The sequence below is a fragment of the Plecotus auritus genome (genome assembly GCF_963455305.1).
Source record: "Plecotus auritus genome assembly, chromosome: 1".
Lineage (NCBI taxonomy): Eukaryota > Metazoa > Chordata > Mammalia > Chiroptera > Vespertilionidae > Plecotus > Plecotus auritus.
Genome location: NC_137770.1, coordinates 227,322,214 through 227,466,392, shown reverse-complemented (window position 1 = coordinate 227,466,392; position 144,179 = coordinate 227,322,214). Strand labels below are relative to the sequence as shown.

Below are 144,179 nucleotides of genomic sequence, written 5' to 3'. Positions count from 1 at the left end.
AATATAAGAAGAAAATAAGTTTATTTTGATGTTTGAAGTTTTACACAGAATATTGAAAAAAGAGCATAGTTCATTCACTGATTTACCCATTCATGTAATTTTTAACAGAGACAGATGGAAATTCCGGAGTCATACACTTTAAACCAATCAAAGAAACAATTGCTTTATGCTTAGTTACCCTATCTATCTGAAAACAACCCTTCCATGCAATCACTGAGATAGATTTTTGAAGGACACACTTAGATTTTTCTCTTCTTGTAAATATTTAAGGTGGTTTGGAGGAAATATAATTTTACCATATTACCTGAATTAAAACTGGGATAAAACCTTTTCCTGGGGAAAAAATAAATAAATTATGACATAGAAAGGAGAATAAGGTAGAAGCAGACATCATTCATTAAAGACATGAGTTTTCCCTTAAAAACACATTTTCTGAGTCTTCAGAATCTCAGGGCCATGTCAGACTACCCACATCCTGCATGAATTACAAAAATGCATCTCTTCTGAAATAAAGCCTCCATATGAGCCCAATAAGTAGAGCAGGGACTGAATATGTGTCACCACTAACTCTTGTCAGACAACAACCTGCAAAACTGCAGATTGTCACAGAGTTAAACCAGCTCCAAGGCCTCACATTTTTCTTTTGATCCAAGCATATTTTTCATTTCTTAACAATTACATTTAGGTATAAATTATCTTTCAATTTAGGTTGAAAAAAAGAAAAGTAACTAACTACTACATGTCTTGAGTTGTACTAATGAGCTGAAAAAAGATAGTCTTTAATTACACAGTAATTTACTATTGTCAATGAAAAAAAAGTTGTCTAACAATAAATTAACCTGGTGTAAGCTATTTCAGATCATCAGAACAAAGACAACTCACAGGCTTCGAACCACATCATCTATAGTCCGGATTACATAATCATCCTATATAATAAAAGTCTAGGTGGTGTAACGTGCGATGTCATCACAAGGTGGCTGCCACAATATGGCCACCACAAGATGGCCGCCACAAAACAGCCACCACAAGATGGCCATCACAAGTTGGCCGGCAGGGCAGGGCAGTTGGGGGCAACTAGGACTGCAGGAGAAGGCAGTTGAGTATGATTAGACCAGCAGGGGAGGGCAGTTGGGGGCAACCAGGCCTGGAGGGGAGGGCAGTTGGGGAGGACCAGGCCTGCAGGGGAGGGCAGTTGGGGGCAATAGGGCCAGCAGGGGAACAGTTAGGCATCAATCAGGCTGGCAGGGGCGTGGTTAGGAGCCAGCAGTCCCAGATTGTGAGAGGGATGTCCAACTGCCGGCAGTCAGACATCCCCCAAGGGGTCCCAGATTAGAGAGGGAGCAGGTTGGGTTGTGGGACACACCCCTTGTGCACGAATTTCATGCACTGGGCCTCTAGTCTATACTAATAAAAGCCTATGTGTTCCTCACGCCGTGATGCCCTCACACCATAACGATCCATCACCAGGAGGCTGCGTGCGCAGTGGGCACACGGATGGGCAGGGCTGCGTGGGCGGGGACTTGATGCTGCGTGTGCGGCGCGTGTGATCCCGGGGATCCTGCAGCTCAGTGCAGCACAGGGGTGGGTCCCGGAGGCTCCGTGCGACAATGCCAGGGGCAGGATCCCCGGCTCCAGCCTACCTCTTTGGGGCAATCCATCAAGGAGCCCTGGATGGGGCCTACCTCTTTGGGGAGCTTGATTGTGGGGCTCCCACACTGTGATAGGGCACAGGCCAGGCTGGGGGAACCCCCCTAAGTGCACAAATTTGGTGCACTGGGCCTGTAGTTTCTATATATTGGTAACTAGTCCCAGTGTCCAAGGAGATGTTTTCTACCTACAACATTCAATAAATATTCTTAGTAAAAACAAAATACTTACTTAAGAAATTAAGAGAGTATAAATATATCTAAATTGGTTTTGAATGTTGAGATAGGCCAGTTTCATTATCAAATTGTTTAACAGATCCCTATTTGGCAAGTATGTGTATCCTATCTAATAAAAGAGTAATATGCAAATTGACCATCACTCCAACACACAAGATGGCTGCCCACATGTGGACTCAAGATGGCCTCCACAAGATGGGCAGCAGGGGAGGGCAGTTGGGAGAGACCAGGCCTGCAAGGGAGGGCAGTTGGGAGAGACCAGGCCTGCAAGGGGGGCAGTTAGGGGTGACCAGGCCTGCAGAGGAGGGAAGTTGAGGGCAACCAAGCCTGCAGGGAAGGGCAGTTGGGGGGGACCCAGGCCTGCAAGGTAGAGTAGTTGCAGGAGAACCAGGCCTGCAGGAGAGGGCAGTTAGGGGTGACCAGGCCTGCAGGGGAGGACAGTTAGGGGCAAACACGCTGGCAGAGGAGCAGTTAGGCATCAATCAGGCTGGCAAGGGAGTGGTTAGGGGGTGATCAGGCTGGTAGGCAGAAGCGGTTAGGGGTAATCAGGAAGTCAGGCAGGCGAGCAGTTGGGAGCCAGCAGTCCTGGATTGTGACTGATCCCACAGGGATCGGGCCTAAACAGGCAGTTGGACATCCCTCAAGGGGTCCCAGATTGGAGAGGGTGCAGGCTGGGCTGAGGGACACACACTCCCATGCACGAATTTCTATAATAATAATCTATAATAATAAAAGGGTAATATGCTAATTAGACATCCTTTCTTCTGGACAAAGCCACAGCGGGTGGAGACAGTGGCAGAGGTGGCAGAGGACCCTGGCAGTGATGGTGGCAGGTGGAGGCCAGGGCCAAGGCCCTTGCATGAATTTCTTGCATCAGGCAGTCCTCTAGTTCTAATATAATGCCAAAAAGCAAAAATGTTTTATAATTTGTTTGACTTTTTTAATTAGACAGTAATATGAGGATCACTTTGAAAGATGCAGTTAAAGCTACAAAACATTTAATCAATTTCAGTTTCCCACACTCTCACAAAATAATTAAGTTAATGTAGAAGTCCCTACCAGGTATCAGGCATAACCTTTGGCTTTAAAAAGTGACTATAACTTCAATCTCTGATCTTAAAGAACTCACAATTGGCTCTTGACAACGTAATTTTTACCAAAATGAGTTCTTGAAAGGAGTAAAAATGATTTTTGCCCTAGTGCTTCCCAGCAATAAATTGGTTACTGAGAGTTTGTCCTATCTCATTCCAAAGTCAGCTTCAGAAGTTCAATTACAGGTCTGTTTCCACAGTTCTCCTGATTTCTGAGTTCTGACTCTGTAATACACATGTTCCAAACATGTTCCCATTATTTATAATCCAAGCTTTAAAAAGCATGTATGAATACTTTGGTTACAAGAAAACGCTTTTAAAAAGAAACAAATAAGCAACAAAAATAATCTAAAAATATTTCTAACAATTGTTAAGAATGAGAATGGAAAATATCTGTCATTAACTGAATAAATTATAACTTAGAGCAGATACATGTATTTCCTTTCTTGAGCTTCATACCATCAATCAGATTAAGCACACACAGAACATTATAAATAAAAAATCATGTTACTTTACACTATGTACATTATTTTATTTTTGAAATTAGTTTAAAGTGATAAATAGGCCAGTAAAATACTTTTATAAATTAAAATATATGAATGTCCTTTTACAAATGGAAGGGTACATAGACCAAGAGAATAAGGATGATGATAAAGGAATGATGAAGGATTGAGACAGGAATGGTCTAACCTCCATCTGTCTTTGATTCCAGGGAATGTGCGCATGAACAGCTGCATTTCCAGGCTTTGCAGCTTTTCAGGGGTAACTTCAGGGAAATCTTAAACTTGATATGTACTCAAAGCCCAGCAAAGCCACAGCAGTGATCCAGGTCATCTTTAAATATTCTTAGATCTCAGTGTCACTTTCATTCTTTCCACCCCCCCCCCACCCCCGGAAACTGGGTGATTTTTGTGTAATCATAATGTGGAGCTATACTCTGGTTTTGGGTTTGTCTAAAATGCATAACTCTAGAGTGGCATGTTATCCTGACTCTGAACTGTCCTTGAATGGAAGTTTGCGGAAGCTGCATTTGCTATGGGAGTCTACCTCTCTTTTCATATTCTCACTCTATAATCCAGGGGAAACCTGTATCTATACCTTTTTAATCTATCTATATTTCCTTACTTTATAAAATGCCAGTGAATAAAACTTTTAAGTATTATAATTTTGAGAAGCATGAATATTGTTAGGGTTTTTGATGCTTAATCATTAATCACTTATCATGGAGTGTCTGATCCTACCCAGTATAGTTTGTCATTCTATATAGAAAACCTCTACTTCTACAACCAACCTTCATTAATGGGAGTTTTCAAAAGTATGGACTTTGTCATTTGGTAGAAGATTAAAATGTGTGATAAAGCAGAAGTAAGAATAAATTTCCTTCTGACCTCCTAAGGAAACAGGGAAAAAATCTAATCTTCAAAACCACCTTTTTGGATGACTTTAGCATAATTAGAAATTCTAGTCTTCTTTGTGGGACTCTCAACAAATGAGAACTCCAAGGTATCACATTTAGTAAAGGAAAAATGGACCTTTCTACTGTGCAATTATAAAAAATACAAGTTAATAAACCTTCTCTAAAATTATATTGAAACTTTATTCTACATCCTTTGGCAAATTTTAATTACCTGTTTTATTTTATTCTGTAGGTTCAGTTCTTTTTAAGTTTGCTCCATGTAAAGTTATTCTTTATTGTATTATATTTATTTCCTACAAATTGTGTTCCAAAAATCAAATTTATAAAATGATTTCAACCTACCCTAATCTAATATAATCTCTAAATTCTCTTATAAATGCTTTATCACTGTACCTAATAACTTCTGTTGCCTTATTAGAATCTACTATAAATATTTTACCATGTTTTTAAATTAAAAGCACACTGAACGTTTGATATGTACTCAAAGCCCAGCAAAGCCACAGCAGTGATCCAGGTCATCTTTAAATATTCTTAGATCTCAGTGTCACTTTCATTCTTTCCACCCCCCCCCCACCCCCGGAAACTGGGTGATTTTTGTGTAATCATAATGTGGAGCTATACTCTGGTTTTGCTCCACCAAAACAGGTTAGTGTCCGAGTAGAGTATCTGGGGTGTTATCCAAGGCGTCCCTTGAGATACACTTAACCATGCAAGTGTTCAGACATTAAGTAGTTGTTAGTGAAGAGACCACTCTAAGCAAGCAGGAATGAGGGTAGGCATTATCATCTGACCTTATATTAATATAGTTAAGCTGCCGGAGGAATTACGCAGCACAAAAATATGCAGTTGCAAATCACACTGCACACTTTATTACTCACAAGGTTCCTGGTGCCGCGGCTCAGGCCTAACGGGGGTCCCCGGGGAAGAGTGGCGTCCTCTGCAGGCAGCGGCGGATCCGTCTTGGGTGGCTGGCTAGCTGCTTGGGTTGAGTCAGCGGGAGGAGGGTGACTCTATAATTTTTACAGATGATACATTTGATATCAATTTAAATATATTATAAGATGTCCAGCCTGAGCCGTTTTGGCTTAGTGGATAGAACATCAGCCTGCAGACTGAAGGGTCCTGGGTTGGATTCTGGTCAAGGCATGTACCTTGGTTGGGGCATGTGCAGGAGGCAACCAATCAATGTGTCTCTCGTACATTGATTTCTCTCTCTCTCTCTCTGTTTCTCTCCCTCCCTTCCACTGGCTCTAAAAATCAATGGAAAAATACCCTCAGGTGAGGATTAACAAAAAATAAAATAAAAATAAAGTGTTCATATTTTAAAGCAATGTTTAAAGCCCTGTCACATTTTGAAGCAGTTTTCAAAGGCTGATCAATCCTTTACAGCAAGATTCCGGTGGCTTCATTAAGATAATCTATACTTAGAAGTATTGTTCACATGTATACTATTTAGCCATACTTCTGGCATTGCTTTGTGAAAGGCATTGGCAGTGTCATTTGAAGAAAGTACTTACACAGTTTCTATGTAAAAATTATAATGTTCTAAATCATATAAATGTTCATTTTCTCAGGGAAAATTAAGTCAAGGTCATAATATAACTATAATTTAAACATTTTCGTTCAATCTTGCAAATCATTTCCCTGAACTCCTAGGTCTTCAAAGTCTGTGCATCCAAATGAATGTCCTAATGTCACTCCTTTCAAATCTTTCCCCATCCTCTCTCCCTCGTCTTGATTTCATTAGACTCCTCAAACAAAAGTGTCTGCCTCCCATAAATAGGTTTAGACTTTCCCACGGATTCCCATTAAAATGAAACCAGAGCAGAAATGAGTGCACAAGAACGATGTTACGTTTCTCATTAGGCCGGCTGCTTTCCTCTCATTAGGCCCCTTGATTTCCTCTCAGGAGCCCGGCTCTTGCAGCGGTGTGCTTTTCCACAGCTGTCTTTCCTGGTTTCACTCATCATCAACAAGTCCGCTCGCAGAACGAAGCAGCGAGGAGTAGATGCTAATTCCTTCAGATAGTCTTCATTCTCTGAGCTCTGATTCCTTCAAATTCTTTAATAAATTTATGAATGCTGACAAAGAAAATTTTAGCTCATGTTAACTCCTCTGCCCACATGGGATAGGCATGCTTATCCTAGAAGGTCCACATTTTAAAAATTGTTTTTCATGAGAACTTACATAAAATTCAACATTTAAAAAAAACAAGAGTTTTAAAACTTTATAAGTTCTACCACATCTCATTGAATCTTCAGATTTAATTGTATTTTCTCTGTTCTTAGCTTTCTTGGAACAATTCCAATTGCTCTTGTTCCTGTCAGATGTATAAAATAAAATTACCTTTCTTCCTTTGACTCTGCACATTCATCAATGAGATTTCCAGTGTGTGTGTGTGTGTGTGTGTGTGTGTTATTTCTAAACTTTATTATGCAACAATTACATATTTTTACTTATGAAGAGTAAATTTTTCTTTCTGAATACATAGGAAAAAATAAAACATTATTTTGAGGGACATCTCAGAGTTCCCTTCAAATATATTTTTTCCTGGCAGTAGTGTCAACACTGATTTTAGGAAAAGAAGGCTGGAAAACCGTTTGACTCCACAAACACCTCCTTTGGGACCTTTGTACAGCCTTTGCATTATGGCCACTAATATCTGTGAGTGGACTTTAAGAGGAATGCATTTCTGATGCTATGGTACTTCTATCAGGGATGGAACATAATTATGTTTGCATAACTGACTTTTCTCTCTTAGAGATTGATAAGATTTTATATTCATGTAAGCACCCATTTTCTTTTGCCTAAGTGCTTTGAGTCCAAGGTCAAGAGAATACTGCTTAATTCAATAAGCCTTCACTGAGTGCTTCCTTCATGTCAAACAAAGCATTTCTTGGTGCTTTTGATGTAAGCCAGTCAAGGTTTAATGTGGAAGATTTTTGTTTGTTTGTTTTCTATACACAAACTCAGAACCCCATTGCTTACTATGATCCTTTCCTACATTCTAAGCTTTAAACTAGCAGAACTGATCATGCAATATGATTTTGAGAGTTAGTTAGCAGACTATTCATTATCTATTCATAAATGACTCATGCATTTTAATAGTGGCTTTGGGGGAGATAAGGGTGCCATCTTTTGTTATTTCTGGAGCATGGAGTAAGATTGTCAAGCTCGGAGAAAAGTCAAATTGAAGAAGATGATACTAGATCATAGTAAGCTGTGAGGAGAGAGGCATTTGGGGATTTCTTCCAATAACCACATAGGGCCAGCTCCAGATTTAGGGATTGCCCATCTTGCATTCAAGCATGCATTTTCTTGATTAGAATGTTAAATAACTCATTTTCCCCAAATCAAGATGCTTATTTTATATTTAATTGAAGAAATACAAGAAAATGTCTGAAAGGCTGCATAAGTTCAATATATTTATAAGGGATATCATCACCATATTTCCTATGATGCAGACACATACATTCAAAACTAAATCTACTTCCAAATTTAAAAATATATATATAACATTTACATTTAAGTATTTCTGATCTTGGTTAATACTTTAAGTCAGTATTGAAATTTATAGCTTATGGTGTAATACTTGTTACTTAAACCCATTCCTATCGAACTTTTCAGGCAATTAATTACACTTTTAAAATATCTCTGAAATCTGATTTATCCTTGCCATTATCATTGGCAATGAGTTTAGGTGAGGACTTTATTTTTACCCTACTCCTAAGCATACTGCTCATTTTCTCCTTAGCCCATATTCCATCTTGCCTCTGTAATTAATCTTCATAAACTATGTCTGCTGACATCCCCATTACCTTGGAAATTGTATTAGTTTCCTAGTGCTTCCATAACAAAATACCAGGCACTGGGGCGCTGAAACAACAGAAATTTACTTTCTCACAGCTCTGGAAGCTACAAGTACAAAATCAAGGTGTCAGCAGGTTTGGTTTCTTCTGAAGCCTCTTCTCATTGTGTCCTAACACAGTTGTCCCTCAGTCTATATGTTGTTTGCTTTGTAATCTCCCCTTCTTATAGGGACGCCAGTCATATTGGATTAGAGTCCATCCAGATGACCTCATGTTACCTTAATTACATCTTTAAAGGCTCTAATTTCAAATATAGTCACATTCTTAGATACTAGGAGTTAGGACCTCATCATATAAATTTGGGGGAGGTAAAAATGGAGCCCATAACAATGTTAAGTTATTTTCCCAGGTACATGAAGCCTTTCTAGCCCAGTTCTAATGTATCCCTTTATTCTCATCCTTTGAAAATCTACTCCACTCCATTCACCTACATTTGATCCAAGTAAAATTCATTTTATCTGAAGTGCTCTTATCACTTCTCCACTTGAAAAACATCTATTCTTTCTTAAATGTTTCCTCACAGTAATAACATAATCATCTACATACAGCAATACATCCTATATAATAAAAGCCTAACATGCTAAGTGTCCGGTCATCTGGTCATCCGTTCAACCAATCAAAGGGTAATATGCTAATAATATGCTAATGCCACTCAACCACTTGCTATGACTTGCAATGACCACCAGGGGGAAGACGTTCCAACTGGTAGGTTAGCTTGCTGCTGGGGTCCGGCCAATCGGGACTGAGCAATATGGGATGGACATGCCCTGGAGCCCTTCCCTGGTCCCTCCTCGGCTGGCCAACCTCCTGTGTCCCAGCCCTGATCATGCACCTGTGGGGTCCCTCAGCCTGGCCTGTGCCCTCTAACAATCTAGGACCCCTCAAGGGATGTTGGGGAGCCAGTTTTAGCCTGATTCCGCAGGCCAGACAGAGGGACACCACTGGTGCATGAATTTGTGCACTGGGCCCCTAGTTTGTTTATATAGAGAATGAAGTATGGAGTCAAAGGTCATTGAAGTATTCAAAACTGTCCTCATTTCTAAAGTCATTTTATACCACTTTTACACTATTTTATTGAGCATTTTGTTTTATGCTATCTCATTATATGTTCTAAATTGAATTAAATATTTATTTAAACAAAGTGTGACATAAAGGTATTATTGAGTATTGTATATGAAAAAGGGGTGCTGTAATCCTATCTAATAAGAGGGAATATGCTAATTGACCTTCACACCATTGCAAAGATGGTGGCGCCCACAGCCAATAGGAGGGAATAGGCTAATTGACTGCACCGCCTTCAAAGATGGCGGCCGCGGATGGGCCTCTGGCCAGGCCAGGGTGCAGAACACTTGTGTCGTCACCCTGGTGACGAGGCATGCATTCGGCTCCTGGCCATGGATGGGCCTCTGGGCCACGGAGAGCCTTTGGGCAATGGGTGCAGAGTGGCCAGTCCTTGCAGAGAGCTACTGGCACACGAATTCATGCACAGGGCTACTAGTATAGTATAAAAATATGTAGTCTCAATTTTCTCTACTATGTAATGTCTTCTTTTCTTACCTGAGCCAGGGATGGAAAGGGAAAATACTATTTTTTTTTCTATGAATTATCATAGAGATAAATTAAAGAAATATTTATTTTAGGTATTTCTGAAGTATGACCTTCTAGAGGATTTTAAACTCAATATTATATTGTGTGTGGACATTCCATTTGGTGGACTGTCATCAGAATATTCTCATCTCAGACCTCTTTATCCTGAGGATTCTAGGTATTTTCCTTTTACCTTTGTTGAAGTGAGCTCAGAGTTACACCAAGTAGTATTAAGATAGTGTTAAAGAAAACATATCTCATATTGTGCATTACCTAGTAAGATATAAAATTTTTAACCATCCATGTGTAGGTTTATATCTGGTTATGATCTACTCTGAGAATCCAGAAGGCAATTATCATTAACATTTGAAATAAAAAATATATAACCATATTTATTTACATGTTAAAATATTAACATTGTAAGTCTAAACATACTCAAGATCTCATCATTCTTATTAGAATTTACAAAATAAAGTAAGTTGTTGTATTTGACTAGATAGTCTATAATGCAGATATCTGTAAAATGTATGGTCAACTTCCCACTGAGATGATCATAGCTACTGGTTCTTTCCCAACGTTTTTTCTCTCCTCCTCCCTTTCCTCTTTCTACATTATTCAGTGTAGGCAGAGTTAGGACTTTCTATATGAAATTTCTATTTAATATACCTGAACTCAGCTCTTTAAATTCTTTTCTCATACTGATTTATTGAGGAGAGCATGGCCTCACCTCTCATATCTTGAATAACCTCTAATTCACCAGAAGAGTGACTATAAAATCTCTACTCCAATTTTTTAAAGAAGTAATTTATAGAACTCTAGCATTGAAAAAGAAAAATCTGTCTTAGAAGAATAAAGTGGAATTAAAGAAATAAGTTGCCAAATTCTCAACACTTTATAAATTTATTAATCATAAATCATTGAGTATATAAATGCAAAGGCACTTGATTGCTCCCTAGATAAAGAGCTCCTTTTTGAAGTATGTTCAGTATTTTCAGATTTTGGAAAATTTTATATGGATTGAAATTTATTTAATGAAATGCAGGTGAAAAAAGAAGTACTTTTGAATAATGCAATTTGGGTAAGATGTCCAAAGACATTGAACCTGGATTCTAGACTCACATTTTTTATCTTTCCTGCTAACTCACATATTATAGTGTGTGTGTGTGTGTGTGTGTGTGTGTGTGTGTGTGTGTGTGTGTATCTGTGGTATTGGAGACAATTGAAAATGTAGATTTAATTATGTTCATAAAAGTAGAAGTGTTAATACAATTTTGGCAAATGATCTATGAATCTCAAAAACTGAAAACTGCATCTTCCAAGTAGGTAATACTATTTGAGATTAACAAAAATTTAGATAACTTTTGCCCTAATATTATTAAGAACATATTATAATTTTATGTATTTTAATTAATTTTGTGTTAATTGGATAATTATTACATTTACCATTAAATATGTAATTTAATTTTTACATTATTGCATCTAGTTTCTATTACAGATAGAAACAATTATTTTTCCATTATATATTTCTCAATATATTCACAGAATATACCAATGTTAATTATAAAATGAGATTTACCCAGCAAATTGTTTCCCATCTGTTCTTCATTGAAAATGAATTCCAAAAAATTCATATTTTGAGAAATACAATTATTATGTATATAAAAATTTTAAAATCTTCCTATAATTTTATGAAAGTATATACTGATACACTTAAATAAATATCTATTAGTTGATATTATGTTTTCTAAGTTACCTGAGGAAAAAAAAAACACGTAATTCTGATTCTTTGACACACCGTAAAGCATGTAACAGGCTACAGAAAAACAGGTTCTGAGACAAACTAATCTGAGCAAACAAATCTTAGAAAAGCCCTGGGTTTTGCAAAAAAAGTACCTGAGGCTTTTTGGAGAAAGCTGCAAGCTTTTCCAAGATTGTTATAAGCTGGCTGCTCACCCAGATGGAACCCAGTCCCATTTCATGCATTATGTGACTCGTGAAAACATGACAGCCTTCTCCCAAATTTGACTATAGATAGATGGCAATGAAGCTCAATGACCAACTCATTAATTATCCACAATTCTGTTACCACAACCTGTTCCCTGTTCCCTCAACAAAGAAGGAAGGATAAAAACCAGAATTATGTATTTTTTTCTAAATATGTGAGGCAACTGGCTCACAAATCCTTTTCTGGAAAAAATGCCTAGAAGGGACAGTCAGGGGACTCTTAATCTGCTCCTAATTAACAGGAAGTATTTACCTTTTAATAGGCTGCTTATCTGATTCCAAAGTTATTCTGGCATCTTTTGCACAGAGACAATATATGTATTTTAAAGTGATAGGATATCTACTATCTATATATATAAAAGCTTAAGCGACCAGCCGTCCAGTAGCTATGACACACACTGACCACCAGGGGGAAGACGCTCAATTCAGGAGCAGAAACCACAGGCATGGAAACATGGAACAGACTGATGAATCTCAGAGTGAAGCGGTGAGGGGTGATGGCAGGAAGAGATTAATTAAAGATCTTATATGCATGGTAGAGGCCAGGTGCACAGATTTGTGCACTGGTGGGGTCCCTCGGTCTGGCCTGTGGGTATTGGGTCCAAACCAGCTTTCTTACATCCCCAGAGGGGTCCTGGGTGGTGAGAAGGCACAGGCCCGGCTGAGGGACCCCACCAGTGAACGAATCTGTGCACTGGGCCTCTAGTTTTTATATATAACCCCACATTTCCCTGTAGAATGATGCCCGCAGATCAATGAGGAAAAAGAAAGGATACACAGGAAGGACATTACATTGTCCCACCCTCCCCCACCAAAAAAAAAAAAAATCCCAACAAGTTTTGCCCTATGAATCCATTGGACTTTGACAGCTTCCAAACCTTCTATAGAATCTATATAATCTTAAACGACCGTCCAACCGGTAGCTATGACACGCACTGACCACCAGGGGAAGACACTCAACACAGGAGTTGCCAAGCTGCAGTGACTTGGCAGCTGTGGTTCTCTGGTGACCCACCCAGAACCAGAGAGGAGGTAGGCCTATTCTGGGGTACATCACCCAAGAACCACCCTCTCACAATCCAGGACCCGTCAGGGGATGTCGGAGAGCCAGTTTTGATCCAATCCCCACAGGCCAGGCCGAGGGACCCCACTGGTGCATGAATCTGTGCACCGGGCCTCTGGCATGTTATATTATCAAAGCTTCAAAAAATGTCTTAGTAAAGAAAGGTATAAAAAGTAGTGAAATAATCCATATTGTGTTCTTTCTAATACTCTCCCACAGTAATTTTCTTGTTTTTCAATAGAGCCAGTGATTCATGCTTCCTTGCTTTCTTATCTGATCCACTGGTGAGTACCTTGGGAATTGACATTGTGTCTTATTCCTGCTCCTTTTGCACACAACATCTGCAGAGTCTTTGCTCATAATGAGCAATGTACAATTCTTTTCATAGGAGATGAAGAATAGGAGTGGGGCATTGTTTTATAAACAATACTAAAACTAAATTTCATTGAACTCTCAAACATATGCATTTATTTTAATATTTCCATGATGTTTTTAAGTGGATCTTGTTTTGGAAATTTCAGATTCCAGATGTGAAGTCAATATGAACCATGTTCCTAATTCCAAAATAAAGTGTTCAAAATTTAGAAGAAATGTGAATTTGCCTGCCTTCCTCACTAAGAAGATTGGGTTGACAGATGAATAAATCAGTGTGTTTTTTTACATGATTTGGGCATGGCAATTTAAAATTAATTTAGTTCAATTGTAGCAGTGAAAATAATTGGTTGTTAAATGTTATATGGATACTAGAGGCCCGATGCATGAAGATTCGTGCAAGAATGGGTCTTCCTTCCACTGGCTGCTGGCACTGCCTTCGCTCTGGCCTGGAGCCACATTTCTGCCTTTGCTCCAGCCCAGAGCCGGCTTTCCACCTTCCCATGCTACCCAGAGGCCCAGAGTGGCTGGGGCAGTATGGAATGCCTGTGCCGTTGCCATGGCAACGATGCAGGCATCCCACCCTAACCCCGGCTGCTCAGCACCTGTGTTTGCAAATTAGCCCGCCATCTTTGTTGGGTTAATTTGCATACTCACTCCTGATTGGCTGGTGGGCGTCACGAAGATATGATCAACTGGCATCTTTCTCTTTTATTAGTGTAGATATTTATTGACAATTAGAAAATATAATCTGTAAACTGTGTAGACCCAAACAAATTACATATCCATGATCAACACACCAAATCAAAAATAAGCAGTTTGTTTGTGTGTATGTGTGTGTGTGTGTGTGTGAGTGTGTGTGTGTCAGAAATGCTATATACTTGTTTTTCTGATTCTGAGCATTGTGATCTTAATTTAGTACTTAAAATGGGTCCATAAGTTCTAGTTACTATGTGAAATAATATGGTGTAAAGGTAAGGAAAACAGTGTATTTTAACTCAGACCTTGATAAAAGTGGCAAAATAGCTTAAGAACATGACCTCTGATATATGTTTGATACGTATCACATAATGTAGTATTCATTATTCCAGGTATGATATGTATAGCAAACCTCAGGGTGATTAAAATATTTCAAATATCAACTTCTGACTTTTTTTTATTGTAAACGAATTATAAATCCTCAACAAGTGAAGTTAAGGAATTAACATTTTCCCCTGGTTTATTTCCATTTACCTTTTAATAGTTGTATCATCTGTGAACCAACCCCTAAACAAAAATTAGGACTCCTACAAAATCCTGCCTTTAAATGAATGCTCTCCCCATTCCATATTCTTATTTTTCCTTTTTATAGACTTATTGCATCTATGTGTCATCCTAAAAAAATGAATGAGGATTTAGAGTAAGCACTGTTATGATCATAGAAGCATTCTTTTGGAGACTTATTTAATTTTGTACTGTTAAGATGTCTGAATGTCACTGTGTATTGCTGTTGGTCTTATTTTGTGTATTGTATAATAAGGCCAATGAGTGAATATACTTCAGTGTATATATATATCCACTGTTCTGTGGCTACATACTTGGTTTTTTGTAGGTTTTTTCTACTGTGAACAGTGCTTAAACACGTGCAAGAATTTCCTTGTATATATGCCTAGGAGTTGAAGTACTAGACCATAAGGTGTATGAATGATCCACTTTAGCAGATAATGTTAAGCAACTTTCCAAAGTGGCTGCACCAATTTGTATTCTATCATTCCTTGGGAATTCACATCCTTTCCAACACTTACTATTGTCAGATTTTATTTGTATGTTATAGTTTTGTTTCATTTTGCCACTCAAATGGGTATAAAATTGAACCTTTGATTGTTCTTAAATGTCATTTTCCTAATCACAAATAAAGTGGAACATCTACCTTCAGATATTTATTGGGCATATGCATTTCTCTTCTGTGAATTTCCAATATAGAACAGTAACTCTGAATTTCTGTTTTCTGTATAGATTAATTACCACATTTGTGCTGGCTTTACTAGTCAATATTATTCAATAGTTTGTTACAGTCTGTCACTATGTAACATAAATTCATATGACATACATAACATAAATACACACACACACACACACACACACACACACACACACACACACACATATATATACTAGAGGCCTGGTGCATGAAATTCGTGCACTGAGTGGGGGTGTCCCTCAGTCCAGCCTGCACCCTCTCCAATCTGGGACCCCTCAGGGGATGTCTGATTGCCAGTTTAGGCCCAATCCCTGCTGGCCCGTTGGCCCCCAACTGCCTTCCCCTGCAGGCCTGGTCGCCCCCAACTACCCTCCCCTGTAGGCCTGATCACCCACAACTGCCCTCCCCTGCCAGCCATCTTGTAATGATGTGGCCATCTTGTGATGACATGGGGGCAGCCATCTTGCGATGACATGAAGGTGCAAGGGCCACCTAGGCTTTCATTAGTATAAATATATACTAATATAGATAGATAGATAGATAGATAGATAGATAGATAGATAGATAGATAGATGATATATAATATATATATATGTATATATATATATAATCACCAAAACAAGTATTTGAATAGAACAGAATATTCTTTAATGAGTGACTTAACATTCACTCTTCTACAGATTATTCTCATTGCTTAAATAAGGATAGAACTTTATGTATCTCTTTATGTTCATGTATACATCAACAAATCCTCCGTTATATTCTTGCCATATAGATTTCTTATTGCAATTAAGCAGCCTGAGTTTTTAATACTTATCATGGATTCTGGAATGTTTACTGTCTTGTGAAGTGAATGCTGTTACATCCAGATTTGAACACTGTATTTTGGCACAGTCCATACTACACTGATAATTATAGGTTTATAATTTTACATTATACTTAACGTATTTATTCATTTACCTACTAAAGGTACATATAGCTACTAATTAGTATGCATCTTTGTGATAAATGCTGTAGATATTGTGGAGACAATAATTTTACAACATATATTCTCATGGAATTTATAGTTTAATGAGTAATGTAAAAATGTAATTTTTAAAGGTACAATTATGACTCTCATGCAAATATAATATGGACACCACTTATGAGATTTTATTCAACTATTTATTAACAAGAGTCGTAGAAACAGCTGAAACCAATTCAAAAAGCATTTGAGAAGCTAGGCTATTTTCTCAGAATAAGTCACAACACTTATTATCCAACAGGTAAAGAAGAGATTAATCTCTGTGGTTATCTTGTTTACTGAACCAAAATTATTTGTATACATACTAGCCCCAAATCTACACATTACATGCCCTACAGAGTTGTAAAATAGCCTTGACAAAATGAAGTCAAGTCCAGGACTTCACTGACAAAACACCGAGCAACACCTTTTGCCTTTTTCCAAGTCACAGATAAATTTTCTGACAGTGCCACTAAGTGAACAGGTAATTAGAGGCAGGGACATTACAATTAATGTGTCTAGGATAACAGTCGAGTTTATTAGGAATTTTTAAAAGTTAAAGGTCACAGTCACTGCTCAGACTAAATTAGTAATTGGTTCTTAAAGGACAAACTGATGAACAATGGGATTAAGCAGCATAGATGTTAGGGAAAAATAGATAGAAGTGAGTAGGTAGAGCAAAAGTTTGATTGCCATGGAAGAAAGCAAAGAGTACTGATAACTAATGACTTCTGTGAGAGAAATTACAATCATAATATCATGCAAAATACCCCAGTGGATATCTCTACTTTATTAGGTACAGAAATAAAGTTATATGATATTGTTCACCTGGGCTGAAGAGGTCAGCTTGGGATACAATGCCCCTGAACTTCTCTTCCCTTATTCTGAAAACATCATCCCTTCACCTGTCAAACAGAGTAGGCACTGTGAAATAGACCTGATTATGTTTGACATAGCAAGTTTCATCCCTTTCTTTGTAATAAGGGAGGGAAACCACCTATAAATTAAAGACTGTTAAAAGACTGAGTCAAGAAGCATATATCAATCTGTTTTGAAATTTGATATTCTCCATTCTAGTAACATCATGAATGCCATTCAAAGACTTCCTGCAGAACATTTGAAGATTCATTTCTTGTCCAGTGAAAGAGAGCAAATAAGTTGCAAAAGTTGAGGTCATAAATATCAATAATTGCAAGATTATTATTTCTTACCCAAGTCGCTGCATCCCATCACCAATGTCCATTGTTTTCCTCCTAAATATTTGTTGACTCTATTTCCTTCATTCCTCAGGTTTTATCAAACTAGCGTCATCCTTGAACTGTGCTTCTACCACAGTCTATTTGGTCTGATCACCTTCGTATCCATCTCGCCACTCCCAGGCCCTTTTCACTGAGGTAAGAGTCTGGTCATGGCCTTCCTCCAGTTAAAATGTTTTAAAAGTGCCCCCCACTCCACACCTCAAAACACACACACTGGGGGAAAAAGCAAGCCCAGTTTCCATGACAGAAATATGTGGCCCCATACCAACTTTTCCATACTCACTGCCCCGTCACACTAAGTTATCAAATTCACTCCTGGAGTTTGCATGTGTCAGTCTAACTCAAACTGTGTGACAGTCACATGGTACATAAGAGAAGTGGGGTGAATGACATGCTTAGAAAGAAAACTACAATGCTCACTCAACACTTTGACGTGTCTAGATTTCGATCTTTACCATTTAGAATTGTATGGTCTGTGCAAGCTCTTTTAAAAAAAATTGAATTTTTTTAAAAGATGACATTGGTTAATAAAAGTATACAGGTTTCAAGTGTACAACTCTATATACATGACCTGTATATTGCATTGTGTGTGTACTAACCAAAGTCACATCTCCTTCCATCACCATATATTTGACCCCCTTTACTCTTTACTGCTCCGCTCACTGCTCACCCTCCGCTCTGGTAATCACCATGCTATTTTCTCTGTCTATCAGTTTTTGGTTGTTTCTTTTTCTTATGTGTTCATTTGTTGCTTTCAGTTTAATATCCCACATATGAGTGAAATCAGAATATTATGCTAAGTGAAATAAGTCAGATGGAAAAGGCAAGCTTTTTAATTTTGCTTAACGTCTGTTGAGAGAGAAGGACACAGAGAAAAGAGAAGAGGAGAGGGGAAGGGATGAAATGAGCCATGAGATTAAGGTGGTTAACACCATGTTTACGGTATCCAGTTTCTCAAAAAGGGTAGGTATTCATAGAGGATGCTGTGATAAAACACCTTTGCTGCTCTAAAAGAGAGAATAAAGCCTGATATAAATGTGTGCAGTATTAATGTGAATGACATAAACATCAAGTTAATAGATTGCAGCAATAACATTTTGGGGTGGAGATTTTAATGTTATTTCAAATATTGATTTCTCCTTTCTATCATAATAAGCATAGTTGTTTTGAATATTGGTGTTTCTAGTAAAGATAGCAGGAGAAACAATCCTATATAATAAAAGCCCAGCAATCAAAACAGCAGAATGACAAGAACAACCAGAGACCAGAGAAACCATGGCCCCTCACCCCGGCTGGCCCCGCCCCCCCAGCAGGGACCCCCACCCTGACCTGGGGCCCCCATCAGGCCAGGCTGGCCGACCCCCACCCATGCACCAGGCCTCGATCCTATATAATAAAAGGGTAATAGGCAAATTGACCCTAAAAGCGGAATTCCCAGAACGACCGCTCCACCAGTCACTATGAGGCGCACTGACCACCTCTAGGTCTCTTTCCCCAGCGGGCAGGCTCCAATTGCCTGATGGAAAATGGGGAACCGGGTGGTGGGTGGTGGATGCAGGTGGTGCCAGGCCAAGGTCCCCACCCTGCCAGTCGCCCCACACACTGAGGGTGACCTGCAGCAGGAGCAGGGCTGGCAAGTGGTCAGGAATGGCCGACCTGATGGCAAACAGGGCACCAGGGGTGGGTAGTGGCAGGGGGCAGGGCTGGTTGCGGGCAGCCGGGGAAGATGGCCCTGATTGCAGGCCAGGCCTAGGGACCATACCCCTGCACAAATTTTGTGCGCTGGGCCTCTAGTGGTATATATAAATGTGGAAGCTTTCTGTTAGGGACACAACATTGCATGAATATTTTCTCTAAAATTTTTGAAAGTGAAATTTGGCTAAATATTCTACATTTTCTATGCTTACAACAGGCATCTGAATATTGGAAACATCTATTTTGTTAATACCATCTGAAGAAAAATACAGATGGATGGAAATTTTGCCTGTTACTTGGTGGTTATGAAACTTTCCTAAAACAAGAGGACAAATATAATGGTTTCCTAATAAACCCACCCATCACAATTTACAGCATTTCCTCTACTTTTCTACTGTTCCCTGACTCTGGCTGGTGTCCAGCCTATTACAGCTGTTTTTATAAAATCACTTCTGGGTTTGCAGATGGGCTTCTTGCCAAGACCTGTAATCAATGATCCTATCTTCCTATTTAATGTTAATGTGGCTTGTAGGTGCCACTGATGGGATTGTTCAAAAAGTCAGATGTGCCTTTTGTAACAGATTAAACATAATCTTTAATTAATGGATTTGTAAAAGGAAAGGAAAATCCAAAGCTACAAGCTCTTTGTATCCTAGACACAGGCAACTTGACATTTGCATTGAAATCTCTTCATTTTGTCTTTTATAGAATCATGCCTTCCCTTTATCTCTTAAATTAAATAATGCATAATGTTCATTGAGGAACAAAATCATATCACTGAAAGTCATGTTCAAAGGTGTGCTGCTGAATTTTAAGTGTAGGCAAGGGGATCGATTAAAATGTACCAAACCAGTTCACAGAACCCGTATGTTCTAGGCCTTCATGCAATTTTATCAACAACTTATTTTATTTCATTTTATTCATATTTAATTAAGTTCTTTTATTATTGACACTATTACAGATGTACCCCATTTTCCTAAGTAAGTTTTAATTACCAGTGTGAATTCTTTCTTAAGGCATGCTTTTAAATAAATATGTATTAATTTTTTTTTGCTAATCTACAGACTAACTTTAGGGTTTTCATTGGTAACAACACAAAGCATGTCAGATGATAAATTTCTGCAGTAAATATATCTTTACTTTATTTCATGATGGATTAATGTATGAACTAACATGTACACAAACATAGATATCATTACTAAGTATGCTTACATTATACACCTGTCTATATGTACACACATATGTGTGTATGTGTGTGTGTGTGTGTATATATATATATATATATATATACACATATATATATACATATATATATACATATATATATATGTATATATATGTATATAGTTAGTTATTACATGTGGGAGATAAGTCATTTTATTTCCTTAAAAAATCATCCTAATAATGCGGTTTAATATACATTAAAATATTTTAACATATAATCTTACTTCCAAGGAGATAAAGATTTAAAATTGACAATATGCATTAGAGTTTGCATTTATGCTCTTTAACTGTACAGCATAATTTAGTAGCCTGTTCTTGGCTGGGAAGTTTGGAATTAGCCTTTCTAATTACTAATCTAATTTGCTATTCAACTTGTTAGAAATGTCCAGAGATTATAGTTTTCAGCATATCTGGAAAAACATATGAGAAAGTAACTAGATAATATCATTATCAATGATAGGAAATGTCTGGAGTAAGAGGACCAGGCTAATATTCACTTTAAAGTTGTGTGATGATGGCCTGAGGTGGAGAAGAGTGGGGGGAGGGTGTAGTGTGGGCTAGAAGGAATCATTGAGGAAAAAGGTAGACATCTGTAATACTTTCAACAATAAAGATATATATATATTTTTAAAGTTAAATTCTCTTCTGCCTTACATTTAGTGATGGTGTAGAGGGGAGAGCTGTATGGTGCAGGATATCACATATCCAATTTACACTTTGTATATTTAGTTAACGATATTCTGTGTATGTAAATATGTTGCTTTGGATGTTATTGATAGTGTGATTCCTTCACTAAAGCTCCAGAGTCCTAGAACTTTGTGTATCGATGAGGGTAAGAGAAGGTGTGTGTGTGTGTGTGTGTGTGTGTGTGTGTGTGTGTGTGTGGCCTGAGGGATGTATGTCAAAGAGAATAAAGAGGTCAGCAGTGGCTAAACTTACAGGGTAAAGTACATTATGTAAAGTGATTTCCAAATTATTTTTAAAACAACGAGGATGATCAACAGGGTTTAGGAAAGGAACTAAATGTTTGGCTCTAGATTTTGAGGATTATCCCACAGGTTTTAGAAAGAAGAATGATTTCTGGTGAGCAGAGTTTAAAAGAAGAAGAACTAATTAGCTATTATAGTAATGGTGATGAGTAATGATGGTACTTGGAGCAGGAGTGGGAGTAAGGTAAAATGGAAAGAGCCAAAGGATATGTGGATGTGTAATTAACAGAATAGATTATTTGTTAAGAGTGGGGAGAAGAAAAAGTAAAAAATAAGTAGCGACTCTCAAGGTTAAAGTTTGAGAACATGGTAACATTCATTGAAGCAGGTAACGAGGAAGATGTGACAATTATCAGAGCCAAAAAAAAGAGATTGTGATGCTAGAGAAGTTGATATAACTGTTGGACATCCAGGAAAAAATGTACAATAAAAAATTGACTCTACAGATATAATCTGAAGTGCGCAATCTTGGTTGGATATTTAGATTTGGGGATTATCTGCATATAAAATATAACTGAAATCAGGAGAATAGATGAGAGTGTGCAGGGAGAATGTATCTAATGAGAAGATGGACTAAATTAGAACCCAAGGAACTGACATGTAAGAACAGTATCAGGAAACTAATCCATCATCCCCGTTGGCTGTTACATTACTGAAATATGGCAGAAGGCATGCTCCTGGGCAATCATACTATCTCTTGTCAAAGTGAAATTGAATGAGCAAGATAAATTGACAGACATATTGTGAGACCAAATGATGATGATTAAGTACTGACCATTCACTGAAATGCTTTATCCAATTACTTACTGTATACAAGGGGTACAGTGACCTTTTGAATGAGACTATCTGTGGTAGAATGGTCTATACTTGAAAGCATTCTTTTCTTAAAACTTGACAGAGAGATGAAGGAAAGGTTTCAATACTTTAAAGAAGTAGAACACATTTGCTATGAGATATAGAATAGCTGCTGTTCTGAGGAGTTGAGATTCTATACTTTGAAAGGAGCTAAATTAATGAAGTGCTCTATCATTCAGATCCATAGAGGTCAATCACTTAAATATCTCAATTATTTGGCTGGTCTTTTCTGAAGAAGAAGAAATCATATCTTATTTTCCATGTCTCTTCTGCTCTTTTAAACAAATCTTTATTACTAGTAGCCCTGTGCATGAATCGTGCACCAGTAGCTCTCTGCGGGGCCTGGACACTCCGAGCCTGCTGCCCAGAGGCCCATCCGCAGCTGGGCGCGGAATGCTTGCCTCACTACTGGGGCGACAATGGAAGTATTCCACACCCTGGCCTGGCCAGAGGTCCATCCATGGCCGGGCACGGAACGCTTGCCTTGTCACCGCGGCAACAAAGCAAGCATTCCACCAGGCCACTTGTGCTGCCTGCTCTCAGTGGCTGCCCCCCCAGGACTGGGGGACTTCGGCTGGGCTAAGAGGATTACTGGCTGCCATCTTGTGGCTATGGGCACTGCCATCTTTGTGATGGAGTGACAGTTAATTTGCATATTACCCTTTTATTAGATAGGATTGTTAGAGAGTAGAGTAACTGTATCATTATATTTATAGAATATAATGATACAATGCAAGGTTTACTTCATCTCTTCTCAAATTTCAATATAGAAAGGAAGCAATTGAGCATTGTGATAAAATGCAGATTCTGCTATACTTGGTCCGGGGTGGGGATCTCTGAAATTATGCATTTATATCCAGCTTCTAGGTGACCAAACATTACTGACAAAGTTATCATTTTAAATACATTTTTAACACACATGTACTTTACCTTGAAAGAAAGTTGTTTAAATTGCAGTTTCTGAAAAAAAAGCATAAACCTCTTACAAGCCAGAATAGTTTTAAACCTCTCTGTATCCCTAATCCTGCCTACGAAGTGTTTATAAATATTTATTCTTAATAGTGGTGATGATAACATCTATACATAATTGCATCAACATCCATGCCTGTTAAGCCTATATTAATGGCCAGATTTCAATGTTTAAAAACATTCTGGGAATGATTACCTAGGTACCTTGAGTCTGAAATTTGGTATCCAAATTGTGGCCTGGCCTCTTACTCGTTGTGTGACCTGGGAAAAGTGGCCCAACCTCCTTATTTTTGTTTTTCTCAGATAAAATAAATATAGAAATTGTGTCTACCAATGGTTGTTTTGAGGATTATATGAAGTAACATATTTATTACATGCTAAGAAATATATGCCTGATATATTAACTTCTCAATGAATGCTGGCTATTTTGATTTCTGTTAGTATTATCTTATATGTACTATGTAATAAGTACACATACACATATATCATATAAGAAAATTATCCGTATTTTAAAATTTTTCAACAAGCAGATCTCTATTGTGTTTAAAATTTTATAATGTAAACTTACACTAATTTCTCTAACTTTATAGTTAGGACCAAATTCTATTTCAACTTTGTACCCTCTTGTTTAAGAATATATAATGCATGCTCAAAGTCACTAATCATCTGAGAGATGCAAATCAAAACAACAATATGGTACCATCTCACACCTGTCAGAATGGCTATCATCAACAAATCAACAAATGACAAGTGCTGGTGAGGATGTGGAGAGAAAGGAACCCTCGTGCACTGCTGGTGGGAATGCAGACTGGTGCAGCCACTGTGGAGAACAGTATGGAGTTTCCTCAAAAAACTAAAAATGGAACTCCCATTTGACCCAGTGATCTCACTTCTAGGAATATATCCCAGAAACTAGAAACACCAATCAGAAAGGATATATGCACCCCTATGTTCATAGTGGCACAATTTATCATAGCTAAGATGTGGAAACAGCGTAAGTGCTCATCAGCAGATGAGTGGATTAAATAACTGTGCTACATCTACACAATGGAATACTACAATGCAGTAAAAAAGAAGGAATTCTTACCATTTACAACAGCATGGATGGAACTGGAGAGCATTATGCTAAGCGAAACAAGCCAGTCAGAGAAAGATAAATATCACATGATCTCACTCATTTGTGGAATATAATGAACAACATAAACTGATGAACAAAAACAGATCCAGAGACAGAGAAACATCGTTCAGACCATCAAACCTCAGAGGGAAGGTAGGGGAGGGTGGGGGTAAAGGGAAGAGATCAACCAAAAGACTTGTATACATGCATATAAGCCTAATCAATAGACACAGACACCAGGGGGGTGAGGGTATGAGTGGGGGTGATGGATGGGGGGAGCAATGGGAGGATGAGGACACATATGTAATACCTTAATCAATAAAGAAAAAGAAATAAAAATAAATTAACAATGGGGGAAAAAGAATATATAATGCTTATTAAAATGCAATAAAATATTATTATAATAAATATTATACTTAAGTTCTAATTCAGTAGTAGTATACTGTTTATGAACAGCAGTGTTGATGTTCCTTTGTTCCTAATACCAGCTGAAAATTTTCGTGTGTTACACCCTTTATTTAGTTGAACAGCATACCAATAAAATATAGATCACTTATGATAATTTTATATTCAATCCCACACTCACATTCCCACCATCATGATTCTTTATATAATGATATCTATTAAATTCCATATAAATAATGTTACCATTAAATTACTCCCCAAGGAAAAATATTAGTTTAAAATACTTTAGAATTAAGGAGAGACACAGGAAGAAAATTTCTTCCAAGTTCCCTTCATTATTTTTTACTATTTTTACAACGTGTACTAAAAGGAACAATGAAACACATCACTGCATACAAAAGCTGGGAATTTTTCTTTGACAATATAGGATGAAAAATCTATGTCATTCAACTTTGGAATCTACCATAGCCTTTTAACCTAAGACATTAATTCTTCTAAAACATACAACATCTAGTCATACAACAAATAATTATTTAGCATCTATTATGTTTTAGAAGGTAAATGTGAACCAAAACTTTCTGGTAAACAGAAAAAAACAAAACAAAACAAACAAACAAAAAAACTCTGCTAAGTAAAGATACACACTGAGAGCACATATGCATAACTCTTAATTCAGCCTTGAAAATCTGTGAAGTTTTCCTGTAAAAGGCATTCTAAACAGTATCCCCATCCTATGTAATAAAAGACTAATATGCAAATCGACCAAACAGCAGAACCACTGGTTGCTATGACATATGCTGACCACCAGGGGGCAGACGCTCAGCGCAGGAGCTGTCCCCTGGTGGTCAGTGCACTCCCACAGGGGGAGCACTGCTCAGCCAGAAGCCGGGCTCACGGCTGGCAAGTGCAGCGGTGGTTGTGGGAGCCTCTCCCGCCTCTGTGGCAGTGCTAGGGACCCTTCAGGGGTCCTGAACTGCTAAAGGGTGTGGGCCGGGCTGAGGGACCCACCCCCCCTAGTGCATGAAAATCATGCACCAGGCCTCTTGTTAAGTGCTAAAAGCCCAAAATCTACTCCCAAGACCACCTCTATCTATTTTCTTTCAGTGGATATTTTGTTTTTCTTTAAAAAAAAAAAAAGGGTAGCCTGGCCAGTGTTGCTCAGTGATTGAGTGTCAACCTATGAACCAGGAGGTCAAGATTCCATTGGTCAGGGCACATGCCCTGATTACAAGCTCAATCCCCAGGAGGGGGTGTGCAAGAGGCAGCCAATCAATGACTCTCATCATTGATGTTTCTGTCTCTCTCTCCCTCTCCCTCCCTCTCTAAAATCAATAAAAATATCTATACTAATAATAGACTAGGGCCGTCATGACCAGATGGATGACTGGTCCAGGCGGGAGCTCTGTGCAGGCACACTAGGCCCACCGCCAGGCGCGGGGAAAGCGGAGTCCGGGCAGGAGTGGCCCAAACGCATGTGGCCAGGCGGCCTTGGGGTCTGTGCAGATGGACGGACCACACTGGATGGCACCGGCAGGCTGTGAGGAGGGCCACAGAGGTACGGAGCTGTTAGGGCAGTGGCCTGAGGGATCAGCGAGGCTGGGGTGCCAGTTAGGCCCCAGGTCTTCTGGCGCCGCCGGGGGAAATTAGCCATCCAGGGTGGGAGAAAAAGCCCTTCTTTCTGAAAGAACACGGGTGGTTTAAACGTGCATAGAGAAACTGCGGCGGTACCAACATAGCTATGTCAGTTCCCTGAGCCACCTGTTGGTGCCCGACTGCAGGCTTCACTGTGGGGCATAGGCCTGGACGTAGGCCAGGACATGGCCTTGGCAGCTGGACTCACCCCCGGCGTCGCCTCAGCATCACAACTTCACGACGTCACCTGTAAGTGGCCATCGCTGCTGGTCTGTGGGCCCCAGTGAGCCGGCACCGTGCGTGCGCAGGGCAGCACTCTCTATGTTTCTATTGAAAGGACACTGTATGTGATGGGTACTGCTGATTCCTTAAGGTTGAAATGGGGCAGTCTGAAATTGCTTACAATACGATCTTTTCTCCGTATTTTACCGCACAGTCTTCTCAGGCTCAGGGAACCAACAGCCCCTGGAGCGCCAGCTTGGCCATCCCACACAGCCAGACACCACCAGGAAGCACAAAATGCCAAAGCCCCAACGGAACCTGTCGGGAAACAGACCCCAGTTCACATACTGGAGCGGAAACAAGAAAACAGTGGCACCTGTTGGACCTCAGCTGGGACTATGCCGTGGGTCTGTCTGCAGGGTTCCTGCACCCTGGCTGTGGCCCAATGGCGGAGGAAGCTCTGCAAACCTTGATTCTGGAGTTACGGATCTTAGCAAGTAGGCAGGCTCACAAAGGTGGAGTTGAAAATAGCAAGGTTAGACTGTGTGTGTGTGTGCATTTATACACATGTATGCCCCAGTCTTTTTCTGAGCTGTTTGAGAGCATGCTCTACACATGACAGGATGCCCAGATACTCCCCTGTGTATTTCCCAAAAGCAGACACTCCTACATAACAATTCTCCACCCAACCATGTGAGGAAATCTCCATTCAAATGGTATTTAGGTTCAATCCACAGACCCCATTTGAATTCTGACAACTGTGTCAACAATGTTCCCCACTCCCCACCCCCAAGATCCCATCCACCTAGGATGGGTCCTCTGTCATTCCTGTCCCTGACAGTTTTTCAGTTTTAATTAAAAATCATAGACTTTTGCCCTAAAAAATAGATAGATAGATAGATAGATAAATAAATAAATAAATAAATAAATAAATAAATATAAAGAAAGACCTGCTGGCATTCCGAGTTAGGAGCCAGCAGTGCTGGATTGTGAGAGGGATGTCTGACTGCCGGTTTAGTCCCGATCCCGCAGGGATCAATTGGGCCTAAACCGGCAGTCAGACATCCCCTTAGGGGTCCCAGATTGGAGAGGGTGCAGGCCGGGCTGAGGTACACCCTCCATGCACAAATTTTGTGCACCGGGCCACTATTATCTTAATAAAAAATAAAGTAAAAGGCTAATTTTAAATCTTCAGTTGGTATTCATATACTTTTCTCTCTGAGTGTTTGTTGTCAAAGCAATAGATAACCAAAATGTGTTTATTTCCTATCAAATGAAGAAAGAGAATTCAGCAAAACCACAATGTAGCTAATAACAAAGTAAAGGCAGGATAAATTCTTAGTTTAGTAAGATCAAAATTGTGGTGGGCCATGCTGATTTTATATTTTCTATGATTGAAATTGTGCATGGGAGTTTTTTCTTTATTTAATTATGGGGTGCTTGAATGGATTGCTTGGTCTATGTTTTTGTTGTTTTATTGATAATTTATTGATGAGTGGATTAAAATTTTTATCAGATAGGTTTGATGAAATTCTGCAATTTCATATTCTTTATTCATAAAAATTTAATTACTGGTTAAAATGATAAGAAGATATGTGGACCTCTATTTGTATTCTTGTCCAAGGCTCACAAATGGGATGAAGCTATCACTACCATAATCCCTCCCTCTGCTCCAGAGATCACACTTGTAGGGGGTGAGGGTTCATTGGGGTCGGCCTGCAACCCTGCCTTGTGAAGAACTGCTGCCACCTCACTCTGCGGTTCCCTCTAGTGGAGGTTGAGAAGGGAAACCAGAATTCAACCTATCTTATCTTCGGCCCCTATCTCCTCAACACTGAGGGGTGAAAGAAGAGTCAAGGTGCCACTCCTAGAGGCTGCCAACCACTGGTCTAGAAAATAGGACGTGTGCATAGGTAGCTTCCTCTGCTGTCAAGGACCTAGATCAGCCTTGGGCAAACTACGGCCCGCGGGCCGAATCCGGCTGTTCTATCCGGTTCTCTTGCTCTCCCCTCCGCTCCTTTACTTTGAATTTATATTAGTTCACACAAACACTCCATCCATGCTTTTGTTCCAGCCCTCCGGTCCAGTTTAAGAACCCAGTGTGGCCCTCGAGTCAAAAAGTTTGCCCACCCCTGACCTAGATGGTTCCACAGGCCACTTGATAGGATGGTGGGTGAAGCTGAGAAGAAGCAGTGAACAGTCAGGCCTTTATTCCAAAACTGTCAGAATGAGGAGCCTTGCAGGATGTATGAAATGGGGGATGTAGTTTTCTCATCACTGGTGAGACCCTGGGTAGAGCTTTTTATCAGGAACAAGTTTGGCTTCAGGATCCTTAAATCCTGGATGTGTGAAATTGAAGAAGACTGGCCTCTGGCAGGCATTGGTCAGCCTGTCCAAGTAGGAACTGGGATGTGAGTCTGAGGATATCTAATTTAATTAGTCAGGGTTCTCCAGAGAAATAGGACAGTGAAATTTATATAACTACGTGAGCCCCGGTGCACAACATTCGTGCACTGGGTTGGGGGAAGTCCCTCAGCCCAGCCTGTGCCCTCTCACAGTCTGGGACCCCTTGGAGGATGTCCAACTGCCAGCTTAGGCCCACTCCCCAGAATCAAGAAAATGTTTCCAGAATCAAGGTTGATGAACTCTTTTCTTGCCCCCACTTCCATTCCTCAAAATCATGATCATGGTACATTTCAGTCTGCTTTATATTTGAACCCTTATTTTCTTACATAATCTCCTTCTAACCAAGGTTTCTTAGGGGAGTGGGCTTAAGCCAGCAGTCAGTCATCCCCTGAGGGGTCCTTAGCGCTGCCACAAAGGCTTCTGGCTGAGCAGCGCTCCCCTGTGGGAGTGCACTGAGCACCAGGGAGCAGCTCCTGTGTTGAGCATCTGCCCCCTGGTGGTCAGTGAGCATCATAGTGACTGATCTTTCCACTGTTCGGTTGATTTGCATATTAGCCTTTTATTATATAGGATATGATAATAATTTCTTTATGAGGCTGAGAAGTCTCATGATCTACCATCTATCTGCAAGCTGTAGACCAGGCAACTCAGTGTAATTCAGCCTGAAGGCCTGAGAACCAGGGGAGCCAATGGTGTGCATCCCTTTTCCAGGGCCAGGGAAGATGGAATGAGGTGTCCCAGCTCAATCAGGGAAGCAGAAAACTAAGGAGCACAGCCTCCTTTCTCCACCTCTATTTCTATTCAGGCCCTCAAAGAATTGCATGATGCCCACCCACCTTGGGAGGGCAATCTACCTACTGATTTCACCAATTCTAAAGCTAATCTCAGGCATACCCTGGAATAATGTTTAATCAGAAACTCCGTGGCCAGTCAATTTGACACATAAAATGAACCATCCCACTAATCAACCCTGACTGAGTCTAAACCTTTTTTTAATACTAGTATATTTGTACAGGATTGATTTCAGAGAGGAAGGGAGAGGGAGAAAGAGATAGAAACATCAGTGATGAGAGAGAATCATTGATTGGCTGCCTCCTGCATGCCCCACACTGGGGATTGAGCCCGCAACTCCGATATGTGCCCTTGGCCGGAATGGAACCTGGGATCCTTCAGTCCACAGGCCGAGGCTGTATCCACTGAGCCAAACCAGCTAGGCCAGAATCTAAACTCTTTTATAGATTATAAAGGATGCCTCTAAGGGAAAATGTATTTCTTCAATTTCAGACTCAGCACAAAAGACACTTAGTAGATCAAAAGGTTGCCTCTTCCTGAGAATATGTGTCAGAGGAGCAGTCCTGTTCTGTGATCTACCACTGCGGCCTGGGGGGGGATATGTCCTGGCTTGGCATTTGGAGAACCTTCAATTATTTAAGGGCAGTCATCGCTCCTCTCCGTAACCGTCTCCTCTGAGGATTATAAAACCTTGAGAAATATCAAGCTTCCTTTTCAGGTTGTGTTCATTGACTATGAGATCTCATGTTTCTTAGCCCTTCTACTAAATTGGGGCTGTCACTTACGTCCATTACACTGGAAAGCCAACTTTTCCAAAAGGCTGACTATGTAAAATATTTACAGTCAATTAGATATTACATATGTATTTAATACAACTTAGTAGTTGAAGTTGTAGGCTGGGAAGTCCCACAACCTGGATTCAAATCATCACTCAGCTACTTAGCCAGCTATCATGGTTGTTTTTTTTTTTGTGTGTGTTTTTTAATTTGAATATACTGCCAATCTGCTTTCTTATTTATTTATATTTGAATATTAACTCTGTATTATTCCTTTAGGTACACAGTTAAGTACTTTCAAAGATAAGTACATTTTAAAAATAGCCTCTCAGAAATATTTGCCACATTTTATTCTTATAATAAAATGTTATATAAACTTGGGCAAGAAAATTGTGCTCAGTTTAAAATAAGTTTTAAAAAAACACTGTCTAATTGAAGTGTAACAAATGTACCATATAGTATGTTAATCTATAGTTTATATTTTGGTGAATTGGTGTGTATTTATAATCTGGACATATCCAATTATAAATATCCAGATTATAAAATAATTAGATATGCTCAATCCATTTAAATTTTAAAAATTCAGCTTGAAAACCAAGAAGATTTAAATAAGAAAAAGAATCACATAAAAACCAAAATAGCTTTGACTGATGTGGCTCAGTTGGCTGAGCATAGTCCCATGCACCGGAAAGGTCGCCAGTTCAATTCCTGGTCAGATCACATACCTGGTTGGGGGTTGGATCCCAGGGTCAGGGTGGATGTGGGAAGCAACCAATCGATATCTCTCTCTCTCTTTCTCTCCCCCATTTCACTTCCTCTCTCTCTAAAATCAACAAAAACATATATATGTTATTATTGATATTACATATTAGATATTACATATGTATTTAATACAACTTAGTATATATATATATATATATACCACAACTTCAATAGTATAGAAATGTCCCTACAGAATTTGTAGAAACAAAACAAACAGTAAAATGTGAAATTCAGTATGCCATGTAATCATATTAATTATTGCTGCATTTTATTCTTGAAAAAATAAACATACACTTAAACTTCTCCTGCCTGGTAGAATTTCAATATGTGAAGCACACGGGGAGTTTCGCTCCAAAATGCAGGGTCTATCTGGAATACTTAACTATACTTTAAAGTGAATAAATGCAGGAGGGTAAATTAGTTAGTTGTCTTGAAACATAAAAAGAACACGGACAACAACTGAGCAGTGCATTAGTGAGCTAAGCCATTTTTATTTCAGGTTATTTATATATTTTTTTTCGTATTTACTTTTTCTTTTTCAACTGAACTTTCACAATTTAAATGTGTTAAGCATAGTTACCTTATATTCTGGACATGATACAGTTTTTCACTAGTAAATGTAGAATTGATTTCTGCTGTTTCTTAATTCTGCCGTTTCACCCCTGAGGCACAGACTCCTGTGCATTCCTTAAAGATGTAAGAAGCTAATACTCCATGAAGTTTCAGCTTTGGGCAATGTATAAAGCCTAAGGAGAATAATTGAGATTACATCTTCCCTCACATCTGGGAGCAACACCTATTTAGGTCCATTTAAAATACTTTATATCAGGCTTTTTTGACTACACCGTGTCTTTTTGGACTACAAACCCACACGTGTGCCAACTCTGCTTGCAAAATTTCAGCATTTTAAAAAACTTATTTGGGAGTCTTATTCTGAATATCTAGTGTGACATATATTTCTTAAAGACTTCATGTTGTTGTGTTTTTTTTTTTTTATCAGTTAAAACACACTCCCAAGAAGTAATGTATGTTTTATTCTGTCTCTAATTATCAGTCTCATTTTGTCATGTAAATATAAGAACTAATTGCTGAAATTTTAGAGGAAATAATTCAGAATTTTAAAATTAACTTAAAATATCTTTATTTTTCTTCTCAAACTCATTCTGTTAATAGATGACACAAAATCTAGCAGGTAGAGTATAAATGGAAATTTATGAACAAAGATTATAAATAAGTAATTGAATATCCTTGAGATCAGCAAAATTACTTCTATCAATAGTGATTAAAGGGATTTTTATGTTACAGTGCACTTGAAAGGATTATATCAACTAAATTAGCATGTTGTCTGTCAGCATTATCTTTTTACTAGAGCAAAGAATTTAATTGTTTACCAAAACACACACACAGTATCTATAAATAGTTGTAAAACATACAAATAGATTAAAGGAAATATTGTATATGTTGACAATTTGAACTGAATATCTTTGAAATTTTAATTAATTCTACAGTGAACAAGTATATATTTTTAAATAATAAATATATGCAATAAGGGTTGACTATATTTCTTCACATTTTTCTGGCAGAAGTATGCCTGTAATGTAAAAATTTTCTTTAAACAGTTTTAATTATTTTAATTTACACAATCTTAAAATTTGGAGTCCTTGTTCGATTCCTAGTCAGGGCACATGCCTGGGTTGTGGGGTCTATCCCCAGTATGGTGTGTGCAGGAGGCAGCTGATCAATGAATCTCTCTCATCATTGATGTTTCTGTCTCTCTTTTCCTCTCTGAAATCAATAAAATATACATTTTTAAAAATAAGATTCACAAAGCGCAAGACATGCAGAATGTTTAGATTCCAGTTTGAGTTTAAAAAATCTTTATAATGTGAGAATGCTAACAATTTAGGAACAATTTTTAAAGACTGCATACAGTTTATTGTTAGAGAATATAAAGATCAAAATTTTCACTAAAGTGTTTTTTTGCTGTTGTTTCTTAAGTTGGCAAGCTAGCAAAGTTTGAAGGTAAATAGAGCTGACTTAACAAGTTGAACTAATGACTTTAATCAAGTTCCTTACTTGAAAGTCTAGAAATATTGCTTGTGCCAGTGTCTGGATCCTAGAATAAATTTAATGTGATTGAATTATTCTACTAATTTATTGCATTTTATTGAAAAATTTGTATTTGAATAAAATTTGTACATTTCTAAGCTGATACCAGAAGTCTAGATGTTTATTTCTAATTAGAATCAGAAAATGACATGAACAAATGTGCATGAGAAGAAGATATTAATTTCAAAATATTTGAGAAGAAGATATTAATTTCAAAATATTTGTTTCACAGGGATTTATGAAAGGGAAGCAGAAGAAAAAGATTTATCTGAAATACTGAATTCTAAATGAATATAGTAGGATATTCTGAAGGCAGTAAATACCTAATTAATTTTCCCAATTCAGTCTTAAAGGAGCCTTGGGGCTAGTTGGTACTAGTAGTCTTGCTTTATGGACCTAAAAGAATAAGTGTAGAAAGAATCACATATTCCAAAGAATTCAAGTCATTAAATGAGACTATCAGATAAAGAAATAAGTATAGTATTTTATGTTTTAAAGACATGATGTTTAAAAAGTGTCAAATGTAAAAATTGTCTTTAAACAGTTTTAATAATTTTAATATACACAATCTTAAAATTTGAAAGTGAAAGTTATAATATGCACTGGAGTTCAGTTCCTAGGTTAGCAGATTCTAAGATGGAGATTATTGTACAGGAAATTATTTGTGGGGGGGGGGGGGTGCTGCCAGGATAAAAACCTATCAGGAAGGGAAGAAGGAGAGGTTGGAGTGAAAATGAAACTGGGATGCAATGTAGTCTCCACAAAGACCACAGCTGAGTCTACAGAGAATTGTGGAGAGCGGCTACAGTGTTTGGACAGGTTCAAGCCGCAGACTGATGAGAGGGCACAGTCCTCTCATGGCCACGTGCAAGTCCCAGCTTGGAGGGCAGAGCCTCCCAGCACAATTATAGCCAAAGGCTATAGTTGCAAGCTTGAACCTATGGTCTGAACATGTGGTCCCATGTGTCTGAGTGGTGTGCGCTTGATATAGTTCAGGTGCATGTAGTTGAGTAGATTTGAAACTCACGAGAACTTTGTAACCACGCCTTTACTTTGCCTTGTGGAATCTGGCTATAAAATAAAGAGACAGCTATGGCACTGTCTCTCCATCAGAGAGGGCAACGTCCCACCCAGCCCCAGCTTTCTTCTCTTGTCTGTCTTTTCTCAATCCTTCACCGCCCTCACTCAGGTTCACCCTTGGCCATGCTGGCACAGCACAGAGAATTCTGGAGCTGATATGACCCTTCACCATGTTGCCTCGTGGGACCAAAAAATAAGCCTTTATATTCCTGTGTCAAGTAGTCAGAGGACTTTGGAGAGGGGGTATGATGTGGCTCAGGTGTCTCTTTTCAGATAAGGACAGTCTGGAGAAAGCGGACCATTTATGTGAGCGTGTAGTTAGGAGGACTGTCACTCCATTTTGAGGATAGTTTGGGGAGTCATCAGAGCATCCTCCATATTATTGGATGCTTATTATGTGCTATGATTCCTCACCGTGCTAAATTTTTTAAATGTGTATTTCATTTTATCCTTAAGACATCTCTAAGCTCATATCTGGGGCTCCTAAAATTAATACACTTGAGCAAATAGGTAGCATAGCTAGAGTTTCTGTTAAGAGCAAACACTTTACAACTGTGCTTTCATCAGTAAGTTCATACAACAATTGTTTTTATTTGGTTCTACTTTCTGTTATTTCTATTCATAGTCATATATATATAGGGAGAACTAGTTCATAGGTTATCTGGATGGACCCAATCTTATTACATGAGTTTTCAAAAGTCAAGACTTCTTTCCACCTGGGTGAGAAAGGTGAGAAGTAAGAAGGAGAAGAGATTGAGAGTGGAAGAGAACTCAGTTCATTGTTGCTGGCTTTGAAGATGGAAGAGGGTCACAGCCAAGAAATGCAGACTCTGAACTCCAAAAAAAAGGAGGGGAGGGCGGAGATTGTCACCTGGAGATTCCAGAAAAGAATGTGACACTGCCGACATCTTGATTTTAGAGTAATGTGACCCATGTTGAACTTACTATTTGCAGAATCATAGAATATTTGTGTTAAGGCATAAAGCTTGTAGTAACTTATTACAGCAGTAGTAGAAAACCAATGCAATTATTTTAACAGATTATTAATTATTAATTCTTGGTTTATGTGACTTGAGTTACAAAGAACTCCCTCTCTAAATTTTGGATAAAAATCAGACAGTAACTATAAGTAGGCTGTAAGAGTAAAATGTGTAAAAATACCAGAGAAGTAAATAACATAACTTGGTAATAGTAAAGACAACTATTATTTACTGAGCATTTACTATATTTTAGACAAGTTGCAGTTAAAACTATATGTTGCTAATCTACTGATTCCCATTTTTACAAATGTGAGCCCTCTGAGAGTCTTTATATATCATAAACAAAATAATAACTTGTCTAGTTGTCATAATATCAGTAGTATTTATTGAAATGATAACTATTAATATGAGAATATGATTTAAATATAATCTAGCTTAGTCTGAAAGAGAACATCTTAACCAAGAATTATGCAAATCAATATACTTTATATGATCCCTTATCCTTTATAATAAAAGGCTAATATGCAAATAGACTGAACAATGGAACAACTGAACAACCAAACAACAGGTAGCTATGATGTGCGCTGACCTCCAAGGGGCACACGCGAAACACAGCAAGCATTGGCGGTGGCAGGATGGTGGAGCAGGTGAGCAGGGGCACCAGAGCAAGGCAGGGTGCTGGTCGCTGTCATCGGGGTGAGCCTCTGGTGGTTACTGAAAATTCTTTGCTCCCATGCGCCGTGGTGCCCCCTGGTGCTTGCAACTGCTGCTGGCGCTGGCCCCACTTACACCCGCTGCCAGCACCGGAGCCATTGCTCACACCTGTTGCTGGTGCCTGGCGCCGGCACTGATTGCCCCTCAGGGCTTCTCCACCTCCCCCTCCTCTTGAGGGGCGATCGGGACCAGCAGCCACCTCTCGCACCTGCTGTAGGCAATGGCTCCACTCGCACCTGCTGCTGGCACTGGCCCCAATCGCTCTGCACCATCAGTGGGTATGAGTGGGGCTGGTGCCCTCAGTGTATGGGAGCGGTGGCAGCGGGAGCAAGGCTGCTGGCAGACAGGGGCCCAGGGGTCATGGCGGGAGGGTCTGGGCAGGGGCACAGAGGATGGGCTGAGACCTGCCCCTGTGCCCACCACAGCCTCATGGCCCACAGTTCCTTTCAATGTGCACGAATTTGTGCACTGGGCTCATAGTATTATATAAATCAATATTTGCGTGGTATATACTTCCAGCTTCAGTCCCATTGCAAATCTAGCCACAATATTAATGAACATCTCTCTGCAAAAGTGGCGAAAGCATAACCAGAAGTGAGGGAAAAAGGCCAACAATGTGCCCTCTTCATCTATCCTTAGAGAGTAAACCTTGTCAGGTGTGTGGGCGCTCCACTTGGTTATGTATGTGTGACTCGCACCACTTTCGTGTGGATTATAGATGTTGTTTAGGTAGATGTAGAACTTATTCCACGTTTTGGGCAACAGTGACGTTTCTTTCATATGGTTAGCATTAGTGAGAAGGCAAACGTTTAGGAAAAGTAAATAGAGTTAAGAGTATTTATAAAAAATCAACATGGATTAACTAAAAAATTTTAAGAGTTTATTTATTGCAGGATCAAATATGTTATCAATAATAGCTAAAATAATAATTGTTCTGCAACTCCTTCTAGAAATAAACTTGTAGAAATAAAATGACAGGAAAACTCAGCAGAGCTTGAAAAGCTCAAATTGCAGTGATCATTATAGTGAAATTAAATCATTGAAATCTCTCCTTGAACAGTGTAAAATACGTATGAGATTTTGGTGTTCTTAGTTTAAAAATTTGTGTTCATACCAATTTCTGATTGATATATGATAATAATTCATAACAATTAATAATATAGTTAGACACATTTCTCTTTAAAAATTCAGTTAAAATTTGAAATTCTACAAATGCTACTGAGTGCATTAGCTTTTACTGTCAGACAATACATCACAAGAAAAATGTTCAACCAAACGACTTTTCAGTGCAGGCAACAAAAAGCTTTTATAAACACATTAATGACGGAAATGGTGTTTTTTACTCAGTATGTATTGAAGCATAATGAAGTTAGCTCTCCAAACCAAAATATATTTTCCCTCAAGGAAAAACAATCATTTAAACAGCCATTGATTTGTTACCTAGTGCCCTGGCACTTTATTATGAGCTCCTTCAAAGCATACTTATCTTACTTATCTGATAATAAGTAATGCAGATAGAAGAAAAATGTATCGTCTCCCAAGAAATATTTGCCTTATCAAGCACTGAAGTTGTGTGTGTTTGTGTTCTTAGGCTCACAGATCAAATATTATTGTATTAGAATTGTTAAAATGTTCATTAATTTGTTTCATAATGTTTACTTAGAAATAAACAGTGTTTGTGAGCCATATTGTAGACTACATTATGCTCCAGTTCCACATTGTAGAATTTGCTGTTCTCTTAGCACAAAATATTTTGAAAATTTTATAGCAATTTTGATGCTTTAGAATAATTGACATATCTGTATTCAAGTTAGCAATAGTAATTTTTTCTTTTTAATTTTTGCAATGAATTATACATTATAAAACAACGTAAGTTTAAATGGGCTATTAACTTTTAGCAATGTAAATTAATTTATACTTCACTAAATTAGCAAAATATCCTCCATTTGTACTAATGAATGCAATCCAAACAAATGCACAACATTCTAAAATTATATAATAAACTTTGAATATAAAATATAAGTGGTAAAAAATTTAAAAATAGAGAGGTACTTTTCAAAAAGACTGACAAGAGCTCTTAAAGTTATATTATGACTCATAAAGGATCATTTTACTAGTGAGAAAGGTGGAGGTATGGTTATTTTGTATTTTTTTATTTTAACTTCCATTAATTTATTTTACAAGAATTTTGAATTTTCTTAAAAGTTAATCAGTTTTAGATTTTAAAATGAACTATAGGCTTTGAGGTGCAAACAAGATTTCAGAAACAATATATTTAACTGTGTATTGGAAAGACCCCTGGACAAATATTCTTGTTCCTGAGACTTTATTACTTACTATATGAAAGACTATATGCTTGACTATAACCAAATAAATACATGAAAAAATAGACTAAATGATTTGCTAGATATAATTGGTTTTAGAGAGAGAGGAAGGGAGAGAGAGAACATCAATGTGAGAGAGAATCATCGATTGGTTGCTTCTGGTACACACCTGACTGGGATCCAACCCACAACCTAGGTATGTGCCCTGACGGGAAATGAACCCACAACATTTTGGTGTATGGAAAGATGCTTCAACAATCTGAGACACCTCTCCAGGACTGAAGAAATACATTTTTAACCCAGCCCTTCAATTGAAGGCAACCACGAGCTCACAACCAAAGAAATGCCAATTATTCAATGATGTAGAAAAATTTGGCTCTGCTGCTTATTAAGAAATTACGTGTTCATCTGAAAAGCAGAGCTTTGTAAGAGATTTTTGGCATAATTTTGATTATTCAAAATTCACCTTTTATTGCTGATTTGGAATCTAAAACTCACATATGATTAGACTCTATTTCAGTTCTCTATAATGAAGTCATAGGTTCACTGTTTTTTTCAAAGAATTTTGTGGTTGAAACAACTTCAAAAGCCATTGGACCAGGCCAAATTTGAAGTAATATACAGTCCTAAGAATTACTGGTAATGCTTATTTGTTGTCAAATAATAAACAAACTGTAGACTTAGGTAAGGAGAGATTATATTCAAAAGGATAATTCCAAGAGGCAGAAAAGGATAATAAGGAAAATGCTCTATGAGATCTGCAAAATTATCAGTGATTAAGAAAAAAAGAAAGGCATTTTATTTTATAAGAAGGAGCAATCAAGTCTAAATAAAAAAAAACAGGTTTGGGGAAGTGGGATGAGCAAGGGTGGCATGATGGGATAGTAAACTAAAGAATGATTTCCTGAGGACAGCATATTTTTTGGGAATGGAATTAAGGAGGGATTGTATGCTGGTTTAGACTGAAGATGAGTCAAAATTCAGGGGTCTAGAAGAGGAGAGAAGCTTAGCTAAAGTTTGATTTATAAGTATCTCTATGTATAAAACCCTAATATGCAAATATCCTATATAATAAAAGCCTAATATGCTAAGTGTCCAGTTGTCCAGTTTTCCATTCATCCAATCAAATCATAATATGCTATTGATATGCTAAGACAGCTCAACTGCTCACTTGTGAGCTTGCTCTTGGGGTCTGGCCAATCAGGACTGAGCGAGACGGGATAGACACACCCTGGAGCCCTCCCACAGTCCCTTCCTGGCTGGCCAACCTCTTGCATCCCTCCCTGGCTCCAATTGTGCACCGGTGGGGTCCCTCAGCCTGACCTGCGCCCTCTCACAATCTGGGACCCCTGGGGGGATGTCAAAGAGCCAGTTTGGTACTGATCCTGCTCAACGCAGGAGCTGCCCCCTGGTGGTCAGTGCACTCCAGCAGGGGGCGCGCTGCTCAGCCAGAAGCCAGGCTCAAGGCTGGGGAGTGCAGTGGCGGTGGCAGGAGCCTCTCCTGCCTCCTTGGCAGCACTAAGGACGTCCAACTAGCCATCAGTCAGACATCCCCCGAGGGCTCCCGGACTGTGAGAGGGTGCAGGCCAGGCTGAGGGGACCCCCCCCCCCTGCTCCAAGTGCATGAATTCATGCACTGGGCCTCTAGTCCTAATAAAAGAGTAATATGCAAATTGACCATCACTCCAACACAAGACGGCTGCCACAAGATGGCCAGCAGGGGAGGGCAGTTGGGAGGGACCAGGCCTGCAAGGGAGGGCAGTTGGGAAAGACCAGGCCTGCAAGGGAGGGTAGTTGGGGGTGATCAAGCCTTCAGGGGAAGGCAGTTAGGGGTGACCAGGCCAGCAGAGGAGGGAAGTTGGGGGGGGACCCAGGCCTGCAGGGGAGAGCAGTTGGGGGGGAGCAGGCCTGCAGGGGAGGGCAGTTAGGGTGACCAGGACTGCAGGGGAGGGCAGTTAGGGGCAGTCAGACTGGCAGGGGAACAGTTAGGCATCAATCAGCCTGGCAGGGGAGTGGTTAGGGGGTGATCAGGCTGGCAGGCAGAAGCGGTTAGGGGCAATCAGGAAGGCAGGCAGGCAAGCAGTTGAGAGCCAGCAGTCCTGGATTGTGAGAGGGATGTCCGACTGCCCATTTAGACCCGATCCTGGTAAGATCAGGCCTAAACGGGCAGTTGGACATCCCTCGAGGGGTTCCAGATTGGAGAAGGTGCAGGCTGGACTGAGGGACACCCCCCCCTGTGCATGAATTTTGTGCACCAGGCCTCTAGTCCTATCTAATAAAAGAGAAACATGCAAATTGACTGTAACTCAGCTATGCCCACAAGCCACACCCACAAGCCACGCCCACAAAGCCAATCAGGAATGAGTATGTAAATTAACCCAACCACGATGGCGGTTAATTTGCATATCCACACGCAGAGCAAAGACTGAAGACAGCATAGAAAGAAGCCAAGTGCTGCAGAAGGGAGCAAAGCTGCAGAGAAGCAAGCAAGCGGGGCGGGGGAGAAGGAAGGGAAGCAGGTGGGGTGGGAGAGAAGGGAGGAAAGCAGGCGGGGAGGGGGAGAAGGAGGGAAGCAGGCAGGGCGGGGGGAGAAGGGAGGGAAGCAGGCGGGGCTGGGGAGAAGGGAGGGAAGCAGACCACTGCAGGAAGCTCTATTTCAGGAATCTTCCTGCAACGGGCCTCTAGTATATATATAAAACCCTAATATGCAAATAGACCAAATGGCAGAACAACCAAACAACCAGTCGCTATGATGTGCACTGACCACCAGGGGGCGCACCTGGAACATGGCAGACATCGGCAGCAGCAGGATGGTGAAAAGGTGAGCAGGGGTGCCAGACCAAGGCAGGGTGCTGGCTGCTGTCTTGGGGTGAGCCTCTGGTAGTTACTGAAAATTCTTTGCTCCTGCACGCTGTGGTCCCACCTACTGCTTGCACCCACTGCTGGTACCCAGCATCAGTCCCAATCGCTCAGCGCTGTCAGCAGGTGCAAGCAGCAGCTGCCAGCCCCGATTGTTCCTCAGGGGTTCTCCACCTCCCCCTTCTCCTGGCAGCCACCTATCACACCCTCTGCCACAACGGCCCCACTCACACCCTCTGCTGGCGTTAGAGCAGCCGTGGGCAAACTATGGCCCACGGGCCGGATCCAGCCCGTTCGGCTGTTCTATCCGGCCTGCGGAGCCGAAAGAGCGGAGGGTTCTCTTGCTCTCCCCTCTGCTCCTTTACTTTGAATTTATATTAGTTCACACAAACACTCCATCCATGCTTTTGTTCCGGCCCTCCGGTCCAATTGAAGAACCCATTGTGGCCCCAGACTCAAAAAGTTTGCCCACCCCTGCATTAGAGCCACTGCTCACACCCACTGCCGGTACTGGCCCCATTCGCTCCATGACGTCAGTGGGTGTAAGTGGCGGCAGCAGGAGTGAGGCTGTTGGCAGACAGAGGACCCAGGGCCCTGGCAGGAGGGGCTGGCCGGGGGTGTGGAGGATGGGCCAAGACCCATCCCTGTGCCCACTGCAGCTTCGCGGCCCACAGTTCCTTTCAATGTGCACAAATTAGTGCACTGGCCCCTAGTTTTGTTACTATTGATCAATGAGGACAAAACTATTCAGCTATTTGTTTATGAAGCAAAGAATGAGAATTGTAGGAGTGTGTTTGGCCTTATCATATTTAAACAAGGGGGCATCCTTGAGCCTTACCTAAGTCATAATGAAAGAGTGTTTATTTGCAGTAAGCCTTTTCCAAACACAAAACAGTAGGAAGATTTCATTAACTTTTCCTGTTTTCCAGAATCACAAGGCTTGGGTAAACTCCAATATTGTCAGTCCCTCCATTTTTTCCCAAGACCAATGATATGCCTTCATTGCTGAAAACTCAGAGGAATCGTAGGTTTCCCAAGTGGGGCCCAGTCTAAGAAACGGTCTCCTGAAGATTCTGGTTGACATTGTTTCTACAAAATCAGCTGAGCCATTTACAAAAAGAGGGATAAATTTGTTTCTGCTCAAGGACATAAAAATATCCTAAGCTCCCTGAGCCTCTCAGGAATTTACTTTTCTTAATCATCTGTAAGACTGTGAATTCTGTCAGCCAGGTTCCCGCCAGTTTTTCCAAGAGAGCTTTATAAGCATTGACTCCATGAAGTCAACCACAGTTCTTTAAAAGTATCTAGTTACATTTGAATCAACTATCATTATCAAATTTGGAATTCCACTCACAGCCTTGGTTACATAAACAATGTTTCCAATTATGTTCTGTTAACAAGGAGTCCTAATTCTTATTGAATCTATGCAAATAATTATATTGCCATGTAAATAAAAATATAAGAGGTTTCAAATTCTGGAGGGATCAGTCAGGGAGAAAAAAAAATCAATGTTTCATTTCCATTTACAAAAGCACATTATCTTAAATTGGTATGAATTATAGCTTTAGAAAAGAGAGACAGAGGTGTGTGTTTTTATTTCCAGAAAATTGATCATTAAAGCATGAACTATATTCCAAAAGAAAACCATAGTCAACCCTCATCAGTGTTTTTCAGTGTTGTGCAATTAATTATTGCTTCAACCATCTTGGGTTGGCAGTCTAATTAATTCATCAGCTTTTCCATTAGAATTATACAAATCTTGACTCTGTCCAATGGTAGGGTCTCAGTTATTTAAATAGTGCCATCAGAAACCTGTGTTTATAAGTACCGGCATAGTCCTTACCATGTTTCTCTGACAAAGTCCTTTTGTTGTTGTTGCTGAAGGTGAAAAACTCTGGCTTCTGGCTGATTGTAAGCACAATCATGGAAGTATCAGAGTTAAACATCAAGTATCTACAAATTACTAAAGATTTTAAATATCTAATAAAAGTTTATTACAAAAAATAAGGCAACTGACAAGGAAATTTGATTGTTTCCGTGGCATATAACATTTAGAAAATAACTGAATTTATGACTGAAAACACTATACTGTTGTCTAATATCAGGCAAAACAATATCAGGACTCTGATAAATAAAAACATCATGGGAAACAGGCCTTTGCCAGATCTATAGGAATCTCATACAATTTCTGAAATATTTATATTAATAATATTTTACCCATATACATTTAACCTAGGGAAAGTTAAGCATCTCCTTTGATATGACACTTCCCATGCATCTAATAACATAGCCAATAAACCTATTTTCAGCACCTTCCTTTTTATTTAAATATATTTTTATTGATTTCAGAGAAGAAAGGAGAGGGAGAGAGAGAGAAACATCAATGATGAGAAAGAATCATTGATTGGCTGCCACCTGGACGCCCCACTCTGAGGGCTGAGCCCACAACCTGGGCCTGTGCCCTGACCGGGAACTTGACCCTGACCTCCTGGTTCCTGGTTGACACTCAACCCCTGAGCCACCCGCTGGGCAACACGTTTCTTTGTAGAAAGTGAAAGAACAAATTCAGTGTGACTTTCCAGGGACCCTCTAATCAATATTAAAGGCAGTGTTAGGTACAAAAAGTCTTTTACTATTTGATTTTGAAAATGCAAAATGACAAAAGTTTTTAAATAGGATCACCAAAGTGACAATAGAAAATATTAAAAACTTTTTTAAAAGTGGCAACATATTGTAAAAAAACACCACACACATAAAGAAAAATAAAGCTTTAGCTGCTTTTTATAAGTGCAAAGACTTTGTTCTTCTAAATAATCAAGGGCAAGATAAAGTCAACAGGAAACTGTTTTTATAAGACATAGAATCTTTGCCTTCAGGGCAGAGGCCTCAGAATGTTTTTTTACAAAAATCTTATTCAGAGGATATCCCTAATCCAAGAAATTTTTGTCATTTTAACACAAAGTAAACCAAACTCTTATTTCTTATGAATATAATATTTATTATTAAATCTCATTTTAAAATCTTAGTAATAAATCCATCAACCTTAGTCAGCTTTGACTTGGGCAAATAAAATTTGCTTTCTGCAAACCCTCTATTACTCTCCATATTAGTTCAGACATTTCCCTACACTTTCATTTTTTTTATTCTGGAATAAATAATTATTTTACCTTACGAAAAAAATATACTCTTTTTTTATTCTTAACTAAAATCTAGCCTGTATACTGTGTACACTTTACACTTAATTTAGCATAAGTCTAAGGTTTTAAATTACTAAAGTCTTGGAAACTATCTGTAATTTAATTTACTACAAACAGAATTACTGTTGAAATAACTTTTTTTTTAAGTAAGTTCAATTTCATTACTTTGTGGGAATTTTAAGAATATTATTATATACTAGAAACCTGGAATTATATACTAGGTGCATGGAATTCGTGCACGGGGGGCGTGGTGGGTCCCTCAGCCTGGCTTACACCCTCTCACAATCCGGGACCCGTCGGGGGATGTCTGGCAGTCAGATATCCCTCTCACAATCCAGGACCACTGACTCCTAAACGCTTGCCTGCCTGCCTGCCTGATCGCACCTAACCACTCTGCCTGCCTGCCTCATCACCCCTAACCACTCTGCCTTCCTGCCTGATCGCCCCTAATCGCCTCTGCCTCGACCCCCACCGCTGTAGCTTCATCCAGAAGGATGTCCAGAATGATATCCAGAAGGTTGTTCGGCTATCTGGTCTAATTAGCATATTACACTTTTATTATTATAGGTAAGTGTTTAATATCTCTTTGAAGGGCATATACAATCTAATTTGGTAATATCACTTAGAGACAGGAAAATACTACATATATATATATATATATATATATATATATATATATATATATATACACACACACACACACACACACACACACATATATATACACATACAGAGAAAAATAGAGAGCTTATAGCTTCAATTCTAGAATTCTAGCTATGTTTTAGGCAAAACATACAAAAGACAAAATTCTCTGGTTTATAAAAGAGCAAACCCTTGTCCTTTCTCTGCCATTACATTTATACCAGGAACATTTTGCTGGTATGTGGAACAGTTTATTTACCTACCTATAACTGTGAAAGAAACATTTGTCATTTTGTATAATCTTATGAAGTATATGGACTAAATTTTGGGCAAAGGACTAAGGAGAAACCAAGAGGTCATCTGAGTGTCTGCAGAGCCCATCCAAGGGGGCAGAGCATCTGGCCTGTTTTCAGCCAGCTTATTTAGCCTCTGTTGGATTCTCTTTGGATACAGAAAAGTAGACAGGAATCACTGTCAGCGCCGTGAATAGCTGAAGATTCAGAACAGATGGCACATCTCTGCACAGTGCAGTCCAAGAATGACCATAACCAAGCCAACTTTTGGTGTTTTCTTTTTGAGTTTGAATAATAATTACTGTTTTCAAAAGGAGTCATATTTTTCATTTAACATTGATTACAGAGAAAGACAGCACAATGTAGGGGGATATGTATGATTATCAAACTTCCATTTTTGCATATTGTTTAATTCTTTGCTTTTTATTTTATAGACACTTATTCCTTAGATTCTCAAGTAATTAAAAGTCGCCTGACTTAACACAGTATCAAGCAAGATTATTTGAATGCAACGTGTTGCTAAAAAAGGTTGTGGTTTGATTTGTTTGACCCTCTTAATAAGAAGAGTATGACCGTATTAGTTTCCCATGAGAAGATGATCTGTCCACAGTTCTCTGATCCATTGTAACCCTGTAAAGCTTAGAAAGTAAGGATAATTCATGATCACATTCCCAAGTATGTCATGTCCTTATGTCCTCTCTCTCTCTCTCCCTCTCTCTCTCTCTCTCTCTCTTTCTCATCACATCCTAGCTAGAAAATAATTTTAACATAAATGTACTAAGCATCTTCCATCTGTCATGCATTGTTAACAGCTGCTGAATAAAGATAAATTGAGAAAAAGGATGGGTCTCCAGCAGTTTGCAGTTCAATGTGTAGTATTGTATCCCTTTACTAGATTTTCTCAAAGTATCTACCTTTCCCACAACCAAAAATAATCTGCACAACAAGCATTTCCTCCTTTTACTATTGGAAATCATCATCATCATCATCATCATCATCATCATCGTTATTAGAATAATACTAGTGGACCAGCCTTTAGTGTGACTTGATATATTACTTTTACAGGGGAATTTGATGGCCAGAAGAAGAGTTTGGGAGAAAGCAGCAACATCCTAATACATCCTGATCTATTCCTGGCCTGGTAAACAAACATGTTCTGGTGTCTATTCTTACATCTTTAGCAGCTTAAATGAGGAGTCACAGTACAGCTTGTCTACCACCTACTGGAGATAGAAGGAATCAAAGGAAGGGATTGGGGTAATATGATTGCAGAGCACACACCCAGGAGACTGTAGAGTGACTGCTGTCACACACACAAGGCTCTACTCTATTGGAGGCATGGGGCCGCAAGCAGAAGAATGTTTTAACCCGAAAGCATAAATGAAATTGTCGGAAATGGAAAAATCCAGTAAGCCAAAAGGCTGAGTTAACCTGCCTGGTGGAGTGTAGAAAGTCTCTGCTCTTGGCAGAAGCAGTGAATGCTGGGCTGTATGTCAGTGTTATAAATCTTACTTCCCTTTTCATATCTCCATCAAAACCTTGCCCCAGATAAATTGTAAATCAATTGACCAAGGTAATTGACTTACCCTGAGTCAGATGTTTGTGTATGGTAATTTTGCCTCCAGAAAAGGAAACAGCTTGCTTGTGGTTTTCTAACCATTTGGCAGGCAGGAGAAAAACATCAGGTCACTGGCCAATAATGCAGTTGCCACAGGAAATGTGGGGCAGCAATTTAGAGGCAGGAAAAAAGCATGAGGAGCTTCACCCTCGCAGTGGGGAAGGAAGGTTGCGGGATTGGCGGGACTTTCTCTGAGGATTAATAACATTTGTTCTGATGACAAGCAGGTCACAATAATTATCCCCACCTCTTTGTAGGTTTTTCAATTACCACTACCCTCATGTGGCCGCTGATGAAAAAGCTGGCATAAAAATTAAGGTTACTGATTATTATAACTAGATAAATGTAGGGATACAATTTTATTCAATTAAAGGCTTTGAAAAGTTGGCCTAAATTAAACCTCAAAGAGAATCAATACACAAAGCCCTCTTCTACAAATATCTGAATTTGCTTTCAGAAAGGTGTATTGTGGTCATTTGGGCCAAACCAGAGCTCTTCAGAGACAATGTAAGAGCCATGCTCATGAAAGTGGACATGACAAGAGGGGATGACAATTCTAAATGGCAAGCGCGGAGATCTGAAACTCTGTGCTCTTAATTTGATCTTCTTATCAAGTTTGATATTTTAGTTACAAAGAGCAGTTTTATTTAGGCAAGGACTTGGACCATTTTGTTCACTGACCTATCCCTAGCATCTGGTATTATTCCTAAGTTCACAAAGGGCTTATAAAACACTTCTGAGCCGAAACCGGTTTGGCTCGGTGGATAGAGCGTCGGCCTGCGGACTGAAGGGTCCTGGGTTCGATTCCGGTCAAGGGCATGTACCTTGGTTGCGGGCACATCCCCAGTGGGAGGTGTGCAGGAGGCATGAGATCGATGTTTCTCTCTCATCGATGTTTCTAACTCTCTATCCCTCTCCCTTCCTCTCTGTAAAAAATCAATAAAATATATTAAAAAAAAAAAAACACTTCTGAATTTTGAATGGATGAATTATATAATAGACTAGAGGCCGGGTGCACAAAATTCATGCACGGGGGGGTGTGTCCCTCAGCCCAGCCTGCACCCTCCCAATCTGGGACCCCTCGATTATATGCAAATTGACCATACCTCCGCTACATTAGGGGCAATCAGGAAGGCAGGCAGGCAAGCAGTTGGGAGCCAGCAGTCCTGGATTGTGAGAGGGATGAAAAAGGGTAGGATCAGGCTTAAATGGGCAGTCGAACATCCCTCTCACAATCCAGGACTTGCTGGCTCCCAACTGCTCACCTGCCTGCCTTCCTAATTGCTCCTAATGCTTCTGCCTGCCAGCCTGATCACCCCCTAACCACTCCCCTGCCAGCCTGATTGATGCCTAACTGCTCCCCTGCCAGCCTGTTTGCCCCTAACTGCCCTCCCCTGCAGGCCTGGTCCCTCCCAACTGCCCTCCCCTGCTGGCCAGCTTGTGGAGGCCATCTTTGACCACTTGGGGGCAGCCATCTTGTGTATTGGAGTCATGGTCAATTTGCATATTACTCTTTTATTAAATAGGATAGAGCAGTGGTCGGCAAACTGCAGCTCATGAGCTGTGGTTTGCCGCTCTGTTGACTAATGAGTTTGCCTACCACTGGGATAGAGGCCTGGTGCACTGGTGAGGGCCAGCTGGTTTGCCCTGAAAGGTGTCCTGGATCAGGGTGGGGGTTCCCTTGGGGCATGAGGCAGCCTGGGTGAGGGGCCTGTGGTGGTTTGCAGGCCGGCCATGCCCCCTGGTGACCCAAGCGGAGGCCCTGGTATCTGGGATTTATTTATCTTCTATAATTGAAACTTTGTATGTTGAGCAGAGCCAAGCCTCCTGCTTGCTCTGTGGCCACAGCCATTTTTGTTGGGATTTATTTATCTTCTATAATTGAAACTTTGTGGCCTTGAGTGGAGGCCAAGGCAGGCCAGGGTGTGCGGAAAGCTTGGCTTCCTCCCTCGCCGGGGAAACCCAAGCATCCTGCTTACTCTGTGGCCGCAGCCATCTTGGTTGGGTTAATTTGCATACCTGCTTCTGATTGGATGGTGGGCATGGCTTGTAGGTGTAGCGGAGGTACGGTCAATTTGCATATTACTCTTTTATTAGATAGGATGAGTAAATGAATGGGTGAATTAATGTAAGCAATAATTAATAGCACTATTAGAAGTGTCCTTGAAAATCCTGGAATATGAGTAGAAGATACCATCCAATTAAGCCTGGAAATTACATTACTAGGTGTTGTTTTTCTAATGATTTATCTTTAATAATAAGAAACATTAAAATAAACATGAGACATAATCACATAGCTGTTTCATATTAATTTCTAAAAACACCTTATGAAAGTGATAAATGATTTTTATCATGTCTGCACACCTGGCTCTTCTCCCCTCCTATCTTAGTTCCTTTCATTTCCACTTGCTCACACTCCAGTAAGTTTACTTACTTTTCCTCTTTCTTTCATTCCATCTTTTTTTTCCTGTTTTCTTCCTCCTTTCCATTCATATTCCATCTACCTGTTTCATTTAGAACTGCATCAGAAGTTTTTCCTGGGCCCTAACCAGTTTGGCTCAGTGGATAAAACATCAGCCTGTGGACTGAAGGGTCCCAGGTTCGATTCCAGTCAAGGGCATGTACCTTGGTTATGGGTACATCCCCAGTAGGAGGTGTGCAGGAAGCAGCTGAATGGTGTTTCTCATCTGATGTTTCTAACTCTCTATCCTTCCCCCTTCCTCTCTATAAAAAAAAAATCAATAAAATATATTTTAAAAAATAGTTTTTAAACTATTTTCCTCTGGGAAAGGAGACATAATATTGAACTCACTCTTTCTCCACAAGACCAGACCCTATCATCGTTCTGCATCCTTGGCCTGAGGGATTCCTGACACTCTTCTTTTCTCTCCTTGGGCTTCCTACTCGTGCTGGAAGGCGTGGCAAAATTTAATTGTCTTAAAACAACTTCTCCCATCAGAGAAAATTGATCATTTCTTTGCTTTGAGCCTTTCCCATATAGTGAAAACATCTATTCTAGCACCTACCACAAATCGTTAATATGTGTTCCTGTACCTCTTTTCAGCTTGTAACTTCCTAAGACTAACTGTTATAACATGTTCATCATAGTATCCACAGTTCCTCTCATATTGTAGGTGCTCAGAATTTGAATAGATGAATGAAAACATTAGGGAATTAAGAGAGTTGAGATTTTGTGGCTATATATACTTTATATTGTTATTTGAATCCATTACTTAAATGCTAAATAAAGAAATACAGGATTAATTTGCTAAAATTCAAGTGAGACAAATCTAAAAAGAACATCTTTTTCCTCTTTTTTCTCCTAACTTGCATTATTTGTTCATGGAAAGAAAAAAAATATATACATATACTGAAATCTACATATAAAAAGCCTTATAGAAACTGAAATTATGCTTTCACACTATTAACTGTGACTATGTGTACATAATGTGATGGATTAAGTCGAATCCTGACTAGAATTTATTTCACTACATAGCATTATCCTCTTCTTGTATTCATTTCAACTTCTCTTGTATTTTCGAGAATCGTTTCCTTCAGCGCCAGCGCATCTGATTGGACTGGAAAACATGAAATGTGCAGCTTCAAAACACAGCTGGAGCCAATGCCATTCTTCAGCCAGCTGGCACAGCCATTGCTGAAGACAGCAGCTGACTTCTGTTTTGATAGGGTAAGCATTCCAGCGTGTGCTGCTTGTAATTCACTCACCATCCAACAAACAAATTGGGCTAGAAAAGAAATATATCAGCTCTTGAGAGGAACGGGATGGATTGATAAAGGGACTGTCACTCCCTCCTGCTTATGGTGCATACTGTACTTCTGATGCCTTTTAGCAAAGCAGTTTTCATCACTTGTAGTATTTTCATTCCAAGACAGAACATATGACATTTTTTAGAATTCAAGGAAAAGGAGGGTAGAAAAAAAATTCAGACAATTTATTTCATCTATTATATCTATCTATCATCTATCTATCTATCTATCTATCTATCTATCTATCATCTATCTATCATCATCATCTATAATTATCTATCTATTCCTACCCATCCCTCTCTTTATCCATCCATCTACTTCTTCACTTATCCAGCTAATCCTCTATCTGTCTAATTTCTGTCAATATATCAATAGTTCTATCTGTCCTTTTATATATCCAACCCTTTCCCATCTCTCTCTACATGTCTACCTATCATATTTCCATCTATCCTCCTATCAATTGATTTATACTCTATCTATCATCTATCTATCTATCTATCTATCTATCTATCTATCTATCTATCAATCATCTATCTATCATCATCTTTCCCCCCTGTAATATCAGGAACAGGTTTTCACTCAATCTTTGCTTAAATTTCTTTAAGAACAAAAAACTACTATTGTACCTGGTAGCCAATTATTTAATTGCCCACATCTACTTAGAAAGGTAACTGCATTTTTATGATGTCCATTCACTAGTATGGCTTCACTCTCCAGAGCAGCATAAAATTAGTCTAGTACCCCTCTCAACTGAAAAATCTCCAGATTTTTGATGAGAGCATATCTCTTTTATTTAACCCTTTTATTCACTAGCCTAAACAACCATCCTCACAGGATGCAGCATTCTAATGCTGTATACAACAATTCTTTCCTACACACCCACAAGCTCATCCCTCTCCTTGTATTTAAATTACTCTGCCAGATTTAGAAACAAAGAGATCTTAGAACTGTGGGTTATGTTAGGTCCATTTCCTAAATATCGATGCTAACACACACACACACACACACACACACACACACACATCTGAGTGTGTGTGTGTGTGTGTGATTGACAAGCTTGCTTGAAAATGTCCCTATTCACTTACCCACTTATTTGTTTATTGCTGCCTAATAAATTATTACAATATTAGCAGCTTAAAATACCATACTTTTATTATTTCATAGTTTCTGTGAGTGAGGAATCTGGACTCAGCTTAGCTGGGCCCTCTGCTTAGGATTCACAAGGATGCAATATTTGACACAGACCTCATGATTTCCCACTGAATAGACTTAGAATTCAAAACCCGTTTTAAAAACGTATAATCCATTTTATGTTTCCTAAGCATTTAGCTACATTTTAGCCTAAATTTCCCCCCTGACATGGTTGTTGGTATAATGCAAATATTGCATAATCTTACCTTATAGAGTTCTTAGTATGCTATTGGTATTTACTGATTTTTTCCATTTGCTTAGGCTCACAATGTGCATTAATACAAATTTAACACTGATGCACAACCCTGATTCTCAGCAATATATGCAGTATAGAATTTTAATAAAGATGTTAATATTTTAATATTAAAGTATACATTGTATATGCCAGGAAGTCCCTAGCAATCCTAATATGTTTTGCCCTTTCTTCTGGCAGGATTTTGGGTTACTCAGCATAACAAGTCTTAATTTCCATTAGATCTACTTGGTACTTGTCCTATCTTTATTGAGTCACTTCTCCTTATCCCCAATATATAGTAGCAATCTAATTCCCCTTCCATAATCAAGACTGTTATGCACTGAGTGTTTGGGGCCCACATAAATGGATGAAGGAACTGGAGCTCTCTCTGCCATGTGCGGTTCCAGCAAGAGGAGGCTGTCTATAAACAAGGAAGACATGCCCGCACCGAAAACATGGCTGGGACCCTGATCTCAGAATCCCCAGCCTTCAGAAGTGAGAACTAAATGTTTGTTATTTAAGCCATCTACTCTCTGGTGTTCTGTTACTGCAGCCCACAGTGATTAAGACATAAATTAATCACTCTGGCCAGAAAAGTAACTCCCTTATTTGCATCTTTGATTCATGAGAAACTCAGTGTATCCAGGAGGCAGTGTAATGAAATGATGGCTGTATTTCCTAGCGGGAGCCTTTCTTCATTGGGAAGTAGAACCTCCAAATTCACTAGGTTATGGAGAGCAAGGAAAAACAACAGCAAAAAATCAAGAACATAAACAGGTTATTATGTATAATTGGGGCCACTTCTACATTCACTTCTTAGTACCCATTTCCCTCAATACTGTCTAAGAAAAAAGTGCCATAGATTGGTTGCTAGCATAAAATCTATACCATATTCTATTAAGTAGCACCCCATCCTCTCAAAATGACATTTCCTGGGGAATATCATCACTGAGCTTTCAATAGATCATCCCACCCTTCTCCCAGGTTGACTGCTTCTGTGTGTGGGGTGCATGGTAAGGCCGATTGCATGAGTATGGGCCCGTTTCCTCAATAATATGGTAAAAAGAGTTCCCTTATTAAAGGCAATGTGGTATAGGGTTAACCTGGTAATGAATGAAACAATGTGTAAGTGTATAAGTGATTAATACTAGTGGAATTATTTAAGACATGGAAAGAAAAAAATATATATTCAAATGAGTTATTAGCAAGAGGATGAATGGGTGCCTTTACAGAATAAAGCATACAGTATAATCATCCGTTGCCAAGTTAACAGGTCTAACTGCGCCATGGTGCAAAATGAAGAACTCCATATTGCCCCTGTCATTTGCAAGTTGGCACTCAACGAGGACAGTAAGTAGTCAGACCAGACTTGGTTAAGTGAAATACATCTTGCTGAAATCACACTTATCCTCTAACCCCGTCGCTTTGGCCTCTTTGTAAACAAGTTCATTGATGAAGCTCCAGGGTAGATGGGTAAAAAAGATTGGAGTGCAGAGGATTGTTCATCTTGTCTAACTGATTATTAAAAGTGGAAAATCCCGATGGTTGCCTATTGCCAGTAGTTCACCTGCATATCGCTTTTCCAGACCTCATTGTTACCAGTCCGGTAGGCTTATTTTAAATGAGTCACTGAATGGCTATGCATCTGTTTAACCATTACCCATGAGGCAATATATATCCATTCCTCAGGCCATCTTTTCTCTCAATCACAGTGAAAAACAAGATGTCCTGTGTTTAAGTTTTACCTTCAGAGAAAATTTCTCTTCACTACTGGCAGTACACCACGCAGATGCATCAGTAACTATGTTTATTCATTTGTTTCCTTTTCTATTAAAAGAAAGAAACTGTAGTGTCAGTTTAGAAGGAGATTGCAATAAGTCAGGACTAATTACTTACTATTGTAGTCTGAGGTGCAGACTTAGGGATCTTTATTGTTCATTTTGACCTGCTTGAGCCGGTGTCACATAGACTGTGTCCTTTTACTAATCGAATGCTGTAGCATAAGCCCAATGAATGATTTTATGCATTAGATACCACCCAGTTTGTGACGGACGGTACTTTGTGTGTTTCCTACATTAAGCATTGAATTTCTGTCACAGTGCAATTATAAGTGCTGGGCTACTTCTAGATAAAGATAGTAATTGGCAGAAAAGGACATGGCTTTGCTCCCAAATCCTACAAATATGTACTGTGATTTCCCCAGTGGGGCTTCAGAAAGGCTCCATACAGCAGCCTTATCTGCCATAGATTCTTCAAGTACCATTTGTCTGCTATTAAATACAAGGGCAAAACAGCTTGCATCACGGACTGGACCAGCCTCAGAGCCTTTTCTTCCCCCATCTTTATGCAAAACTGACATCCGCATGAAGTGCCTGGTGGATAAGTCAGAGAACCTCATCCAAATGGGTTATATGTTGCATACAAAACCCGAAGATGCCCACCAAGCCTCTTTATTTGTGATGGGTAGAGCAAAGTGCAGCCATTTTACTTAAATATATTTTTATTGATTTCAGAGAGGAAGGGAGAGGGAGAGAGAGAGAGAAAGAAACATCAGTGATGAGAGAAAATCATTGATCAGCTGCCCCTTACATGATCCAGGATCAAACCGAAACCCAGGCAAATGCCCTAACAAGGAATCGAACCCTGACCTCCTGGGTCATGGGTGGAGGCTCAACCAATGAGCCTTCACAGCCAGGCTGTCTTTTACTTTAGAATGAAGACGCTGAGAGACCACTGGGCTCCTATAAAATTTAACAATAATGCTCGCATCTAAAGCTTTATGAATTAATTTTCCATTCTGCATAATTCATGTGCCTTATTAAGATATCTAGGATATTTTGCTTCTCCTGCCTATAGGGGTATCAAGGAAATGAGGTCTCTGCAGATTACATTATGATAAAGAGCAATAGACTCACCATAGCTTTGAATAAAGGAGTAAAACCATCATGCACAGGGAAGGAGATCTATTTTTAATGTTTCTTACTAAACAGTTAGGAAAAAATAAATAAAAATAAATACAAAGAATTTCCAAGATAAGTTGCTTTATGCCAACTACCACAGAATGTGCTATTTTTTTTATTTTATTTTTTTTTTTGCAATAAAGGTGTAAGCATCTTGGGCTTCAGTAATTGGTAGTATTATCTTATCAAGTTTATGGTAATGCACAGTTACTCTCCAAGAGAAATCAAACATTTTTCACTGGCCAAAGGAAAAAGAATACCACCCATACTTGACCATTCATGTTTTTTGTTTTTTGTTTTAATGGCGGTATACTCTGCATTTTCCTGTTGAAAGTGGGATACATTTTATTTTGACTTATTATTTTAATAAAGAGAGGTTATAAAATGGGGAATGTTCTGATGGCTTCTATTTGTGTGTGTTTTTTTGTGTGTGTGTTTTTTCCTAAAACAAGGGTCAGGGAACAATTACAGGGATCTTACTGGTTGTTCAATGTGTCTCTTTTAACTACCCATTTAAGAATCCAGGCTCTGACCACAGGAAGGGTCACTGACTTCTGTCAGTTCCATTTTGAATGGCAGATCCCAGCATCTATTCATAGGCCATGTCAAATAATCTAAGAAGACCTTTGTCTGTCCAATTTCAAAGTGCCTAGTCACTCTATAAATGGCCACAAGTACTTCTAGAGAATGTTTGGAGAAAATTTCAATGTATATATCTGTGGCTAAGTTTTCAGGACTTTCTTAAGAGGAACCTCTTCCCCTTCTTCAATATATTTCATGTCTATGAAGTGGCTTAGGTTTTTTTTTTTTTTTTTTTTTTTTTTAAATAGCTACTCTTATTTGCAAGAGCTTTTCTTTTTTTTTTTTTTAATATATTTTATTGATATTTCGCAGAGAGGAAGGGAGAGGGATAGAAAGCTAGAAACATCGATGAGAGAGAAACATCGATCAGCTGCCTCCTGCACACCTCCCACTGGGGATGTGCCCGCAACCAAGGTACATGCCCTTGACCGGAATCGAACCCGGGACCTTTCAGTCCGCAGGCTGACGCTCTATCCACTGAGCCAAACCGGTTTCGGCAAGTGGCTTAGGTTTTAATAGCGTGTGAAGAACTTCAAATTCTTCCTTTAGAACCTAAAGTCAGGTTTCTGCCCACCAAACATAAGTTTCCCACTTATTAATGTTAAATAGCACATGAGTAAATTGCTTATTTATCTCATTCTTAAGGGCCTTGTGGTCAGTTGGGCTCCTTTGTAGAACCCACTAGGTTCAGATAACCTGATTAAAGAGGCTTATTATGGTAATTATTCCCACCTGATCTCTGCCAAACGGCCTCCACTATCCAGAGATGCCATTGTTCCCACTGAAATCAGGGAGCCCAGTTCCATGATAGTATTACCTATTGTCACATCCAATTTACAGAGGACACCCATTACAGATTTCTTCATGGATTCTGGTATTCCCCATGAAAATATATTTCTTAACATTTTGGGACACTCAGATCAGTTCCAACATGCCCATCTCACTAAACCTTTGAATTCCTTCCTGTATAGTACATCAATAAGTCTAGCATCTTCGTTTCATTACTGTAGGTCATTGTTTCCCTTACACTTCAATATGCTAAGGAATCAAACTCTTAAGTACATTCTCCAGTGCTTGGGCCAACATACCAAATGCAAAACACTTGTTTAAAACCACTTTTTCAAAACAACAAATTTGGCCCTGTTAGATTTAACACCCATAAAGCAGTGGTTCTCAGCCTTTCTAATGCCACGACCCTTTAATACAGTTCCTCATGTTGTGGTGACCCCCAACCATAAAATTATTTTCGTTGCTACTTCATAACTGTAATTTTGCTACTGTTAATGAATCATAATGTAAATATATGTGTTTTCCGATGGTCTTAGGCGACCCTGCTTAGACACATATATTTGCATTACGATTCATTAACAGTAGCAAAATTAAAGTTATGAAGTAGCAACGAAAATAATTTTATGGTTGGGGGTCACCACAACATGAGGAACTGTATTAAAGGGTCACGGCATTAGAAAGGTTGAGAACCACTGCTAAAATTTTTAATTTTATTTTGTGCACTAGAGGCCCCATGCATGGATTTGTACACGAGTGGGATCCCTTAGCCTGGCCTGTACCCTCTCACAATCCAGGACTCCTAGGGGGATGTTGGACTGCCAGGTTTTGGCCTGAACCCCACAGGCCAGCCAAGAGCCCAGCTTCTGGCTAAGTGGTGCTGCATTGAGTGTCTGCTCCCAGGTGGTCAGTACTCGTCATAGCAACTGGTCGACCGGTTGTTCCTGTCATTCTGGTTGTTCAGTCATAACGGTCGCTTAGGCTTTTTATATATATAGATAGCTTATCTCCTCCTGTTGAGACTGCATTTCTCAGTCTGGAGTTTGCATCCAGAGACACTGACCAATAGTGGGGGGATCATCTTTAGGAAAATAAGCATCTCCTTGACAGCAATTGCCCCAGCTTAAGTAATTAATTCATTTTTATAACAAGAAATGTTAGTTGTTCTGAGAGAGTGAAAGAAAAACTTTCACTGGAAGTGGATTTCAAAAATATTTTAGGAACAAATCCCCAAGTTTGTTTGTATCTATCAAAATTCCCCCAAACCAAGTCTTCTAATCCCAGTTAGTGTGAAATAAAACCAATCTCATTTTGAAATCACTTTTAAAATGAATTGTATAGGAGGAAGTAATGGAACATACACATTTATTGATCTTCATTATGCCTTGATTTTTAAAAAGACTCTGGTATTTTCAGGACTCTTGACCCTAGCACTCAAGTAAGTAGCAAATGAGGAGCTCATGAGAGATCATGAAGTCTGGCAGGCAATGAGAGCATCACAAAGAATAAGAAATGCTATCAATGAAAGTGTGGTATCCAATGCCTACCTGTGTACTCCATACACTCACTAAAAAATATGGCAGCACTTTTTTTGTGTTTGTTTTTGTTAATTCTCACCCAAGGATATTTTCCCATTGTTTTTAGAAAGAGTATAAGGAAGAGGGAAAGACAGAGAGAGAGAGAAACATGGATGTGAGAGAGACACATCGACTGGTTGCCTCCCAGGTGGGTCCTGACCAGGGCAGGGATCAAGCCTGTGAAGGAGGTACATGCTTTTGAACAGAATTGAGCATGAGACCCTTCAGTCCAAGGGCCAATGCTCAATCCACTGAGCCAAACCAGCTAGGGCATATGGCAGCAAGTTTTGATGAAAAACAAAAATTTCTAACCCTTTAGAAAGGAAAAGAACATTATAAGTGAGTGACTACTGTAGAAGCATGGAGGGTGGAAGTAAACAAGACTGACACACCAGAAATAAAAGAGATCATGTTCCTAAGGACACCTGGGGCCACAGTGCTCTGGGTGTGTTACTACTGGAACAGTAATATATGGTCCTTGCTGTTGTGAGTTAGAGATGGTGCAAGTAGCCTTAATCAGGCAATATTGGGGTCCAATATCTCACATGTCATCAGAGAGTGTTGTGGGGTTTTTCCCCATTTCTTCATTAATTGATTTAATAACTAATAACTGAAGGTCTGCTCTTTGCTGAGCATTTTCCTGGGTATGGGAATAAAACAATGAAAATTTACCCAGAGTCTCTTTCTTCAGACAACTTAGGTTGAGTAAAAAGAAAACTATAGTTTTATTTAGCAAATGTAATAAATTCAATTCCTATATGATTATAAATCACATTACCTCTAGTAAGGAGTTTTTCAAATTCAATGATCACCTAAAGAAGTTGATTTAGATATTTTTCCTGACATAAGAATCCAGGCAGTAGCCCTGGTTTCTTTCTTTTCGAAAAAATTGATTCAGTTCCCTCTTGAGCTGATTTATACCACTTTACTTTTGTTATTGACTTTGGCAGTTTGTTACTTATTTGAACTACTCTTTTGTGTAATGAAATTCTTTTGAATCGCCTATAGGCTATGCTTGTACTTAATTTTAGTGCATGAACTTGTGTTTTTAAATGAGTTACTCCTTCAAGCAGCAGATTTTTTTCTCTTCAGTTTTTTTTTTTTTTTAAATTTCTGCAAGGTCTCACATATTAGCTAGCTTCCTTTATTTCTAAGATGTAGGATTTCAAAGAGTGAGGTTTAAGCATGCAATTAAGGGCAATGAGGCACAAAATTACTCATGCAAAAAATATCATCATTTTTCTTGTGCATCTGAAAATAAGAGATTGATGCTATACCAGTAGGATGAGGGCACACAATCATGTGCAACCTATCATTACATCTTAACAAATTTAGCAGAAAGTTTAGTAGCTGCAATTATAAACTGGTAAACATCCACTTGCTGATAAGCCTTCCTCCTTACTACATATCTGCTATTTTTCTATACAATATTTATCGATAGCTCATATGTTTTCAAAGGAGGTTAATAACATTTGAGAGCAGACTTCTAGTTTTTTCCAAGATGAAGTAAAAGACCAAGGGTTATGGAGGAAAGAAGTTAATACCTTTAAATTCCTAGGCCCCTGCAATCTGTTTAAAGTCTGCCAAATTCATCGCTGAACTGGGAGTAGAGCCCAGTCTAGACTCTGGCCCACTAGACCATGGAATTTTCCACATCAAACAGCTGCATCCTTAATTGTTCTTCATTCAAGTAGACAATTGAATACATTCTCATTCTCCATACCCAACATTTCCTGTATATTTCTTTGTTATTAGAATTTTATTGTCACAATTATGGAATATCTGTGCCCACTTTTTGTCCTTTCTACTTCCAAAAACTTCACTTAGGCTCACATCCAGCTTTATCTCTGACTCCTCTTTTCTTTCTTTCTTTCTTCCTTTCTTTCTTTCTTTCTTTCTTTCTTTCTTTCTTTCTTTCTTTCTTTCTCTCTTTCTCTCTTTCTCTCTCTCTTTCTCTCTCTCTTTCTCTCTCTCTCTTTCTTTCTTTCTTTCTTTCTTTCTTTCTTTCTTTCTTTCTTTCTTTCTCTTTCTTCCTTTCTTTCTCTTTCTTCCTTCCTTCCTCCCTCCCTCCCTCCCTTCCTTCCTCCCTCCCTCCCTCCCTCCCTCCTTTCCTCCCTCCCTCCCTCCCTTCTTTCCTTCCTTCCTTCCTTCCTTCCTTCCTTCCTTCCTTCCTTCCTTCCTTCCTTCCTTCCTTCCTTCCTTCTCATGACATCTCATGGACTGAATTGATGTTTTTAACTTTCTTTCTTATTCTATTTTCCCCCTATACTTGTTGGAAAGCTATATGTACTATGTCTATCTCAGGTTTTATTACTCTTGCTACTTTAAGAAGTACTTATAGTTTAAAGATATTTATTATCTCTACTGCCTTTCCTCAAAATAAAAGGATCTTGAAATAAGCTTAAGTTCTAGAAAGACCTTTCCTGCTTATATTCTTTGGCTGTTCAATATATTAATTCTAGCTTATTTTTACCCAATTTCTCCAAGTTAGACATTTAAAATTATTATATTGCCAATTGGTATAGATTTGCTCAATTATTTAGCATTATTTTTTATCTATCCCTACTTTTTGTCATTCAGTCCACATCAGGGAAATGTTTTCCTTCTGCTTGAAATACCACCTTTAAAATTTCTTTTTAGTGACCACTTATTTATTGAGGTTAACCTTTGTTGCCTGAAAAAATATATTTAACTCTCATTTTTAAGGGCTAGCAGGGGTCCTCAAACTACGGCCCGCAGGCCACATGCAGCCCGCTGAGGACATTTATCCGGCCCACCGGGTGCCACTGCCTGTCCTGCTTAGCAGCAGACTCATCCCAGGCCCGCAGTGCGCATAAGAATTTGTTCATAGTTTTTTTTTTTAAACTATAGTCCAGCCCTCCAACAGTCTGAGGGACAGTGAACTGGCCCCCTGTTTAAAAAGTTTGAGGACCCCTGGAATGCATTTGGTATAAAGTTAGTTTGCCAGAAATTCTCTTTTGACCCTGTAGCGATATAGTTCCACTGTTTCTAACTTCCATTTTTTACACAGATAAGTTATTTTAAATCCATTTGCCATTTCTCAGTTACATTTGAAATCATATTCTTTGGTGTTCTGAAATTTCACCATAATAAGAAGTTATGTAAAAATAATGTGTTTTTCCTTTTATCTCACTTGTAATTCACTGGATTTTCTAGATATGAGCTTTGGTGCATTCAACAATTCTGGATAAGTTTTAGCCACTACCTCATAATATAGTGTCTTTCCTGTCATTTCTCTTTCTGAAACTCTGATTACGGGTCCGTTGTAGCTCCTCACTCTAACTTCCACATCCTAATTGGGTGAACTCTTTAAAAGCGTGTCTCAAGTTCTGAGATGGAGGAAGTCAGAGGGAGTAGAAGCAGCAAAGACACTTCCCTGTAGGCCTTGAAGAAGCACACTGCCATGTTATGGGGGGAGCCACATGACAGGGGACAACAGGAGACCTATGAGCTGAGGGTCTGAGACCTACAGTCAAAAGAAAAGAAATTCTGCCAACACTCTGTGAGCTTCAAAAAATGCCCCAGATGAGATCACAGCCAGAGTCTATACCTTAATTACCTGAACATAGGACCTAGCTTAGCATTGCCAAGACTACTAACACACAGAAACTATGAAATAGCTCATGTGTAGGTTTTGTGCTATGTTTGCGGTAAGGTAATTGTTATGCAGCAATAGAAAACCAATGCAGCCCAGCCTGGCCTGGCTCAGTAGTTGAGCATCAACCTATGAACCAGGATGTCATGGTTCAATTTCCGGTCAGGGCATATGCCCTGGTTGCAGGCTTGATCCTCAATGTGGGGCATGCAGGAGGCAGCCAATCAATGTTTCTCTCTCTCCATTGATGTTTCTATTTCTCTCTTCCTCTTCCTTCCTCTCTGAAATCAATCTACATATATAAAACCCTAATATGCAAATAGACCAAACGGCGGAACAACCAAACAACCGGTCGCTATGACGTGCGCTGACCAACAGGGGGTGCTCTTGGAACATGGTGAGCGTCGGCAGCAGGCAGCAGAGCATGGAACATGGTGGGCATTGGCTGTGGCGGGATGGTGGAGCAGGTAAGCGGGGGCGCTAGACCAAGGTGGGGTGCCAGTCACTGTCAGGGGAGCAAGCTTCTGGTGGTTACTGAAAATTCTTTGCTCCTGCACACAGCAGTCCCACCAGGTGCTCGCATCTGCTGCCGGTGCTGGTCCCGATCTCTCAGTGCCATCAGCAGGTGCGAATGGTGGCTGCTGGCCCCAATCACCCCTGAGGGCTTCTCCACCTCCCCCTGCTCCTGAGGGGCTATTGAGGCAGCAGCCACTACTTGCACCCACTGCTGGCACTGGCCCCAATCACTCCATCCCATCAGTGGGTGCAAGTGGGGCCAGCACCATCAGCACGTGGGAGCAGCAGCGGTGGGAGCAGGGCTCCTGGCAGACGGGACCGGGGCCATGGCGGGAGGGGCCAGGCAGGGGTGTGGAGGATGGGCCAAGACCCATCCCTGTGCCCACCGCAGCCTAGCAGCCCACAGTTCCTTTCAAGGTGCACAAATTCATGCACTGAGCCCCTAGTGTGTGTGTGTGTGTGTGTGTGTGTGTGTGTGTGTGTGTGTATTTTTTTTAAGAAAACCAATATACACATTAATTAATTAATGGGGGGGCACACCAATGAGATGCTATAACTGATAAATGACAATTCAAATAATGTGTACATAGTGGTCAGGAATGCTGAAAAGTGTTTGCAGATAGATGCAAAACTGGTCACTATCTACAGGGCTATAATCAATTATATTCACTGGATAAAACCCATTTTCATTTCTATGGATGAGTATCATTGACATTGCTGTCAGTGTTTTTCCCTACAATTCACAGAGTTGTAGAGATCAAAGACAAAATCAGATACGTGGATCAACTAGCCGAGATGGATGCACTAGACAGGACAGTCTGTTTTGCTCATTTAAACATTTTTTTCATAAATTTTGCTGAACAAACAAAATAGGAATATGATATTTAATCAATGTACTTCAAACATTATTAAGATGACACAGAAATATCACATATTTGGAAGCGTTACTCACATGGAAAGTGTAATGATGATTAAAACCATCCAACAACTAATAGCTCCCTGAAGCTTTACTGGAAATGCTTACAAACAAGGGCATTCACAAAGAGGTGCTAGGCATCCTTCTGCCCAAGTAAGCCCTGTGTAGTTTAGCTATGCAGGAATGCTCTATCATACAGGGAAGATGGCTCCCAAAATGTATTCAGTTGATTATATATTCCCTAGAAATTCTGTTTGAGAATCTCAACAAACACCCAGCAGTGGAAAGAAAATAGAGAAATGTGCTGTGCATGGAAAGAGAAATTCTATGTGTACACATTTAGCTTAGAAAGTATTTGCCAATAAATGTCAAATGCGTACAACTGAACCAATAACCATTGCAAGAATAAATCATTCTACTCAGATATTTCTCTGAATATCATCTAAAGGCATGTTCAGTTTTTAAACTGAACGAGTTTAAGTTTAAGACTTACATACTTTCTAGAGAAATGTATTTGTTTTCTTGTGAATCCATTGTTCAAACAGTTGGATCATCTGCTGCAATATAGCTATGTTGGTTTGTTGTTGTTGTTGTTTGAATGATAAAAGGGTCATGGCTTTGAGAAGTGTGTGGGAAGATTGTAGTTTTGCATGCTCTGAAGCTTGGCAAGAAATCACTACAATGTGGGATACATGCCATCACATGCTTTCTCTTATGTTTTCCTTCAATTTTAGTCAAAAGGGAGTTTAGAGACTATTTTCTACTTAGGCTGTAAAATATAAAGAGCTGTTGCCAGAATTAGGATGTAGAAACTATTAAAATATAGTTAAGCTCAGCCCAGCATAGCTCAGTGGTTGAGCATCAACCGATGAGGCAGGATGTCATGGTTTGATTCCTGGTCAGGGCACATGCCCAGGTTTGCAGGCTCGACCCCCGGTGTGGGGTGTGCAGGAGGCAGCAGATTAATGAGGTTTCTATCTCTCTCTCCCTCTCCCTTCTTCTCTCTAAAATCAATTTTATATATATATAGTTACAAACTGTGTCTAGACTTTGGTAAATCCAAATAACTGATTGTTTCTATGTCCTATACCAGGAGTAGATGAAATAAACTTTTAAATTGCAAGGTCTTAGTATTGGACTTTGTATTTAAGACTCAAATAATACTAATGCTCAAGGATTCTACTGGATTCTGAAGATTCCTGAGGTTCAGGGATGGGCCTTGAGGGATAAAGTGAGGTTTCTATGTAGATGTGTAGAGTTGACCAATTCAAGTAACTCTGCTTATACAAGTTTTAATTACTGACTTTCTACAATATTTCATTTGAAAAATAGAATCTGCCCCCCAAATTTTGAAAATAATCAAATTAGACTGTATTAGTTTTCTGTTGCTAGGCAACAAATTACCAAAAACTAACAACTTAAATTAGCACCCTTTTATTAATTCACATTTGTGTAGGTCAAAAGATGAGATGGGCTCAACTGAGTTCTCTGCTTATGTTTGAAATCAAGGTTTCAGCCAGGCTGGGTTCTTAACTATAAATTCTTCAGATAAATCTGCTTTCATACTCACTTAGGTTTTTAGGTTGCTGGTCTACTTCAGTAGCCTTGTGTCTGAAAAGAACGGGGGAAGGGGGACTCAAGTCCTTTCTTTTTTGCTGGCTCTTAGCTAGTAGGGGCTGCTGTCAGCTTCTTCAAGCTGCTAGCATTTTTTATCCCAAGGCTTCTTTCAAAGCCATCAAAGGTGAATCAAATCCCTCCCATACTTGGAATCTCTGACTTCTTCTACCAGCCAGAGAAAACTCTCTAGTCTTAAAGGGCTTGTTGGTTAAATTAGGCTCACCTCAATTATCTCCCAATTTTAAGGTTAATAGTACCATCCTATATAATAAAAGGCTAATAAGCAAATTGACCGAACAGCGGAATGACTGGTCGCTATGATGCACACTGACCACCAGGGGGCAAGCGCTTAACACAGGAGCTGCCCCCTGGTGGTCAGTGCACTCTCACAGGGGGAGCACAGCTCAGCCAGAAGCCGGACTCAAGGCTGGCAAGAGCAGCAGTGGTGGTGGGAGCCTTTCCCACCTCTGTGGCAGCACTAAGAACCCCTCAGGGGATGTCCGCCTGCCAGCTTAGGCCTGCTCCAGCAGGCAGACATCCCCCGAGGGATCCCGGACTGTGAGAGGGCGCAGGCCGGGCTGAGGGACCCCCCCCACCCCCCAAGTGCATGAATGTCATGAACCGAGCCTCTAGTATAACATAATTATGGAAGTGATATACCATCATATCCGGTCTCCAGAATTGTGTTCAGAAATGTTAGAAACATTTTTGGAGATTACCAAACACATTGAGTTTATTTGTAGTTGAAATTGTGTAGGGGTACATATAAGGGAAGGTATTTGATACACAATAACCCAAAATATGTGGAGATCCTTTTAAGTGAAACTTGGGATGGTATCTTCATGGTTTAAAATTGCTAATAAAATAAGTGTTTTAATGGGCTCTGTGTAAGTAAATGGCATGATGGAAAACATAATTGGTTACTACCACATTAAGGAAAGTTCTCAAGTTAGAACAGAACTACATGACTAGTTTCAATAGAGGTCAAGTTATTTAAAAAGAGAGAGAGAGAGAAAGCCCCCTGTATTATCTTACCTAATAATAGAGAAACATGTAAATTGACCGTACCTCCGCTACGCCCACAGCCAATCAGAGTGAGTATGCAAATTAACCCAACAAAGATGGAGGGTAATTTGCATACATACCTGGGTCCCAGGAACCTCCTCGGCACCCAGGTCACTTCCCGCAGGCCATCAGAGGGAAGCCTTCGATTGGAGGGGTTGGAGGGGGGGGGGCGCTTCCCAAGCCTAAAGCCTGGGACTTGGGAAGGAGCCAAGCCTGCTACCAAATGGGCAGACCATCTGGAAGTTAGCGCTGGGTTGCCCAGCTGCAGCCTGGTGACCCAGCACTGACTGCTCAGGTGGCTGAGACCCAGAAAGTGAGTCAGGGTCTGATCTGCAGCCTCAGTGGAAGCTGTTGATCAGTGTACTTACCTCTCTCTTTCTCTCCCTCTTTCTTTCTGATCTTCGCCAGCAGCCAGGCTTTCCATTCTCTCTCAGCCTCCTGGGGGTTGCTATTAAGCCCCGCTTCTTTGATCAGGCCCAGAGATAGGCCTGGAGATGCTGACTGGCATAGGAACCAACCAATCAGAAACAAAGGTGGGTGCTGTGGGGAACCAATGGCTGCCTAGGAGGCAGAGCTTCAGATGCTGCCTAGCATAGGAACTGACCAATGAGAAACAAAGGTGGGTGCTGTGGGGAGCCAATGGCTGCCTAGGAGGAGGAGCTTTTGATGCTGACTGGCATAGGAACCAACCAATCAGAACCAAAGGTGGGTGCTGTGGGGAGCCAATGGCTGTCTAGGAGGCAGAGCTTTTGACACTTCCTGGCATAGGAATAGAACAATGAGAACCATATCTGGGTGCTGTGGGGAGCCAATGGCTGCCTAGGAGGCAGAGCTTCTGACGCTGACTGGCATAGGAATAGAACAATGAGAACCATATCTGGGTGTTGTGGGGAGCCAATGGCTGCCTAGGAGGTGAAGCTTTTGATGCTGGCATAGGAACCGACCAATCAGAACCAAATTGGCCAGCAGAGGAGGGCAGCTGGGGGGACATCAGGCCTGCAGGAGAGGACAGTTAGGGGTGATGAGGCTGGCAGGCAGAAGAAGTTAGGGGCAATAAGACAGGCAGGCAGGTGAGCAGTTAGGAGCCAGTGGTCCCAGATTGTGAGAGGAATGTCTGACTGCTGGTTTAGGCCCGATCCCTGGGATCAGGCCTAAAATGGCAGTCGGACATCCCACAAGAGGTCCCCAATTGGAGAGGGTGCAGGCTGAGTTGAGAGAATCCCCCCTCCATGCACGAATTTCGTGCACCGGGCCTCTAGTTATTTATATTTCTTTCAACATTTCTAAGATTTTTATATTTCTTTCAACATTTCTAAGATTTGTATATAACCAAGTGCAATCTAATTAATCAATTCAAGTTTATTTTAATGACTAGTACTAGTATAAGAAATGAATATTTGTTTGGCTATGATTTTTTTTAAAACACATTTTAAAATTATTTTTACAGAAGTAGACTCCTGTTTTGTCCCCAAACACAAACAAGTCTCACTCTACATAGCATTAATGATGTCCTCTTGCCTCACTTTTTTCACTAGTACAGGGGCTGAGGAACTTATAAAAGCTCAACCTATGTCAACCTGGAAAAATGTCACAGTGCTTAGAAAGGATTAAATATATGGAAAAAAAAAAAAAAAACAACTATATATATATATGTTGTTTTTACCTAATGGCATTCCTTAAAATGAAATGGAATAGTGTGTTTTTAATATGCATTCTTTATTTAGAGGAACTTTTTATAACCATTAGACAAAATATGTAATGTGATACGTAAGTTAAAAAATATTATTTTAATGTTATTTGTTCTTTTCGTTTCTCTTTAGAGCATTAGAAATGTTGCTTACTATGCTAAATAAAAGCCAGTTGTGATAGTACATTAAGGGAGATGAAAAAAAGGCAGGGTGGGTAAACAACCCAGGAGAGTTAGGTCATGCTTTTTGATGTGCAGATGAACTGCTTTAAAACAACCTAGTTTAATACATAAATTGGAACAGGGGAGCATATATTAACGAGAAAAAAAATACTTAGCCTGTATTTGTTCAAATGCTGTCTAAAAAGTATCAGGAAGAAGATCAAGGTCAAGTTGTGCTAGCAATTTTGAAGTAATCCAATATGCTCCAATATGCTTATGTCTTAGCAATAAATTCTATATCTTTATCTATAGCCATATATATATATATATATATATATATATATATATATATATATGTACTAATTAGCTATTTTTGAAGCATAGAATTCTTAGTGAGGTTTAAGAAATATTTACTGCCAATTTATTGATGTAAATGCTTACGTTAGTGGAGTTAGGATATATTGTCAAATAAGTGGAGCAAAAGGAAAGCCTTACTTAGCTAAGTGTGAAGAGGTCCCAAACTTAAGAATGAAAAAAGAAAAAAAATAGTCATCTGATCATGCAGGTTACCAACGGTAACAAATGTACCGTTCTGGTGGGAGGACTTAAAGATGGGGGAGGTTATGCATGTGTGGGGCAGGAGGTATGTGATATATCTCCATATCCTCCTCTGAATTTTGCTAAAATATAAAACTGCTCTAAAATATTTATTTAAAAATTAGTGATGAAGTCTCTTAGAAGGAGCATATTTCAAGGTGTCAATAGATAAGAAGAGCTATTTAATAGAACATATGAGATAATTTTTTAGCACTTTGCTACTATTTGAAATGAAAAAAGAAGTACTTTAGTTTTTAAATTAATGCAGAGAAGAATGACACCAGCAGAAAACCGTGAACTGATGGATTATTTTTCAGTGTCCAGTTTTAGATTTTTATAGAGTAAGAAAGTCAACCGGATCTTAAAATTTATACTATGATTAAGATATTAATGGTATATGGAAAATAGTTTCTGATTTTTAATTATTCCTATTTTCATTTAATTAATTTTGAAGGTGACTATTTGTAAAATACCATATCTCTACTAGATATTCCATAATAAACTTTAGTGTGTATTATATACAAACAAAAATAATTGGCACAATACAAGAAATTGGTGTAATACAAAACTAAATTGTAATTGTACAATACAAAAATGGATGCTGTTTCAATTGGTACACACAATATGGTTAAAGTGGTACTCACATTTATCTACATTCTTTCTCTTACACTGTTTCTTAAAAAGAAGTGGAGTTACAGATGATGTATCAGAGAATTATACACTTGAAAATAATATAACTTTATTAACCAATGTCACCATAATAAATTTAATTTTTTAAAAAGTGGAGATTCTTACATGATTTTATGTTATTGTCACACACTTGAGTCAGTAGATATTAGTACAGTCATTGTACAAATTGAGGACATAATTTGCCCCAAGTCACATATATAGTTAGTGGTGGTTCCAGTATTAAACAGTTTGCCTGACTCTTTTGGTTTAAAATGGCAGGAATATAAAGATCATAAAAACCTTTACTGTGCTACCTATTTGGATGTTTTTAGACTTTATATTAAAGCAAATGGCCAAAATTATTCAAATGATAACATCAAGATAATAGAGAATCTTTCAAAATCAGAAGTTATAGGTTAGGACCTCTGATATTTTCTGAATCGACCAATTCTTTCCTCTCATGTCTATGAGTTTATGAATAATTTCTGAATCATGCAGTGCCAATCAAACTTGAAAATAGCATGATATACACTAACTAGAGATTCTTCATTCAAATATTGCCATATTAAGCTCTCACTTCTTTATGATTCTATAAAAGCTGAATAAAGAAATACTCCTTACATCATCAAGCTCTCAACTTTTATCATTAACTTATTCAACTATTTCTTCATTCAAAAATTTATATATATATATATATATATATATATATATAGAACATAACCATACAAAAATAAATCAGGATTGCATATCCAGAAATACCGACTGTCCTTGTATTCATGCTAGAATGAAAGTAGGCACTCAAATTATGAAAATGCACAGTGGCCAATGAACAAAAGCATAGAAGAATCTGGGCTGGGAGAGCTGCTAATTTATTCAGATTGGGAAACAAGTGGATTTTCCTGGATGAAGAGAGCTATATCAGAACCTGATGAACATCATTTCATCCTGCACTCCAAGCTTAGATGAGAATTTTCAGTCTTTGGATAGGATGAATATAATTGCTTGTGGAAGGAATGTGAATGATTATTGCCAGAAGGAGAACTGTGAGAGATTGCAAAAATGATCACAATTTTCTCCTTCCAGCTCTACCTCTTGAATTGGCACTGCCCATATGATTGGCCTTAGCCAATGGGAAATTGGCAATTGTGAAGCATGTATCAACTTGAAGAACATTTGTACCGCCTACTTTGGAACATTTTACCATCATATAAATGAGACCAAGTTAGACTGCTGTATGAGAGAGGGCATGTGACCAAGTAGCCCCTGTTACCCAGCTGTCATCCAGTCAACCTCCTGAAACAGATCAGACAATCTGACCAGAAGCTGACCACAGATGAATACATGAGGCGAGAGAATTACCTAACAGAATGCAATCCAAATTAACTCTTAGATTTAAGAGCTCAATAAATGGTTGTTAATTTCAAGAAAGGAGGTTTTTGAGTGATTTTTTACCCAGCATAAACAGATATAATGCTTGAATTTGTCAGTGTGTATCTCATCATGGTATTAAGAAATTAGGGATGCATCACACTACCAAGACAATGATAAAGTGAACGATATTACAGAAAATCGCTGATTTCCTTTTCCCTTTGTCTTTTATTCTTCATTGTGTGACTTCTTCATTGGGGCTTCAATCAACACAATCAAATCTTTGTGTGGTTTTATGGCTCAGTTGCCTTGGAGATTGTCTCTCTGCATATGCTGTTAGACAATTAAGTGGAATGGTTAGCATCTGCTACCAGTCCCCAGGTTTGACTCCTCTTGATTTAATTTTAGTTTGACGTTTGATGTACTCACAGTAAGCACAGTTTAATAAATTTAATAAATGATTTAAAGGCACAGTAAAAAAGTGATCAGATATTCTAAGACTGTTTCTAACTTTTTGTACTATAACACAGATAACTTACAGATTCAAAAGTGAAAGAACATGTCAGGAGCCTGGCCGGTGTAGCTCAGTGGTTGAGCATTAATCTATGGACCAGGAGGTCATGGTTCAGTTCCCAGTCCAGGTACATGCCAGGCTTGCAGGCTCAATCCCCAGTATGGGGAGTGCAGGAGACAGCCAATCAATGATTCTCTCTCATCATTGATGTTTCTATCTCTCTCCCTCTATCTTCTTCTCTGAGATTAATAAAAATATATTTTTTAAAAACATGTCACGCCCTAGCCAGTTTGGCTCAGTGAGTAGAGCATCAGGTTTGATTCTGGTCAAGGGCATGTACCTTGGTTGCAGGCTCCTCCCAGGCCCAGGCCCTGGTCAGGGCTCTTGCAGGAAACAACCAATCAATGTGTTTCTGTCATATTGATATTTCTCTCTGCCTTTCCCTCTATTCCATTCGCCCTAAAAATCAGTGGAAAATATTCTTGGGTGAGGATTAACAACAACAACAAAAACATGTCAGAAAATTAATGATTCAAAAAGTTGTAAAAATAGCCTACCTTATTATTTGACTTTAAGTTTTTTTTTACATTGTATATATAGATATTATAGTATTATATATATATATATATATATATATATATATATATATAATATATAGTATATAATAGTACACATATGGTACACATCTATACTTCTTTCTCAGGAATAAATTTCTAATATCAAAGGCGTGTCTGAGTATTCACTTAGTGAAGTACTATAGCAAAGTTCCTAACAGAAAGTGCTACTTGATCATTCTCAGTCTTTGCTAGACATTGGAAATTATCAGGATGTTTTTTAAAATGCTGGTGCCTAGGTCACACCCTCCAAGACTCTAAGCTTTGGGATGGGGCCCAGTTTTAGGCATTTAAAAAATTCTCTATTTGATTCTAAAAGGTAGTCAGGCTAAAAAACAACTGGGCTATAAAAATAAATGATCTCCATTATCTCCTTTTGAACAAAATGTCATAGAAGCAGTATTCTATCTTAAGTCAGAGAAAAGGAGAATGAGAGGGGCAAAAACTTTCATATTTCTCCTGATTAATAATAGTCTCCATAGAAGTCACAGAAGCAATTCTGGGACAGCTGCTGAAACTCCTAGAATAGCAAATTCAGAAAGAGAATATTTCATGAACTGATTTTCCTCCCTGTAGTAAAGCAGTTTATTTCATATTAAATAATAACAAGTATTGAATACTTAGTATGCACTCATGCTTTATATACATGATCTCTTTTGATCTTTACAAGCAGTGTAAATGACAGCATTACTTTTTACTGAGATGAACAACAAGGCTAAGATAAACTGGGTAATGAGCAATTTTGTTTTATGTTTTACAGGCATACCTTTTTCATTGCACTTCACTTTACTGTAGTTTGCCGATATTGCAATTTTACAAATTGATGGTTTATGGCAACCCAGCATCAAGCAGGTGTGTCCACACCATTTTCCTTACAGCGTTTGTTCACTTTGTGTCTCAGTGTCACCTTTTGGTGATTGTTCCAATATCTCTAGACTTTTCATTATCATGTTTATTATGTCCATCTGTGATCAGTGATCTTTGATGTTATTTAATGTAACTGTTTCGGGGCCGCATAAACTGCGCCCATATACAATGGCAAATTTAATGGGTAAATGGTGTGAATGTTCTGACTACTCCACCAACCAGCTTTTCCCCTATTTCTCTCTCTCAACACCACCAGCTTTTCCCCTATTTCTCTCTCTCAACAGGCCCACAGAGGGTACAGTTGGGCAACCAGGCGGTCAGAGGGGGACAGTGAGGAGAGACCAGGACCACAGGGGGGAGTTAGAGGAATTGTGTCCTATTCCCTTAGACACAACAATATTAAAATTTGGCCAGTTAATAACCCTACAATGCCTCTAAGTGTTCAGTGACAGGATGACTTTCAAGTCTCTTATCCTATATAATAAAAGCCTAGGTGGAGTCAGAAGACATCATCACAAGATGGCTGCTGCAACATCATCACAAGATGGCTGCCCTCACATCGTCACAAGATGGCCACCACAAGATAGCCACACCCCACATCATCACAAGATGGCCTCCCCTACATCATCTCAAGATGATCACCCCCATGTTATCTCAAGATGGCCACCACAAGATGACCACCACAAGATAGCCAGCACAAGAAGGTCATCACAAGATGGTTGGCAGGGGAGGGCAGTTGTGGGCAATCAGGCAGTTAGGTGTCAATCAGGCCGGCAGGGGAGTGGTTACGGGGCGATCAGGCTGGCAGGCAGAAGCGGTAAGGGGCAATCAGGTAGGCAGGCAGGTGAGTGGTTAGGAGCCAGCAGTCCCAGATTGTGAGAGGAATGTCCGACTGCTGGTTTAGGCCCGATCCACAGGGATCAGGCCTAAACCGGCAGTCAGACATCCCCCAAGGAGTCCCAGATTGGAGAGGGTGCAGGCTGGGCTGAGGGACAACCCCCCTCCTCCATGCATGAATTTCATGCACCGGGTCTCTATTATATATATAAAAGCCTAAGTGACCGTCTCAACTGAAACAACCAAACGAATGACCAAACAGGCTGTGTGGGGTGACCAGGCCGGCAGGGGGCTTAGTGAGGGATGAACAAACGACTGAGCAGCAGGCTGTGTGGGGCAACCAGACTGGCAGAGGGGTTAGTGAGCAACCAGACAACTGAGCAGCAGGCTGCATGGGGCAACCAGGCCCACAGGGGGTGCAGTTGGGGCAACTAGACCGGCAGAGGAGGGCAGTGAGGAGTGACCAGGCCAGCAGGGGGTGGGGGGAGTTAGAGGTGACCAGGCTGGTGGGGGGGATTGTTGGGGGTGATCAGGCCAGCAGGGGGGCAGTTAGGGGTGATTAGGTAGGGAGGCAGGTGATTAGTTAGGAGCCAGTGGTCCCGGATTGTGAAAGGGATGTCTGACTGCAAGTTTAGGCCCAATCCCTGTGGAATCCGGCCTAAACCGGCAGTACAACATCCCCCAAGAGGTCCCAGATTGGAGAGGGTGCAGGCTGGGCTGAGGGGACCCCCCACCCCGTGCATGAATTTCATGCACCGGACCTCTAGTACTATCTAATAAAAGGGTAATATGCAAATTAACCATCACTCCATCACAAAGACGGCAGTGCCGATAGCCACAAGATGGTGGCACCCAGTCTTTTCAGCCCCACCATTGTGCCCCAGTCCCGGGGGGGGGGGGAGGGAGTGCTGAGAGCAGGCAGAGTGAGCGGCCTGGCTGAATGCTTGCTTTGTCGCCACGGCAATGAGGCAAGTGTTCCACCCTGGCCATGGAGGGCCTCTGGGCAGCAGGCATGGAGTGGCCAGGGGGGTGGGAGAACACTTGCGTCGTCGCCCCGGTGATGAGGCAAGTGTTCTGTGCCCAGCCGCAGATGGGCCTCTGGCCAGGCCGGGGCATCGATGGGCCTCTGGCCAGGCTGGGGCGCGGAACACTTGTGTCATTGCCCTAGCAATGAGGCAAGCATTCCACACCCAGCTGTGGATGGGCCTCTGGGCCACGGAGAGCCTCTGGGCAGCAGGCGTGGAGTGGCCAGGCCCCGCAGAGAGCTACTGGGGCATGGATTCATGAGCAGGCCTACTAGTCTATTATGTAAAAGCCTAAGTGACTGAATGACTGAAAGACTGGTAGACTGGTTGCTATGATGTGCATTGACCACCAGGGGGCAGACGCTCAATGCAGTAGCTACCCCCAGGTGGTCAGTGAGCTCCTACAGACAACCTCCCACAGCTGGCCAACCTCCTGCAGTCCCTCCCCCTGTTCAGCCAACCTCCCACGGTCTCTCCCCCCAGCCAGCCTCCCCATAGGCCTCAATCACCAGGCAGGCCAAGGGACCCCACCCATGCACCAACTTGTGTACTGGTCCTCTAGTTTTAAGTGAAAAAGTAGAAATGATTAAGTTTGGTGAGGAAGGCATGTCGAAAGTCATAAGTCAAAAGCTAGCCAACTTGTAAATGCAAAGGAAAGTTCTTGATGGAAATTAAAAGTACTACTCCAGTGAACACAGGAATGATAAAAAAGTGAAAAAGCTTCATTGCTGATATGGAGAATGTTTTAATGGCCTGGATTGAAGATCAAACCAGCTACAATATTCCCATAAGCCAAATCCTAATCCAGAGCAAGGACCTAACTCTCTTCAACTCTATGAAGGCTGAGCGGTGAGGAAACTGCAGAAGAAAATTTTAAAGTCAGCAGAGGCTGGTTCATCAAGTTTAAAAAAAGAAGCTGTTTCCATAACTAACAAGTGCAATGTGAAGTCAAGGAATGCTGATATAGAAGCCTCAGCAAATTATCTGGAAGATCTAGCTAAAGTAATTAATGAAGGCAGCTACAGATTTTCAATGTACATAAAACAGTCGTATTGGAAGAAGATGCCATCTAGGGCTTCCAAAACTAAAGTGAAGTCAATTTCTGGCTTTAAAGGACAGGCTGACTCTGTTGTTAGGAACTAATACAGATGATTGAAGCCAAATCCTAAGTATATTCATACCACCTAGTTTGGAAAGTTTCAGAATCACTTCTGACACCTTAGCTTTGCTATAATCTGCTAATTGACTTCTCATAGAATTTTTTTTTTTCTGAAATGTCTTTATTTTCTCTTCTTTGAATTGGCCTGAATATAGGATTTTATTACTTAAATTTATAATGGGTCTCCTACCTTGCTCCTCTGTCCACTTGACTCCATTGTGCTTTGTATTCACAGCTGTGTCATGTCACTCTAAGTTCCAAAACACTGTTTCTAAGAAAGACTCTCTAGTCATTGCAACTGTTTATCTCTCTCCTCCCAAGGTCCTCTTGTTGTCAGGAACCTACTCCTGTTGTCAGGAACCATGTCTTTCTTGTGATCCTTTCAATACCTGGCCCATATAAGAACCTATGATTTTATTGTTGTTGCTAAATGAAAGGATTAATCAATCAGCTTCTGCATTCAAAGACCTTACAAAAATCTAGAAATAGGTTTTTATTTGGTCATTAGAGGCCCAGTGCATAAATTCGTGCACGTGTGGGATTCCTCGGTCTGGCCAGCAATTGGGGTCGGTCAGGGCCGTCTTGCCCAGTCCCCATCAGGGCCAATCGGAGCAGGCTGGCCAGGGGAGGGACCGTGGGAGGTTGGCCAACTGCAGGAGGTTGGCTGTGGAAGCGCACTGACCACCAGGGGGCAGCTCCTGCATTGAGCATCTGCCCCCTGGTGGTCAGTGCACATCATAGAGATAGGTCGACCAGTTGTTCAGTTGACCGGTCGTAATGGTCGCTTAGGTTTTTACATATATAGGTGCTTCACATTCTATATGATTAAAACAACTGTCTTAGAAATAAGCCTTTCACAATCTGCAATTCTTACTTATCTGATTGCTTTTCACTATTCCCTTATTTCACCTCAAGCCCAATGATTGGTTGATATGTATGTTTTCCATACATTTTTCATGAGCTTGTGCTTAGAACACTCTCACTGTAAGTTTTTTTTAATTTTACCATTGTCATTACATATTTTAGTTTAGTCCAAACACCAATTTCTTGCCCATGTCATTGCTAATCATTCACTTTGGCAAAGATCTTTCTTCCTATACTCAGAGAACACGTGAATTCTACCTCTCAAATGTAGTTATAACACATAATCTTATTTATTTATTATTTATTTTTTATCTCTTGTTATAGGTAGCAAGTGTTTAATGAATGAATGAAAGTGTTGTTGTTTTTTTAAATGAACTCTAGTGGAAATAAAACTACATAAAATTGAAGAAAGAGGGAAATGAACTAAGTGATTGAAAAATAAGTTACATATTTTCAATTATGTGTCTTTAAACTTTCAAAAACATCCCTAGAACAAAAGAGGAGCGTGTTAGCCTCACTGTGTAGGCAATATCACACAAGATAGTTTGCTAAGCCTAGCTACAGTTACATTCCAGAAATTGATGTTAATATGATAGGGATAACCCTGTGCTAAAAACTCCAAATCCAAGTTTTAATGGGATTTTTATAGTACCTTCTATTATTTGGAAGGCATGGAAAAATGGAGTCATTTGTAGTTTCCACATTTACTCTACCTCTAGATCTCATGATTGAAAAGATTCTCTTTACACAAGTAATAAGCATAACAGAAGTTCTCTTCCTTGCTTCTGTACATAGCATATTTACATGCCAGTGGTGTGGCATTCTGTTTGTTACATGCCATGTTAAAAATTTTGGCATAACATGACTTTAAGGTCTTGCTCAATATCTTATTTTGCTCCAAGCCTTGTAGAATTTCATCATTATAACTTCACTTCAGCAATGATAAAAGTACTACTTGCCCTTATTCTTCCTAGTCTACTCACTTTCTTACTTTATCATCTGTAAAGATTGACATAACAAGGAAATGCTCTGAAAAGCTAATGAACATTTCTGTTACCACTGTTACAGCTTCTCAAAAACTTGTCAAAAATATTTCCAATTGATTTGAATACTCTGAGATCACCTTTATTTACCCATTTTTGTCTTTGTCATACTTATTTTATGAGCCATATTTCTTTGGTGAAAGGGAGCTAATATATCTTTGCAGCAATCTAGAGAGATTGGGTAATTTATTTTCTTCGCAACATGAAAAAGACACGATTTTGCTATCAATGTATACCTTCCAGTGAGCTGTGTTGCTATGGCACAGATGATTTGGAGCAAGGGCTAAAAACAGTTACCAACTCATTTCTCCTAAGGCCGTCAAAATGCTTGTCAACAGGAAATGTGGAGACTTGATTAGACTAGTGTTATTGTATTCCCATAACATTATTTCTCTGAGCCTCATTTTTCTCATCTGAAAAAATAAAGCTAAAAATACCTACCCATGAGGATTTTTTGAAGATTAATGATGTAGTTTATGCATAAGTGCCCAGCATGTAACATGGGCTCAAAAATGTTTGCTTCTCTTTTCTTTTTCTTCATATTTTTCCATGTATATATAGGTAAAACCCACTTTTGAAACAACTTAAATTGGTTTTAAAACACCTATGCTAACATTTTTAGAATAATTTTATCCAAATTTGCTTATAAACATCTGTGGATAAAAATTGTTGGAAAACTTGAAAATTAAATTTCTTAAATATTGTATCAGCCTCCAGTTGAGACAAAAAAAATTCTCCCTCAACAGGCTGAACATTAAACCACTATATATCCTCAGCTAATTGACAATGGGATGATGGGTTGATGGACTATAGGATGATGGAAACACCGTAATATTTATGCATTTATTCATTATTTATTTCTCATATGTGCATTTATTAAGCAAATATGTATGTCAGATACTGCTGGGTTCAAGAGTTAGAGCAATGACCAAGAGGGAAAAAATATTTGCTTCAAGTGTCTAAAACATTATGTGTTAATTGTATTGTTTGCACTGTTTCATTTTTCTCTTCTTTTAAGAGTATTATATATTCCCACTTATTGCCATGTGACTTACCCATGTCCCCCGTGAAAGGAATTGCATTGATTTTGGTTTTGGCATGTGAGTGGATGTGGTAAATAGCATGTCCAAGCAGTTTTAAATGTCACAAATTTCTCCTATTATAAGAATGCTTATATCTGCATAAGGAGGATGGTTTCAACTTGAGTCCCGGGATGAAGTAACTTGTGAAACAAAGCTAAGCCAAGCCACAGACTGGCAGAGAGCCTTAGCCTGGAGCAAGACTGTAGCCTCCAGTAGCATACATGTAATATGATGAAGAAATAATCCATTGTTGTTACAGCTATTGTGACTTGGGACTGTTTGTTACCGCACCAAAGCTGACAAGTACAGATAGGTGCACCTTCAAAGAGTGTTGTACTTTATGCAGACAATTAGAATGCTAAACTGTTATAAAATGTGAAAGAATGACAACTTTAGATTTGTTGGTCAGGAAATGTCTATCTGAAAGGTGACATTTATGCTGAGAGCTGCCTGATAAAAAAATCATCAGTTAAAGATAGAAAGAAGATCATTTAAAGGGGAGGAGGAATTTATTAGCAATGTCCTTGAGCAAGAGTGTGATATAAATGAGCATGATGAATTCAAGGACATTTAGAAGGCCAGTGTGGGCTTGTGAGTATAGTGGGTAAGAAAGAGGACTAATGAAGGCAGGCAGACACCGGTTCATGTAGGACTTTATAAATCAGATTCAACAGTTTGCATTTTATGAAAAGTTATTGGAAAGGTTAAAGCATATAGGCATGTGACATGATTTACATTTTTAATAGATCACTCTGACAGCTTTTTTGACTAGTGGTTTTAAGAGGGCAAGAGTAGAAACTGGGATATATTTGACACTTAAATTAACCCAGGGTAGATGTGCTGGGTGATAACATGGTTGGAATTGGTGAATTATTTAAATTTCTCTTTTGTATATTCAAGTAAGTATGTCCTTCTCAGTCCTGGGCTCATTACTTTTTCTGGGCCACATTATAGCTTACTCTTTATTTCACCATTTAGCATTCATCTTAGAATAAAATAGAAAAATAATGTGTTTATGCAATGTTATTTTTTTGTACTTGAAAAAATAGTGTCAGATTTTAAAATAAAATTGAAAAAAGATCACTCTGACTGTCAAGCTTGGTTTGGGCTATATAAACTTTCTTCTGTTAACTCAGTTTTCTTTATTTATATACTAGAGGCCTGGTGCACAGATTTGTGTGTGGGGGGGGTCTCCTCAGCCTGGCCTGTGCCCTCTTGCAATCTGGGACCCCTTGGGGGATGTCTGACTGCCGGTTTAAGCCCGATCCCCGCAGGCCAGACCTAAATCGGCATTGGGACATCTCCCAAGGGATGTAGCAGTGCACCAAGCAGCAGGTGGCCAGGGAGGAGCCTGAGCTGGGGCCAGGCACCATGCTGCTCACACTCATCCTGGCCCACTGTGCCTGCTGCTGCAGCTTGGCAGCACTGCCATGGAGTTGGGAGCAGCGCCGCTGTAGCTGTGCTCACCAGCTGTGAGCCTGGCTTCTAGCTGAGTGGTGCTCCCCCTGGGGGAGTGCACTGATCACCATGGGGCAGCTCCTGCGTTGAGCATCTGCCCCCTGGTGGTCAGTGTGTGTCATAGCCACTAGCTGACCAGTAGTTCTGGGCATTGGGTCATAACGATCACTTAGGCTCTTATATATATATATATACTAGAGGCCCAGTGCACGAAATTTGTGCACAGGGGGTAGGGATGTCCCTCAGCCCAGCCTGCACCCTCTCCAATCTGGGACCCCTCAAGGGATGTCCACTGCCCGTTTAGGCCCGATCCTACCGGAATCAGGCCTAAACGGGCAGTGGACATCCCTCTCACAATCCAGGACTGCTGGCTTCCAACTGCTCACCTGCCTGCCTTTCTGATTGCCCCTAACTGCTTCTGCCTGCCAGCCTGATCACCCCCTAACCACTCCCCTGCCAGCCTGATTGATGCCTAACTGCTCCCCTGCCAGCCTGTTTGCCCCTAACTGCCTTCACCTGCAGGCCTGGTCACCCCTAACTGCCCTCCCCTGCAGGCCTGGGTTCCTCCCAACTGCCCTTTCCTGCAGGCCCGGTCACCCCCAACTTCCCTCCTCTGCTGGCCTGGTCACCCCTAACTGCCCTCCCCTGCAGGCTTGATCGCCCCCAACTGCCCTCCCTTGTAGGCCTGGTCCCTCCCAACTGCCCTCCCCTGCTGGCCATCTTGTGGTGGCCATCTTGTGTCCACATGGGGCAGTCATCTTTGACCACATGGGGGCAGCCATCTTGTGTGTTGGAGTGGCAGTCAATTTGCATATTATTCTTTTATTAGATAAGATTAGCTAGGATAGAAGCCTGGTGCATGGGTGGGGGCCAGCTGGTTTGCCCTGAAGGGTGTCCAGATCAGGGTGGGGTTTCCCTTGGCACGTGGGGCGGCCTGGGTGAGGGCCTATGGTGGTTTTCAGGCTGGCCATGCCCCCCTGGCTATCCAAGTGGAGGCCCTGGTATCTGGGATTTATTTATCTTCTACAATTGAAACTTTGTAGCCTTAAGTGGAGGCCAAGGCAGGCCAGGGCTGCAGAAGCTTGGCTTCCTCCATCACTGGGGGCAACCCTAGCCTCCTGCTCTCTCCAGCTCCGTGGCTGCCTCCATTTTTGTTGGGATTTATTTATCTTCCATCATTGAAACTTTGTAGCATTGAATGGAGACCTGGGCCGGCAAAGGCAGGTGGAAAGCTTGGCTTCCTCCATTGCCGGGGAAACCCAAGCCTCCCTCCTGCTCTCTCTGTGGCCACAGCCATCTTGGTTGGGTTTATTTGCATATTCACTCCTGATTGGCTTGTGGGCATGGCTTATGGGTGTAGTGGAGGTATGGTCAATTTGCATATTGCTCTTTTATTAGATAGGATAGATAGATAGATAGATAGATAGATAGATAGATAGATAGATAGATTTATTGATTTTATACAGAGAGGAAGGGAGAGGGATAGAGAGTTAGAAACGGTGATGGGAGAGAAACACTGATCAGCTGCTTCCTGCACACCCCTTACTAGGAGCCCGCAACCAAGGTACATGCCCTTGACCAGAATCAAACCCAGGATCCTTCAGTCCACGGGCCGATACTTTATCCACTGAGCCAAACTTGTTAGGGCTAATAACTCATTTTTCAAGTAAGATTAATAACTCCTGATTTTCACATTTATCAAAAATAAATAGCAAAAATAGAAAAAAAGAGTCATAAGGCACATGTTATCAAGTGATGTGATACAATTCCACATTTCTATGTTGCTTTGGACTGAATTGTGTCTCTCTAAAATTCTTATGTTGAACCCTTAACTCTCAATGTGACCGTATTTGGAAATAGAAAATATCTATGAGAAAATAATAAAGATTAAATGAGGTCAAAAGGATGAGCCCCTAATTCAATAGGAGCAGACATTAGAGCTCTCTTTGTGAGGACACAGTGAGAAATCAGCTTTCTATAAGCCAGGGAGAGCTCTCACCAGAAACCAGATTTGTCAGCTCCTTGATCTTGGACTTTCCAGTATTCAGAGCTGTGAGAAATTAATTTCTGATGTTTAAGCCTCCCAGTCTATGATACTGTGTTATGGCAGATTGAGCTGACTAATGCATATGTGTCTCAATATTTAATAGTTTTAACACATTTTTATTTTACTGGATTATTTTAATGACAATCATGACTATGTTTTTGTAGGATCAGAAAAAATTGGTAAGCCAAGACTCTGGTGACAAATTTATTTATTTTTGATTGTTTATATAATATATTTACATCTCAATTGTGTTCATAATAATTTTAGAAATGTTAAGAATGAGTTTTAGTATTTAAAAACTTTTACATTTGTTACATAATTTAGAATTTGATATATTTTATTTAGTTTCTAACTAAAATATTCTTATTTTTTAATTTCTTTACTTTTGTTTCCTACTACTCTTTATTTGCCTTTTTCTCTATTGTTGTTGTATTTATATTATCATGTTACATTAGTCTGGAGGAAACTCTTTATTCCTTTATTTTCTTTGTAATTTTCATGTTACAGATTCTTCCATCATCTCTTCCACAAATTTTGTAATGTTAACTTAGCTTTTAATGAATTCTAGTTGATTTTTCCATAAGATTTTAAATTAAATTCAGACAGTTTAAGTTATGCACAAGCTTAAGGTTGTATTAAAAAATAGATAATTCAACATTGATCTAAGCATAATGGTTTTTCAATGTCTATATCATTATCTTTTATTCCTTACTATTTTCCAGAATTATTTTCATGCTTCTAATAATCTTTTTTATTCATTAAAGTAGAACACTTCTAATAGTAACAAACATTAGTTTCTTTCTCATATTCCCTTTCTTTGTTGTCATAATCTAACACATTTTTACAAAAACAAGAATGGCTACAACACTTTTTCATCAGTGTGAATATTTCTTTTTCTGTTATTATCATTATTTGCTCTTAAACCAAAAACATAGTATTAAATTAACATAACAGCTTCTAAAGCTATAAGAGATAGAACACAACATAGGTCATTCAGTATTTGCAGTTTATATCTTTAATTCCTTCATTTAATTTATCGATTCAGTATTTTTTCTAAATAGCTCTCAAAGATCATTCACCCTATTTTCAGAGAATTGTTTACACTGGAACCAAATGAATTAAGTAGAATTTCCTAAATCATATGATGGTTGAATGGATATTTCTTTCATGACTCCATGCTGCTTCATATATATCTACTAAAAGCATCATAGATTCATTAGATTGAAAATTAAATAAGTTAATACATGTAATTAATTTAGCGCAGTGCCTGGACTGTAGTTAATGCATATAGATAGCAACAATAATTGTCTCTACCACAATGGTGAGTGGAGTGCCAAGTACATGGCAGGTTGTCAATAAATTTTGTTGAATTGAATCCTTACCTTTTATTATAGAAGACAGTTTCATCTCTGGTTTTACTTTATTAGTTAGAAATGTTAGAAATACATGAGGAATTGTTTTCAAGTTTGGCTTCTTTCTACCTAGTTTAAAGATCATCTGGATACACATTTAATTTTTCATTTGAAAACAAATTATATGAAAGCAATTCTATTAGGTACCTTCCAAGACATCACTTGACTTAATAAAATAAATTCTAAGATCAGAAATGAACTCAACATATTCCTGAGTATACTATTCATCATAAGCTCTCAAAGTAAAAAAATAAGAAATATGGGCAGAGAAACTAGTTAATCAAAGAATTTGAACCTGAAAATCTTAACAAGTTATGTCAAGGAGTCTTTCCTTAAAGCCCTCACATTTCCATATCACTTTGGCTGCCCCACTTTGTTTAGGTATAAATACATTAAATTAATAAAAACAATAAATACTAGAAATATACAAGTTCTTAATATCGTATAATTTCATTTTTAAAACTTTTGTAGGCAAATTAACTTATATTAATAGATTTGACCTTCTACACTCAGCTAATGTTCTAGCAGAACTAGAATGCTAGAACTCCCAACTTTTAGATTAGTGCTCTTTGCTTAAGAGTATACTGACTAATCAATACTCCCAAGTCAGCAGTTACTGGGCAGAACTTGATTTCATGATGTAGAATTGCATTTAATTGGTGCATTACTTAAAGTAGAACATGTGATAAGGTACCTAGACATTCTCTAAGTTTAAAAGTTCTTTTTGTGATGTGGAAGATTCCCAGTCTCTCTCCCCACCCCCACTCCCCACCCCCACTGCACCCATTATTTTCTATCTAGTATAAGTGTCTGGTGCACAGATGTTGCTCAAAAATATTTATTGAATAAGTAAATGATTTAAATGATGAGGGTCAGTTGGCTTTGTCGCATCCTGTTTCATAGAGAGGTCCCGAAAAACAGAAGCATAGCACACGAATAAAGATCTTTGTGGTTCGTGTGATTTCCTTGGTTAGAGTTGACATCAAAATCTGCAGGAAGAGGACATTCATTGAATAAAAGAAATACATGTTCAAGGGATGCTGTCTGTGTGAGTGTGTGCATGTTCCCGCCAGCCTCCAACCACGCCTGCTCTCATTTGGACTCTGCATTTGCGAGGCCCTGAGAGCCTCATCCTCTCCCCACAGCTTCCTTGACTTATTGGGAAAAATGAAGCAGCTGTGCCAGAGAAATCTATAGTCCCTTCTAGCTGTTGCATTCCCGGTGATTCTCATATGCTATCCTTCTAATTAAACTCCTTGATGCTAATTAAAAATGAGAATAGAACAAATGCCACTAGCTGAATTCAGACTCTCTTCCGTTCAATTTACCGAGCTCTTCGCGCTGGTCTTTTGGAGTTTTCTCCTAATTAGGATTTCCTCGGGACTCACACCCTGGCCCGTGTACTTGATCGTCAGATCCATAAAAATAATTCCAGGTAGGAGATCAGAAAAACCTGTCTTCTCTAACGTGCTCGGAATCAGGAGACTTTTTTTCTTTTTCTTTCTTTTTTTCTTTTTTTCTGCCGTGCTGCTGCGGTCCTAATCTGGTTTGGCAGATGGTGTGATGCAGTGTGTAATTTGGCATGCGATGTCTATCAGCCTGTGGTAACCCTTAGGCATTTTATTTCTGCAAGAAACAATGATGATGGCAAGGACAACATGTGGTGATCCACAGGAGCATGATCATGTTAGCTCCTGAGTCTGCAGAAACTTCACACGTGGCGTTGTTATTAGCATTTTCTAAGAAACCAGCATCCATTAAACAGACGGTTGTTGGACGGTGTTAGATTGCTTCTGGTTGGTTGGTTCTTTCTTCCATTAAATTGACCAAAGAGTGTACTGGAGCGGCGTGGAATTGGAGGGCTGTCAGCCGATCAGCATCGCCTCTGTGCTTCATGCACTAATAATTTCAACTCAAACATTTGCTAGTTTTTCTGTTCTCCCCTCCAATTAGAAGACAACTTTGTTCTCAATAGGTGATATCAACTTTCTGTGGAAATATTAAGAAGGCAAACTTACAAGGCTCCTATTGGGTGGCAAGAACGAGGTATGTAGTAGAAATAGAGATGTATGATGTGAATATCCTGAATAAGGAAAGGTTAACCTTTTCTACTTTGCAAAGCTAGCAATATTTTAAAATGATTCATAGTTTTATAAAAAATATGAATCTTATATTTAAAGAAAACAATGTAACACTGTTATTCCCTCTAATTTTTTAAAAGAAGAGAAATACACCACCCTTTTGTCAGGGGAGGGAGACCTATATAATCACAGATCAACTATTAATTTTAAGACATTTAAGTAAAAGACAAAACAAGGTATAATACATAATGAATCTTTGTGTTGCCACTTTTTAACGGGAGATGATTATCGATTTTTCTCTCCTTTTATGATGATATATATAGCAGCATCTTAAAAATGAAGCAACTTCGAAGGTTTTATTTTCTCTCTTCTTCCAGTGAGAAAATTAGTGACTGAACAAATCACTTGAAACCATTTTAACTTCTTGTCCAAATCATGGAAGGACAGGTGAACATGGTTAAAACAGCAGCAATAAGAATGTAGCCAATTTTAACAGGTAGAAGGATGACTTATATATCCTAACAACATGAAAATACTTGTAAATAATTATCTACCAACAAATATGTTGTTGCATTCTGTGTAAAGTCCGTAAAAGCTTTTAAGTTCAATGATCAAGATTTATTAAATACCAGAGTTTAAGGAGATAAAATTTAAGTCTTGAATTTATATTCCCAGCCCACTTGAGTGTTATGATTCTGTGCCCCTTCCATGGAGTAGTTTGAGGCCTATTCAGACACTTGCCAAAGGGAATGATATTCCTTACACACTCCCTCCCAGAAGCTGGAGTTGGAACACCATCACACCGTCACACGGATTCAGGGCGTGAAAACTTGAAGCAGCCTCAAAGCCTGAGAGGTGAAACACGGGTCCTTTTTAACCTTCATTAATTCCAGTGTTGCCTTTTCTGGGGTCCTCAAACTTTTTAAACAGGGGGCCAGTTCACTGTCCCTCAGACCGTTGGAGGGCCGGACTATAGTTTAAAAAAAAAAAACTATGAACAAATTCCTATGCGCACTGCGGGCCCGGGACGAGTTGGTTGCTAAGCAGGACAGGCAGCGGCACCCGGCGGGCCGGATAAATGTCCTCGGCGGGCCGTGTGTGGCCCACCCACGGGCCGTAGTTTGAGGACGCCTGGAAGACTAAAACCTATAACACATTCTTAAGGCTTAGTGTTTATTCAGCATCCCCAGTTGCTCAAGAGCGTCTCTTCAGGTAGATGTCTTAACAGGAGATTTAGTCTGAGAGCCACAGAGTTGTCAAAAATTCCTAATTCAGCTCTGCCAGCCTGGCTCAGTGGTTGAGTGTGGACCTATGAACCAGAAGGTCAAGGTTCTATTCCCAGTGAGGACACAGACCCTGGTTATGGGCTCAATCCTCAGTAGGGGGTGTGCAGGAGGCAGCCGATCAATGATTCTCTCTCATCATTGATGTTTCTATTTCTCTCTCCTTCTCCCTTCCTCTCTGAAATCAATAAAAATATATTTTAAAAAATTCATATTTCATTTATTTGTCCTCTTATAGTAAGTAATCTCTTATTCGTGTTGCCATCTTTTCCTTATTATCTCTTATCAGGAGAGGGTTTTGGGACATGTGTCATAGAGACAGAGTTCAGCCTCATTCCTGATCATCTATGGAAAAGTAAGAGTTGGCTTTTACATTCAGTCTTTAATGTTACCTACGCATAGCCAAGGGTAGGTTCCCATTAAGGCATGCCCTTTTAGAGACTCCTGGGAAGGCAGGGATCCTTGAGAGATTACTTGGGATGACTACAGTGCTCAGAGTCCTAAGGAATGGCAGAGGGCACCCAGGGATGGCAATAAAAGGTGGTGTCCAAGAGCCAGGGTCAGTGGCTGTATCCTGAGAAGCTATTGCTCTGGTTGCCTTTTTTGTGGCCTTTCCCACCTAAGCCAGATTCTTTCCCTTCCTGTGATCTTCCTGGTGCCCTTTCCATAAGTTCCTTTTAAGTTGATCAGAGACAATTCCTTTGTTTTGCAAACTGGAATTTTGATGAGTAGAGTTGATATAAAACAACCTTAACTAGGTTAGTAGAAGAGAAACTATGAAAACTTCTTTATGAAATTTCCTGAAGTATGTTTGTTGCAGCCTGAAACGGGACAGTGAAAAGACATATTCTATAACTCAACAGAAAGTAAGCAACGTGTCAAACAGTGAGAGACTCACACAGGCATATTTAGGAAAGGGTCACTTTCGACCTCTGTAAATTCATGAGAAGACTTACAAAGAGATTTACTCATGACTTCGGTGTGCCACTGAGAGTGTTTTATGGAAAGATTAATAGCTATGATTAATATCTAACTTTTGCCATTTTCTGTGTACATTTGGGAACAAATTCTAATTGATAAAGTGGGATTGATTCTACAATAACTCGCCAACTTTACAGGGATTAACACAGATAAATATAATTCTAAATTGTATAGCTGCCTGCATACACAAGACTTTTTTTTTTCTTGCTTTGCTGCTTTAGCATTGTTGGTTTTATTATGTAAGAAGAAATAAAAATAATTCACAAATAGTGAATTAACAAATATTTTTTTTCATAATAAGCAAACATAAATTTTGCCCTGTTCATTGTAAAATGAATGTCTACATATTACCTGGAAAACCAAATAAGGAATCAGTAGAAGGAAGCTATTTGTATTGTTTTTATAGTAAGGGCTTTAAAGTCAATTATAGCTTTTTAGAACTCTCAAAAAGCTTGATTTTAAAAAATTCTTAAGTTGTATTTGGTTTCTTTATCAGCGCTCTGAGGCCTTAGTTCTGCAGCGACATCTTATGGAATTGCTTAGCTTGCACAATCATTGAATAATGTCTGGCAGAAGGGATCATTGTTCTAACAGATTTGATGCAAATAGGATTCCTGCTAGTGCTTTGAATGTGGAAGATACCACACAGCCTTTTTTCTTTTCTTTCTTCTCTTTGTTGCTTATATAAAATTTCCTTATGATGGCAACTGAGTGCGATTTTTAAAACACTCTAAAATATGTATTGAGAACTGAAATTCTCACTATATATTTCTAAGCTAGGATAGAAAGGGAGAAAGAAGCTGTTGAATAGTGAAATGAGACAGCAGTAAAAGATCAGTGCAGCTGGATTTGTTGGCAAGAGTTTCCACTTAAAATCTGCAGTGGTGCAAATGCCTCTATTATTATTGACACTTTTCACTGATTGTGATCACTAGAGGTGACAAAAAAAGGAAATTGAAATACTTGAAACTCAGAAAAATAAACTGTGAAATTCCCTTTAGTACATAAATTTAGCCATTATCTCTTCCAGGAATTTTTTTTTAACAGAAAAACACACTGTTTTAAACTCCCAAAAAGGAAAAGTGGTTCTCATTTCACATTTTTATGATTAGATTTACATTCTCAAAAGAGACTAAATTTGAAATCCAGTTTATAACATCTATTCACAATGGCTTCTAAATCGTCTCTAAGTTAATCATTTTTATTTTCATTTTGTTTAGCATTTACTATTAGACATGTTAATTGAGAAAAAATTTACTTGGAGGCAGAAGCCTTGGATATAGTAAGATTTCACTTAATATTGTTTAATATATGTAAAAAAAAATGAAGTTTATTGTAGGAGTACAAACTCATATGTAATTTCCATGTGGATACAGAAAGTGAAGCCATAATGAAGAGGAACAATTATAAAACACATAACACTGGAAATTCTATTAAATCTTGATCAGTTGGTGAATTAAGCAATACTTGTATCAACGACTACATTCTACCTGAACAAGAAGAGGAAATTCTAGTATGTTTCTCAGAGCACGCAGTAGCTTTTCTATGCTATTATAACCACTGGTGATTAAAGATCATGGAGAATCTTTGTCCAGTAGATTGCTCTTGCCCATGTATGAAAATTGCCAGTGCTCATGGATAATTATAATTATAAGGACCTGGGACATTTTCATGTGTACTGTAAACACTCTGAAAATAATTAGATTTTTCAAGGATCATGTGCCCAGTGACAAGATAAATCTCTGAGAGTCTACATTTCAGAAATTCTCTAGAGAATGAAAATTGCATGCCTCCATTTTCTAGGTCCATCAATTAGAGAAAAAATGTAACCCTATGACTTAAAATTGTATGCTGCATTATGACATAGATAATACATTCCCTTGGAGAATGGTTTGTGCCTTACACATAGCTATGCTCAATAAATAAGGTGTATTTACTTCAATGTAATATTGGTAGAATTGCTAGAAACAGAAGAGTGTAAAGTTGGATTGTGGTTGTTGGTGGTAGGGAATATGATGACTTTGATGTAAGTTATGTGATCTTGAGGGAGCAATTATTCGCTCATCCAAATGGATAAGTGAAGAAAGCAGCTAGCAATGTGAAACTAAAGGTAGGGTATATATGAGACAACAGTTATATAAATTTGAGAATACCCCAAAGAGGAATGTTAGGTGAAGTGTACTATGGTTAATTATTGAAGAATATATTAAGAGAAAGAGATAAGTACACACCCATAGCCCAAAATAGTGGACTATGATAGACATGCAATGTTTGGGTCAAGATGCCATATAAATCTCCTTTGTGAAAGTATCACACCATTAGTTCATTAGTTTGAAGATAAGCTTTCTCGAACTTGAATTAGACTGAATATCTTATAGAAAAGCAGACCTAACCCTGAAATGTAAGGGTATCTAATAGGAGGAATAGAAGCTGAGAAATACTTAAGTGACATCTTAGAGAAAGTATAGAGAAAATGAAGCAAAACTATACTAACTTGATGAATATATGATACCAAATGGGCAGATGCCTCCAACATAAGCATTATAGACCTTAAAGATCTGTAGATGTTTAAATTTGAAATTTTAAGATATAAATTATTTCATTTAAGCATATAATTGTGGATAACTAAACAATTTTGACTACCTACGATTATAAAAATCATAAGGAAAACAAATTTGCTTAAGTTGGCAGATGGGGAATGTGGAAAGGAGATATATCATCACTTGCATAAAAATAAGGCTTTACCACTAGATTCCTTTTTAGGGTACAGCTAGGATGGGACTTTTAGTTTCATCTATTTTTCTGAGAAATATCATAAGATTGAATCAAGTGGAAGGAAATGACAGCTTTTTCTAGGCCAAAATATTTTTTAAAACAAGCAGGAAGACAACTGGAAGCAACCCATATAAACTGATGGGTTCCAACATTCTGTTTCTAATTGGCTAATTTCATATTAACAGTTTTACATCTTTTCTTCTGATGTGAATCATCATGGGGGAAGAAAACAAGGCAAATGATTTCCTGGCTGAGAAAAACATCTTTGCTTCATTATATAATTTTAATTTGCTCTGGTTTCTATTCTGAACACTGAGAACTCAATAGAGAAAATGTTGCTTTTTAACACATAACTATGTGCATTTACATAACTATGAACATTTAAAATGTTAGAAAGCCAACTTCCACTATATCCATTTGTCAAATCCTGCTTTCCTAAGTCTTTCAAAGTTGAAATCTGTGATGCCTATCAAATGCAGATGCAGTCCTACCAATTATTGAGGTGGTCTACTTTAAGGAACAGCCTTGACTACATGGCTCAGTGGTTGAGCATTGACCTATGAACCAGGAGGTCAGGGTTTGATTCCCAGGCAGGGCTCATGCCCAGCTTGTGGGCTCCATCCCCAGTGTGGAACGTGCAGGAGGCAGCCTGTCAATGATTCTCTCTCCTCATTGATGTTTCTGTTTCTCTCTCCCTCTCCTTTCCATTTTCTGAAATCAATGAAAATATATATTTTTTAAAAATGTAAACACAGTCTCACCTCAGTAGGGCCTAGAAATAAATAACCTTGCAGCCAAAGTCATAGCATTTATCTGCTTAGGTAGGAGTAAGCTACGAGTACTTGTGAAGTGCCTGATACTAATATTAAAACAAGCCGTAATAAGAGCTGCCTTTATTCAGTATTTATAATATGTGGATATTACAAAAATATCTTCCTTACCGATGGGGCTGGGAGAACAAAAAGTTATGGATAAACGTCCCTGAAATTTTAAATTGGTCTCATGAGTACTAGATGCTGGGAATAAGGGAGAACTGGAAACAGATCAGTCTTCACAGGGACTAACCCTCCAATTCCAGTTACTTAATCCTTTCCTTGATTAGAGTGATTATGGCCCTCAGGCTAACAGGCTGGCAAAAGCAGATTTAATTAAACTTCTGAGAAAGATAACATCATGCAGAACCTCCAATTGTGTCTATGATTTTACATTTACAGTGACTGTCACCCAATAGAAACTAGCCAAGCACAGGTAAGAAGAAAATATTCAAATGGAGTAATGGGGGAGGGAGGAGGATTAAAATACTATAATATGCAGCAAAAAAAAAAAGTTATCATACTTAAGAATAAAAGAAGTATGTGTCTGAAAACTGCTTTATTCAACATTTTTTTCTGGGCCTTATAGCCAATACAGTAAGAATAAAAATGAGGACTGATAAAGAAGTTATAAAGCTGTCATTTTCAGATGATATAGAAACATCCATAGAAAACACAAAGGAGCCCTAGCTGGTTTGGTTCAGTGGGTAGAGTGTTGGCCTGTGAACTAAAGGGTCCCAGGTTCGATTCTGGTCAAGGGCACATGCCTGGGTTACAGGCCAGATCCCCAGTAGAGGGCATGCAGGAGGCAGCCAATCAATGATTCTCTCCCATCATTGATGTTCCTATCTCTCTCTCTCTCTCCCTCTCCTTCCTCTTTGAAATCGGCAAAATATATTAAAATACACACACACACGCACACAAGAACCTATAAGTAAGGTATTAGAATTAATACATACACTATATGAGACATTGATTGCATGGTCAATAAAAGAAAACAGCATTAAGTAAAAAAGCCAATAAGTTAAATTAGTTACCTTTACAATATCACAAAAACATTAAATGTTTAGATATGAATTTAACCATAAATATGCCCCACCTCTACATAGAACATGTTTAAACAATAGTGAGAGAATTTTTTTAAAACCTTAATTGGACACTTATAATCATAGATTAGAGAAGTCAATTTTAAAGATGTTAATTTTTCACAAACTGATCCATGGGCTCAATATAATACTGATAATAAGTCCAGCAGTTTTTAAATAAAAATCAGTTTTGATTTATTTTTTTCTAAAAATGTAAAGTATAATAGGGCCAGGATAAACTGAAAGAATAAAGTATGAGAACTTAGTCTGCTAGATCTCAAGACTTTCTAAGTATACACCCTGAAGCAGATTATTTAACCATCACATGATTGGCATTTTGGGTTGAATAATTTTTGTTTGGGGAGGCTGCCTTGTGACTTAGAGAATGTTTTTCAGATCCCTATCTTCCATTCACTATCGGTCAGTAGCAACCACCCTCTCCAGTTGCCTCCTAAATAAATATCAATAGACATTCCCAAATGTCCCTGGTAGGTGGTGGGAAATCTCCCTTGTTAAGAACCACTGCCTTAGAAACTGCATGTGTTTATGCAACAAAAGCCATGTATAGGAACGTTCAGAACATTCTTGTTTATATTTAGTGCTAACATCAGCCAAAAAATGTAAGCAATTCAAAAATCTATAAACATTACAAAGCAAACATCACCAATAATCTCAATATCCAGAGAAAACAAATGCTAACTTTTAAGTATGTATTCTTTTAATTTTATAATATTTATTTTTCCAGTTTTTACAAAATTGGACTCATTATAATTTGCATTTTGTTTTCTTTCACTTACATTAAATTTATGAACATTTCCTGCACAGTTTTCAATATTAAAGTCAACTGAAATGAAATGTTTTTTTCCCCATTTCTTGAACAATGCCTTATAGGCTATTTTACCACATCATAGAAAATGGTCTTCTTTTTTCTAGAATAAAGAGAAAAAAGTTGAAGCCAATTTCAGTGAGTTTAGAAGAGCAGTCTTGTAGTTCTTTCAAGTTACCAGGTGTTCTATTTTATATTTCCTTGAAGAAATAAGACATTTTTCTTTAATAAGAAAACCATTAAAAATGCAGATTGCCCTTCTCTAGTCCAGTGATTTTCAGCCGGTGTGCCATAAGAATTTTTAAGACATGCAATACCTGGCTATTTAGTCAGGGGCACTGACCTCTTTTCCCATAGATTGTCAAATAAAAAATGACAACAACCAACACAACAATAACCTTCTGGTGTGAATCAAAATTATACCTATTTTTGTTGTTGTCAGATCAGCAAAAGATATAGTTTTTGGTGTGCTGCAGAATTTTAGTAATTAGTTTATGTTTGCCATGAGATAAACATGGTTAAAAATTTCTGTTATATAGCAAAATGAAAAAAAAAAAAGAAAAATTAAAAGTTATAGTTGCATCACTGATTACTAATGTCTATATTCTTGCAATGCTGTTCCTTATTCAAATAGATAAGTTATGAGAACTCTCATCAATGTAGAATGAATCTGTAATTTAAAAGAATACAGACTAATGGAATGAAATACAATTCTAAGTTATAAAATTTCACAATGAAGTTCTCTGGCAAAACTACCCAGTTATTTTTTAGTAATGCACATTTAAATATTTATATAACTCAGTTTCTCAAAAACTTATGTGCAAATCTTAAAGGGCATTAAAGACATATACTAAAAATCCTTTACCTTTAAATAAAATAAATTGTATCTTAAATACATGATCCACTGGCTGGTTGACCACTTTGTTTCAATTGCTCAGATGACTCATTTTTTTTTGTTTGTTTGTTTTTTGTTTTTTTTTTTAATATATTTTATTGATTTTTTACAGAGAGGAAAGGAGAGGGATAGAGAGCTAGAAACATCGATGAGAGAGAAACATCAATCAGCTGCCTCCTGCACACCTCCCACTGGGGATGTGCCCGCAACCAAGGTACATGCCCTTGACCAGAATCGAACCTGGGACCCTTCAGTCCGCAGGCCGACGCTCTATCCACTGAGCCAAACTGGTTTCGGCGAGATGACTCATTTTGACCAGTGCTAGAGTACACAGGTAAAAATGAGCAAAACTTATTTTATATAATCATACCCCTCTTTTCAGACCTGCTTCCTGTGCTTTCATTTTTTTCATAGGAGTTTGTAGATGGAGAGAGAAAGTGACTCAAAAGTTTTTCAACCCAGTGCTGTATATATTCTGGGAACCAGACACATGCGCTTCTATGACCCCAGGGACAGTGTAAATAATGAGAATAACTTTCAAAGGCGGAAGGGTGGGGAGTTTTATGGCTACATGACCTTCCCTGTGTGGTATGAATCAAGCAAAAGCCCAAGTAGAGTTAGAGGGAGAGTTTCACAAAGATTTTAGAAGCCACATTTCCTCTCTGAATTGTAATCCCCTTCTACTGTGACCACCGTGGGTGAGCTGAGGTAAAGGGAACTGCACTTGAAAGACCATGAAAAATCACCTTTCTCTATGTTTTATCTTTGATTCCCATGCCTCTCACCCATTTTACATTGAAATTTTACATACTTTGGCATCTGGATTTACATAAATCATGACAAATAGATTCCTCCCTCACGTCTGGCCTCCAGTGGGAATACTGAGGATCCACTAAAAGTAGCAATTCAAATAGGGGAACATAAAAAGTTACATCTGTTCACTAGGTAAAGCGATGCAGAAGGACGGGATAACCTTGTCCATTGCAGAATAAGATGGAGCTAAACTTTTGTTTAATTTTGGAAAATCTATAGTTGGATTATAGATGCTTATCTGATGAACCAAGAATACACTCTCTATTATTCCAGGGCCATAGAAAGTATTATAATGAAAATAAATACTTGTCAGCATAGTTCTATTGTAGGCCTGTACAACATAGTGTAATAGAAAAAGCACTGAGATAAAATGGAAGAAACAAGTTTACTATCAACCTATCATTATGCAGGCTGTATGACCCGGAAAAATCACTTAATCTTTATGAACTATAATTATATCATAAAAGAAGCTGGGAAGCATTGGGTAAATTTGGGGATCTAAAGCTCAAAATACTTATCACCGTCTCCTTTTTCCTCAAGTTGGCACTGTATTTTATACTTTCTTTTTCCCACCAGTTTACCTGAGACTTTTTACATATAATGGGGAGGGGTGAAAGTATACACAAAATTTCTAGCAATATGTTAAATACTATGATAGAGGTTTAGAGAGGATGCTACTATCATCAAGAGTCTTAATTGTATGCACCATATTTTCCAAATTATTGTAATTAAAAGTGGTGGTATGAGTGTGGATATTTAATAGCAGGAAGAGTTCAGGCAAACAGCAATGAGAATGGACCTGTAGACAACCACTAAGGACATCCTGGGGTAAACCTGACACGGGTCAGCCCTGACTGTGAGCCATGAGCTCCCATAGTAACTTTTTGCCCGAATGATTAAGACCTGAGTCCAGCCTTGGTGAGCCCAGTAACTATTCTGTGTAATGTAACCAAAGGCAGTGCTCAGTACAAAGAAGGTGATGGGCAAATACCCATCAACCGTGCATAATAACTATTGACTGTATCAAACAGCAGTATCTGCAATTTTGTGTGAAACTGAGCATTCCATTGTGTTTAAATTCCTGTAACTCATTACTCAGGTAGAAAAGCATAACTTATGCCAAAACAAAGTGGCTCACCATTTCACCTCTTCTTCATTAGTCATTAGTTGTCCAGAGATAATGTTATTCATCCTAATAATTATACAAATTGAATTATACTTTATCCATACATAACTCTCAATGAATAGATTTTGTTGTTTACAATCTGATTTTAACATTATTGAGAGGTTTCCAACGGAATAAAGTATTAAATAATTTCAGCTACAAGTCAATCATCTGAAACACAAGCACTTTAAATATCCTATCATTAATACCTCATTGAGTTTCTCTTGCATCATCTCTCCCCTGGAAACTTTATTAGTTCGTTTGCTTATTGGTTTTGCCTGATAACATAGAGTGAGTTGTAATAAATAGAGTTTGGGATTATAATATGACTCTACCCTTATCAACTCAGTATGTTGCTTGATTACTATGTGCTGCAGTTTCTCCATCAACAAAATAGGAATAGTGGCCTCAAAAATTAGAAATGTCTTGCCACTTACATGTGGGATCTAATGAACAAAATAAACTGGTGAACAAAATAGATCCAGAGTCATAGAAGCATGGAACAAACCATGGCAGCTCAGAGGAAAGGAGGGGGCGGTAGAGTTGGGTGGGAAGAGATCAGTCAAAGAACTTGTATGTATACATGCATAACCCATGGACACAGACAATAGGGTGGTGAAGTCCTGGGGCAGGGAGTGGAAGGAGGTTAGAAGAGGTCTATGGGGGACAAACGGGGACATATGTAATATTTTCAACAATAAGGATTTTTTTTAAAAAAGATGAGGCTTTCAATGTGTGCATAGTTCATAGTAAGCATCCAATAAATAGACGCTAAGAACTATAACTCAGGTTTTTCTGAAAGACATTTTTATAGGGATTTTAAAGATGGGGCTTACCAAAATTGTTTGCATATGCTAACATTTAGCGTTTCTTAGGTTTAATTTATTTCTGCAACATAAACAATTGTTACAACAAGGAAAAAAAATCCCTAGGAGCCTACCTCTTGAAGACGTGTTGTGAACACACACACAGAAATCTCTTCTCTACCTTAGGAGAGCTGGTGAAGATTAATGAGCTGTTTCTTTGGGTTCAAGTTTTCCACATGCACGGAGTCCACTATGGTGATGTAATTAATTTCACAACACCAGGGTTTTGTCATCCCACATTCCCGGGCCACACAACTATGATAAGTATGCTTTAATTAAACCTCAAAATGTGCCACTGTTGTTACAGGGTGCAGCTGGAGTGCAGACATACCTCTGTGGACCACAATCATTTTAATATGCAGCTGGGAACGCTTAATAATAGAACATTTACATGAAAGCCGCCTGAGTTGGTGTGCTAAGTTCTTCAAACTTTTAATAAATATTTATGTATAAAGAAACAAAAACAATGTGTTCATGAGCTTGTGTTTCTTGTTATAACTTGCAGAGGGCAATGAGGTATGCCCCCAGGGTTAAGGCGGGTTAAGGCCTTCATTAGTGATTCTCCTGGACTCCTAGCTTTAAACCTGGCAAGCTCCTAGGTCATTGCTTTCCTCTGGATACAGCTGAGAATGATCTTTCTCTTAGGACCTGGGGACAAAGAAGCAGACCAGATAGAATTGCTTTGATTTGATGTGCATTATTCCAGCTCTATAAACTTAGGCTGGCTGAAACTGTTTCAGTGGTTGTTTTAATCGTGGTTCGGTAACAAAGGGAATAGGTATATTTATTCAAGGGTTCAAAGTAATGAATGAAGTTGTCTTGTCCTTTGATTCAACATTCAGTTCAAATCCCTACTGGTGACTTGATACAAAATTAGGGTGAAATAATGTAAGTTAATGCAATGGCTAAGTGCACAGGCTCCCATCCTCAGCATTTATTTCTTACACAGTCTTAGATTAACTACCAACAATTCCTTGTCCACAGTTTCTCTCACTTAATAGGAGTAACTGTCATATTTATTTCACAGACTTGTTCTGAAGATGAAAATAAATAATAAAAAGTTCTTAGTAATGTGGGAAGCATGGAACAAGCATTCTGTTAATAGCGATGAGCATTTAAATGGTAACTAACTGTGAGAGTGGTGAGTGGGCATAGACCTAAGATGAACGACATAAACCTTATTTGTAGCGACCCAATATATTAAGAAAATGAAAAACAATCTGTTCAAAGATCATATTTATATCCCTGATACTCTGGACAGATAGGATGAAGGGTAGCTTTTCCTCTATCATCACACACGTATTCCCTTGCCTCAGAGCAGTGTTACTAGATGGAGGTAGTGAATTCTAGGTTATGTTAGGAGAAGGATGTTGGAAAGGAAAAGTGACAGATATGCAGCCAGTGGCTTTTAAGTAGGAGGAACGCAGTGTTGTTAATAGCAGACATGCCGGAGGATATATTTTGGTTGCTTCTGAAAACCCCGGGGAAAAGATTAGACTTCTGCAGGCCTGTTAAGAGTAGGGATCCATGGTCCCTTGGTGAGAGTTGAAAACTAGGAACAGTATCTTTTATCTAAGACAAAAATAATTCTGGCCCCACTGGATATGTGCACAGAACCATTTTCCGCAAGGGCTATGAAGTTTGGACATGGAGCATAACAGAGGCGACTGAAGTGAAGACAAGTTTGTCTTTTTAAACTTTCTGGGTTTCATATTACCATAACTGTAGAGGAACCCCTAAAATAACTTAGAGGAAGACTTGGAAAATCAAAGCAAGAAAAAGAATTGGAGCCAACTCTGCTCCCAAAATAAACTAGACTCAGGATTTTTTTCCTTTTCTTTTTCTGCAACCAATATTCAGGATCCTAGAAGAAAAACAAAACAAAAAAAAGCTTAGGGCAGGGAATGATAACAATAATGGTAGCTGCTTCCTACTATTGGAGTTTCTGATTTCCCTGAATTTTTGGATCAAGGATGAGCTCAGTAGAATGAACAAGAATTAGTCTTTATTTAGTTGATATTAAGCCAAAGATAGTTATACTCCAAATTATTTAATGACAACTAAATACTTCTCCAGATTTAAAAAAAAAATCATTTACTCCTAGGCTTAATATACTGGGTTTCATTAAATTATTTTTGAATGAAGGAAAGTTTCCAAGTGAACCTTCTCTTGTAAAAAATAAGTGAAATTATTTTCCATGTATACAGCTCTTAGATATTCTTGAGAGACTCTCATTCACACAGGCCTAAGAGCTTCCATGTGGAAATTATTGTGTTGGTAGAAATCTGGCTCAAAATAAAGACTTGGTCAGTTGGACACATGCCTTCTCCATGGTTAAGAGGGGGAATAGTGATATAGACACTGGAACAGAGGTCACTTTTTAATTCAACTTCCATTGTTCACCAACAAAAGAGTAATACATTGAGATTTCAAATTCTGTTGTGCTCTGTAGAGCTGTAGAAGCTTAGAACACATGAAAAATATACTTCAAAGTATATACTTGGCTTCTGTTCTTCCAACTTACTAATACCAGGCTATAATTTTTTTTTAAATTTCAGTTAATTGAGGAAAATAATAAATAAGATTTGAGAATAGCCTCAAAACACAAAAAGTACAAAGTAGAAATATTATCAAATGCAATAAAACATTTTATTACAATCTCAGTGCTTAGGTTTATTTGCAGCTTAAACATAGCTGAAACATGACTTCAATTATTAGTAAAAATATAGGAAGGTAAAATTAAGAAAGGAGAGGCAAAAGAATATGCTGGAGAGTAAGATTAAGAGACATAGGAGACTTTTTTTGTGGCACCTTGGAAGCTATCGGCTGCTCCAGGATGAAGCTCAGCATCTCTTTCCCAGCCACTGGCTGCCAGAAACTCATTGAAGTGGATGAGGAACGCAAACTTCGTACCTTTTATGAGAAGCATATGGCCACAGACTTTGCTGCTGTTGCTCTGGGTGAAGAATGGAAGGGTTATGTGGTTCAAATCAGTGGTGGGAACGACAAACAAGGTTTCCCCATGAAGCAGGTGTCTTGACCCATGGACAAAGTCCGCCTGTTGCTGGGTAAGGGGCACGCTGCTATAGACCAAGGAGAACTGGAGAGAGAAAACGCAAATCTGTTTGGGGTTGCATTGTGGATGCCAATCTCAGTGTTCTCAACTTGGTCATTGTAAAAAAAAAAAAAAAAAAAAAGGAGAGAAAGATATTCCTGGTCTCACTTATACCCCTGTGCCTCATTGCCTGGGGCCCAAAAGAGCTAGCAGAATCCACAAACTTTGCAGTCTCTCTAAAAAAGATGATGTCCACAAATATGTTGTGAGAAAGCCTCTAATGAGAGAAGGTAAGAAACTTAGGACTAAAGCACCCAAGATTCAATGTCTTGTTATCCACCTGTCCTGCAACACAGACACAGGCATATTGCTCTGAAGAAACAACGTACTAAGGAAAATAAGGATGAGGCCGCAGAACATGCTAAACTTCTGGCTGAGACTGAAGGAGGCCAAAGAAAAATGCCAGGAACAGATTGCCGAGAGACATAGACTATCGTCTCTGAAAGCTTCTACCTCTAAGTCTGAGTCCAGTCCAAAATGAGATTTTGTAACTAACAATAAAGCAAAGCAAATTAAAAAAAGAGAGAGAGAGAGACATAGAAGACAGAACAAAGTGGAACATACATACATGCGGGCTCCTAGATCAAAGTATGCAAATAGTAGACATTCAAAAATTAGGTTATTTGTCTTTCTCTGTCTGACATTTCACTTAGCATAATACCCTATAGGTTCATCCATGTTGTCACCAATGCTTAGATTTTATTCTGTTTCATTGATGAGTAATATTCCATTGCATATATGTACCACCTCTTTTTTATCCATTTGTCTATTGACAGATACCTAGTTGCTTCTATATCTTGGATATTGTTAATGATGCTGCAATGAACATAGGGGTGCACATATCTTTGTGAATTAGTGTTTTGGATATATACCCAGAAGTGGAATTGCTGGGTCATATGGTAGTTATATTTAAAATTTTGGAGGAACCACCATACTGTTTTCCATAGTAGCTACACCAATTTACAATTCCCAGTGTTCCTTTTTCTCCACATCCCTGCCAACACTTGTTGTTTGTTGATTTATTGATGATAGCCATTCTGACAGGTGTGAGGTGATATCTCATTGTGGTCTTAATTTGCATTTCCCTGATGATTAGTGATTTTGAGCATCTTTTCACATGTCTGTCAGCCATCTGTGTTCCCTCTTTGGAAACATGTCTATTCAGGTCCCCTGCTCATTTTTGAAACGGATTTTGGTTGTTGTTGTTTTGATTGCTTTATATGTTTTGGATATTAACCCCTTTTCTAATGTATCATTGGAAAATATATTTTCCATTCAGTATGTTTGTTTGTTTTCATTTTGTTGATAGGTATATAAATGTCTCATCACTATTGTTACACCTGACACTAATATAATATTGTATGTCACCTCTAATTGAAAAATAATTTTTAAATTATGTTAAATGAATAAATGAAGTAGAAAACATATACAGTGAATTTCCAATTAACAAATCTTTGTTAAATGTTTATTTTACTTTACTAATAAGTGATTCAAAGACATATGATGCAGTACTTTGATCACAAAAAATCTTGTGATCAAACAAAATGCTACCATACTCAGAATGTTTTAATACTCTGCCTTTATACTTGCTGTAGAACAGTTTATATGACAAGTATACTCTTATGTGTTCTCCTATTTTATGTCAATATCCTACCTATTAATAGTATCTTTATGGAGTCTAAAATAAAAGTATTGACAATCCATACAGTAGAAGTAAGAAATATCATCCTAATAGGAAAGAGTTTCTTAGTTTTATTCAGGAGTGTTTTTAAAGTAAATCATAGTTATTTAAATGAAGTAAATAAAACCATTGCATTTATTCGAGAAATGTTTATTCTCTGAAAAAGAACATGTCTAGTCCATTTTAAAACCACATGCCCAAAAGATACTCATGACTGATGGCTTTGATCCAGAATTTATTTCCTTGTGAAGTATACAATTCTTTTTTCTCCACTTCTGGATCAATAGCTCAATATGACACTTCCAAACAGTACTTAATTTGTAATCAGGGCTAATATATTACAGTAAAACCCTATTAAATAATCTCTGCCTTTCCCCCACTTCTGTTCCTTTTCCAAAGTATCTTATATAATAAAGAGCTAATATGGTAATGGTTGTCACACCATCACACCATAAAGACCGAGTGGGCGGGGCTGTGTGATTGGGGAGGCATGCGTGGGTGGGTGGGGACTTGACACTGCATCCTTCTGGGCAAAGTCGCAGTGGCTGCCTGAGACTCAGGCAAGCCTCAGGTGGCAGCTGCCACTGCTCAGGGCCAGCATGAGGCTCAGGCAAGCCATCAATGACAGGCCGGCCCGAGGCTCAGGCAAGCCGCCAATGGCAGCTGCCTCTGCCCGGGGCCCAAGGTTCAGGAAAACCATGGTGGCTGCAAGGGCCGAGACTCAGGCAGCCACATGGCTGGCAGTGGCAGCAGCAGAGGCGTGATAGGGGCGTCACCTTCCCCTGATCACTGGGTTGCCTCCCGTACAGGGAGACCAGAGGCAGCAGTAGCGCGGGGGTGATGGGGCGGTGCCTTCCCCTCATTGGCCACAGGGAGTGGGCCTAAGCCATTAGTAGGACATCCCCTGAGGGCTCCCAGACTGTAAGAGGGGCCAGGCTGCATTGAGGGACCCCCATGCACAAATTTTCGTGCACCAAGCCTCAAGTCTATAATAATAAAAGCGTAATATGCTAATTAGACTGTACAGCCAAATGACCTTCCAGACGTCATTCTGGACATCCTTCTGGATGAAACTGCCACAGCGGGGGCTGAGGTAGAGGTGGGTTAGGGGCAATAAGGCAGGCAGGCGAGTGGTTAGGGGCCATCAGTCAGGCAGGCAGAGTGGTTAGGGGTGATCAGGCAGGCAGGCAAGCAGTTGGGAGCCAGTGGTCCCAGATTGCGAGAGGGATGTCCAACTGCCAGTTTAGGCCCGATCCTGCAAGAATCCCTGTAGGATTGGGCCTAAACTGGCAGTCGAACAATCCCCGAGGGGTCCTGGATTGCGAGAGAGTGCAGGCCGGGCTGAGGGACCTACCCCGCCCCCACCCCCCACCCCCCCCGTGCATGAATTTCGTGCACTGGGCCTCTAATTATGTATAAAAAAATGTTTGCTCAGCTGGTTTTCTTAAACTCAATTTCTCAGGCAGAAAGACAAATTTCCTCTCTCTCTCTCTCTCTCTCTCTTTTTTTTTTTTTTTTTGTGTCTCACTTTCTTATGACCTGACTCTACCTGCCTAAAAATAGATCAGAAAGTATATTAAATTAACTTGTGGTATTTTATTTCTAGCTGCTTCAGGAAATGAATGATCAAGCCTGAAGGAAACTTAGCTTCTTCCTCTTCTTCCCTTAACATCCTTAAGGAAAACCTGCTGCAATGCTATTTCAGCTGGCAGGGCTTCCGTCTCCACCATTGACTTTAAACTTCATTTTGAGATGAGCATCAATCATCACTTGAATGTACCTGTCTCCTTTGTCCAATAACACTTTCAATTAAATACCAGTTATTGAAGACTCAACATGTACCAGGCACTTATGGCTACGCTTTTCGATATGCTTATATATATGCATGTCTTTTCATTTCCATTGCAATGCCCTATAAAACAATTCAGGGGTCCTTAAAATATTTTAGCACAAGAAGAGATGGAGAATCAGAGTTTCGAGGAATTTAGAAATAAAATGCAGTTTTAAAAGAGAGCTTAGCTTTCAGCGAAATTCCCTAATTTTTACTAAGAAGAAAAAAAGTGAAATAAATAGCTTAATAAGTGAAATAAAATAATCAAAAGACATTGAAGTATATCAAGATTTTCTATAATCAATCTTGGATATGAAATCCTTCCTGATATTAATCTCTGCATCCATTGGGTTCTTTCTGTTTTTGATACATATTTTTATTGTTTGTTACATTCACTTATTCTTCCAACCAATATTTCTAAAGACCTCTTCTGTACCAGGTATTGTTCTAGTCTTTCGTGCTACAATGCTGGGAAAAAGTAAATATTCATTATCATCTGGAGTTTATTTCCTGGTAAGGAAAACAGACAGTAACAAAACATATTAATTAACTGTATAGAAAAAGAAGCAGATAGGCCATGAGCTATATCAGCATAAACTTCAGCCCCTCACTTACATACACCCATTCCAAGAAATGGGAGGGGCACCAGTAATAATTTACTCAGTCATGTCATTTTGTAATATTTTCCAATTAAGCCATTCTCATGACAATAGGTTAAGATTGTTACATCTTTCTGCTTCAACTTCCCTTACCTATAACACTTTTTACTGCGTGGGCTAGAGTTAGAGAGGCTGCAGGCATTCTTTGCTTCCAACAAAGGGGGAGTTGAGTAAAAGATACTTTACAAATACAAATATCTACTCATCATACAACTTATTTTAGACTAGAGGCCCGGTACACAAAATTCATGCACTGGGGGGGTGGGGGGGGTGTCCCTCAGCCCAGCCTGCACCCTCTCCAATCTGGGACCCCTCGGGGGATGCCCAACTGCCAGTGTAGGCCCAATCCCTAAACCTCAGTTGGACATCCCTCTCACAATCTGGGACTGCTAGCTCCCAACTGCTCACCTGCCTGCCAGCCTGATCACCCCCTAACCACTCCCTTGCCTTCCTGATCAACACCTAACTGCTCCCTTGCCAGCCCGATTGCCACCAACAGCCCTCCCTTGCTGGTCCAGTAACCCACAACTGCCCTCCCCTGCCAGCCTGATCGCCCCTAACTGCTCTCCCCTGCTGGCCTAGTCACCACCAACTGCCCTCCCCTGCTGGCCTGGTTGCCCCTAATTGCCCTCCCTTGCAGGCCTGCCCCCTCCCAATTGCCCTCCCCTGCTGGGCTGGTCACCCCCAACTACCTTCCCCTGCCAGCCATCTTGTGGCGGCCATATTTGACCACATGGGGGCAGCCATTTTTGACCACAGGGGGGCAGCCATCTTGTGCGAGGGCATGAGGGTCAATTTGCATATTACCTCTTTATTATATAGGATTATATAGGATAGTAAAGTACAAGTGTATTTAAAGATACAGTGCAAATGTACATAGAAGAAAAATAAAATACAAGTATATTTGCATACAAGTAAAAATTATATAGACAGAGATACAATATACATAGAGATGTATAAAGACAATGGATGGATAAATTGATAGAGAAATAATATAATTATATGTACATGATAGGTAGATATAAATATAGGGAGATAATTCATTAGAAAGATCACTAAGAGACTTGAGTAAGCATTTTACAGGAGAATGTAACCAAATCAATAACATTATAAAATCATGACCAGTCTCTCTAGTAATCAGTATAATGCAAATTAAAATGAAAATTAAGTGCCTATACATACACAACAAAATTGCTATTTTTTTAATAACAACTTTTGGAAAAGATATAACACATCAAAAAATTTTATAAAAACTTCTTAAAAGTAAAATTAATATAACCACTTTAGAAAACATTAAAACTTAACATAAGCATGGCCCATAACTCATCAATTTAACTCACATAAATATGCCACAAAAATCCATGCCCTTCCGCAACAAAATACAAGTACAAAAAAGTTCATATCAATTATTATTAGAACAAAAAGTTGGAAGTAATCCAAGTCATTATCATTATTAAAATAGATCTAGGACATTCGAAGAAGGGAAGCATGAGAGATCCCCTTGGTCTCTCTCTCTGAAGTTTCAACAATTTGATCAGCTATAACTCAACAAAGAATTCCCTGCTCAATGCGCAAAGAAGCCTGAGAGGTCCATGCACTGAAATATCTAAAGGTGGGCAAATGGGCCTAAAGGGGGAGGCAAAAACAGAGCGGGTGATAAGAGCTGAGGATGCAGTCTGGCACTAGGAACTCACTTTGGGTCTCTGCCAGAGCGGGGAGGAATCCAGTTGTGGCTGAGACACCCTTCAGCCAGGAGGAGCAAGAGCAGCACGAGCTGCAGCTGAGCTGAGCGAGCTGGGCAGGAACATAGCACAGGAGAGCAGCCCGTGTTATCAGTAATTCAGAGAAACAAAGACACAAAGCCTGGCTGCCTCCCCTTAACCTCCCCGAGGACGAGCCCATCCACACGGGGGAGGGTAATCTGCTTTACTTGGCCTATCAATTCAAATGCTAATCTAGTTCATAAATACCTTATAGTCAAGTTGGCACAGAGAGTTAACCATCATAATAAGCTAGGTCAGTGGTCGGCAAACTCATTAGTCAACAGAGCCAAATATCAACAGTACAATGATTGAAATTTCTTTTGAGAGCCAAATTTTTTAAACTTAAACTTCTTCTAACACCACTTCTTCAAAATAGACTCGCCCAGGCCGTGGTATTTTGTGAAAGAGCCACACTCAAGAGGCCAAAGAGCCGCATGTGGCTCACGAGCCACGGTTTGCCGACCACTGAGCTAGGTGGATAGAGGTTTTGTCACATATAAAACAAAACAACTCAAGAATGTTTTCCCTGATATCTAGTTTATAAAATCTTTTGACTGAAAAGTTATTCTAATCCCCTGGTTCTCAATTATTCAACCAATGAAATTTGAAAACCCATCTATGAAGCTAGACACCAGATCTTCAGTAGCTAGGATGTTGGACTTCGCAGCCTCCAGAACTGTAAAAAGTAAATATTTGTTATTTATGAGCTGCCCAATGTATGATATTTTGTAATAGCAATCAAAAAAACGAAGTCAAAGACCAAATGCACTTTCCTTTTTAAGTGCTAAACAATTCTGAGACCAGGGGGAAAACAACTTAACTACTCTTTCCAGAAAATACTTGCATCTAGAAGGTAAGAAACTGAAGCAACTAAAATAGACTTATTCTCAATACAAACAACTTGGTCATGACAGTCCATTTCAATCCTCACTGAATCGACTAACCCAAAACTGTTAATGTCATAAACTTTCACGTTATTCAACCAATCCCCCAATTTGTAAGATTCTCCCCATTCTTAAAACACACAAAAAACATCTTTCCCTAATATCTCCATTATAAGATAAGACTAATTCTGTCAAGCTATTTTTGCTTATTTCAACATGTTTTTAAATGAGTTTTAGAAGTTTGATGTTTATCAGTAGTCTACAGGAGGTATAGAATAATATTCAGGAAGAAGACAAAATGAAATAGGAAGAAGGAAGAGAATTCTGTCCATCTTGAAAGCATTATAATTTAAGCAAAAGAAAATCAAATTTCTAAAGATAAATTAGACAAAGGGATGATGTTTTCACATATTATTTAACATCCTATAACCTAAAGGGAAAATACTTTGTTCGGTGAGGACAGAGAAATGCAAGCATGGCTACCATCCATTTTAATCTCCCAGCGCATCTTCCTCAATTTCTTTAAAATTAAACTTAAAAAAAAACAAAAAAAAAACTGGTAATGACTTGACTTACAAACTAGAATTTATGATGGGGGTGTTTTCAATTTCCATCTTTTTTTCTCCTGATGTTTAGGTGAAACATTGAGAGAAACCACACTTAAGAGTTCTCAATGCAGTTTAACATCATAAATACAATCAGGTTATGATGTTTTGGGTCAAAAACAGTTTCTCCTTGCAAGACTGTCTTACCATGTACTTCCTTCCTATCTGCAGATATTACAAATTTGTACATGGGTGGGGTTCCTCAGCCTCACCAGTGATTGAGGCTATGAGGGGACGGCCGGATTGGGGGAGGGACCGTGGGCGGATGGCCGGCTAGGGGGAGGGGCTGTGGTAGTGCACTGACCACCAGGGGACAGCTCCTGAGTTGAGCGTCTGCCCCCTGGTGGTCATTCCAGTCATTTGGTCATAATGGTCACTTAGGCTTTTGTATATATAGATGTCACATATTTGGCTTATATTTATTTTAAGCCAACTTTTTTTTACTATGAAATTGAATTTATGATATCAACATCCAACTTAGAGCCACAGGGAAAATCATAGTAATATGCAAATTTTTAAAACATTACATAAAATATTTTAGCTTATCAAAAGCATGGGAGTCTGCAAATTATATTAGTAGTCTTCTTTGCGACCTTTAAAGCACAATCTATGACTCAAGTACAAATGAGAATAAGGTGGTCCCATTAGTAAATTAGAAAGATAAATTTGAACAGATTCTCAAATAAGCTGAAAAACAACAACAACAACAACAACAAAACCCACAACAACCCCAAAACATATATTTTTAGGAAAACCTTGGTCAGAAGAAAAAAGAAAAGAGGTTCACATACCAAGAAAGAATAGATGTAACTCCAAGTTATTGACTTACATTGTTTTTTGTTGTTATTGTTTTTTTCTTTTTTTAATTCTCACCCTAGGATATGCTTAGAGAAAAAGAATGAAACATTGATGTGAGAGAGAAGCCTTCCATAAGCACCCCCTTTTGTGCACAGGACAACACTCAACCGAGTCACTCTGGCAGGGCATGACTTAGGGCGTTAAAGAATCTGTTCTAGTTTATTCATGAGTTGAGACATGTTGCATATACATATTTACTGTTTTCTTTTTTGCTTGTGTGTGTGTCTGTGTGTGTTTCATCATAGCTGGTTTCACATTTACCTCTTTTCTTATTTTACTTTTTCTTAGACAAGTTTCTAAGTTTCTTCAAACACTTTCCTTTCCAAATAACAATAACCAGGATTAGAGAATTTAAAACTCAAACTTTTATTTTTGTCCTAAGGTTGAAAGAATTGGGTCTATATCAAATAGGTCCTTAATTCAAATTTGTGAAACAAAATACAAACATCCAATTCAGGCAATAAAAGATTCCAAATTAAGTGTTCTTAGGAGCAAAGGAGCTGACAATAACCAAACCCATCTACTAATGACAAGAAATTGTTTCATAGCCTCTAGGATTTATTGAATAATTTCCAGTCTCATTTGAATTTTAAAATACCCCCAAAAAAGTTTGGTTGTAATATTTGAGCAACTACAGTATGCTGAGTAGTACATGTTAATGTTTATAAATATCACATTACATATTTTAATAGTTTAAAATACTGCACATTATTTATTACACTTCTATTTTACAAGTGAGAAAAGTAAAGATATAAATAGCAAGTGTTTTGTTCAGGTTCACATACAAGTAGGTGACAAAATGCAAACCCACAGCTGTTTGATTTCACAGACATAAACTTTTCACTGGGCCAGATTACCATAAAACTTTTACAAAACACTACTGGAACATTTTTTTATTTTGATTTTTGAAACATCTATATTAAGAACTTGATTTTGGTTTTTGGCAAAATTTTGAGATTAAGATGCAATACAGTCAAGATGATTTATGGGGTGTGTGTTTTGTTTTTTTCTTTCCCCCAAAACGTGGATGCTATTTATTCAAACACAGAATACTTTATACTTCTAGAAACAAACACTCTGTTGTAGTTGCTCTAATTATCACCTGAAATTGTAGCTTTTGAAGGCATATAATCTATTAGTCCTCTTCTCCCTGCATGTTCTTACCAATAACCCAGTCTACATCCACCACCGCACAGCCATATGTTGTTGCTTACTCTTTTATTGAGCTCTTGATTGAGAAGCCTCACGGGACTGTGAACAGCAAAGGAAAGAGAAAATAATTAGTAGTAATAATACTAAGATTGGACTAGAAAGGCTGAATCAGCAGATATCAGAGCCATAATTTCACATTCTCCTATGCCAGCAACAAGGGAACTAATTACACGGCAGACATTGTGGACTTCAGGTACATTTTTCATTTCACCTCAGTTGAAGTCAAGTCTTCTAAAGAATTTACTATATAAAATGATGTTTGCTACCAGGATACCCTAATATATATGCCAAAAATGCAATAATAGACTTCCCATGTAATAAAAATTCCCAAAGCTATTAAATTACTTATTTCTTTTCTACTAAAAAGGGGCTCATTCTCAATCTATGCATTACAACATCTTTGTTCATTGCAATGCTATAGGGTGCACCTTGTTCAGGTAGTTGTACATTTCAATGAGACGTATTTTCTGAACTTTGAAGTATAGAAAAATGTCAAGGTAATATTGTATAATGCATTGTTTGCATTTTTTAAATATTTAAAAGGAAATGCTTTTCCAAAATATATAAAATGATAGCACCGATGACTATCAGATAAACACTTTCTTATTCTTTAAGTGATATGCTAATAAAATGTGAATTCAATCTTTATATATTTACTTTTTTTTCCATTTTAAAGATATATTTTTGAATTCTTGCTCAACCTAAGGTGTTCATTGAATACACACTATATACAGAAATCTAAAATAGCCATTAAAAGGGGTTATATAGAGTTACTTTTTGGGGAGAAATATTGTTCATCCTCTCCCAAATATATGTTTTTGCATTGATTTTATTTATTTATTTATTTATTTATTTATTTATTTATTTATTTATTTACAGAGTGGAAGGGAGGGAGGAAGGGAGAGAGAGAGAAAAACATCAGAAACATAGATGTGAGGCACATCGATTGCCCAGACCAGGGTGGGGCTCAAACCTGCAACCCAGATATGTAGGTGTCCTTGACTAGGAATTGAACCCTGGAACACTTCCATGCACAGACTGACACTCTAACCAACTCTAACCACTGAGTCATTCTATATAATAAAAGGCCAGGGACCATAAGCATAATGACTGGAATGACCGCTTGACCAGTCGTCATGAGGTGCATTGGCCACTTCTCGGTCCTTCACCCCCAGCCCATAAGTGGCGGCTAGCAGCTCACAGTGGCAGGAGCGGGTGGACGGGGTGCGGCTAGTGGCAGCAAGTCGGTGGGGCAGGGAGCGCCTCGTGGTGGCGGGCGGGGCAGTGAGTGGCGGCAAGTGGCAGCGAGCTACATGCGCATGATTTCATGAGCTGGGCCTCTAGTAATAATATAAAAGTCAGGTGTGGTTTCTGCGTTTACTGAAATTCCATTCTAGATGATATTACCACCAGAATAAAACTTACACATTTCAAATAAATATCTAGAACTTATTAATTTATTATGGAAGAGACAAGCTAGTGGTTCACTAAACCCTTCTTATCTTTACCTTGCACAATTAACAGATCAATACTTCTCAGCCTCCTTTGTCTTTAAATATAGTCCTGTGGCTGAGTGGCCATATTACCAAGTTCTAGCCAATGGAATGTGAATAGAAGTGGTGTGTGCCACACCTAATACTGCACATGTATGCTATCTCCCACGTAAGGTTTCCACTCACTTGCCCTTCTACTAAAAAGACTATACCTATGAAATGGTAGTGCCTTAATAAGAAATCCTGAATCTCTGCTCAGAAAAGAGCAACCTGCTGACCAGAAACATACTTTTGATCCTTATGTGAGTAAAAAATTAGACGTCTACTGACTTAAGTCAGAAATTACAAGGCTTATGTCTTACTGCTCTGATGTTACTTTTAACTAATACAGATATAGGTGAGATGAAGCTATAAAAATCACTTTGGAAATATGTGGTATTGACTTTATAATAGAGAAGATAGCCAGGAAATATATTATTATAAGCCAAAGATATAGAAAGCCATCATCTTCAGTGATGCAACATTTATTAATACTATTACCTGGAATGACAATAAAAGACACCATCTAAGAAGCTTTAGATGTTAAAGAGAAGATAAAGAGGTATTATTTTTAAAATCTTATGCCAGTAAATTTGAAATCTTTAAATAAAATGGACAAGCTCTATTTACCAAACCTGGCATAAATAGTAGCATTCAATTTTAACATGCATAGAGATAATGGAGCAGTTTGATCTTTAATTAAAAACATCACAAGAAGAAAAATCCAAGCCAAAATAACTTTATGAATAAATTCTACCAAGCATCCAAAGAGAAAAAAAATCTAATATTACATAAATATTTCAGAGAAAAGAAAAAAATATATATACTGCATCTCATTTCAGGAGACTACTATAATTATTTATTTATTTATTTATTTATTTATTTATTCATTTATTGATTTATTTATTTGGTGGGGAAGGAGAGGATCTAGCAAGAAAAAAAATAAATCATTAAGAAAAATAGATTTAAAAGGCCTTTAAAAATTAGCAAATCAAATACAGAATTACATTAAAACAATGAGATAAGGCACCATAGAGTTAGCAGGGTAGTTATAAAACAGAAGGTGCACATGTGAATAGAGAGGGTCAAAAATAGCCAAAAGATAACATACACGTTTGGTTTCAAGTCTAAACACCCAAGCAATTTGCATATTAACAAAATGAAGGAAATATATAAATGATCAAATCTATATCCTAACAATGACCTTTAAATTGTTCACATTCTATAAACATGTTTGAATGAATGAATGATTGAAAAAATGAACAAAAAGTTGACAGTTGGATGTCTTATTCTGTTTGGGCTGCTGTAACAAAATCCCATACACTGTGTGGCTTATAAACAACAGGCATTTCGTTCTCATGACTGAGGAAGCTGGGAAATCTAAGACCATGGCTTCTGGTGAGCACCCACTTCGTGGTTCACAAACTGCCATCTTCTCTTTGTATACTCCAAAGGCAGGAGGGGCGGGGACATTCTGGAGTCTCTTTATAAGGGCGCTGATCTCATCATGAGGTGTCCATCCTCATGACCCAGTTACCTCCCAAAGACCCCACCTCCAAATACCATCACATTAGGAATTTTAAACATATTAATTTTGGGGGAACACAAACATGCAGGTCAAACATGCAGTGATTGGTAATCAGGAAAGAAACAAGCCTAGATTGAAACATTTTAAGCTTAAAAATCGATTTAAAGGGATACCAAAATCTATGATCCTATTGTTCAAAAAGTGGAATTACAGTTACAGGAATCCTCCTATTTGCAATGACCTGAGGGTTTTCAGTGCATTCTGCCCTGTGACAAACATGTGGATTTAATGAGTAAGGTACAAGAGAATTCACTTTTATCTTCTCAACCACGTGTCCTGGAATGCATTCTCATCCAAAATCTTCCTCGGAAAATATAGTTTTTGCTGCTTACTAAACTTGCTTCTGCTGCTTGTAGAGTAAGAACATACACATTAGATGAACCTGTCCAAGAAATGAAAATGACAGATAAAAAGATATAAATATGAGCTATAGGACCAATACAGGCAAACAAAATGCTTGCAAGAGGTGCCTAAATAATAACACTTCATTTTGATAATTTTCACTTAGACCTGAGGACAAGGGCCTTTGTTCATTCCAGAAAATAAAGTAAGAGGAGTTCAATTAAATGCTTCTTTTCAGAAATAAGGGTCAATAACTCCTAATGTCCATTAGCTAGTTTTCTAGCCTGATATGGCACTGAGATTTTCTGGCCAAAGGATTGTCCTTATATTGAATTCTGTGGCACTTTCTTTTTATGTAGATATTTCTGAAATCTTTCTTACATAAAAATAACTATTTTTAAAAGGAAAATAACAATATTCAGGAGGAATATTTTATTTGAAGAAGGCATTGGAAGTTTTTAAAAGATAAAATCTTTGTAAATACACATTCTTTGAAAGCATTTGCACAATAAAATATGAATTAATTTGTTTTGTTCTTGGAGATTTGGGGTTGTGGTGTGTATTAGAGGAGGATAAAAGAAAATACGTCAATTTGGCATAAGGATAACAATAAGAACCAGATTTAGATTCTAGTACTGTGCTGCTATTAATTCATTATCCTTGATGCACAAAAAAAACAAAACAAACAAACAAACAAACAAAAAAACACAGACCCAAAATGGCATCACTTGTGATAAAGCCCATGATACCAAACCTAGATTTAACACATGAGCTATTGCTGCTTCAACCTTTCCCAGAAATGTAATATTAACCAACCAGTCCACTGGAATTTTCTGATCAATAACAATGAGGTAATCTGTCATGTTGTCCAGCTCCACCCCCTCCTCTATAAAAGAAGAAACAATCCACATGATAAAAACCCACTCTGTTGCCTCTCCCCATCCTAACCCCCTCCCTCCCATGTCATGGTCTAAAAATAATTTTTTCTTCACTTTTGTTAATAGCTCCCTTGACCTACCCTTCTTCTTATAAAAATCATGCATTTTGTATAACTTCTTAGAGTGCCCTTGCCCTTCTGGTTCTGAATGAAGTGCTTCCTAATTCATTAATTACTTAATAAAGTTAATTCAATCTTAAATTTTCTCAGCTGAATTTTGTTTTTTAACACCCTTAACTAGTACTATATCTATTATGAGCTTCAAATTAATTAATTCAAATTTATCCATCAATGAAAGTACATGTAATCCTGTTAGGAGTCATGCCTCCCTTGCTCTAATCCCTCCAAGGGTTTCCCATCACTTCTAGAGTAAAAAACAAAATTTTGAAAATGAGACATCTACTGCTCTCCCCTTGCTAACTCTGTCCCAGCCTCCTTGTCCTCACTGTTAATCTACATTACCCCTCCCAGTCTTACACACTCCCCATAGCCATTGAATGCACACACTTGCTGTACTGCTTGTTTCTAGAATACTCTTCCCTTCCCCACCCAAAAATGTTGTCCTGGCTTGCTCATTCCCCTGTTTAAGGTCTTTATCCAAATGTCACCTTTTTATGGAGACCTTTACTTATGACCCTATTTTAAATCAAACCCCCTCAACATTTCTTATGCTCTTTCCTGCTACTGCTTTCTTTTTAGCATTTCTCATTATTTAATACTAGAGGCCCGGTGCATGAAAATTCATGTACTGGAGGGGGGTCCTTCAGCCTGGCCTGCCCCCTCTCACAGTCCAGGAGCCCTTAGGAGCGGGAGGCGACCTGGAGATCAGGGGAAGGTGATGCCCCCATCACACCTCTGCTGCTGCCACTGCTGGCAGCACAAGTCTCAGCCAGCCCTGGTTACCTGAGCCTCAGGCGGCCCTGGTTGCCTGCGCCTCGGGCCAGCCCTAGGAGGCTGGGTAGCCACCATCCAAGGCTTGCCTGTGCCTTGGGATGGCCCTGGACGACTGGGGGGCTGAGGGGACTGGGCGCCGCCATCTTGTGACTGTGGGCACCGCCATCTTTGAGGGTGTGGCAGTCAATTAGCATATTCCCTCCTTATTGGCTGTGGGCACCACCATCTTTGTGAAGATATGATGGTCAATTAGCATATTCCCTCTTTATTAGATAGGATGCTGTGTCTTTTTTTTGTTTTGCTTGTTTTCTATCTCCCCCAATAGAACTTAAGTTCTGTGATTCTAGACTATTTTTTTATGTTTTATTGACTGTTGTATGCCCTAAACCTAGGACAGTTCTTGGCACAGAGTAGACGTTCATTACATATTTGTTGAGCAAATGAAATTAATGAGTATTTTTTACTGGGAATACAGCTGTGAACTGTATGGACAAAACCGGTGTCATTTTGGCTTACATTTTAAATTAGGGATATAGGGTAGAAAACCTTCCATTAAAGTAGTTCTTACAGTACTTTATAAATGAGTAAATATTAGTGAAATAAATCTAAGAAAAACAAGCCTCTGATCAAAAAGCAGATCAAAAAGTATCAGCACAGTTTAAAATCAGGTAGATCTAATTAAACTTATCATGATTCAGCAAGTCATTATGGGAAATGTCTGTGTGTTTATAAATGGTTTCCCAAATGACATGATAAGGAAAGATGATCTAACACAGTCCATGGTGAAGGGAGTACTGGAAAATGCTCTATCTAGATGCTAGGTATAAATCTAGTTTCATATTTTGTACAAATAAGTAAAATTGAACCTAAACACACATATAGTGTCCCCAGCATCTAAAATGAATATATAGCAGTAAATTCATAATATCTTAACTTATCCATTGTTATTCAAGTGTGCCTAGATTCCAAGATCTGGAGATGCATCTTTGAGTTGAATCATGGCTGTTAGGGAAATCTGCTGAGTCAACTGTCCTCCCTTTGCCTTATACAGTTATACATAGATAGATATAGATACAGGTATAGATACAGACATAGACATAGATATATAGATATATAGGTATACAGATATATAAATATATAGATAGATATATTTATTAGTATAAGGTAAAGAGAAAATTATAAAAAAACAAATGAATGAGCATAGTAATTATAGAGTATTATATGTTCCAAGAAAAAATTATTCAGGGTAATTGAAGAATAAAGGAAAGAGAACACATTAGGTATTTACTCTTTTTTAGCTAAAAGTCTCATGCTTTTCACATGGATAGAGAAAAAATGTCGATTTGGCTTTAACACAATATTAAGAGTAAAGTCACAGGAGAGAAGGAAGAGAGGTTAAAGAGAATCAGAATTTATAGCACTCATAGCATTGTTATGAGTCATTGTAACATTTTGTGCAATAGAATGTTTTCTTCTGTTTTATAAGAATCACTTTGGCTGCTGAGAAAAATAGGTCAATACCAAAATATCACTCAGGGAGCTGTTAGAATCATCTTGGTAGAGGCTTGGACCAGGATGTTAATAAGGAAGGTGGCAAAAAGTGGTTGGATTATGGATTATATTTTGAAGTTAAAGCCAATGTAATTTTGAGATAAATTAGATATTCAGTGTGAAAGGTAAAAGAAGAGTCAGGGATGATTCTAAGGTTTTGGGCCTGAGCAACTAGAAGAAGTAGTTATTAGCTAAGATGAGAAAGAAAAAGCAGGAGAGGTTTCCGAACAGATGATCAGAAAGTTAGTTTGGAACACAGGATGTTCAAAATGACTGTAAGATATCCAAGCGGGTAGGTTGATTCAATAAGATATAACAGTCTGAAATTTATAAAGAATGTTCTGAAGTAGGGACCACATTAAGATGTTCTTAATTACATGGGACTGATTAGATTACCATCACAGTGGTGCTACATGGAGAAATATTCTTGTGAGTGTGAGGTCAAGAAAAATGCCTTTCTTTTTCTTTGCTATAACCTTTCACCATTTATGAAAAGCACCTGGCAATTAAACCCCAAGATTGTTAGCTCCTTTGATTCAAATAGCCCCTCTGTTCAAATTATAAGACAAGATAAGCTACTTTCAAGTCTATATTCGTACTTACCTGGTCATGTCCCCTAACCGGGAATCAAACCGCGACTTACTGGTTCATAGGTCAACTCTCAACCCCAGAGCCATGCTGGTTGGGCTGTTGCACCTTTTAATATTGTGTTATTCATTCCACCAATGTGCCAGGCCAGTCTCATGGGCTTTTACTTGCTTTGCCCTGAAGAAAAGCAATCTGTTTATTGATGAACTAAACCATTAATTGCATAAGAAGATCTCTCTTATATGACATTCTGATAAATTGCTATAAAACAATAAATAAAAATTTTCATAAAATATTTGTTTTTTGAAGTCATTTAAACTTAGTGTTTTTCCTCAAAAGACTTTATGAATAATTAAACTCAGACTAACTTGCATGGAAAGCTCAGGCTGAACTCTAACACCATTAAAATTATAACACGGTCACAATGAACCCATTAAAGCCATTTAAAAACTATGCAGAAGTCAAAAGAACTGCTTACTAAGAATGATGATTTAGCTTTATATATATTTTGAGTACTAATGTAAGGGAAAGCCTAATGTGCTCATTAGAAATTTCAAAATAAAATGCCTTTTAAAAGGGTGCGGAAGATGGAAGAGATCAACCAAAGAATATATACATGCTAGAGGCCCAGTGCATGAAATTCATGCATAGGTAGGGTCCCTAGGTCTGGCCAGCAATCAGGGCTGATCAGAGCCTTCCTTCCCCTGGCTGCCAGCTGCCTGCTGGGACCTTCCTTCGTTCTGTGCCTCCCCCTGGTGGTCAGTGCACATTATAGAGGGCAGACAAACTCCCAAGCGGACAATTTGCATATTAGCCTTTCATATAGGATATACATAACACATGGACACAGACAATAAGGTGGTGAAGGCCTAAGTAAGGTGGGCATAGGGTGGAGGGAGGCAAAGGGGATAAAATGAGGGACATCTGTAATACAGTCAACAATAAAAAGCATACATTTTAGAGTTTCAGCATATTTTGATTGTTGATTTATTTTGTTTTTGTCTATTTTTTTTTCATTTTTAGTCATTTACATATTAGAAGGTAATAACTTAATAATTTCCTGGGTTTCCAATTGCATTTCTTTTTTTATTGGCTTTGAGATTTTTAACAAATTATTTGTGGTCTCCTAGTTTAAGAATCCCTATTCAGCCCTAATCGGTTTGGCTCAGTGGATAGAGTGTCGGCCTGTGGACTGAAAGGTCCCAGGTTTGATTCCGGTCAAGGGCATGTACCTTGGTTGTGGGCACATCCCCAGTAGGAGGTGTGCAGGAGGCAGCTGATTGATGTTTCTCTCTCATCGATGTTTCTATCTCTATTCCTCTCCCTTCCTCTCTGTAAAAAAATCAATAAAATATATTTTAAAAAAAAGAATCTGTATTCACTAATTAGGTAAATAATAGTTACTAGTTCGTTGCATGCATTTTTAATGTACATGAAATGTGCAAATTCTTGTATAGTTCTCAGCATTTTACTTAGAATAAAAAAGTCATTTTTATTATTATTAATATTTATATTATTATTTTCTATCATTTTTTGTATTGGGAAATAAAATAAATATATTATTTCCAACTCCTGAAACCAACAGGAACCAACAATGAGATAGTTTTCAAGCTCAGAGAACAAACATACCACTAATTTCCTCTAGACTTTAATTTATGTTGAAATAGATGTTAAAAATGTATTCATAACTAATGTTTCAATTAAGATTAACTGAAGTAATATAGGCATAATATCTTCCTAAACTATCAAGTTCTTGTAAATATGAGAGATGATTACTGACGTTACCAGGTTTTTGTACAAGCATTGCAATTAGTATTCAGGTTAGCAAACATCTTTTGCAGCATAATAAAGAGCTTTAAGAATTAGTGTCTTCCCCGAAAAGCATATATTTTCTTTCCTAGGAGTAATTTACAAACTTTCAAAAGTTACTTGAATTTGTATTATCAATCAATTTTAAGATAGAGATCCATTTAAGAGAGTCCTTTTTGTAAAATTTAATAGTCTTGTAAAATATTACTGCCTTGAAGTGATATAATTTCTAATATTGAATTAATATTTTAATATTATTAAATTTTATATTGCCTACTACCTTTGTCTTTTCTAAGTGTAACTTTTCATGAAAAAATATCTATACATAGTTAGAAATCAGTTTCAAACTTAGAATTCATGGTGGTGGAATATATTAGAGGAAAAATGTAAGAGTCTACTTGCCAACTCAAAGCAATATGAACATTGGTGCAGTGAATATAAATTAACTCTCCAGGGGAGGTTCTCTGACAGTAGTGCTCATATGACTCATTCTATCTCTTGATCCATGAAATACATTGAACACTTCAATTTGCTACTTGAGTTGTCCTAAGGGGAAAAGGCTGTCATTCACTCACTGAAGTAAATTAAGGGCATGATAAATGATTTTATTGGCTACATTATTACAATTTCATTATTTATGCAAATAGCATGATTTTATACCACTTTTGCAGTAAAATATTATTTAATACACAGTCAATTCTATTAATGAACTTAAAAACACTAAAGAGTCACTATATCTTTGTCATATTTTGCCCTTAAAATTATGGTGGGTAACTGAGATTTAAGAATCTAAATAGGTGGGACTGGTCAGCCTTTGACAGTGAAACAAATCTATTTTGTTCTACTCTTTCTTCTACCATATTATTAGTTGTTCATGATTCTGGTATCTCAGATGAAGACTAATAAAATCACAAAGTACCATAGACCTGTACTCGGCCCTTTACAAAGTATTTCACATCCTTTGAGTAGGCTGTGACTTTTCTGGTTGGCCTTCATCATGAAGTGACTCAGAATGCAAGTCAGAATCCATTCATCAAAGGACTCTAGCAGGCTACATATAGAGAAAACTAAACATAAATTTTTAGTAAATTAAATTTGGACTTGTGTGGCAATTGTGGGAGGCGAGTGTAGTGGTTGGAGGTGGAAGAGGGCATAGAGGGGATAAATGGTGATGGAAAAAATAAAATAAATAAATAACATAAAATAAAATAAAATAATAAAATAAAATATAAATAAATTTAGACTTGGCCATTTAAAAAATACAAATAAAACTTTTATCAGTTTGAATTCTTAAGGAAAACTGGTGCATGCTTTACTCCTTGAGATTATTGGTAAGATTAAGGAAATGTAATAATGTATGAAATCATCCAGCTGTGTGGAGCAAGTTTCCTTAGAGCCATGTTTATATCCCTATCTTTGCCCTCCTAGAATTTTATTGTAAATACAAATTTATTTTCTATCTTCTACCATAGATTATGAGCTATTTAATTATATGGGCAGTATATTATTATTCTCTGTGTTTCTACTGTGACAGCATTTAAATGACATATTCACTCATTCTACCATTAACTCTTTCATTCAACTGTTGACCAATATAGAGGAGCGGTTCAGGCTATAATAAAGAATAAAAGGCGTCTATTTGAACAAAAGGATTGCAACCCCATAGACACAGATTTAGGTGGCACCTAAAACTGCACTCTGGAGAGCATTCATAAATGCAGAAACCACAAAGTATAATTCTTTCAGGCAGATGAAGGGTAATGGCTATATTAATGGGGATTGGTTAATTCCAATATGCAAATGAGGGTGGGGAAAACTAGAAGGAAGTAAAGTCCAAATATATCCAAGTAGCAATTGTTATTCCAGGATATTTATGACTCCAGGATGATTATGACTCCAGATTGTTTGTGGGGTGGCCTTAGTTGAGTTTAGCAACAGGTTTAGCAACTTAATAGCAGCTATGAGAACTGAAGCACAAGATGTGCACTGGTCTTTAGACTCATAACCAAGTCATGTGCTACGATCTCTCTGGCCTTACAAGAAATTCAGTGCCATGGGAATGAAAATCTATTGAATTAAAGACTTTGAGCCAGGGAAAAGCTGAGGGCAAACAGATTTAAGAAGACAGAACTAACAATGATGTCTTACAAGAACGAAGGTGGGAGTTTGGAGATGGTGATCTTAATATTGCGCACCTACTAGAGTTAGAGACTCATTATTTTTACTTAGTTGTGGCAACTAAAATTGTGATGAAAAAATACCAAGAGACAATACTTGCCAAGAACAATTGCTGTTTAGATTAGTTGCTACCTGCCTTTTTTAAAAAAAATTTCCATCACAAAATTACTAGAGAAGTGGAGACTTTAAATAAGTTCAGGATCATATTATTATATTACTAGAGGCCTGGTGCATGAAATTTGTACACTGGAGGGGGGTCCCTCAGCCCGGCCTGCACCCTCTCGCAGGCCAGGGCCCTCTCTCCTTACCTCCCACCTGCTTGCTGCTCCTTGCATTGCCGCGGAGGCAGCAGGAGAGGCTTCTGCCACCACTGCTGCACTCACCATCTGTGAGCCAGGCTCTGGCTGAGCCGTGCTCCCCCTGTGGGAGTGTACTGCCCACCAAGGGGCAGCTCCTGCATTGAGCGTGTGCCCCCTGGCGGTCAGTGTACATCATAGCAACCGGTCGTTCTGGTCATTCACTGTAATGGTCGCTTAGGCTTTTATTATATAGATTATAGTAGCTAGTATTATTTGTAAATGGGATAAGTATCATGTAAATCTCTCTCTAACATGTAAACTATAACCATTTCTTAAATAAATAAGTTAATAAAAAGTAATACATTAGTCATGAGAACTTTAAGAAAAAGTTACATAACTCACAATAATGGTATGTAGAAAGTGATGTTCCTGCTATTGGGGATTTAAGTAGCACTTATGCTTTAAAACATAATTCATGAGTTGTAGTTCATATCAAGTTTAAAAATGAGAAGATATTTTATAAAGACAAATAATTATGCAATTAATTATATACATAAAAAATCAGAAGAACAAAGTTTTTTGTTTTGTTTTTGTTAATCCTCACTGGAGAATATCTTTCCATTGATTTTTTTAGGGAGAGTAAAAGAGAGAGGGAAAGACAGAGAGAAACATACTTATTTTGAAAAGAGTTCTGGAATGATGAATTTCAATGATATCAATCAGCATGCATTTTCAAAATACAAATCCAACTGCAAGTAAAAATCATAACTTTTCTCAAAGGCTGGGACTATTTCAATAGATCCAAATTTGTTTATGAAAAATTAAGCAGGATATTATTTCAATGGAAAACTGATTTTCTAAGAAGCAATAATACCAGTAAGTGGTCTCATAAAATTATGAATGACTAACATAATTCCTGGTCTAACTTTCTAAAATGTGAATATGTTAATTAATTTCATGAAACAGAGAACTTGAAATTAGCTTTCTCCACATCATGGACTATACCTAAAGGCCAATCTAATAGTGTAGTCCAGAAAAGAAAGTTTTGAATTTGATATTTCTATTGAACATTTATCTTTCATTCTTATGAATATTTCATTGTTATGTTAATTATTGGAAACTTATAATTTTGATTAGTTTCATATATTATCCTTTTAAAATTTTTATCTAAAAGTGGAAAATAGATGTACCTTGAAAAAAATGTTTTCCAAATATTCTTTTATACTTGATTAGTATATGTCTTTATTTGTAATACTGAAAAATTGAAGGAATTGTGCTGAAACAAACTACTGCTGTCATGAAGGTCACAGGATGATAAGGTTGTTTTGATGTAGATAATAACATAATCATGGATTTGGTAATCTGTTCTAAATTATCTTAAGGAAATTTTTTTTTTAATATTTAAATCATCTATCAATCTATATGGCTACATTCCATTTCTACTTCTGCTTTTGTTAGCGAAACTAGTGAAGTTGTATATATATGCGCTAATGTGGGGGAAACAAACTTTTCTTTAACCTCAAGGTTCTTCTGGCTGGTCTAATAATCAAATAGACATGAGACAGATGAACAAGGGAAAATAACCAAATTTAATACTCGCTTATGTATGGGGACCCCTCATACATGAGAGAGTCAGAGACCCCACATGCACCAGAGGTTCGGAGAGAGAAGGGAAATTGGAGTATATGAGATGTCCTTAGCCAGCGATGAGGTAATGCACCTTGGGGCCTTCAAAGGTTCATTGCATGATGGTAAGAACAGACATTTAGTAAATAAAAGTTTCCCCTGCTATATAGGTGTTTCCCCTGCCATAAAGGCACATCTTGGGGTGAATTATTCTGGACCACCACTAATATTATTTCCATTAAAGAGGGACCTGGAGTTAGAACATCAGAACTTAAATCCCTCCTTCACTCTTTGATAGAGAAGGGATTTTGGACTATCAATTCAACCACTCTCAGTTTTTTTGTTTGTTTGTTTTGGTTTGGTTTGCTTTTTAATGTAAAATGGGAGATACTGAAGCTTTGATTACATTATGGATGTGGCATAAATGAGACAGGGCATGTAACACATTTATACAAGGAATGCCATTTGCCCACCATTCACAACTAGATTTGCCTGACTCTAAACCCCATTTCCTTCCAACTATACAAGACAACCTTCTGGTAACACATCTCATCAATGAAAGGGTCCTCTAAAAGAAGTTTGCTGAAGGTGGTAATATTAAATCTGAAAGTAAAACTTTCATAAGCCACAAAATTGAACAGTTTTGTCTTCCTAGTAATCAAATTTTTAACCAAAGACCCATGGAGTCTGTTTTCTCTGTGAGCCAGGTGGGTTTGCTGGAGAACAGAAGCGCTGATGAGACAATGTGCTGACCCACTTTGTCTCCTCGCAGATGGTCCCAGCTGGAGTGGGGTGCACTCACTGTTCAAATAAGAACATATTTTTTGACTTGTCATTATATCTCTCCAAGGAAATAAAAATATAAACTTCGTTGTTTTGTTGTCTGCAGGGCCGGGGGGGGAAAGTTGGATCTGTTATTTAAAAGAGCCAAATCCCATATGAACTTATCCTCAAATTAAAATAGAAGCAATGATTTATAACTGCAAATATGAACCAGGTGCCTGGCATCATTTTTTATTATAACCTCATTGTATTACAGACACCTGGAACTTTTTTGTTATTGTTGTTAATCCCCACCCAAGGATATATTTCCATTGATTTTTAGGGAGAGTGGGAGAGAGAGGGAAAGACAGAGAGAAACATCAATGTGACAGAAGCACATTGATTGATTACCACCTGCATGAGCCCTGCCCAGGGCCCGCGCTGGGAGGAGCCTGCAACCAAGGTACATGCCCTATACCAGAATAGAACCCAGGACCCTTTGGTCCGTAGGCTGATGCTCTATCCACTGAGCTAAATCGGCTAGGGCCACACCTGGAACTTTGAACTTTATCTTAACTGTATACAACAAGAAAGAAATTTCTTAAATCTATTTGTAGAATACACATTTTCAAGAAATGTCTTACAAGGAGATAGAGTGATAGAATTGAAGAAGAGAGACATAGAGAGAGAAGCACTTTCTCTTACTGATATTGATAATATGCTAAAAAATAAAACACCCTCGATTTCAGATCCTGGAGTCTATGTTCTTTAAGAGGCTAAGAAATTACCTAGTGCATACCCACAAAGCTATTTTGAAGGAAGCCCTGGTTGATTCTCAGTAATATTTCAGTACAGGTACTTGAGAACTTGACCAATAACTCAATAAAAATTAATAGAATTTTACACCTAAACAAAACAATATTTTCCTGTCAGAGATATGAACCGTGATATGGTCAATTTTCATAGCCTTTTTGTAAGTTCTCAGCACACACTATTATAATGTAAAGAAAAGAACATGGCTTTGAGGATCTTTGACAAGAGGATTTGAAGCTCAGTAACCCACCTGACTTATTTTAGGCAAGGTATATTAACTCTCTCATTTGTCCAGGTATTGAGAGGAAGTAAAGGAGAAAGATGAAGGTATGTAATCTGTAATAACACAAATTAATCATTTCAGCACAAATTTGACTCTGATATGAAGACAAAAAGACAAAGAAGAAAGGTGTGACATAAAATATCCTTGGATCCAGGGGAAGGTGTTCTGTGCCTGACCTCTAAACCTGCATATTTACTCCTCCTGGTCTTTCAAGGAAGTGCAAGTTAATGCTAATAGTTTGAAAGTATTATATCAATATTTTTTTTGGTTCAACATTTATTCAATTTATTTATATCCAGATGGCATAAAAAGGGGGAGTATATTACCAATGACAATACATTCAGAGGTGCAATGCACAGTACACAGATCCACACAAGGGTAACAAAATCAGCAAACGTTTTGGAGAAAAATCACAAAGAAGAAAATAGTGGTTAATATGATCATTGAATGAAAGTGTCATTGGGTAAAGCATACAACTGAAGCTATGTGCATGACTTTTTTAATGTATTAAGTCTTTCACTCAATTTTTAAAAATAAAATACCTTCAATGTCCATTCATGATATCCATGCTGTAGACCCAATTTGGGTTGGAATACTTACACTGTGCGTTGTCACTGCCTTAGACGGAAAGCTATAGTTATGTAGCTTTTGGGAACCTGCATAAACACACCTGTGCTCAATTTCCTTAATTGGAAAAATAGGCATAATGGCATTTCCTCTCAGTATTGTGTAAGCATTAGAGGAATTCTATGTAAAGGACCATCAATATCCATCACACAAAGAGTGTGTTGTTAGTGTTGTTGTTGTTGCTGTTGATGATGATGATGATGATGATGATGATGTTGATGGCGATGTTGATGGCGTAGAGAACCAGGGTGAAGAGGATGCTGAATCAGTCTTAACACTGAGTCACATATATTTGCAAGACGAGGTTCCCAATCTCCTCAAGGTCATAATTCATAATTCAATGGTTTGTGCACATATACACACACACACACAAACACACACACAAATAAATTTAGAAATCCAATAGTTAAATTTTATGTGCAAACTGCTAGAGGCTAATGGAAAACGAGGTGCCTACCTCTCTCAAACTGAGTTTGACAATTTGTTTCACAGATATAGTTACATTGGAACCATAAGGGAAAGGCAGATAAATAAGTACACTTTTACATATTTGGTGCATTTTCTATGACTCCTCAGGAATACCATTTTCTTCAGTAAACTATCCTATCCCTTCATTTATTCCTCATTTGGGAAAATGTTAAGTTCTCTTACAAATCTTGTCAATTCCTTTTGAATATGTTATTTTACTTATATAGCCTTCACAGAATAGTCCTCACAATGAAGTGCAATATTTAAATGTCATTCTAGTGAATAGAAGAAATTACCATAAACCATCCTTTTCTGTATACTGTTCTTCTATTATTGTAGGCAAAGAAAGTAACCCATGCTAACTCTGATAGATAATATAATCCTACAGACATTAAGGACTATTTTGAGCTTAATTTACATGATGTGAAAATGAATAAAAAGAAAAAAAGTATGTGGGATCTGGATCTTTCTCATGCAAATGAACTGGAGTGAGAAAACCCAGAACCTGAAATTATTAAGGTGAAATCTTTTTTTTTTTCTTTTAAGAAATTTCTTTTTTATTTATTTTAAATTTTATTTCCCCATCACCATTTATCCCCTCTCTGCCTCTTCCACCTTTCACCCCACTATCTCGACCCCCATTCACCACACTCTTGTGCATGTTCATGAGTTCTCTCTCTTTTTATTACTTTTTTGCTCCCAGTGCTTTGAAAGAAAAATCTACAGATTTTACTAATAGGCTTGGGAAGAATTAAGAGTTACACTGTGTCCAAATTGGGAACACTTTAAATGTGACAAGCTTGTAGGGTTTCAGGATCCTAAGATGAAGCCTGTTATATAAACTTCAAAAAAATTAAATTTCTATTCATATGTACTATAGTCAATAGAATGTAATCAATCTGTACACAATAAGGTGTGTGTTTTTTGTTTGTTTGTTTTTGCCATAATTGAAGTAAGCAAGACTCCCTTTCAAATAACCCAGTTTTCTGCTCAGGGTGCTTTTTCAGGGTCTAAGGACAGGTTCTCAGGAGCTTCTGCTACAGATGGAGGTTTTCCGCTCCCTGCCTCTTCAGGAGAGCATTACTCCCCTGAACACATCATCTCCACAAGTCTCTTCAGGCTATTACTTCTACTCTAGACTCAAATAAGGAGTACTGGGTCTCCCCACTACCACTCCCAAAAACATGTTGGGCAGGGTTTAGGCCTCAATTCCCCTTGGTACAACTTTAAAAGAGTGTTCTGAGATAATGAAAGGAGCTAACAGCTCAAACATGGTTTACAAGCACTGACATGTTTGCACAGGTCCAGAGGTCTACTCAGTGTCACTGTAGCCACCTCCAGGTTTCTCATTCAGCACACCCCCACACCGCACGGTAGAACTGTCTGTAGAGCCCCCAACTGGCAGCAGTGCCTGAGCCGGCCAGCTTTTACTAGTACATTCCCAAAGAAACCTCTGCTTCCTCCCTTCCCTCCACCTTGATGGTTGATTCCTGTAGATGCTTCCCCTTTTCCAGATGGTTTCCAGGACAATTGGTGGTGGAGATGTCCACTGTCACCATGGGAAACCCTACTTTTGGCCGCCCATTCTGTGTCTTTGCTTGTCTTTTCAATTCAATCCACATACCATATGAGTTACTCAGTAATGTCTTTAAAGTAAAGGTCAGTGAAAAATGGCACACTTTTAACAAGTTAGTGGTGTAAACATTGGGAGATCATTTTAGCTTTCAGTACTATTCATAGCATTATGTTTTAAAACTTTTAAAGAATTTGCTTTGAGGTTAAATTATTATCCACACATCTTTTATCAGCTGTAGAAGACTTGAATATTACTATTTTAAAATTTTAACTCTACAGTCCATAAGAAATGCAATCATTTTAAGAGTAAATCTGTCTTAAGATTTTATATGTTTATTAGAGGCCCGGTGCATGAAATCTGTGCACTTGCAGGGGGAGGGCTCAGCTCAGCCTATGCCCTCTTGCAGTCCAGGACTCCTTGGAGGATGTCTGCCTGCCAGCTTAGGCCCGATCCCCCGAGGGGATGTAAGCTGGCACGCAGACCTCCCTCTCACAGTCCATGGCTCTCGCAGTCCGGGACGCCTCGTTCCTTACCACCCACATGCTGCGGAGGTGGGAGAGGCTCCCACCACTGCTGTGCTCGCCAGCTGTGAGCCCAGATTCTGTCTGAGTTGGGGGGAGTGTCGCTCAACCAGAAGCTGGGCTCACTGCTCCTTAGTGCTGGTCCCGCCCCCCGCCCACTGGTAGAGGGGTGCTGATAGGGTGCCGGGCCAGCTAGGGGAGAGGCCATGGGAGAGGTTGAGGTACTGTGGTCATGCCCTGTCCCACCTCTGTGGAGGCGTTGGGACCACACTGCCCCCTCTCCCACCACCTCTGCCATAGGGGTGACACCGTGACCGGGACCAGGCCCGCACCACTGACTCTCCTACCACCTCTGTGGAAAGGGGGGCACCAGAACTGCGATGGCTGGCCTGGTGGTGCAGGCTCGCTGGCCCTGCCCCCCACCAACTGGTTGTTCCGGAAGGTCATTCCACTGTCAGGTCTAATTAGCATAGTAGCTCTTTATTATATAGGATAGGTGGGCTAATGTCTTAATATTCCCATAGACATAGTCACTTTTTTTTAACCCTGCAATATAGAAATTTTCTAAGGAATTTATTTCTGAATAGCATATCAAGGTTGCTTTGACACTGTCTCTATGGAAATTACTTGTGCTAAAGCAATGGATTGCATTTATATAGAATGATGGATTATAAAAATGCATATAATATATCTTGCTAAATTCTATAGCTGAAAGTAAAAGTATAAGCAAAAGTACTTTAAGTATAAAATAATTTTATTACAAATCTATAATAATTTTATCTAATTCAGATGACAAATTTTAAAATTTTAGTAATTAAAGGCTACCTTTAAAGTCCTATATTTTCAAGCTAAAGGCTCTGCCTGCGTATGCAAGATAGCCTTCATAAATCTTATTAGTTTCACCAGCATTTCATTAGTCACTGTCTTATCATATAAGTGAATTTTATCTTTGTTGACACAAAATGTGTAACAATAAGGCTCACCACATTTATTGCAGCCTCCTAATTATTTTTTAAAAGTCATTAAAATTAGAAACTAAATGCTAAAATAGTGTAACAAATTCAAATCATTGTATTGAATGGAAATGTGGGTACAGTAGCTAGTCAGTTAAGTAGATTCTCCAAGCTAATATCAAGGAATATGAGCTATGTTTTTGTAAACATTTGTATTTTACATTTAGAACAGATGAATGTAAATGAATTTGTTCTTGTGCCCATGTCCTTAAATATTTTTAGTTTTTCTTATTGATTTGAGAGAGAGAGAGAGACATCATGTCAGAATGAAACATCATCAGGTGCCTCCTGTACCTGCCCCAACTGGGGGATCAAACGGGAATGTGGGAATGTGCTCTAATGGGAAATCAAACCTGTCACCTTTACATGCACGGGATGATGCTTCAACCAACCAAGCCCCACTGGCCAGGGCATGTCCATGTATTCAAATGAAGAAAATAAATGTATAGGAAATTATATAGCTGATGACTAAGCATTATTCCAACTTTAATAAATGTCAGATTATAGCAGGGTAGAGATGGGGAGGTAAAAAATTATGGTTTTGAGTGTGTATCATAAACCTAACATTTCTCAACTCTGTAGGGTTCTTCTCAACAAAAATGAGATCAACCTTTAGAAGTCTATGCAATATACAATCATATTTAATACCACATATACCTTCAGTGGATGCCCAGGTCACTGTTGTTTTTACATTCTTGTGACATTTCCCCTCCTAATAATTTAGAATAGAAAAGAAAGTTTCTGCCCACAGACTGCTACAAAACAAGTTAAGAGATAATTAAATTAACAAACATAATATTAATAAAATATATTAGCTATGAAAACTACATAGCCAGAATGAAAAGTGAATTTTAAAAATTTATTATAAGGTAGTATGTGCCAAAGCAATTTTTAAAATTCTGATGAAATCAAATTCAAGTTCCCCGCCCCCCACAAGAGTTTGTTTACTGAAAACAACATTGCTCACTGTAAAGATAAGGAAAATTTTATTTGTCAAGAATGTAGCAAGTGCTGGGAGTTCCATTATGTGTTTTGCATATATTATATCAATAATCCTTTAAATAATCAAATTAATTATTTAAGGGGAGCATAATTATTGGAATTTTTAATTTAGAAGAGAGAACACAAAAATTTAAAAAGTATAATAAAACTAGTAACTGGAGGAACTGATATTCAACTCTAGAGTCATTTGGCTCAGTATTGTGCTTTTTGTGATATTCATAATGTTTATTCAAAATATCAAAACGTTTATTTAGCAAGAGTAAATGTGACAGGTGTCTTTCATATTTCATTGGCAATTCTTCAAAAACCCTGGGCAGCAAAATCTCTGACCTTTGTCTTACCAACCAAGTTCACCTCAATATTTCCAATAATTGTGGAGAGAAATAGACTTAGGAGGTCTTATCATTTCCAGAAGAAAATTGCACATCCATTCTTAACAAATGCCAGTAGTAAATATGGATTTTTCAGAATAGCCAGGCAGAGATAATATATGGTTATGTCAAAGAGTGTTTATCTATCTGAAAGATACAAAAGGAAGTCAGCTCAGCATATATATGCAACAGAGATATTGACAACATTCTCCAATAGCACAGGTTAGCTTCTCTCCAAAGTCTCAGTAGCAGGCAAATGTCAGAGTGAGGAAAGAGTAAAGGGTCATATACTAACTTCTAGAATTATAGCCTTTCTGCCTGCTGTTCCACATATATCATGTGAGTTGTTTTACATATGCAGTGGTGGCCACCTCATTTTGTCTAGAAATAGTTCCTCCAATCTATGAAATAAAAGAAAAGGGGGAGAAAGATTGAGAAAGATGCGAGGAGATTTGGAAACAATGCAATATATGAAATAGAGTACATGATACATGTAGCCAGAAAGAACACTTTGCACATCCATCAATCTATCATTCTCAAAAACTCCAGGCTAGAACAACTGATTCAGGTACCTCCTTATCCTGATGCTGAGAAATAGAACAACAGACAATCATCCCCAGTAACTCAGGGAGGCAGGCTAACTAGAAACAAGGCTTAGAGTCATAGGCCTCATCCAGCAAAAGAAACATGGAGAAGAGAGGTGAGGGATAGAACTATGAACACATTTTTATTGGGGCCATAATAATTTGTGGTGTGACCTCGAAACCGTGGTGGCATCACTACTTTTTGCTAGATTTCCTCAGCCAGACATCTGGTGCCCTCCTGCTGATGCTCCACTCATCACAGCCCCTGTGAGCTCCTCATCTCTACCCACACAGTGGCTCACTACCTGTTCCTTATAGTTATTTCTGAAAATAAAGGAACTTTGGTAAACATTTGCTTTTGTAATTGAAATCACCCATATTTCTTATCATCATTTAATAAAACATCTAGATGACCAAATGTTTACTACATATTTTTGGTCAGGTTTACTGAGGTATAGTATGTATCATGTGAAATTCACCATTTTTAGTATATTTATATGTATGTGTGTGTGTATATATATATATATATATATATATATATATATATTCTTTATTTATTAGTGGCCCAGTGCACGAATTCGTGCACATTGAAAGGAAATTAATTAGAAGAAATATTTTAATATCACTATTCACCCTTTCTCTATAATAGAAGTATCAACCAAATTCACAATCGACAATGACAGATGGAAACACGTGTGTGATTGGCACCAGCGAGAGCTTTATACGTATCGCACATGTGCGAGTCAACTTAGCCTTTTATATATATAGAATAAACTTGATTATTTAGACCTACTTACTGATTTAGCTAAACTTTTTCCAGCCCAGTGAAGCACCCCAACTTCTCTTTCAGGTAATTGTCAGCAACACAGCAGTAATTATCAACATGAAGCTGATTATTATTGTGGGATCATGCAGGAAGAACAAAGGGTAAAATATTTAACTACAGCAGTGTTTGACTATATTCTGCCCAGTGAGAAAACCTGAAGTCATTTTCAAGGTCCACCATTTCTTACTTCTTTTCAGTTGGGTCAAGTTTCTAAGCTTTCTAAATGTCTGTTTTTTGGGCTAATGAGAAAATAGGATTCCACGGAGTCTTCTATCTACCTACTCCAGGACTTCTGTGAGGATCAAATGAGATGAGGCATGGGAAAATGCTTCACAGACATTTGGTTAAAGTGTAAAATGTTTGTACCTGGCTGTAAAGCAAGTCATATTCCTGGGCTGAAGAAACTCCAAGGAGGCTAGTCCCTAGGGAGAGGAAGCTGGGCATTGCTATGTGACATCATTACCCAGAGCCCCACAGCGATTGTTTTCAGGCTGGGCTGGGCTGTGAGCTGCATTTTGAGCCATGGGGTCTTGGCAGCATTGGCTGCAATTTGGTGGGGTGTCGCTCTGGGGTGGTAGCGGGGCCTGTGTCCCACTTGGGAGAAGCTGAGTGTTGGTTTGTTGGCACCAGTTCCAGTGCCGGCCAGTGTGTGTCATGACAGCTCCTGCAATGAGCGTCTGGCCCCTGATGGTCAGTGTTCATCATAGCGACAGTTGGATGGAGGAGGGACACTTAACATATTACTCTTTTATATACATAGATATATATATTTGCGCAAGTTAACACAATCATGTAACCACCTTCACAGTCAAAATATAGAACAGATTCATCACCCCCAAGATATTCACTTGTATCCCTCTCTCTCTCTCTCTCTCTCTCTCTCTCTCTCTCTCTCTCTCTCTCTTTTTTAATCCTCACCTTAGGAAATTTTCCCATTGATCTTTAGGGAGAGTGGAAGAGAGAGAGAAAGACAGAGAGAAATATTCATGCAAGAGAAGCACATGGATTGGTTGCCTTCTGCACAAGCCCCAATCAGGGCCCGGGCCAAGGAGGAACCTGCAACTGAGGCATGTGCCTTGAATGGGGAATAGAACCCCCGACCCTTCAGTCCACAGGCTGGTGCTTGCGGGAAACCAATCATTGTCCCACTAATAGAAAGATGTGGACAGGAAACCGGGAAGGCTGGTCAACAACCTTAAATGTTTTAATCACTCACTGTTTAGTTGAAACATTGTTAGCTGAAGCAGCCTCCACCAGTTTCTCCTATGTAAATTTCTGTTATTGGAATTTCCTGCCTAAAGGTTATGGGTGTATCCCATAGTCTCAATAAAAGGGATAGCAAGGCCAGAGCAAAGGGTAGTCCCCCCACTAGAGGTGGGCTCCCGCCTGGCCCCCAATATTCCCAAATTAATACTTTTCCAAGTCTCTTTTCATTTGTGTGCAGCCTTCTCCAGAACCCGAACCCTGGACCGGAACCCTGAACCACGCGGGACGTGAAAGGGGTTCCCACAAGTGCTCTATCCACTGAGCCAAAGTGGCTAAGGCTCACTTGTGTCTTTTATTCAATTCTCTTCAATCATCGTCAGCAGCTGACAACCTCTGATCTGTGTTTCCTCCCTATAATTTTGCCTTTTCTGGAATGTTATGTAAGCATCACACAGTATGTGCCTTTTTGAGTCTGCCTTCTGTCAGTGTAATGCGTTTGACATGCATTCATGCTGTTGCATGTATCATCAGTACATTCTTTCCTTGTATGGCTGAAAAGTATTCCATTTTATGAATAAAGAGCAGTCAGTTTAGTCATTCAAAAAATGAATGGCATTTGGGTTGCTTCCAGATATTAGTTATTATGTATAATGCGGCTGTAAACATTTGTATAGAGGTTTGTATGTGTGCATAATTTTTCATTTATCTTGGCTAAATGCCAGGAATACATCGGATTGGCTGTATGGAAAGTGTATGTATAACTTCATAAAAACCTGCCAAACTGTTTTTTCAAAGTAATTGACCATTTTGTGTTCCTTCCAACAATGTCTGAGAATTTCAGTTGATTCACATACCTTTTAGCTTTGGCTTCATGTTTTCATTCTTCTGATTACCTAATAGGTGTGCATCTAATTTTGGTTTGAATTTTTATTTCTCTAAAGATTAATCATTTAGTTTAAAAGAGAGTATGTTTTTATGTCCCTATTTTCCATCTGTATATATTCTTTGTAAAGGCATCTGTTCAAAACTTTTGTGCATTTTATTTAGTTTTTCTTTGCTTTTTATTCAGTATATAGATGTGTATACATATATTTTATATGCATCCTTTATTAGATTTTGTTGTGTAATGTTTTTTTCTTTTAGTGTGTATCTTCTATTTTCATCATGTTAATAGTAACTTGAAAAACAGAAGTTTTTAAAGTCCTGATGAAGTTCAATTTGTCAACTTTTTTCTTTTATGGCTTATGCTTTTGGTGTCAAAATACAGAAACATTTGACAGGTCCAAGGTTGAAAGATATTTTTCATATGCTCCCTTCATAAGTCTGCAGAGTGTTAGATTTTTGCTTGGACCTATGAACCATTTGAATTAATGTGAGTTATGAATTGAGGGTCTCTATTCTGCATATGGTTGTCCGGATTTTTTCAGCTCCATTTGCTGAAAAGGCTATTTTTCCTTCCTCCAATATTGTTGATATTAAATTCACCATATACGTGTGGTTCTCCTTCTGCCTTTCTTTTCTTTTCCATTGATCTGTGTTTACTGTTTCCTAGTACCAAAATGTCTTGTTCACTTAGCTTTAAAATAAGTGTTGAAGTCAGATAGGGTGAATTCTGAAATCTTATAAACTTTAAGTAGAAGAATAAAAAAAAAAATCATATCCAGGTACATTATAATCCTATTGCAAAACAAAACGAAACAAAACAAAAAACAAAAAATAACACCCCCCCAAAAAAAAAAAAAAAAAACACAAAAAACAGCAAGAAGAAAAAAAATCTAAAATACAACCTAACTAAAAAAAAAAGGCACAACGTGCAGGTGAACAAAGATATTTATGAATAACAGAACAATTCAGGTCAGAAACTATTCAGTCCAGAGCCAGGAGGATGAAATATTTAACATTCTGGATGAGGCTTTTTTTTTTTCCAGATAAAAAATTGAAAAAAATTATTATCAGGAAACATATTACTGGAAATTTAAAAATATTTCTTTGAGAAGAAAGTGATACTAAATAGAAATCTTGGCTCTACATAAGGCTAGGCTGACCTCTGGAAATGGAAACTATTTGGGTGGAGAGAAAATACATTTAATCATTTATTTAAGCTCTGTAAACATAATTGACTACTTAAAGCCGTTACACACAAGGGTGGGCAAAAGTAGTTTACATTTGTGAGTACGTGAAACACAGAGTTTATTCTTATGTTGATTATTTATTAATTATTGTATTGTTAATTTGTATTATGTCTTCTTTTTATTGTTATTTTGTATCCAAACTGAGGATATATTTCTCAAACTATGTTGATTTGATTCAAGGAAAAATATTTAGATAAGGTCAAATTATAGAGATTTATATGTACATGCACAAGAAACAAAACTGATACAAAATAACACTACCCTTCCCAATACACTAGGACAGTGGTCGGCAAACTCATTAGTCAACAGAGCCAAATATCAACAGTTCAACGATTGAAATTTCTTTTGAGAGCCAAATTTTTTAAACTTAAACTTCTAGTGCCACTTCTTCAAAATAGTCTCTCCCAGGCCGTGGTATTTTGTGGAAAAGCCACACTCAAGGGGCCAAAGAGCTGCATGTGGCTTGTGAGCCGCAGTTTGCCGACCACGGCACTAGGATATCCTACTCTGCCCTATTCTATTGTATTTATTTATGTTTTAATGTTGGGAATAACCCATAAATCTATTTCATGAGACTAATACACAATGACTCAAAATAAGAAAAACAGAGAGGTACTGTGGTTTCATTCAGTAACTCTCAACCAGCCAATTGAATATGGTTCTTCTCATTTTCAACCCACCTTTTTATTCTGGCCAGTATCATGAAAGCACTGACTATCTCATAACCCTAAATTCATCTTAAATAATTGTCACTGTTACTGAACATTATTGACATAATCACAGTACAAATATTTTAACAGTGATGTCAATACATGTTAAAGGCAAAATAGCCTCGATATTTCAGATAATCAAAACCTTGGGAGATATGATAGTATATTTTTCTGCAGTATTTTGGTACAATGAAAACATTTGTATTTCACACCTTTTAACAGTAACTTCTTTAATAAAACAGTGTGAAAAATGTCTTATAGCAAAATATAATTGCTTTACTGATTTTTAGCTAAATTCAACATACATTTTATTACCTTTAAAAACATCTGCATTTTTTCTAGGTGATTAATAAGCAAATATCATTAAATCATTAATAATCTGTGCATGTTGAACCTAATAGAGCATCCATTTTAGCCTATTTTGAAAACCAACACTATCTAAGAATATGCAGAACATTATTTGACATATCTCCTAAGTATAGATATATTCAGAAATTCAATAATAAGTATTTAAAACCATATGGTTGCATATGAATATCTATTGAGAATTAACAAAGACTTGAGAATAGAAAAAGTCGAAAAAACACAAATATATCAAAGCTTGGATTAATTTATAAATATGAAAATGTAATTCCCAGTTGTATTTTTTTTTTTTTTTTTTTTTTGCATTTTAGCTCTGTATTTAATCTAAACAACTCTCACTTGGAATCAGAATCAGGGCTTCAGAATACTAAATATCAATTCCCCATGCCTCAAGTATGTCAGTAAATTGTGTAGACAATGCATCTAATTGAATTTAATTACTAAGTTAACTTTACAAAAAATAAAAAAGAAAGAAATATACATGAAGTTGAGAAAAATAATGGGTATGCTTACTGTCGTTGTCCCACACACAGCACCTCTGCATACTGCACATTTAGAGCAGTGTCACTCCCAGGCCATGAAAAGGTCTTTGCACACTCCTTTCTCACCTTCAAGGACATGAGTCATTAGGAGCCTGGTTAATAAAATGAGCATAAAGGGAACATTTGGGGCAGAGAGAAGTGTCATGAGAAAGGAGAAAGCCTAGGGTTGCAAGAGGTCACGGGTAGCTGGGCTTAATGTGAACAAGATGTGTAATAAAGGGAATCCAAATGCCTTCTATTCTCACCATTTCTCCAAATAGGACCTTTACATAGCTCTCAAAAGCATATCTGATCCCTATTGTTGGGCTTCTTTGTGGCAGAAATGATCCTTGATTCCTATACCACCCTAATAAGCATTCACATAGAGAGTTCATGTAAGCAGTTGTTACATACATCTGGAGCTCAGACATACGAATTTGAGTTACAAAAGTATAAATAGTGTTTAAATCCAATGGATTTAATGAGATATTTTTGTCACTGAAGATAGAGAATAGTTTACAATTAACTCCAGTAGTGTGGAACACTGCCAAGTGAGAGGACAAGTCTGCAACTGGTATTTGGATGAGATGCCAATGAAGTAGGAGAATATGTAATCTTAAAGGACCATTATGAAAATAAATCAAGAAGGAATCAAATGTGTTAACTGCTAAAAGTTCAAATAAGATTAATATTGAGGCCCTAGCTGATTTTGGCTCAGTGGATAGAGCATTGCCCTGCTAGCTGGTTTTAGCTTTTTAACCTCACTCTCTATTGCTTACTTACACTGAGTAATGTCCACCATGGAAATGCTCTTGTTTCCCTTGCTCCTTATTTCATGTAAATCTCATCACCTTCTGGGTAGAGAAGATTATTAGTGGGTTACCTTACTCCTATGAATCTGTTTGAGTTGTTATAAAGAGTTTTCTAAGTTGGGTCCCTCTGCATCCTTCCACCGTTAACATACTGGGTATCTGTTCCAGTTGATTAAACTATAATTCTTCTCTAAAGTAAAAGTTTCCATGGTAAGATTTGTTTCTAGATATATGCATTATTTAATACAACAGATATTTTAGTGAAGACTACCTGGGTGGAAACTGAGACGGCACATGGCCGTATAAAATCCATGGCCAGGATAAATCTTATTGACAAGATAAGATCTGACCAAAGGCTTGAAAGAGGTTAAAAATCTAGCAATGTCAATATCTGTGGGTGAGGGTATTTGTTCCAGGAAGAAAACCTGGCATTACTACAAAGTCCCTAAGGCAGAAGCATGCTCTATGCTCAACAAAGTTCAAGGAGGCTAATGGGGCTGAATTCAGATAAGTAAGTGTAGGTGCACCAGGAGATGAACTCATCCTTACTTCTCTGAGTTTGGATGTGGGGGCCAAAGGATACTTAAGGCACCTTTTTTTGGAGATTCTCACTTTTGCTGTGATCAAAGTGGACAGACACTGCAAAATCTGGGACATAGGGTTGTGTGCTGCTGAGAATAAACTATAGGGACAAAAGAGTAGATGTAGAAAGGCCAGTTATTATAAAAAAATATATAGGAGAGAAAACTTGATGAGTTGAACAAATGTGATAAAGGATTGAGAAGTGGTATTCCATCAAACTGGATGCAGGATATGAGAGAAAGAGAACATAAAGGTAACTTGAAGTTTTTGGCCTGAGCAAGGGGTTGGTTAGATTTGTTATCAACAGACCAGGAAGGCTATTAGAAGGTCCCCTAGGGGTATCGGGGAGTGGAAGATCAGTTGAATTTTGTACATATTTGATTTCAGGTAACTGCTCAATGTCTAAGTAGGGGATTGTATAAATGAAACTAGAATTTAGAGGAGAGATCTGATGAGAGCCATAAAATTATGAGTTATAAACATGGAAATGGTATTTGAAGCCTGTAGTCTCCTTATAATCACCAAATGAGGGATAGTATACAGAGAAGTGTACCAAATAATAGAGCACTAGTTCTTTAATATTAAGATGTTGTGATGAATGGAAAGAGCCCACAAGATATCAAGGAAAATTTTGAAGAAATTATTTTTTCCTCAAACTCAATTTAAAAAATTATCAAAATTAACTGTCAAATTCTGTGGACAGATTGTATGAGTACTGAAATGTGTGCCATTGAACTTAGCAATCTTACAGCAATGCTGACCTTAACAAGAATAACGAGAGTGAAAACTTCATTGAAATGTGTTTAAAAGCATATGGGAATAGAGGAATTAAAGGCAGCAAAAACAGATGATTCTTTTTAGAAGGTTTTCTTGCTGTAACCAATAAGAAGAATACAGACATTGGGTGGTAGATAATGGAAAAAATTTAGTTTACATAACAATTCTGTTTATGTGCTTATTTTAAAACTACATAGTGATAATGCTGTTGTGCACTATGTTATTTTCCTATTGCTTCAATAACAAATAACTACACATTTAGTGGCCTAAAAGAACAAAAACCTATCCTATATAATAAAAGAGCAATATGCAAATTGACCATCACTCCAACACAAAAAATGGCTGCCCCCATGTGGTCAAAGATGGCTGCTCCCATGTGGACACAAGATGGCCACAGAAGATGGCCAGCAGGGGAGGGAAATTGGGAGGGACCAGGCCTGCAAGGGAGGACAGTTGGGGGCGATCAAGCCTGCAGGGGAGGGCAGTTAGGAGTGACCAGGCTTGCAGGGGAAGGCAGTTAGGTGTGACCAGGCCTGCAGGGGAGGGCAGTTAGGGGCAAACAGGCTGACAGGGGAGCAGTTAGGCATCAATCAGGCTGGCAGGGGAGTGGTTAGAGGGTGATCAGGCTGGCAAGCAGAAGCAGTTAGGGGCAATCAGGAAGGTAGGCAGGCGAGCAGTTGGGAGCCAGCAGTCCTGGATTGTAAGAGGGATGGCCGACTGCCCATCCTACCGGGACCGGGCCTAAACAGGCAGTCAGACATCCTTCGAGGGGTCCCAGATTGGAGAGGGTGCAGGCTGGGCTGAGGGACACACACCCCTGTGCACGAAGTTCGTGCACCGGGCCTCTAGTTCTGTTATAGGTATGAAGGTCAGAAGTCAGAAATGAGTCTTACAGGGCTAAAACTAAGGTGTTGGAAGGATTGGTTCTTTCTCAAGTCTGTAGGAGAGGATGCATTTGTTTGCTTTCTCCAGCTATATTCCTTTCATTACTTGGTTCATGGCCTGTTTCTTCATCTTCAAATCAGTAGCATAGCATCTTCAAATACCTCTCTACTTTCATCATCACACCTCATTCTCTCTCTCTGTTCTCTTGCCTTCCTCTGATAAGGACTCCTGTGATTACATGGGGCCTTTCTGAATAATCCAGATATTTCCCCACTTCAAGATCATGTCTACAAAATCTCCTGACATCTAAATTACTATATTCACAGTTTTTAGGAATTAAGAGCTGAACATTATCTTGGTGTGACCATTACTCAGTCTTCCCCATACTCTGATAAAAAAATGATTCAGTAGGGGAATTAATTGTTGGTATAATAAAAAAGGGAGCATGCCCTATCCTGTTTGGCTCAGTGGATAGAGGGTCAGCCTGCAGACTGAAGGGTCCCAGGTTAGATTCTGGTCAAGGGCACGTACCTTGGTTGCAGGCTCCTCCCCAGCCCAGGCCTTGGTGGGGCTCTGCAAGAGGTAATCAATAGATGTGTTTCTCTCACATCAATGCTTCTCTCTCTATTTCCCTCTCTCTTACACTTTCTCTAAAAAATCAATGGAAAAATATCCTCAGGTGAGGATAAAAAAAGAGAGAGAGAGAGAATTAGTGGAGTAATATCTGAAGTTGACTAGAAGTTGTAGCATGTAGTACCCAAGTGGAATGTTTGGCACTAAATAGAAGTAGTAGGACAGAAGGCAGATTATATGTGAATTGGTAGTGGTAGATAAATTACTGTGGTGGAAATCTTTTCATTTTAGATTAATAGGATCTTGCTGATTACTGATCTGCCTCTAACATAGGTTAATATAAACTGAACCAACTATAAGCTTTTTAATCAACACTTTCCAAATAAATGGATTTATAAACTTGTTAAGAATAAACTGGCTGAGTATTAGGTAATAAATATTAGGTAAAAATTCCTTTAAGTAATGTGATAGAACACTGAGAAGTGTTGCTTGCACCCCTGCCTGCTTTTACACATCTCTTCCAGCTTCCCTTAACATACCACTTTCTGTGCACTTAATAGTAAATAATGGATTCATCCATAACAATGTGGAAATATATCCAATTCAAATTATAGCACAGATGAGACACTCAATCCATGAAGCAAGAATAATTCATTTCTGTAGGTGTTTTGTTTTGCTTTAAGGACTTGGCATGGTTTTCCTTTTTTTTAAACATCATATGGATTTCTTTTGGGGGGATTTTCTCCCCAACATTGTATGCGGTTTTGGTGGAACAGTAAATGAAGTGACTCTTCCTACCCTTCAGAAGCCTTCTGGAGGCTGCAGTGGCCAGAAATGTCTTCTCATCATCTTGGTACAGCAATCAAGAGAATGTAATACTAGTTCAGCTAACAGAGCTATTCCCATATCTCCTCCCCACAGAACACTGACTGTAACCAAGAGGTTGAAGGGCAGATCAAAGCAAAACAAAATAAAACAAAACAAGGCAGTAGTGTGCATTCACACCACGAAGGGAGTCAGGTAGTACATGTTCTGTTTTCCAACCTGTTTCTGAGTAGAAACCTATTCAATAAATCCTATATGCACCCCAATATATTTCCAGGAAACATTTTTTTACCTTAATTGGATAGAGTTTATTTTTTGTTACTTGAGACTAAAGGACTCTAATTTATACTAATTTCAGGGGATGTATACTTCAGTCCTAGAGGAAGAGGACATATAATCAGAAAATGTCTAAATGATCCTTTCTATCAGTAGGTTCTAGCAATCAGTCAAAATGGAATTTGAGCTGGACCCTGAGGCAAGGCAGAATTGAATTATTTTGCGTGGAGATGGGGGAAAACAAGAAGTGTGCAGTGGGAATTGAGAATGGCAGGTTAAGGACTAAAGAGAAGACTGGATCAAACAGAGGATTCCCTCTGAGAAATTGCCAAGCCAATAAGATAAAAACTCTTTTGGAGCTTCAGTGATGACATTCGAATGTCAAGGGAGACTGGCCAAAAACATGTCTTCTTTAAATCATTGGTTCAATATAGACACAAGTGGCAATGCAGATCTTTAGGCTTGTATTAAAATTAGATATGACATATATCCAAATATGCCCAAATATATTGTGTCATGGTGTTGTAGGTGTGTGTATAGAAAGGGCTGAGAGAGAGAGAGAGAGAGAGAGAGAGAGAGAGAGAGAGAGAGAGAGGAGTTTCTTGTCCAAAGTCACACTTTTCATAGAAAAGAACCATCTCACAGAGAAGGATGTGAGGAAGATATTTATCAACTAGAGAAATACATGAGATAGTTAAATTATTTCTCTTATTTCATAGTTTCATTAATTCTAGTAAACATAATTATTCTGTACTAAGAAGACAAAAACACAGAAAGATGAACTAACTTGGTAAAGTTCATGTATCTGGTAAGTGGCATAGCCAATATTTCCAAGGTCCAATATTTATTAAGATGCTTAATTAGCGTCTACTGTTGGAAATTTTGGAGGATATCACATTTAGTCATATAACCTTGAGTTGGACCAGGTCTTAGATACAAAATTTTAATATAATTTTGTGTGGCTTTCTTATTCATTTTGCTTCAAATATTCCTCAGTGTATATATGGGGATAATTAAGGCTAATGCTGGAATATAAAATTTCTAGATCCATTAGTAAAATAATTAGGCATGAATTAAAAACAAACAATTTTGTATGTTTCATTAAAAATATTCCTACTATATACCCTAAATATCAAATATCTGTTTTATCCATAGGTAAACAAAATTATAGATTTCTTCTTGTTTAAATTAACCAGCAGCTTTTACTAAAGGCATTTGTGACTTGGTACTCACTGTAATGTTTAATTAATTTCAAACTGTTCTCTATTGATATTTCTTTATGATGTCACTTGAAGGACAAAATGAGATTTTGGTTTTAATTAAGTCATGATTCTGTTGCAGTTCTAAACTTGGATATTCCCACTCAATTAATTTTGATCTTGCTCCCTAAATGAAGTATGTACATTATTTTTTTAAATTTGCAAGCTTTACAGGATTTTCCTTTGGAACACTTTATATTGAAATCATGCTTATGATTAAATTTTTTTACATTACATCAAATATTTTATTTTATTGATATGACTGTATTATACTTGCATTCAGCAGAATAAGCTAACATTATGCCTGGCTTATGCAATAAAATTTTCATTTCTTAACAAATTATGGATTTAATTAAATAAATTCAACATTTAAAAAAGGGTGTGTATGTGATTAACAGTGTTGCTGAAATGGCATTGTTATTATAGTGGAATAGATGATAATTTGAAAACTAAAATAATTTTATTAAAAATGTACAGTATCTCACCCTAGCTAGTTTGGTTCAGTGAATAGAGCATCAGCCTGTGGATCAAAGGGTCCTGGGTTCGATTCCGATCAAGGGCACTTACCTCGGTTGCAGGCTCCTCCCTGGCCTGGGCTCTGGTTGGGGCCATGCAGGAGACAACCAATTGATATGTTTCTCTCACATTGATATTTCCCTCTCTATTCCACTCTCCCTAAAAATCAATGGGAAAATATCTTTGGGTGAAGATTTTAAAAAATCGTACTATATCTCCATTTGCAGTTATATTACTGCCGGTAAGTACTAAGGCATTTAGGAAAATGTGAAGTAGCACTTTTTGATTGATTTGTTACCTTGCCTTTTCCAGATTCCCTGGCTTGGATCTCCAGCAATTATATCACTCATGCTTCTTTTTCCATGATCATATCACCTCCTCTGACTTCTCTGCCTCCTTCTTTCACTTAGAAAGACTCTTATGATTTATATTGGGCCCACCAGACAGCACTTAGAAATACTCTCATGATTATACTAGGGGCCCAGTGCATGAATTCGTGCACCTTGAAAGGAACTGTGGGTCGAGAGGCTGCTGTGGGCACAGAGGTGGGTCTTGGCCCATCCTCCACGCCCCCGCCTGGCCCAGCCCCTCCCGCTGTGTCTCCCCCCACCCCTGTCCCCTGTCTACAGGCAGCCCTCCCACCACCGCTGCTCCCACGCACTGATGGCGCTGGCCCTGCTTGCACCTGCTGACGGTGAGGAGCAATTGGGGCTGGCACCAGCAGTGGGTACAAGTGATGGCTGCTTCCTGATTTCCCCTAAGGAGCAGGTGGAGGTGGAGAAGCTCTCAGGGGTGATCAGGGCCAGCTGCCACATGCATCCACAGAAGGTACTAAGCGATCAGGGCTGGCACTGGGCATCGACAGTGGGTGCGAGCGGCAGCTCTGGTGCTGGCAGCGGGTGCAAGTGGGGCCATTGCCGGCAACAGGTGCAAGAGGTGGCTGCTGGTCCTGACCACCCC

The 144,179-nt window shown here is 38.5% G+C and overlaps 1 pseudogene across 1 annotated transcript; it reads left to right on the top strand.

Moving 5' to 3' along the window:
- Positions 1-99,820: 99,820 nt before the first annotated feature.
- LOC308248048 (small ribosomal subunit protein eS6-like) lies at positions 99,821-100,580 on the top strand (annotated as a pseudogene). The gene has a single exon. The product of its transcript is annotated as a small ribosomal subunit protein eS6-like (transcript).
- The last annotated feature ends 43,599 nt before the right edge of the window (positions 100,581-144,179 follow it).